Source organism: Scomber scombrus, chromosome 17 (genome assembly GCF_963691925.1).
Source record: "Scomber scombrus chromosome 17, fScoSco1.1, whole genome shotgun sequence".
NCBI lineage: Eukaryota > Metazoa > Chordata > Actinopteri > Scombriformes > Scombridae > Scomber > Scomber scombrus.
The window spans coordinates 5,484,076-5,628,254 of NC_084986.1; the positions used below are offsets into that span (position 1 = coordinate 5,484,076).

The window sequence follows — 144,179 nt, forward strand, 5'->3', positions numbered from 1 at the left end:
CTTCATGTGCAACAGCCAGGCAAGAAAAAAGGTCATCATGGGGTCTTTGAGGCTCTGAAGTGGAAAACGGATGACCTTTCTATTCACATACAAATAAATAAGTGTTCAGACTGAATGTGAATTTCAGAGGTGGCAAAATTGCATATGAAGCCAAGTGTGGACTGTGTCTGCAGTGAAGGTGTGAAGATTTTAAAATTACCTGCTACTCTGTGATTTAAATCTAGTTCCTCTCTGCATGTGGCTCATTTTTCAGCCCCATCCCAATAATAATTATATTGATGGATTGATGATAGATGGAAACATGATGATACCAAAATATATGCTTGTTTGGGAACCAATTTTGGCACAATACCTCCATCAAAAGTCTGCTGACTCAGCTATTAGTAGTCCCTGTTTGCAGTGAAGCCATGGATAGACAACTATCACTGGATTACTTTGATACTAAAGAAAATTTAAAAATATGATGATTCTCTGGCAAATTCTGCAGCCTCTTTTTTCTCTGGTTTCTATGTGGATTTATGGAGGTTTATTGGCGATGGACATGGGAGAAAATGATATCCTCGGGACCTGTAAGTCACGAACGATATCAATATTTGTTTCATGTCTGTAAGTGAAGATTTCATCGCGTTTGGACTCCAAAAACAATTTTTTTGACTCTTCTTCAATTTACGCAGTAGTTTTTTCTCACCTTCAAATCTCCAGCAACTCTTGTGGAGGCGTTTGGCTATGTTCTGCTGGATGTCCATGGCTATTACAGATCAAGAACCACTCCAAATGAGGCTTAAATCACTAGCAACACGTGTGGACACGAATCTGAAGAATTGTCCAAGTAAAACTCAAGGAAATTTCAATTTGAAAATCAGTCTGCTGCTGTCAGGCAGAGTCTGTGCAGCTTTGACAGCCTGCAGAAGAACATTTATGTCTCTTTGAGAGAGTTTCTGTGTGGGTGTCTGTGTTGTAGCCTGGCTTGAAACTCTACTATGAGAATTCAAGATTTCTTTTATTCAGTACTTTGCATAGCAGCTGCTTGGATAGCTGGAGGGTCAACCTATGAAATGGACCTCAGAGTCTTGTCTATCACGGCACAGTTAGGGAGGGATCAGAGAATTCAGCTGATCTGAACTTTACAATCCAACCTGACACACACAGTTGTTAAACCACAAGGCGCTTCATTTTTTGGGACAGTGCAACAATCTGCAGAAACAGTTTGGTATTTTCCTGATATTGTATTTTGGTGCTGAATGCAGAGTGCACAGTGCACAAGTGTAAGGGAGATGCAAACAGGTGGGAGGCTCAATGGAAGTTGAATCTTAGAAGTGTGTTTCTGGTGCAACATGATATTGCTGGTATCTTACATGGAGTAAACGTGCAGCAATAACAGGGTAGTGCTTAAAATGTAAAAACTGTATTTTAATTGAACCCTCTCCATTCAGCAAATTCAGCAGTTGATAAAGCTGCAGCCCCTGATGTGATAAGTACGGCGCCAAATCACAGTGTCGTTACACACAATGTGTTTACCTTCATTAAATCACCTGCAAACACCTGTCTGCTACAAAGTAACACACACACACACACACACACACACACACACACACACAGGTCGGATAGTGGTGTCTCATATTTTATTCTTTACATGCATTATGGTAAAATAAGATGTGGTCATTTACAAAGTGAAATGCATTCAAATGACAAATACAAGCTTTTTACATTAATGACATCAAGGATCTATGCAATTATGAGAAGGAGAGAGAAATTAATAAAACTTTTTCCTTCACTCATCTCTGTGAAACTAAATTTGAATAAACCTGCGCACATTTCAGAACTTGAATTCTCTTTAATGTTAAGAAGCAGAAGTTAGCTTCCAGGTAATAACACGGCCGGGTGCAGAAAAGTGTTTACAGAATAATACTAAACAACAACAAAAGCCAAGATCAATTACAATCCTCATCAGAACAGATGTGCATATGGTACAATATTCATTAACTAGACAAAGTTCAGAGTTACTGCAGAAATATGTAAATGAACTGGAACTGTACATACAACATGTGAGAGCAAGCAAAAGCCATGTGATAGACAGAGAGATGTTTGTTGGATTAAAGAACAAATTATTCAACATAATCAGAGTTTGGAACTGCTGTGCGGACAGTTTACTCAGGATGAAATGAAGCATCGTATAAAGACGCCTCTGAGATGATTGTTTGGGTTTCTCCAGAGTTTTTGCAGCTGGGTGGTTCATAGAAACCAACAACAGTCACTGAGAGGTTGCACAGGTTTGACCCTCAGTACAACATGTTTTTCACTTTTTTAACATGAAACACACATCAACTTTATTTCAGTTGATTTCTGTTTATATATCAGAGTGAATGACGACTGTAAACTTTGTGTTGAGCTGCCAAAGAACTGAAAACAAAAGAAATATGAGACTAACTATCCATCCATCCTTTAACTCTTTATTTTTTGGTGTTATCAGTATATCACTTCTTACTTTAAGCCATACATGCCAAAAATATATTGTGGCATTATTCTTTATTTTTATTTTTTTTAATGACATTGAATATGGCAATTGATCCTTGTTCGTTGTTTTTTTTTAATGGAAAAATGTTTGATTTTAAAAATGAACCACGTTATACTTCGGAATGTAAATTTGATTTTGAACAATATGTGACAAAATAATCTTAATTTCAAGGTCCATTTACTCAGAATAGAGATTCTTTTGTCACACAATCACTGTGGAAATTGAATGATTTCTTATTTTCTTACTTATTTAGAGGAACTTTGGAGCTTTACCAGCAGCTTGGTTGTGTTTGCTTCGACTTTTCCTCCTCGATTAATAACTTGACTATAATTATCTCGCCTGCATTTATTGTTAAAGAACCTTATTTACTGCAAGTTTCCTGCTGCAAGACAACAGAAAACACATTCATTCTGAGGATAAATCTGGCAATATTCTGCATTTTTTCTTCTTGACAACAAACCCCATAAAAAAGACCTAAACCAACAATGCATTGATCTACTAACAAAATATCTTATTCCTCTGTGCTGTAGACTATTTGACTCAATCACTGCACACACTGTCCTGCTGCCCGAAGTTTAGTTTGGACCCCAGAATACTTATTTATAGGTTAAATTCAGAAATCAAGCTGTATTTTTATGATTTGCTTTAAATATCTTCAGCATGAACCAATGGGTGTGGAGCTGACAGAAAAGGAAGGAGGGAAGTATTTAGAAACCTTATGTATGCAATGTGTTGACAAAAAGAAATAAATATGGAATGATGTTCTCTTTTAAACTGATTAACATCTTGAAAATCTGGAAAAAATTCTGTGGAGATCAGCAAAACTTAGAAACAATGACAAAACCTTGTGCATGCAGTAAACATTGAAGGCAAACTGGATTGAAGTAGTTGTGTTTATGTTTTCTCAGATGGATAATTTCCCTTAAATTTGGTTGACGATCATTTCCACAAGTGAACTATTTTTCCTGATGTTCCGGTGGGGCTTTAATATGTTGTCTAGAATAAAAAGGCTAGGAACATATTTTAACTTTTAACATGTTTGACATTAGACATAAATCAGCCAAATTACATCAATCTCTTTTAATTCAGCGGGTTTAATCGTCTGTTGCGCTTCATTATTGTGTTAAAGAATCTTTGGCAATGCTTTGGGGCCAGAGGAGAAAACTTTTTTTCCACTACACTCACCCCTGAGGCTGAACTCCAGCCAGTAACTGACAGAATAACCCAACTATGCCACAGGCGCTGCCAAAGGAGCTTCATCTCTTCTTTCACAGTCTCTGGGGGATTGTTTCTGAAGGCTGAATAATATTCTTCCACCACTCTGGGCAGAAGAAAAGAGAAACGTGGGTCATGATGCCTGACGGTCAGTACAGTGTGTGCTTCACTACACAATCACGCTTTGGTGTTGAACACTGCTGGCTCCGTGCGGACAATAGAAGTCTGCTTAGCCAGCAGCTGATGAGTCCAAAGACTCTAAAACTCATGCCTGAAATATTTCAGTGTTCATCCTCCAACATTCACATCTCAGGGATGCAGATGATTGTCAAGTTAAAGCAAATTAAACTGAGGCGGAGAGTAACTGTACATCCAGGAAATAAATAACAGTATACCACACAGTAAATATGTCAGCGACCAAAAAGATGAACAATAAGTGAAACAAAGAAAAAAAAACAATTAGGAAACAAATTCATAAAGGGCTTTTTATGAACACAAAATGCACAGTTTTTGCCTCTCTGCATACAAAACAGAAATTTAAACAGAAACATTTTCAACTGAATATCATAAAATCATGCTGGATGTTGTGTTTTGACCCTTTCCACTTGACTTTTGGAATGATTCACTTATGATTTTGGATTAAAAAGCATATTATCCAAATCACCACAGCAAGATCAACCTGGAGGATGAAGATTTTTTGAAAATCAATTTTGTATACAGTTATCAGGCTTTGCTAAAACAGTTAAAAAGGGTCCAAAAAGTCCACTACAAAGATCTTTTTGTTTGTTATCATTTATCATAAAAATACGAATAATAAAATAATAACTTAAGTTGATACTTTTTATTTAATAAAACAGTATTATTCAAAATTGAAACATTATTTAAATAGATTTGTTTACATATTCACTTTTCAAATATTGATTCATATTTGTGGATATTGTTATGAACAATCAAGTAGTTAAAATGCCCAGAGCTTTAGTGTAGAGGTTCATTTTATGGGCCTGTAAACTGCTAATCATCATTTCCAAATAATTTTCTAGTGATTTTCCTGGAAAGAACTACATAATTTAGCAAAATTGGAAGTAAAACAGAGATGATGTTCAATATTTACACTTCCAATTAATTTCAAGCATCATCACCTAACAATGAAGTCTTTTGGTCTGCTGAGCATGAAAAAATAAGTAAAATACGGCTTACAATACAACAAATATGGAGTGATACAGTTTTAAATTAACATACGTGATACAGGTTATGAATAAAATGTACTTTGTGTTGAATTACACTTTTCTTTTAAGGACATTTCTCAACCAACAACTCAACACAGCTAACTAAATAAAAACAAAAATGTCTATAATTGGTACCAAATTACACAAATCTTCCAAGGAAAATCTTCCAAAGAAATAATGAACCTGTAAAATAAAGTGTTACTCTCAGTGTTGGAAAAATATTCCACACACCAAAAACTGAAGCAAAATTGAAATTTATTACATGGAAGTGCAACAAATGCTAAAGCAGTTTGTTTTACAAACGTTAAATACTTTAGATAAATTGAATTCAAATGAAGTCTAAAATGACCACAGCAGTACATCAGGCCAGTTTCAGTGGTACTGCATTGTAATCAACTAAACATGTTCATGGGATCTCAGATATAAGCCAGTAGAACAAAGGACACACATCTGCACAGACTGCAGCCTTAATGGGACAGAAACAGCTTCCAAAACTCTTTGCGGATGACTAAGTGTTCTTCAAGAGCCAAACGCTCACTGCTAATGACTGAAGGAAACTAAGTTTTTAAGTCTGGGCTGCAGGCAGAGACATTATGTGGGGAGATCATATTGAGAAGTCTAAGAGGGGTTTTGTTATTTTCTGAAGAGGCATGCCGTTGTTTCTGGTAAAAGTATTCGGGATGCTGAATGTAATTATGCATCAAAGCTTGTTGACAGGCTGGTTTGAACTCTATGAAAGGGGAGGAAGTGATGACTTTCATGGTTTCCCACAAGCTCAAACCACTTGTAAAAATACTAAAGTACATTTTTTTCATAAACTGATGGAATAATAGGGACATACTGTACACTGATGTTTTGATTTTGAGTAAATCTTTTCTAATATTTGGACAAGCAAATACGGATGGTTTTTGATACATGATTAAATAAAAGAGTTCTTGGTATTGGACTCATAGCTTTAGACTCTTGTTGTACGTACAGTATGTTTCTTTAAAGGGTCAGTTTGCTCCAATCACAAAAATAAAACTGATATTCTTACTATTTGTTGTATTCAGTCATGCAAAGATACTTAGCACAGTTGACCCGAAAGGAATTTCACTTGTGGTGCTAAAATAATACTAATCACCATAAATGAACATATGATGTACTAAACAGAGACATGTCTTAAGAAACAATATCCTGATTACTCACAATGGGAGCCAATTTCTGTGTAAACAGTGGTGAAATGTTTGTTGAGAGGTCTGTGGATTATCAAGACTAAAGAGGACATTGTTTCTGGAAAGTTTTCCAAATGTCAATTTTTGATTATTTAAGCACCATGTGTGAAATTCCACCCACCCCCACTGTATTGTCTGTATTTGTGTGGTGGCAGCAGATCCAAAAATGCTTTTGTACTCAATGAAGAGCCGATTTGGGCTTGAAACATTGCACTCTTTCTAAAGGCGATAAAAAATATCCTTAAAAGTCCTTGAGATTCAGAAAGTATCTACAATTTTATTTTGATTCAGCGCCTGGATTTGAAAGATATGCGTATGTTCTGATTGATTACTGGAAGTTCTAAAAACTCCATGGAATAAAATCAAAAGTATGTGCACGGCTAGACACAACATGAGAACATGTTTTTAGTTTATTTTTTATTTGGAATGAATTGATCTGTTGATGATAATAATCTCATCCTGGCAGCACGCTTTCTTCTTTTTGCGTTCATATAAACAAAACTATGCTGCATAAAATATTGATATCTAATATTTTAATACAAACAAGATTTCTTGCTTGAGAATGTGTGTTCATAAATGACACCCTGTGTGATTGCGGAATTTGGCTGTTTGGAACAGGGAGAGCTGAGCTTCAGTGGCCGTTGACATCAACTTGGTTTCTATCATTTATGCTGAAAGCGCCATCTGTCATGCTCTGATTGTCCAATAATGCCACGTGGAAAGAATCTCTGTCTTGACAAGAGAAAGTGCCTTTTAGCCACTGACCTTTTAGTGCCTCTTGAGTGATTTTTAAAATCAAACAGAACATTTGTCTCAGAAAAGTTGAGTCATTTCCATTATAAATTCAATATGTGTCAAATGTGTCACTATAATCATGTACATTATTAATATGTAGATATCTGATTTTGTTTTGGGAGTTTTATGAAAAAGCACCTTGATCGACTGGCCTGTGCTCTAAGAAAGCCTATTTGATTATATTCTGTTCTGATTCATCCATCCTGCTAGTTCTGCTTTTTTTTTGTTGCCATGAATTGTTTCTCATGGAGGTGAGTGATTGTGTGCCTTAACAGCACAGGGAGTTGGAGAATGTTTGGGTTTGTATGTACAGTCCCGATGAACCTTCCAGGACCCCATGAAGGCATGAACAAAAGCAACCATCCGGAAACATAATAACACTATAGAATAAGGCACATCGAATAGATAGATCATCAATATTTACATAGGATATGGCTCCACACACACATGCACAAACAAACATCACAGTATTAAAAAAACACCAAAACATAACAGCCTACTTTTTTGTCTACCTTTTTTTTTCTTGTCTACCTTCCCACCTTGTGTTTATCCTCTCCTCCCCTCTCTGCTCTCTCCTCTGCTCCCTTTCATTTCCTCTTAGTTACACAGTCTGGCAGCCACGTCAGCTGATTCTGTAATGTGATATGATACAGTAGAATCGCATCAACGCTCTGTGACCACCCCGCAGCTCTCAAACACCCTTTAATAACCAGGAGACTCTGGGATTTAACAGAGTAATGTGTGACTTCATCTGTGATTATCATAATGTGGTATCTGGTGTTTGAGCCGATTGTTGCAAGAAAGGAGACTACCTTTTAATAATTGTGCATGAAAAGGCAGATTTTTTTCTGGATTGAGCTGGTACTTTTATACAAAGTGAAGGCAGTGCGCCTTAAGATCTTGGCTCCATTAGCTACTGTTGATGCATTTTACATACTATAAGTGCTGCATGGAAGAAACCTGCGCTACGTAATTGGTATTCTGCCACACAATGCCTTGTGAGTTCTGACGACTAGATACAGAAGCAAATCTTACATCTTCGCTAACCAGTCATTCAGAGTTTCTTCACCATTTTCTGTTGTTGTACTTACATCATCCATGTCCATACAAACTCACCAAAGTTGCTTTTTCAACTTTATAGCTGTAACCTCTGCTGTCTAGAAACCTATACAGTATTCAGTCCTCTCGGTCCTGCTGGTATTACAAGACATATCTGAAGTAAAGGTTTATAATGTTGGGTGACAGGTCCAGAGTGTGAAAGGTTCTAGAATGTTTGGTGGCAATTCAAGATTGTCAAAGAGTTCTAGAATGTTGGGAGTAGTCCCAGAGCGTCAGAGGGTTCTAGAATATTGGGAGCAATTCCAGAGCGTCAGACAGTTTTACAATGTTGCGTGGCAGTTCCAGAGAATCAGAGAGTTCTAGTATGTTGGCAGTAGTTCCAGAGTGTGAAAAAATTCCAGAAGGTTGCGTGGCAGTTCCAGAGTGTCAACTAGTGCTAGAATGTTAGGAGTAGTTCCAGAGTGTCAGACAGTTCTACAATGTTGGGCGTAGTTCCCGATTGTCAAGCAGTTCTAAAATATTGAGTGACAGTTTCAGAGCAACAGAGAGTTCTAGAATGTTGGGAGCAGTTCCAGAGCATCAGAGGGTTTTAGAATGTTGACAGTAATTCCAGAGCGTCAGACAGTTCTTGAATGCTGGGGGGCAGTTCCAGAGCATCAGAGAGTTCCAGAATTTAGAAAATTGTTATAGTGTAAAAGGTTCTAGAATGTTGGGTGGCAGTTCCATAAGAAAATGAAAGCTTTAAATAACCAGTGGTTCCAGTGTTACCCTTGATTCTGGAACCCATAACAGAAGCCTCTTATGTCACTGAAGCCGCCAGCAGGATGATGTCATGGCACTTTCCCAGAATGATGTGGCCAAAGTTCAGAGACAAAAGACGGCTTCATAAGGTCTGGTCTCGGAACACCAGGACCGCTCTAGAACCTGGTGCTGTGGCTGAAGCTGTCAGACATGATGATATTCTTGTAGAAGTTGTCGGAGCGTGTGGAGCAGTAACCTTTTACCTTGTCGATCATCTGACTGACGGGGAGGATGGAGGAGGAGGAAGAGGAGTTGGGCTCTACCTCTGAGGAAGTAGAGGACGAGGAGACGCACTTGGGGCTGGTCTGATTGGAATAACATTTATCTGCAATCAGAGAGACATAAGGATAACAATTTAGTATAGATATAATTATTCAACTGTTAAAAAGAAAAGGTGAAAATGGTCCTTTGATTTCATTAATGATGAGGTATAGTCAAGTAAAACTTATCACCATTTATTTCAAGTTTTTAAGTATTGTATATAATTATATATAAACTAAAGTGCTTGGTAATTTGAGTCAAATAGAGATGATGAATTCACTTTCACAGGATTTATTAAATACCTGATCAAAAACATACACATCACTACGATTTCCAAATGGAAGCTGCCACACATTCGCCATGTGAAAAAATACTTTAATGGGGTGTTGTAATGGGTTTTTGCTGACCATCCATACTAAGCCCTAGATTCTGTTTCCTTATTCATAGAAGTATTTATAGAAAAGTCAGAGTGCAGTGTTAACCTCTGGCTACAAGTAGAACAATTGGCTCTTTTGCCAGGCAATGTGGTTGTTGTCTAGTGTGTTTTTCCCCTTCTCTTCCAAATGGTTGGTTTGGCGTTCTTCCTTCCCAGAGTACTTGGAGCCAACCGATAATACAACCAGACGGAGAGAAGCCACACTGGTTCACGATGACCCAGTGTGTTTATCATTTATAAAAGCATATTTGGATTTCATTTTCCACTTGATCCAGATATTACTTTTCAGAATGTGCACATACCTGATTTAGACAGACAACTGTGAAGGGTGGTATGTTTGGATATTATTATGCTGTGGTGTTATTTGGACCTTGAAAGCTCTCATATATTGTTCTAGATTTAGGCGGAGATGTGTTTTGCTAGAACTTCACGGAGCAGGGTGGGAAGCATATGGAAAGATGGGTGGTGCACAATGTCTGAGATAGAAAGCTTCATGGTCAACTACGTCATTCTGTTGAGACCGCCAATGAAAATATGAAGAAGCAAAACAGATATGTTTTGAAAGAAATTATTTTACTCTTGTATAAACTATAATTGACTTTCTTTTCTGAAAGTATTCTGCGTATGATTTGTATAAGGCCATCTGGCATCGCTGATAGTGTATCATCAACACCAATTCAACATATAAGAGAGTTAATTGTCCATGAAACACTCCAGAAACCCTGAAATATTTTGGCGTGCAGCTGATCAAAAACAGGGATGGCTGTTTAATATTGATGTACTTAGGTTTTAATAACTTTGTCTCAAAAGTGTGGGAAAGAAGACAAGATTTATTTTTTAATTAGGGTTCGTTCTGATTATTCCACTACCATATACTAAATTATTCTATCAGTGATTTATGTATTTTGTTGTATACAATGATGCTTTAAAAATTCGATTGCGAAAGTTGTTGATCGTCTTTCTCTGGGTTTGGAAGCTTGTATGAATATGCGGTGTCTTGTAAACCAGTGCAGGTTGATCATAGTTACATATGACACACATAATAAAGATTGCATTCATTCATACATAGGGCAAACAAAATATTATTAATATCTTCAGGAAACTCGAAACAACTCAGTGAAAACGACAACAAGCACCACCGCTGAGAAGATGGTTAATATTAGCTCAAATGTCTATTAGCAACTTTTATCTGACAGTCAGCACATCGAAAGTCATGTTTCAAAGCAACACAAGGCAAGGCAAGCTTATTTATACAGCACATTTCAGCAACAAGCCAATTCAAAGTGCTTTACATAAAACATTAAAAACACTAATAAAGTGAAAAGGAAACACACCACAAAAAGACAAAAAACATTAAAGAGCCAAGAGAACAGAACACAAAGTAACAGTGCAGTGTAAAAAATTAATTATTCGGTTTAAAAAGGCTTTAAAAAGTTTGTTTAAGATATGTGGAGCAAAAAATTGATGTGTTTAGTTTTGACACTGGGACAGGTCTGGATGGTTCATAATGTAGCAGTAGATTAGAAATGAATTTTGGCTTTATAAATCAACAGTAGTATTTTTTATATCAATTGAGAGATTGAAGGCCAGTGCAAAGATCTGAAAATGGGAGTGATATGGTCTGTCTTAGTGAGGACTTGAATAGCAGCGGTCTGCATCAGCTGCAGCTGTTTGACTGATTTTTACAGTAGTTGAGTCTACTGCAGATAAATCCATTTTTCCCCCAAATCCTGCTGAGGACTAAGTCCTTGTAGTTGTCTTAATGTGGCTGTTGAAATTTAGGTCTGAGTTCATGACTACGCCAAGATTGCTGGCTTTACCAGACTTTCCCACTCAGTTTTCCAGTTGGTTCAGTAAAATTTTGTGGTTGACTGTGTCGAATGCAGTTCTTAAACACAGACAGTGGCAGAATTTCAATGTTAGTATTACTGGATCTAAGTGGATGTCATTAGGGATCTTAACAAAAGCAGTCCCGGTGCTGTGGTGTGGTCGAAATCTTGACTGGAAGACAACAAAACAGTTTTTTTAGTGCCAAGAAGCTGTTCAGATTTTTTTCAATGATTTTAATTAAAACAGGAGGTTTGATATGGGTCTGTCTAGATTGTTCTTTTTCAAGAGTGGATTGATGACAGCAGGTTTTAGGGCCTTTGGGTGGATACCTGGGAGTGAGACATATTGACAATTTATATATAACCCGAAGCCACATGCAACTTTTTGAAAAGCCTGTTGGCAGAATATCAAGGCAGCAGGAGGATTTCAGATGTTGTTTAATGTCCTCCAAAATTTATGGTTGACTACATAAAATTGTGATATGGTATGTGAACTGACTTACCATAACACATGGACAACACGTATCCTGTACCTGATATGAAGGCATTGACTATTTGTCTAATTTTCTGTATTTTGCCAGGGAAGAAGGAAGTAAATTCATTGCAGGCTTTGATGGATAGAAAATCAGACGCTGCTGACAAAGGAGGGTTTGCTAGCCTGTTGACAGCAGCAACTCTTTATAGATGCCATAATGAATCTGGATTTATTTTTGGCTATCAGCTTTTCAACACTCTTTTCTATTCTTTCCAGCATGGCATTTCTCCCTGGTGATCTTTTCATACCTGAGATCACTTTCAACTTAGCAGAAGGAATAAATCTTACACTGATGTTCTCAGTGATATACCGTTTTGTGATTACCTGCGTTTGAACATTTGCGTGCACAGAAATAGTACTCGCAAAGAAAACACAGGAATGAACAGGTAGAGCAACATAAGTCATCACAACCTTGGAAATGTTCAGACCCTTGGAGATGATTAAGTCATGAGCGTACCCCTTGTGTGTGGGCTTCGTGACATCCATAATTATCAAAAAACGCCACTGACCTGGGGTTTGTCAACATGAAGGTTAAAATAATCACCATTATCTACACAGTCAAAGTCAATATAAAATATAGAAAGCAGTTCAGCAAAGGCAACAAAAATGGTTGCAGTATTTAGGTGACCTGTAGATATTTTAGAAAAGAGAAGTGAAATTCAGAGCCACATAAAAATAATGTTCCACAGAAAATTTGCTTGCTTTGGAGTGAATCATTAAACACATCAGAAACCTCTCTTATGCCATCTAACTTCACTAAAAACAGAAGTTGGGAGGTGGTGACTCCATAAGAACAGCTGCACCGTTATCTTGGTCTGACCAAATTTCAGTAAAAAAATAAAGCAAGATTGTGCATGATAATAAAATCAGTTTTTAGTATTAGTGTGTAAAAGCATTATATGTCCAGGCTTTTGGGGATAGGCTGTGATTAAGTCACCATTCTTTTTGCATAACCTATGTAGGAAGAAACTGAGGGAGCTACAGGCACACTGGGCCCCAGCTTGTCAATGGAAGAGAGTCATGAGTACCATTAGCATTGCTGCATTTTGTAAACAGACAACAGCTGGACCTGGATGAAGGTGAAAGAGGTGGATCCCAACAGGTGAGGACTAAGGTGGCTCTCCTTCAAGGTTTCTGCTGTGCTGCTATGTCTTACTCTTATTTAAATTCCTCTCGTCTCTTGTATAGGGGATAGGGGTGAAGAATTTTACCCCCGATGTGTTAAGGAAAAGTCCATCTGCCTTTAAAAGATATTGATGATGATGATGCAATCCCAGAGGTTTCGAAAAGGTTAAACTCCTCAATAAAATGCACTGAACTGTACATACAGTTGAAAACCATATGTTCAGTGCTGAATCTATGAACTTCTTTTCTGACTGGTGGTAGACGGCCACTGATTGACACCAAGTGCTGACTGTTCAACATATCAATAAAGTCTTGTTTCAGCATGTCAGACTGTTGTTTTACAAGATCATTGGCCCCATGTGTACTATGATATTTTTCATAGTTGGGTGTGCAGCCATTATGGGGATTCTTTGTGCCAAGTCAGTGACCATATCCTTGGGAAAGGATATGGTGTTTTTACTGAACATGCTTTTTACATCTTTTATAGAAAGTCACCCACAATCAGAGCCTTAGGCCCAGTCATTATCTTTCTTAGCTTTTTGTTTTCTGATTTCCTCTCAGTCTTTACCCCGAGAGGTTATCCAGGTTATCAGACAGAGATCCAGGGTCCTGCAAAAACAAATCTGCTTTCCAGTTGCACACTTGGTTGTTAGAGAGGTTTTTTGCTAGTTCTGCCTTTCACAACTGTCCACGGCTGTGTCCTAAGAACAAGGGTTGAAGAGGCTCACTGCCTGGATGAGAATGCAGGTCAGTCGGTCACATTTCAATTACCAGGGTGCTGGGAAATGATTTACTCTTAGGCTTTGAACCAAGAGACTTTCAGGGAGGATCAGCACTTGTAGATTTACCTGATTTTTGCGATTATTATTATTATTATTGATTATTAGTGCGATAACAATACCTATCCCAAAATAGCACTTTTTCATTCAGTTAATAAAAAGTTGATCCGTGGATAATATGAAACTATAGATGTTTTTCTATCACCACACGATATAAACATCACACAACTTTTGAGAGTTATTTCTTTACAGGTTTTGCTGTGAAGTGCAATCATTTGTAAATGCTGATGTTTTTTGGACCAACACTAGCAGCCTCCAGGGTTTTACACCTTGGAACTTTCCTCCCAAATCGAGCCAAAGTAATGTAGCTAAACTTATACAATTTGGGGCCAAATCAAGCACATTCAATCTGTCTGTTGTCCCTCTGCAACCATGAAATGGTTAGCGTGTCATTGTAAAGCAGGCAATAATTCAGCAAACGCCTGAATCGTACTGTTCAGCCAAAATCTTCCTTGGCATGAATACGCAGCTCAATCAGTGCTCTTTGTAATTCCTGCTATCACAGCCTAATCAAACAATAGAGGAATTAAGTTGTCGTGTTGTCTTGGTCAACATGCTTTCATGCATCATTCCTCACATCTCGTCCAACTGGTGTCCCTGTATGACATGAAGCTACAGGGTCAAGAGACTGTTGCCTGCTGGCACACGCCACAGTCACGACTTCGCCAATTCACACATCCTGGAGTTCCACTGTGTCAGCACTGATTATGCCCTAGGCTCACCCTGTCCAGTAAATCTGACTTTTGAAATGCCCTATGACTGGGATGTTTGTCCTGCATCCAAACTAAAAAAAGAGGCGTTGTTTTGCCATATCATCCTAAAATACACACAAGAGTGCACTTTAGCACAGTGATTGAAACTTGAAGGTCCTAGCAGCGGGGTGATGGAGGGGGTTAGGGTTTAAGTTGTGTCAAAATGAAGACTATTAGTTCAACCTCTGGTCATAAAATACATCCGTTGGAATGGAGTGATTCTCTAACCTCAAACATCTGGAAACTATAGAATGAAAAGCTAAAGCTGGCAAAGAGGTTCAGAGAGACTCTACAGATCGAAGAGGAGAGGAGAGGAAGACTCCAGCAGCCGCTACAAGACACATACAGATTCTGATTGTTTCCATTGTAAGTTCTGATCCAATGATATGTCTGGAACCGACTGCACATACTTTTACAAATCCCTGTTAAGAATCTTTCTTTGGAGCAATAAAACACACAGAATGGGGAAAAGCCACATATATAAACCCAACAGATTTTATTCGTTACAACTGGTCAGTTTATATAAGGACCATTACGTTGGATGTGGACACAAACTCTGCAGACTACAATGGAAAGAGAGGGCTGTTGGTAATCTTCTCCTCTACATTTACAAGCTTTAAATGTCATAACTACGTGAATCTATAAACACCACATTGACCTTAAACCTGTCTATCTGGCAACGTTTCTTTTATACATACATAATACATATAAGACAAAAAAAGTAGCTTCTCCATCTTGAGGCTGAAGTGCCACTGACTGCTGGTAGATGCTCCAACTGACTCCCATTCAAAAAGCCTCAACTTTTCTCTAGAAATAGTAAGTCAGTCATTTTTTCAGTTATTATGGTCAAAGTCTTTAAATTCTTGCTCTGTTAACACGATTTGAAAACGTACTGCACTCACTGGCTCTGAGCACTGAATTGGACTTTTGGACCTTCTGTGTCTCTTTTGTTCTTTGTTTCCACTTCAGGAATTACATTAACAAGACCCTCAAAGGATGCTCACATGCAATATTTAGGTAGGTTTAAAGGATTTTCTATAATTCTCTTCTCGTCAACAAATCCCATGTTTGTATCCAAATCAACAATGAATTGATCTACTGACGAATATTGTGTGATATCTTATTCCTCTATGCTGTAGACCTCTGGATGCAGTTCTGTTTACAGCTTCACTAGCTTGGTGTGCTGCATATCAAAACCTCTTCTCTTTGTACATTTCACAAATAACTTAAGTGCAAAGACACCAAGGCTTTGTACTAAAGTTTTAAACATTTTCATCAACATTTTAAAAGGCAAATGTTAATGAAAATATCAATTAAAAGCCATTTAAAAATATATATAAGCTGTATTATATGTTACTTTCAATGTTGTTAAATATCTCCTACTGTACCTGTTTAAACATGACTAACTGTGAAAAGCCAGAAAAACTGGAAACTAAAATCTAGATTGTTTTTACAGTGTTAGGTCATGATTTGTTTATGTTTGTACATTGTTGGACTTTGCCAAAAACTGCTTGATGTCAATGTGATCGTGTTTGGCAGCAGCAGCGACACACTAGAATTTATTCTCTGCCAAGAAAAAGTTTTTTATCTCTTTTTAATATCCACAGTACATTCAGAACCATGAGAATATGAGATGATGTTACTGTAGAGACAAAAAGGAGAAAAGAAGATGAATTATATAACCGTAAAGTTTAGGTTGAAATATTTATATATTTCTTTTTTTCATTTTATTTGAATGTTTTGCTTTAGAGATCACATTTCAGCTGGTTCGGGCATTGACCTTTGTGCTTCTTATTCTATAACAGGTTAAAATATTGTAAGGTATTGTGATGGCATTACTGTTCCCTTATAGTCACATATATGACTTACTATGTGGAAGTGTATGCGGAGGCAAAAAAGTCGCATTTCTACTCTCTTTCCATTCCACTACATTGTAGAGGGGAATATTGCACTTTCTACTTCACTACATTTATTTGACAGCTGTAGTTACTTAGTTAGTTTCAGATAAAGATTTGATTTGACACAATGGATAATATAACAAGATTTTAAAATATAACACATTAAAAAAGATGAAATCAGTGGTTTCCATAACACATATATAAAAATGTCTGACCGAAGAGGAACATTTGGGTCGGTATGTTTGGGTACAGGATATTGTAAATAGGATGTATATTGTAAAAAGTGACTTCCAACTTTTTAAAACATCTGTGAAAGTTTGTTAAACTAAAGAACCACAACATCCGTCTCTGTAAAAGGTTTGTTAAAAAACTCTCTGAAAAGCCAAAAGGTTAAAAATACTATACTGAAGATGAGAGATGTGTTCTTGTCCATAGATTTATAGAATTTAAAGAAAACACATTAACAAGGCTGACAAACTATAATGGATCTGCAAGTTCTCAACATCCTGGACACAGATAAAAAACATCCTGTCATACGATGCCGCCAACAAAATGACAAAGACATCAGTTGGGAAGGTGCTTCCGTCATGCCTGGAAACAAATCAGGTGTTACAACCAAAATTGTTTCCCATAATGCTCATCTGTGGTTTTTATAAGTTTTACAATCTGGATCCTGTTTGCGCTCATAACCGCCACGAGTGTTGTCAAGAAGTCACGCTGTAAAGTCTGAACACAGTTGAGGCCAATCTGTCAGAAAGTGGTCATCTATGATAAAGTTTTATTTCCACTGGAGGATGGGGGATGGACATCACCCCCCCCCCCCTTCCTTCATGAACGTCCCACCTCCCCAGCCAAATCATGTCTCATTTTACAAGCTAACGTTAGGTTGGCAGGCAGGCAAAGTTAGATTATGTTGACCAACGTTGCCTAACAAATAGAAACCGATGGTACTGATACTTCTTTTGAATAAACTTCACCAAGTCTCTGTCCCCTTAGTGGTTGTTCTAGGCTAACTAGTTGTAAATATAAAACCTGCCCTATCCTCTGTCCTGAAGTTGTTGCTGAAGCTGTATCCTGTAGACAATACTCAGGGCTAAAAACACCCTCCTCTACTTCGAAACTGGTAGAGTTTCGCAGTAGTCAGCGCTTTTTTGTAAAGCTGGAAATAAGACGTTGAGCTGATTTTAACATTAGTCCTTTATAATGCATTTATGTTTCTTATGTTGAACACTACTTGTTACCGAAAACATGACAACTAAATTATATTTTGTTACTTGCCAGATATATTTTTTTACCTGTATTTAAATAAAGAAAATGACATGTCTATGCTCTGAGAACAATCGTATCATTGTGTAGATCCACATGTTAGATGTTAGAGTTATCTGAGACACTGGGTAATAAATCAGTAATAATGTGAGGAATGACTGAGAGGATAAGCCAGAGTCTGTATTTTGGGTGCTTTGGTAAGTCTTGCCAATTTTGGAAAAAGAGATACAGAGAAGAATTCCAGATACTGAACAAGACGCTGCAGCCTTCAAACTAAAGTGCTGCATCAGCTAAACTTCACAGGGCAGTAGAATTGTTTTCAACATGCAAAAGATGAACTATAAGAGCTCTGATTCTTCGTCCAAGTTGACAACAAATTTAAAATAAGTACAGGGTGACCATGAGGACGCAAGAATTTACAACTCCCATCTGTTTTATGATGATTGCCAGCTAAATTATACAGTTTTACCGCAGAAAAGTCAGTTAAATAGGGGCAGTAGCTTTATGGTTATGAGATAAAGTTATAGCAGAGATGTTTGGATTTGAGTGACAGCTTGCAGTGCAGAAAGATCTATTATTCATCTAATTTCCTGTAAATGAACCTAAAACAAAAGCTTGTCACAGGAGTACCTAAAGGTAATTGAAAGCTGTTCTTAAACCATCTGGAGGACATGCGTAGTGTTGTTGTTGTTGTTGAAAAGGTTACGCTAAAGTCTTTTCCCTAATGGTACAAAATCATTGTAAGTGCTACTGACATTAAGTATGTTGACTTATCAGCTGGAAAATACAACCACAGCATTTAGTCTTATCTAGTCCAAGTTCAAATTTGATCACCACATCCTGCAATCTGCTGTAGGGTCACCTTCACTTCACCAGCACTTTTTGTGGCACATACAGTAAACCGGCGTAACCTTCCACCTTGGTCAGTTTTGGGACTCTGAACTTTTCCTGCTCCTCTTCGGGAATCCCCCCTCCATTCCCACTTTCCGCTGCTGACTCAAGTGTCAAGTACCAATAATATGTTCTTTAGTTGTAGCAGTTAAGAGCAGCACATCCTCATTATTAAACCACTATATTAGGTCTAAAATTCATCCAGCAAAAAGCAGCCTATAGTATAGTTTATGCCATCTAACTGCCGAGGTAGGAATGACAAAATGATCTCCATAATGACCCTCAAAACCATCATATCATGCTTTCCAAAATCATTACAAATCACTTATTTAATATATTATTGTGTTAAAAAACCCACTATGGTTAAAGGTCTGGTTTGGTTTTAGGCACAAAAACCAGTTAGTAAGGGAAAGATCATGTTTGGACTAAAATTATGTGGAAAAGTGGTTTATATTTCTTTTATTTTTTATATCACCATGGCAACAGTAAACACCACAATGCTGCAACTACAAACTACAATGATTTGAATGATTAGAGTGTATGATCTGTGTATTTACTTGTACACTGAGAATAAATAAGGAGTGTTTTTGGGGGACGAAATAGGACTGTATTGGATTTCTATCACTTAGAATAAGAGTTATATGAAGCTTATTAAAATCCACTAATTTGCTTTTGGTCTTGATGAAATTTTTTGATAATAATAATAAAGTTAAATGCTTTTGCCTGCATTGAACAGCCTACCCTGAATCATCAGCTGTAAAAACAACTCTGAAAGTCAATACTAAAGTGTAAATGTGTGTACGTGATTATATCTGAAGTTCAAATCCCACAAAATATGTTTATTTGGTCATGCAGAAAGTGTGTATAATCACCCAGTTAGAGAAAAATGTCCTGCTGGGATTGTGTGGTTGCGTGTGAAATGAAATATGGAAACAGACAAGTGTATTGATTCCTGTGGGTGCAGAACACACGCTATACTGGCATGTATGTGGTCTAAAGACTGGAGCACACACACATCTACACGTCAAGATTTACAGCGACATTAAGCATCACTGATGAGCAAATTCCCCAACGCCTCTGCAATGAAAGGAATTTGATGACTGAGTTGATGATATGCTAAAAAGCACATGGTTTCCCTCAAGAGGTTACATTTGCCCCGCAGCTACTGCATCATGGGAATGTTAAATCAAGCTGAGTGTGATTATGAAAGACACTGAAAGATGCATTTTTTTTTTTTTTAAACAAATAAAGCAACTATGTTATATTTTCAGGCAGGCTACAGAGTTAAATACACAAGCAAACACAGAACAAAGTAAAGAAGTTTTTGTTATGTGTACCCAAATGCAGGAGACTGCAGGCTGAGCAAGGATAAAACAACTTCTTAATTAAAGACGTGTGCAGGCAACAAAACTAAAGCTGGCAGGTCAAAGCAAAACTGAAACACAATACAACACAATCAGAGCAGAAAGAATCTAACAAAACTGCACTGAAAATCAACATTTAAATACAAATTGAACTAATGAAACAACAAGGAACAGGTGACAAGATGCAAGAGCAGGGAGGAGGGCACTGCTAACGAGACTGAACGGAGAACAGGTGTGAAGGGGGAAAAGCAGGCTGAGGAGGAAACGCAATGAATACAGTCTAACTAATGAAGGCATCTTAAATGATATCATGCCAGAAGTCTTTACAGATACAACTAAAAACTGCTTTCTCTCCACTGAGTCCAGTTAAAAACTAAAAGGGGAGAAAAGTCTGAGAAGCTCTGGAGCCTCTGGAGGGCTGGTGGAGAACGGCAGCGAGGGACACGGAGAGTCAGACTGCGAACAGAACCGTAACATTTTTGCCAGTGTCTGTAAACGGGCACTGAAGTGTTAAATGTTTTGAGCGTGATCAGTTCACAGCCCATCTCATGTCAGCGTTAACATCTTTATTATTTAACCGAGACCACAAGCTGTTCTTTAACCAAGTGTTTTTTTTTTTTTTTTGTTGATGCTTAAACCGCAGATATTGAATCCAGAAGAAAAATGTTGGCAGTGAAAAGTTTGCAGATATTAACGCCATGAAGGAGAGAAAATAAATGATAGATGCCTTTTTGGTTTTCCTTAAAATGGTGAAAGAAGAACCCAGCCTCCTTAAATCTGCACTCATCGATATCATTTTTAAAATAAAATCAATGCATCAAATAATTATGTGTAACAAGAAAGGTGTCACTTAGTATGACAAAAGATCTTTCTAGCTCTCTGTATCAACTTTAAAAGTATATATATTATATGTCATCATACTATATATTATTTATTTTTTAGGGCTGCAATGAAATGCCCAAAAATATCAGCTATGTAGGTTTAAATAGAAGTAGCACAGGTTAAAAAGAACCAACCTAATTAAAGGAGACGTTTTTTATATTGTTCTTCTTGTCAACATCTCATGTTGGGATCATATAACAAGTATTATGTGTGTATCCAAAGCATGATATATCTGATTCATATGTGCCGGAGACACCTCTAGTCCAAAAATGATTTAAAACATATCAGTAAGTCACACCTCTGCACTGGGTGACACATCACTTCATTATAAAGAGATTGACATCACCAGGGTCGCTGTAAGGGGATGAATAGTTAGGATGCTTGTAAGGGCCGTGACTGACAGGGCCACTAAAAAATATATATTAGAACATTCATTATTATTTTTGTTTAAGTTAACTTATAATCTTTAATAAACATTAATACAATGTTTTATTTACAATGCACTTATTAAATCAGGGATGTCAAACATGAGGCCTGTGGGCCAGAACCGGCCCGCCCAGGAGTCCAATCTGGCCCACTTTCCTTCCTGTCTTCTTTTCCTTCCATCTTTCCATCCACTCTTACTTCCTTCCATCTGTCCTTTCTTTCTTTCTTTCTTTCTTTCTTTCTTTCGTTCTTTCTTTCATCTTTCCTTTCTTTCTTCTCTTCCTTCCATCTGTCTTTCACTCCTTCCTTCCTTCCATCTTTCCTTTCTTTCTGCCTGTCTTCTCTTCCGTCCGTCTGTCCTTCCTTCCTTCCATCTGTCCTTTCTTTCTTTCTTCCTTCCTTCCTTCCTTCCATCTGTCTTTTATTCCTTCACTCCTTCATTCCATTCGTTTGTGGCCCTTGAATGAAGATGAGTTTGACACCCCTGCATTAAACTAACACATTATTTTTCTTGTCTATGGTAAGAATTAACCATCCACATCCTCTGTATCGGCCATACACCCCCCCTCTATTTACATGAAATGGTTCAGTCCTGCCTCCTACTCTCACAGCTCCATGTCAGTACATTGTGTACAGTTAGTATTGGACTACAGGGGAGCTGATAGCCTTCGCAGGTAGAGGTGTGGTGACAGCTATTGTGCCTGGTTGGTATGACCTGTGTGTGGTGTTGGGCCCCAAATTCCCTGAGCATCACTGTTTAGCTTGTTGTGTTAATGAGCCCACTCTGGCTCCAGAAGCTACATACAAAAACTAGAGTAACAGGATTCCAATGTCAGCTTCTCAACTACATCCGTACATGTTGGAGCTGAAATACGATACAAAATGTGGAAAAAACCAAACAACAGAACACACGTCTATTTTGGGTCATGTGCTAACAATCTGATGTCATCACTGGGAGGAAAATTTGTTTACTCAACACCTTCAGCTGGAAGGATGGGAAAAAAAGTATCACGCACAGTGTGAATGGAGCCTGTTTGAAATGAAAACGCTTCCTATTCAGGAGTACGAGACGTTTTCATCACAGCTTTGAGGCAAATCTCTAAACTCCCAATCAGAAAACAAAAAAATCTCTCCTCACCTTTCTTTATCAGCTGGTAATAATATCACTCCTGTCTGAAACACCTGTCTGTCTGTTAGCTTGTTAATGAGAGTTTTGTTTCTAACTCTGGTGAACAAATTACCCCAAATTATATCCTAGATTATGATTATTTTGTGTGTGTGTGTGTGTGTGTGTGTGTGTGTGTGTGTGTGTGTGTTTGTGTGTGTGTGTGTGTGTGTGTGTGTGTGTGTGTGTGTTTGTGTGTGTGTGTTTGACGGGGAAGTCCAACATTCACGATTGCCAAGACAGCTGGTGAGCAGAAGACAGAAGATGAACTAAATCCTTTGCAGCTGTGTGAGTTGGATGATAGTTCAGCTCTGGCAGAAATAAAACAAACTCACTTCTTCCACTTCTATAACTGGCTGATAAAAGAAAAAAAGATCAAGGTTTGGATTCCTAAATGCCTTAAAAAAAAACCTCTCCGTTGTCAAATTTGTCATTGACAAATCACTGTTCTTAAGGATTAAGTGTTTTTCTAAATTCTTTCTCTCATATGGAAACCTTTTCAGAAAATGAGATTAAGATGAATTTTTCACCTAAAACCAAAGAGAGAGAGATATTACTTCATTCCTGCACTGTTAAAGTCCAAGTGAAATTACAATTAGTCATTCATTTTGGCTATCAAAAATCATGTCAAGGATTTAAAAAAAAAAATGTATTGTTAATATTTAATTATTAAAAGGAAGACATTGGTAATAACACACAATTCATTAATAGTTAAGATGTTGTAATCCATAAATCATCATCATGTATGTGATTCAATTATTAATATATTAAAATCAATAACTTATGACACCAATTAACTTCCTCCATTAGATTTGGCTGTGATATAATAGAACAGTGTGTGTTGCAGAGTGAGACCACACCAGCGTCTGCATTTAAACTCTTCAATGTGCTGCAGCTGTGTGCGCTCTGCAGCTCAGATGAGTGTGTGTGTGTGTTGATAGAAAAGACAGATCTGTATTTATATGGAAATATGACCATATTGGATGTTTCTGCACCTCAAAATTTAGTCCATATTCGATGTTTCTGCGCCTCAAAATCCAATGCCGAAGTACAGTTGGAAGTAATGTGTCCTTTATGTAGAAAGTTGGAAAGTAAGGGTGTGTATGTGTGTGCAGGACAAAGAAAGGAGTTTCTTTTTCTTCGCTTGTCAGACCTGCAGTTAATGTTAGCCTTTAATCTTTACTTAATCTTAACCAAACTATAGTACTTCACATCTAAAGATCTCCAAATTCTACTCAGTCTAATCAGGCCGGGTTAAGGTTTAGTTTTACTGCGGCGAGTCTGCATGTCAATATATTCAACACCCGAGTGGATTCAGATAGCCTGAGTGTATGTTGTGTCAGCTCTGATCATGTTATACATTATAAACACTGCAGGATAACTGTGTGTTTTGAGGTGAGAAGAGAATGTAAACTGTAGACTCAAAAGAAAAAAGGAGTCAAAACCAACTGGAAAATCAGCTGTTTGCTCCTGTTTTATGCGAATAGTCGACAAAGATGAAGAAAAGTTCTGAGCTTATTTTAGGAAAAAAAGTAGATTTATGCTGTGAAATTAATTTCAATTCACAGACATTAAACAGGTCCGTACCTTGCTATTTATCTATTTACCGCTCAGTTGGCTACAGAAGCTTTTATTGTCAGTTCAAAAGGTGAACATAGAGCTTTCAGTCATATAGCACCAGACATAAATTTGGACACACCAAAGTGTTTTTATTTCACTTTTTGATTTATAAACACCGAGTTCAAGTATGTCTTCCTTGCGTCTGCTTCGGATCCACAATTGTTTTGTGTCTCTGGTTGCTGTCTGTGTTTCCATCCACCTGTTACTATGCACACTTTCAATTTCAGAGTTTAAGCAGCAGCAATAAAATGCTGTTATTAGTTGGTGGATATTAAAATACTCACAGAGCACTATAGGAGGGTCTACACTGCAGTGCAACCATTTGGTCTTTAGTTTTATATTAAATGTGCAATACTAGAGCAATATTATCTTATTGGTCTTATATTAGTTTATTGTATGTTTGCTTTCAATGTATAATTGCTTACCTAAGGGGACACTATACACATACTATTAAGATAAGTATAATTCATGTATTGAGTGTGGTTGAAAATTAAATATTGGCCAAAAAAAATTATGGTCGTCTAAGGTATAAAAATAGCTGTGTGAATAAAAAGCAAATGAAAGCAGACTTGGTGAATGAATAATGACGTGCATGAAACATTTGACCATCAGATGTGTGAGGAGCGATGAGGAGACTGTGACCTGTTCCTCAAATTAACACATGAAACAAACAGAAATGTCATATTTCCGTCATGTTTTCCATCATCTGACCTTTGACTGCCGCTCTTTTAATGACATCATCTCTTCTATGATAGTTTAATGACACTGACTGGAGCTATTTATCTCCTAATATGCACAAAATAGGAAATTTTCTTGTCAAATTTGTGGAAATTGAGTTCATATTTGCACTATATTTTGGTGGAAACTTGACTACAGTGGCCATCTGCTTATAATAGAAGAATGACGTTTCTGATTTACGCAAATAAGGCTTAAAATTAAACAATTTGACTGGCTGCATGAAAACAAGTACATTTTAATTTCTCCCTTTTGGTTTCTCATTTTTCCTCAAACTAGAAGACAGGACGTTGTTTACAGAGCAGAAAATACCTTTTAAATTTCTTTTTAATGTCATAAAAAAAGCTGAAAAATTGACGTAAACTAAGTTTTGAGTTTGCTTGTAATGTATTGTAACTTGACATATCTGCAAGAGATTTAAAAGTTTCTGATTTATGAAAAACTAAAGAGGAAATAAAAACACTATTAGGCACTAAAGCTCTACGAATACAAGCCAAAAAACATTGCTATTTTTGGTAAACACCCATGCATCCTAAAACTTTATACTCTGTCGACCCTTTGCCTGCTGGGGGTTTATCACTTCCCAGCATGGATCAATGTCAATTCTGTTATGGCTCCATGACACATAAAACAAACTTGCTGGAGCTTTTTTTTATTAAAAATAATGTTTTGTATCTTGTTTTTCAGAGTAATTTAGAAAGTTGTCTCATGGGGACTTAATTATCTAAACGCTTGACTTCATGTTCATCTCCTGCCAACATCTTCCTCCACATTTGTTGTTAATTTATACGAGCAAACCCAAAATTATGACATCAGTAACCGAGTCGTGTGCACACCACACCGTTAGCCTGATGTTACTCTTCTTTGATTAACTATCCAAACAGATTGCAGTTAAACGTGGCAGATGTTATTAGCTTGGAAGCATTCTGTCGGGGCGTGCTTGTTTCTGCACCCTGGGTCTCTCTGGGTGGGTGGAGTTGTAGTTTTTAGTCATGTGTTAAATTGGTGAAAAGTGAGCTCCTCCCCACTCAGTGTTTCTCAGGCTGGGAACAAGATGGGTGGCATGTGACATCACAGTGACCAGCCAATCACAACACACGGTGGTTGCTGTCCCAAAATGTCTGCTAGCAAAGATCCTCTCGACCAATTAAAATTAGATTTTTTTCTTTCGTCTTTTTATTGAATTTTCAGATTCACTTTGAGCACAATCATTTTGGGAAACGCAGTGGGTCATACGGTGCTAGAAGCGGGGAGCTTTAGCTTTACCTTCGTTGGTCCTCCACTCTCGCTATTCGTTGATAGAGCTTTCTACACATCAAACACAGAGGTAGATACAAGAACATGTGAAACGGCCATAGAAACAATGAGAAACCTGAAATCATTTTTAACAGGAAGCATGTTCAGAGCGAAACTGATTTGTGGGCTGCAACAATTACCCAATAAATCAATTAGTCTATTGGCAGAAAATTGATTGACAAGCAGAAATCCCACAAATCAGTTGTTAAATGTGATAATTTGTCTGTTTTACATCATTGTAAATGAATATCTTTGGCTTTTGGAGTGTTGGTCAAGCAAAGTAAGACATTTGAGAACATTTCTCACATTTTTCTCTCATTTTCATACACCTTATATTGTGTGTGTGTGAGCGTGTGTGTCACCTGTGTTACTGTGTCGTTTGGTGAAGGGATTGAGTGTAGCTTTGGCCTTGGAGGTCCAGTTGGCGGTGCTGGAGCCGAACGAGCTGGACGACAGAGACTTGCCCAGGTTGTCTGAGCTCACCTTCTTGGTGTTGTTGGTGGCAGTCTTACTCCAGTCTGCAGAACAAACGAGCAAAATAACTGATCAATATTAACCTGATCTGATTAAAACAGGCCACCCAGGCTACATCTAGAAAATCTAATTTGTGCATATTAATTATTTTTAAACGTCTTCCAGTGTGTCAGTGTCTGCGTTTGATTGACAGCAGCTAGCAGGCTACCAGTTTTAGTTAACAAACTGCTGTAGCTACAAGTAAATGAGAAACAGTGAGTCCCTAACGTTTTAGGGATTTTGAATAGCAACGACCAAACCAGCATTGAATGAGTCCAAAGTGACATTTCCAGTTATGTTTTCAGCCTGTTTAATGTGTTGAAGCTTAACAGCTACTTAGCGATCAAGCCTGCTAACTGACATTAGCAGAGTACCCGATGAATGTTTGTTTGGTGGCTCGTTCAACGCGCTAAAGTACAGGACAAGATGTGAGGAAAGTTATTGTTGTTTGTTGTTCAGAGTCTGTGGCTCTTTTGTTGAGTATCAACTACTTTCACTCTTTCTAGCTGATATAAGCTGCAGTATTATCTCTATAGGCACAGATTGGAACTGCCAATTTATCATGTTTGGAAAGTTAGTTTTAATGATTCATATTTTTGAAAGAACAAGGAGGTTTTGTGATATAACAAGATAAAGTGGTGTGGTGTTATTGCAAGAACATTTTCTTCTAAAAACTGAATAATTTGGTAACTGGAAAAATGTAAAAATATCAGAATAACATGAAATATTTCTCAACATAACCAAAAAAAAGAGTAAATATTCTTTATAACATGTTGCCGTAGACTTCAATTAAATACCTCAACTTCACCTAAACTTGGATACTTTTATGTTCGCTCTTCTTCCCTTCCTTCCTCTCTTCTTCCCTTCCTTCCTCCTTCCTTCCTTTTTTTCACCTCTCTGCCTCCCCTTCCATCTTACATTCCCTCCAAAATCACTCCCTACCTTGATCCAGGTTTCAACGGGAGTTCAAGTTTCCCGTGGCTTAAATACCGTTTCAGGAGCTTTTCCAATTAAATAGTGAATGAAGACTTAAAGTTTTTGGAATTTTTTGGTATGAAAGTCAAAAGTATAAAAGTATAAAAGGTCGTCTTGTAAATGAACTGGCACCAGCCCTCGAAGAGCAGCCGCAGGACTTCCTGATCTTTCGGAGACATCTCTGAATTTATCTTGTTTTATTAGCTGCAAAGCCCAGGTGACTTAGGTTTTATATTTTAATAAAGTTCCTTTTCTCTTTTTTCTGCCGTTGTGGGAACTTGGCAGGAGTCCAGCAAACAGATTTGACTGGACTCCTGTGGAGAGACATGAATCAGCTTCATTGTTCTGCGAGTAACAATCCAAGAAAACAAAGAGACAGAGACAAACAGATACCTGAGTTATCTGACAGCCTGAAGCGTCCGCAGCAGAGGTATCTCCTCCACTGTTTCTGGACGTTTTCTTTCAAGGCGCAGTGGAAGATAAATATGAAGAGACCTGCAGAAAGAAAACAGCAGGATAAAAGCATGTGTTAGGTGTGGTTCTAATTGTTTTTTTTAGCCCCTGAAGTCTAGTAAAAGTATACTTTTTAGCCAAGATTAAAAAGCTCTGATAATGAGTATGGCACAGTCTTTTACTTTTTAGGTACTCTAAATTATTATGTTGGCTTTATTTGACAGTTTCCTTGTAATGAGTCCCAAATGGAGGTCGAAATAAATGACTTTCTACTGAGCCAAAATAACTTTGCCAGAATAACACACTGGGCCTGATGCAAGAATGATTTTCTTATTAGAAATATATCCGACAAATCTCTTACAATTAGATATGCCTCAATCACAAACTAGAGACAGACATTTTAACATCGATATAATTGTGCTGGAGTTGGCTCCAGTGGTGGAATGGAAAAAGTAAATTCACTCAAGTATTGTATTTGAGTAAATTTACTTTTAACATGTACAAATGGATAAAAAAAATACATTATATAAAGCAGAGTTGCATTCAAAATAAGACAAATTCCTCAGCAAACAGCAAAATTGTGGGTAGATGCATGCAGCTCATGAATCTGTGGATCTGTGTTGTGTTGAGCACGTCGTTCACATCCTCCGCTCTGACTGGACAGATGTTTTCTAAAGTGTAGCCGCCGCACTAATGAACCAACAATGTCTGTGATTTGTTTCCACATGTTGTCGTTCTCCTTTTAACAGTCCCACTGGGTCGTTAAAGACGCGTTATAGAGAAACCGGACTCTGCAACAATCAGCTTTAGTGGAGTAGAGTAATAAACAACTCTGAGCTTCTGTTTCAGCACCAATCCAAACGAGCGTGACTGACTCTCGCTGATTGTCACTCGCACAGTGTGAGTGGCGCTGGGCTGCAAAGCCATGTCTCAATCACAATGATCAGCAGCTGTGCACAGTTTTAAGCCCATATGAACGTCCCATAACTTGACTGCGAACTACATTTTTAATTTCCAGATATGAGTTGTGATTTGCCTAAACTCCTGTATTTATTGTGCCCTCTTCTCCGTGCTTTGCTACATATGAAAAGTGTGTTGCACTTAAATAATCTCAAAACTTTAAAGTACGCCATGGATTCTGACTGTTACATCATCAGAATCCTGCTTCCAAAAATGGACTCTATCCATGTTTTGATAAATGAAACCTCCCCAGACGTCCTTGTTCTGTCTGAAAGAATTAGCTTTCATCTAAGATCCCAAATAATGACATTACTATAGTTGAATACAATTGTTTTTAGATGTGATTTAAGTAGTAAGGGAGGCAGAGTCCTGATTTATGTTAAAAGACTACCTCACTGTCCATGAAATCACCTCTTGATCAAAGCTCAAGAAATATGAATTATATTGTTTTGGACCTGTGTTTTAGGAGGGACATGCATGTGACCATTGTTGGTATGTATCACCCGCCTTTCTCCCTCTGATGCTTTATCAAAATAATAATGGGGGATTTTAACCTGGGCTCGCTCTCTGACAGCTGAACTTACTCCAGCTACAACAGTCTGGTTATCACCAGTCATTGATAACACTGTCTCCTCCCTGCATAAAAAACAATTTTGTGCTGCTCTCTTCACTGAACTCTTAAAAGCATTTTGAAACCACTAAACATGAAATCCTATTTTATAAACTACACGCTGTAGATTTAAACAAAGTCACGCCTAATTGCTGAGTTACCTTGCAGTGAGTTGAAGATGGAGAACAGGTAAATGAAGGCCAGACTGACGGGTCCCCAGGCGAACAGACCGAAGCCCCACGTCATACCCAGCAGGAAGGTGAGACTGACCACGCTCCGCAGGTTTCGTAGAACCTGAATCACAACAGAAGAGCGAGAATCTTTACTTTCAGGGGCCTGTGAATATCGTTTTTAACAGAGTGAGTCAGTTATTTTATCTCAACCCTCACATACTGTTCATATTCTGACTCATAATTAGTCTCTACACCAATTTACATTAATAAAACCCACGTCAGTCATTAATAAATGTTAATCGCATGGAAAAAAAGACATTTAATGTTATACAATGTTATGGTCCAGAAGAACATTTTAAAGACTATGATGAATACAACATGTTTTTTTTCTCCAATGAACATAGGTCAAATTTGTACATTTGCATAGATAAGAATGTCTATCAGCTGCACAGAAAAAAAAAAAGCATTTTATTTTCATTATTCCATACTGCGGGTCACATTAGAGAAAGGTCCAGCTAATAGAAATGTGTATTGTGTGTAAGTGTGTTTTAATATTTTTCCTTCCTGTTTTATTTTATTCTTCCTTTCCCTTATTTTTTTCTTTACTCATTTCTTTCCCCTTCATCCTTTTCCTATCTTTTATTTTCTTCACAATCTTTTATCAGAGCACATTTATGAATATTTAACAGGTTGCTGGGTTTTATCATCCTACTTTTCTTATATTTTATTGAACTTTATTTTATCCCCCAGTGTTTTATATTTTATGAATGCTGTGTTTTTATTTGCTGTTATATATATATTTTCTTGTTTTAATTTGAAACTTTGTCAAGGAAGTTTATTGTCGTATATTACCATTAAAATAATTCTGCTGCTATTTTAGCCATGAATACAAATTTTAAAGAAAGAAAAAGAAAAATGAGCATATTCGGATTCTGCTTTGGGCAATGGGTACAAGATGAATAAATAATGAATTGTGGTCAAATAAAGAAAAGAAAGGAAATGTGTCTGTGCAACATCTCTCAAACATCATTTTCTGATATTTTCTTTGGACACTCTGTTGGTTATTGCTGTTTATAATTATTTAAATGATTTAAGGTAATAGATAATGTGAAAGTGCTTCAGTTTTAAATCAATGATTACTTGCAATAGAGAGTAAAGAAACCTGACACATCACGCATTCTTAATGAGGTTTGTGACTCTTGACTTTGACTACAGACCTCCTCCCGTAGTGTGCGGTTGCTGCGTTTCCCGTTGCGGCCGCAGATCTGCAGCATCACCACGATGAACATGGCCACGTTCAGCAGAAACACCAGACAGAAGTAACCGACGCAGGTGGTGTAGAAGACGACTTTATTATCGATCCAGCAGCTGAGGAGAGAAACGCCAACTCTGAACCACGATCGCTCAACTGTCACACTAACACATTTACTGTCGATAATTACACTGATTTATTATTGTTATTGTGTGGTAACTTACAATTCTGAAGATCCCTCTCCTGTGTCTCCTTTGCCGTACTTCTGCAGTCTGTAAGAGTTTTTATCCACTGCAACAACAATCCCCACCAGCACAGCAGGAAGACCTGGAGGAAGAATCATCATCAACAGGTCAACATCATAAATCCAGTATCCTTTGCCTTGAATCTTCGTTGCTGTAATGCCTTTTATATGTGCTGTCTGTTGTTGTATTTGTATGACTAACGATAAAAATCACACGTTGGCAGTGTCACAGAAAGCTCTTTATGGTCTCCTTGAGGATTGTGACAAAAATGAAACTCTTTTAGGTGTCGGAAATGAAAAAAATGGGCAAATAGAGATAAAAGAAGACTTCAAGGGAAGGTACTAAAATACCTTAAGGTGTGTTCAAACAGAAAATGAACCAATTAGACCACTGAAGCCAGCCAGCTGTAAGCTAGCCAACAACAAATGCACTAACCACTGACTGTGAAGTGAATTTTAGAGTCAGCATGATTGCATATGAAGTCAATGGAAAGACGTGATTAGGTGCAAATCTCTGTCAAACTAATCATATGCTCAATGAGATATGAGATGAGATAGTTGTGTCACTTAACATTTTGTGATTTTTGATTGTTGGTTATGTCGTAGTGGGACATTACACTATTTCATACTCTGGAGCATTGTGCTGTTGTCTTTGTGTCTTAAATGGGAATGTCCTCTGTTATTTTATTTGTCTGACAGTTGCCAGAGAAACACAAGTAATATCCAACATAATGATAAACTAAACTAACATAAACGGTCCAACAGTCAAATCAGACAAATATTTAAAACAAAACAAAAATAAAGGTGCATTCAAACAGAAAGCAAAGAAAATCTCCTCCTTAGCTCCTTAATATGCATCCGAATAATATAGTAATAAAATAAAATTTTAAAACATTTTAAAAGTAATTAAGCTAATCACCATCTTGTAAAATCCTTAATAAACAGGCATCACAAAATTTAGCATGAGAGGGGTTAAAGCAAAAAATTCAGAGCCATCTGCAAATGTTTAGATTGAGGTATTTATTTAATCACATGCATTGATTTTTAACAAGCACTGGATGTTGAGAGATCCTGTCTGCATTGCACAATGGAGTTCAATTGAGTTAACCAACCTCCTGAATAAATACATGAAACATAGAGTAAATAAAAGTATAATAGTCGTTATTTTATCATTACAACATATTTAAAACCAATCGCCACTCACCCCATCCGACGATGCAGAACTTGAGGATGTATCTGCGTATGTAGGTGTTGAAGACTTTGACCAGAGCGATGTACATGTGAATGGACTCCAGCCCCATCCAGGTGAAGGAGGTCAGCAGGAAGTAGTGCAGGAAGATGGCCACCGACAAGCACAGCCAATCGGTTTCCAGACTGGCCAACCAGCTGTCCAATAGGAACACCATGTTGAGGAAGAGCAGGGACGTGCTGAGGTTCATCAGGATCTTGGAGGGGTAGTCACGCCGCAGTTTTCTGTGAGGAGGAAAAGGAAAATAGATGTGGTTGAAACTGGATTCTGTTTACAACTTTTATTTGTGGCGGTTTCAGCTCATTGTCAGTTTCACATATTCACAGTCACTCAATGTAACCACCTTAACAACTGGTTAGTTACATTTCTTTTATATACACTGTAGCTGCAGGAAAATGTTTCTCTCTGGTCCAGATCGTTGCCAATAATCTGAGGTTATGATGCCTCCTTAAGTCTAAATCAAAGGCTTCTGGGAGCTTTTTGAGGGGAGTACATTATGGACATATATACGTTAACTGTAGATTAAAATAAGTCTAGTTAAATAATCCAGTTTAGTAAAACTCAGAACATGGATAACACATTAAGTAGGTCTGTTTAAAATGTTCAGTGTTGATTTTACTGCTCCTTTTTAAAGCCTTGCATGGTCAGGCACAGATAAGTTGTTAAGTTCCTAAAGTGGGAAAACGTATCGTATCGTATTTCTCCTGTTATTTGGCTGCAGCAATGCCACAGAGTTGTACAGCACTTAAACTCAAACTGGGAGGTTTATGGATCCAGATAGACTTTAAAAAACAGACTTTTTTGGTGTTTTAAGAGGCAAACTAGTGCTGCGGCTGCAGTCTGTGTAACACACTTAGGGAAAGACCTAAAATATAAGCACACTATGGGAAATAATGAGCAGCACAGTCCTGCAGCTGTACAGCAGACTCACTCGAAGGCGATGTAAGTGAGCAATGTGGCAGCGGAGAAGATGGCGGAGATGCCGCAGCCGATGTAGGTGATGAAAGTCAGAATCCTGTTGTTCTGCGGATCGATGTGAGGTGAAACTCCAGAGATGTCCTGGAGAAAAAGAGGCAGAGGGACGTGTAGTATGGTCAGATCACTTTAAGGAGAAAAGCGCTTCACAAACGTTCAAACAGAAAGAGGAAGGGATGAAGAAGAGAACAAAAAACCAAACTAAACAAAAAAATGTTTACTGTTCCACATCTGTCTTCTTGTTTATATATTGTTTGGTTTAATAATGAGCCTTAATGTTCTGAAAGACATTATTTTATATGTGATAAACGTGAAAAATGAAGAGGACTGTTTAAAAATAACCAGAAATCATTAAAAATTCAGTGAATGCTTGAGAGAAATTTTGCAGTTTTTAAAAGACAACTGAGAGAAGTGCGACAGCTGAGAAAAATCTGCAAGACATTTTTTCTTTTATTTCTAGCATGTGTAGTTCAGTGAGTGTGAGTGTTACCATGAGGATGCCAAAGTGTGTCAGGTGGTTACAGAGACAGATGGTCTTGTTGCTGGTGGATTCTTTGGACGCGTTGCAGCCTCTGCTGTTCCAACCACCGGCTCCATCTAGTGGCAACACAGAGGTGTTACATCACAGTCACCTCAGTACCTTTGACACTTAAAAGCTTTAAATAAGGCAGTAAATGTTTGTTTGTGAAGAAGATACTGAAAGAAAATGTTGTTGGAGATTTAAGAGATGTGTCTTTTCAATGGGGCTTCTTTAAACTAGCTCAGATTAACACTGAAATGTGTTTTTCATGTTGCTATCATTCTTATTGTTCATACTGTCACTGCCCCTTCTGTGTAAGTTGGTACCAAAATCTACAGTGTGTCCACAGTCATTTTTTGCAAAAATGCATTTAAACATTTATCTGAAGCTTATATTGAGCTTCAGCAGTGTGAGTTAGTCATATCAAGTGATATCTGACACATTTACAGTCTTTTTAGCCTCTTTACCCTCTTGTGTTTCCCTGTTGAGCTGTGGTGGAAGTATAGTAACAAAAAGACTTTGACACTAAAAAGACTGAAACGTTGAAACATAGAAGATGAAGATTTGACTCATTTGGACGACTGAAGCTTCATATTAGCTTCAGATCAACTTTTAAATATATTTTTGCACAGAAGGAGGACTGTGGATTTAGTCCCCTATCATTCACATTGTAAGTGCATTATGAAGGGATCCTCTAATGGTCAGTATGAACAGGAGGAAGTAAGAGAAAACCTATTTGGCACCTGAGTCTGCAAGTGCGCTGAAGTCTGGACATTTGTGAGCTAGGGTTAGGGTTAGGATCAGACCCTGTTTCTTCAGCCTACATTTGTTAAAATTTTCAAACTGATGAACATAAAACTGACTGGACACTCAAGAAAACTCTAAACCTGATGAAACCTGATGAAGTCAACATCTGCAGGAAGGAGGTGACAGAACCACTGACAAATACACCAAAAAAGTCATTTCAGAACTAGCAGTGTCCCAGTAGATGAGGCTTTAACAGATGGGACGCTTTTCTCAGAGCACTTGAGGTATATACTGCTTCTTGTAGAGAAGTGAATGACTCCCTGCATGTTAGGAACTGTACTGAACCTGAAACATTTCTAATGATGTGACGACAGATGTAGACAGACTTACTGTTCATACTGAAGTCCCAAAACATGCAGATTGGCTTCAGGGAGGGCTGACAGGATAGAAGAAAACAGATATGGAACAATTTAAATGAAATACATTTGAAAAAGATGTTACAAATGGTATAAATATATGAATAAAAATTTATATTTCTGAAAAATTAAATATTAAAAAATTGAGAAAAACAATAAAAACTAACAAAGACCATAAAAGATTTTAAAATATAAAGAGAAAAGACAAAAAAGCAACAAAATAAAAAATACAGGAGGAGAAAATTAAATTAAATTAAAAACAAATTAAAATTACAATAAAAATTAAGAGACGAAAAACAGAGGAAGAATGACAAAGAAAATGAAATACAAAGAAAATAACAGTAAGCAAAAAAAAATTATGAATTGAATCGTAAGTCACATGAAATTAAAAAGAAAGATGAAAAGAAAAAAGAGAAAAATCTAATAAATCAAAATGAAAGATTAAAACATATGAATGGAGAACAAAAAACATAAAAAGAAGACAAAATAAACAATCAAAAAAGATGCAAAGCAACTGAAATGTAAAGCATTAAAAAGCACAATACCACTCAAACACAAACTAGTAAACAGTTTAATCTGTACCTGTTCATTGATGTGAGCGATCTCGATCTCTACCGGATCATCGAGGTTATAAATGGAGAAGTTCCCCACGCTGCTGGCCACGACATAGCTGTTCAAAGACTTACCGTCCTGCATTTTCTGAAAGACACAAGAGAAAATCAATCAATACTTCTATCAGGAGTTTATTGAAGTTTCTCCCTGGTAGTTTATTTCTTAATGTTTTCCCCACGATGTGACCTGAGGTGGACCGACTGACCTGGAAGAGGTTTGTGTTGTTGAAGAACATGAAGTTGATTCTGGACATAGTTGATTTGTCGGCCGTGTTTAGAGAGGCTCTGGACAGCAGAGATGCAGGGAGGGTGACCTGAGCTAAAGGGTTAACTCTCTCCGATTCAAAGTGAATCTGAGCCATGAGAGGAGAAGAGACAATCAGTCAAACTAGATTCAAAGACATAATATAAGCCATTTTGGATCTATAAGTGACAATAAGCAGGTTTCCTATAACAGATGAAGCCTGAGAGTCTCTGTGTTACCTGTGGGTCGGTGGTGTTTGGAAGCATGAAGGCACTAAAGGACGTCCCGTTGAACGCGGTGGTGTTGAGGGCCGAGACCCCCACAGCCAGATTTTTGGAGGTGATACTGATGGACGGACCATCGAACTCGATCTTCTGAGCCAGCTGGTCAACAGCCTTCAGAGCTCTGAGGGAGGGACACAGATGGAAAAGACAGTAAATTAGTATAAGAAATAAATCAACAGAGGTACATTTGAAGTTTTCTGACTAGAGTAAAAAAAAAAATCAATGATTAATAAAGACAGAAGAAAAAAAAGTATGATGCTGTACAGAGTAGGTAAAGTAAACAAGAGCACAGCAAAGTACAGTGAAGTACATTAAAGTTCATTGCAGTACAGTAGAGTACAGTACAGTAAAGTACCGAAGAAGTAGAGCACAGTAGTGTAGACTACAGTAGTAGTACAGTAGAATACAGTAGAATACAATGGAGTAGTACAGTACAGTAGAGTACAGTAGTAGTACAGTAGAGTGGAGCTAGCTAGCAGATGATGAACGTACGTCCCGGAGGTGGCAGGGTGCGCTGCCTCAGAGCTCGCCATGACGTTTGAGATGATGGTGACGACGGTGGAGGCCAGCGTGGAGTTGATCTTGGCTACGTTCACCAGCTGCTTCACCTTCGTCACCACTTTGGACACCTGGAGAGAGACGCGGCACATGAAGAAGAATTTATTCCTCCTCCTCCATCTCCTCCTCAGGTTGTTCAGTCAAACACAGAAACGTGGACTCTCACCTCTTCGTTGGACAGCTCGTTGTTGGAGATGACGGCGAGTTGACCGGCCACATCAGCTGCATTTTCTGCAACAAAAACACACAAAATGACTGATTTAGCAAAGAAAGGACACATATTTCATTTAAAACACACAACTTCATGGCAAAGTACAAAACAGGTAAGAGAAATGGAGTAGAAATAGGAGGCTGGGATGTGAATATGAAACATTCCAAAATTGTTTGGTGAAGCAGATTTTATGATCACATCAATCCAGTGCTATAATTCTCCTGTTTCTCTTCTATTATATCTTAATAGATCGGACACAGTTTAAACTATGATACATTTCAATTGCTAAAAAGTTGAAAAGGAGTTATCATGATCTCATCTCCTGCATAAACCAGCAGAATACAGAGTTAGGGTACAATACAGTGTGTTTTTCAGAGCTTCATCTCTCAACCCAGCTGCCTCCTGTGGTCGACAAAGACGCTATGAGAGCACTGAGACCGAACCAAAAACAGTAAAGTTGCAGCCGGACAGCTAAACAATGAGCTGAAACTCACTATAAAGCTCCATAAAGCCGAGAAGAGCTGCAGAGTCGCTGATAATTCTCCGTAGGTTCATCACTACGAGCAACGACCAACACATTACACACTGAATGCTCAGACACTGTTATTATGAAAATATGGATTATAGCCACTTTAACCACATTAAGCGTTAATTTGAGTTGCAGATTCAAACACATCTACAAGTCGGTGGGTGTTTAAATGAAACAGTTGATCTAGTTTCTACATTATTGCACCATTGCTGTGCAGTTTTTAGAGCTTTTTTCTTATTGCATGACAGTTATAGTGCTTTAAACACAGTATAAGGAAGGAAGCACTGCTGGTCTTTATGTTTCCCTTGTCATGTGCTTATGATTGAGCTCTTTTATAGCACTTTAAATTGTAATATTTCATTTGCACTGCATGTTCTTTTAATAATTTTAAAGCAGATCATTATTTTATGCTGCACTCTCATATCTTATGCTCTATTTAAGTCTAGCTTTTTGTTTTCTTTTTGTCATAGTTGGGTTTTCTTGTTTTTAATTGTATGTTTTAATGTTTCCAATTTTTACTGTTTAATATTTTGTTAAAGCATTTTTTAAAATGTAAATCACAATGAGTTGCCCCTGTGTGTGAAATGTGCTATATAAATAAAGCTGCCTTGCCTTTAGTCTTTTATTTCATTTTCTTACAAGGTGAATTATATTTTAGGTTATGTTCAATATCTTAGTTGGATGTATTTAACTTGGCATCAGAGCGCACCGCTGCATTGCCCGGTCGATCGTGAATTACATTGATCATGTTGGTCATGTGTTTGTTTATCATTTGATTGCAGCTGTGTGCATTACTTTGCATGAATGCACCACAGCATTGCCCTGAGAACCATGTACTCATTGATCATTAATGCACTGTGTGATTACAGCTGAGTGCAGCACTTTTTGCACTAATGCACCACTGCATCGTCTTGCTGGTTATGTTTTATTTTGACTATATATTATATTGTCATGTATTGCTTGACTGCAGCTTTGTGTAGCAGTTTTACCCAAAGACAAATTTCCCCATGGGATATTAAAGTTTATCTTATCTTGTCTCATTTGCACCAAGTATTATGTTTAATGTTGTAGATAAAATTAATAAGTGTCAGCAGATGTTTATTCTCAGACCCGATTTCCACCAAAATACCAACAACTTTCTTTGCATTGCCTAATTGGAAAGAACCGCCCTCCTGTTTGTTCTTCTCCTTCCATCTGTGCACTCTGCAAACACTCTGAGTAAATGGACTTACTGAATCTGTGCTATCTGTCTCTCTTATTTGTTGAATTTGTAAATATACTGTACATTTTTCTGGTTTAGATTCTGCCCGTCTTGCATCAATTTAACCTTGTGATTTACTCTGAGAGTCTGAGATTGGCTGATGGCTGAGCGTACCTGCCGACACCTCGATCGTGTCGATGTCCGTGCAGTTACTGAAGTCTGCCTCTGACCAATGGGAGGAGTAGTTCTGTTTATTGATCACACTGAGAAACAGAGACAAATAGAGCATGACAACATGAACAAGACATTTTAGATTTCAGGGGAACATTTAGTATGAAAACTGTTGACATTATCTGTGTATTACATTTTGGTTTTATATGTGACAACGGTAAGAAACTGGGAAAGTTATAAATAAAAGAAAGTCTTTAATAATCATGTTTCTGCCTGATTTCTGTTGGCAGCTCAGACAAATACACACTATTTGAGAACTGACATGTTAGGCTTTTTAAGGACCTCCAAACATCTTGGTCCCTGTATCGATAACTCATAGATCACAGAGCAGTGGTGCAATAGCTCATGAGGGAAAAGCAAAATAAGTTCAGAAGATGAATTAGTCTGATTTATCAACAGCAGACAGTATCTTCCACTTAATAACCTTCTGGATGGGGTTTAATAAAGAATCCTCAGTAGACAGCTTTTTCTGCACAGCACAGTGTGAGTCAGCAATTTGTTAGCACAAGGTGAGAGCAAACTGATCTATTGTTTGGTTTTCAGTGATTAATGCAGAATAGCTCGCTGTATCATCACGCTCAGAGGGAGAGCTCAGTGAATTAGATTTCGAGGCATGTTCTGTGCTGTAAATATCAGGATCAGGGTGACCCTGGGTAAAACTGCTTCACTTGACAGACTCACAAAGAGCAGAAAAGACAAACTTTTAATCCTAAAAGTATTACTGCAGAGTTCATCAAAATGTTGTTTATCTTGTGAGGACAGTTAAGTTTTCCACTGTGATGTTTACTTTTTGTCTGTGTGTCATTAGAATGGGGTAAATATGCAAAAACATACATTTAACCACAATAAATGCATGAGCTGCAACGATTAATATCAAAAAATCCATTTTGGAGTTTCAGACTGTTGGGCAAAACTAATGAGCATTTGTAATTGTTTTATACCAAATTATTAATTGTTATTAATGAAATAAATAATCTGTAAATGTTGTAGCCCTAATACATTTTGTGATAAGCTAACAAACTCAGGTCTCTTGAGTTGATTTTTATAACATCTTGAAATGACTGGAAACCAAACAAACATCAGGCAGGAAAAACAAACTTAAAAAATGGAAAATTTGATCCAGGATTTTGAAAATGATCATGGTCCTTTAAAAACGTTTAATAAAATGTTCTATTCTGTTCAATAAAACAGTTTTGTGCTCTAATAAAAGAACCTTGATTTAGTTTTAAGCCAAAATCCACTCAGTTTAGATTTGTGTCATATGTCTCTGTGGATGTGTGTGTGTGTGTGTGTGTGTGTGTGTGTGTGTGTGTGTGTGTGTGTGTGTGTGTGTGTGTGTGTGTGTATGTGTGTGTGTGTTACCAAGTCCTGGAGGCGCTCTGCTCCTTGTTGGGGAAACAGGGCAGGTTCTGAGTGACGGTGGGTCTGCTCTCAGGCCAGCGGTAGTGTAGCTGACTCTCCTCTGGACAGTTGTCTGTCAGGAGTGGACAGAGCAGTTATTCCACAACATACAAAACATATGAAAATGATTCATTAAATACACGCTAAGCAGAGGAGCCAAAGTAATCCAGAGGACCTGTTACAGATATACCGCTACAATCCCAAAACAGAGGCTGAGAATGCAATTAGTTTGTTATAATCCATACTGAAGAGGACATCAATGTAATGCATCATCATCATCATCATCATCATCATCATCATCATCATCATCATCATCATAATACTTAAAATAAACATACATATACAGACAAATTACTAAATGAATACAAATACATGCAAGTAAATACCCAGATAAATGACAATGATAATGTGTTTGTGTCCTAACATACTGTTACTAAATAAGTAAATATCTAATCAGTTGATGAATTAAGACATTAAATAGAAATGGGATTGAATAAATTGAATATTTAAATAAGATATAAAATGAAATACTGTAGTTTCTCACCGATTAATTGGACATCGGTGGGGTTGGTCTGCATCTGTAAGCTGTTACCTATCTGTTCCTTTTTACTCGCCAGTCTGGCAGACACAGTAGCTTCACCCAGACTCTCACTGGTGATGTAAGAATAAACCAGCAGGGCCTGGCACGAATAACTAGAGGCAAGAGTGGAGATTAAAAAAAAGACTTGTACTGCTGCTGACAGTGTGGACTCAAAGCTTTGAAAGGATTATAACGGACAACAATCTGAATTTGAAATAGAAACATCCCAAAAACTCGGTAGGGGATGAAAATACTTTTTTTGTCTGCAGCTGGTGTATGAAGTATAAAACAAATTCAATACAGCAAAGTCACAAAATGATCGTTTTACCTCGTTTTACCTCCAGTCGTTACCCCAGGCTGGACACTGGAGAGAAGGAGGGTTGAAAGAGGTGAAAAAGCAGCAGTGATGAGTCATTTCAAGAGGAGGAAAAGGTTTGCCTGTATTATACACTGTACAGTATGTACAATTTGGGCTTAAACAAGTTCCAAATTTAAGGTTTTAGAAGCCCGTCAGTGCAAAATTACCATTATACGTCTTGGAATAAAATAAGTTTTTACTGATGTTATTAAAATATCTGCATTCTGATTCAACTCCCCTCAGGTTAAAACAACCACTATCAAGTATTTACTAATATCAATATGTGACCCAGATCCAGATGATGCAGTATAATAAGTATCCTTCTTTAGCACCACAGATGAATCTTAGATGCATTACCTGACAGAGTCTATGTAGACTGCATGTGTCCAGTTCTGAAATGTTTTATTCAGCTGTAAACAAAGAAAAAAAATGAAATCAGTCACTTAACCAATAAAATAAACTGGTATTATTCTAGATTTTCATTCTCTCTTGTCAACTCCATTTGAAGATTCAAACTAGTTTATTGTGAGTTTAACATTAACTAGAGAATTATCTCAATCGAATGTTTATCTTGATAAGACAGACGACTCCTAATATTCACATAACAATAGTAGATGGAAGATGGAAACAGGCATTAATGTGCATTTTCTTTTGGAGAATTGTTTAAAATGCAACTCTTTTTAAACACCTCTTAAACAATCCGTAAGGTACAAATTTAAGTTTAAGAAGCTGCATTAATGATGTTTTGTCCACTAGTTTTAAGAAACAAGTAGTGAAGACAACACTGGCATATCAACACCTTTAAGTTGAGTTGCTTATTTCCACATCCAGAAGTTACGGAGCAACATTATAATTCATTTGGAGTCATGTTTCTGTCCACCTACTGAATGTAAGTCCAATATTAACTCTCTTTTTGCTCTCTACCAACTCCTGAAGGAAACATCTGGCTCTTTAGTTGCTAAATGCTCCACTATGTTCACCAGCTAGTCTGCAGCTAACTGTCTGTTTAATGGTTGATGCTGAGCAGGTAGTGTACGGTGGCCTTTTACAGCTTTTTCTAACCAAACAGTTTAGAGTGCAATAAAAGTGTTTCTGACGTTCTGGAAAATAGTTTCTTGCCATTTGGGGGCCAATGACAGTGACCTTACATACATTACCTTATAAAGGCATTATAAAGTGCAGCACTGGCTGTATAACGCTGGACATATCTTACCCAGAGAGCCACAGCTTGCTCTATATCAGCCTGTGAGAGCGACGAGCCACCGTCATCCAACACAAAGGAAAGCCGGTAGTACAGCTCCTCTGCAAATGTAGATGAGTTGAAAGAAAGATATGGACAGAGAATAGAAAATAATACTTCAGTCTCAATTTGGCACAGGCTATTTCACACGTATAATGGAACTTTTTTTTTTTCATTTTCGCACCAATGCCACATAGCAGGAGATGAATCGAGCAGTTGGAGCTAATCGAGTTATGTAAAAATCCAATTTTACAGTGCAAATTGATGGGGGGGGGGGGGTTGCTGCTTGACAGATAACAACAACGGGAGGGGGGGGGGGGGGCAATCATTACGGTTTATTTTCATGGTGAATGGGATCATTTTGAATGTGTCAGGAATCAGAAAAAGCAGAATTACAGGTTTTCTGCCAGATGCTCTCTATCTGACTGTGTCTTTAACTTTAAAAAAAAAAATCTTAACACATCTGTGTGGCTGCAGTCTGACAGCTCAAATATTTACTCCTCAACAACAGAATAAACAACTTCCCAAATAAACACATATTAGATATAGAGACAGCCTGCTACTACTACTGCTAAACTTTTAAACACATGGAGGATTCTACTCTTAAAAATCAAAATATATAATTATTTATTAGGCAAATGTCTGAAAATGGTCTATAATCATAAACATCTGTTAATTTATTTTTGATGATTTTATGCTGATTTCTTTAAAGAACCAGTAACACATTACTGATTACCGATACTTGCCTTTAGCTCTATTTTACAATATTGTATGTTTAGATGACTTGCTGCATTTTGATTAAAAGTCTGAAGGTTATTATAGCAATTAACTGATATTAATTAATGTACCAATTAAGCTTGGGCAAAATGATGGACCTTTAACATTAAAATTTGACCAAATAAGTTTTATTTGACTGTGGAAAAGTATCCTAATTACCTTCTTTCTATCTATTATTTGGCTGCCATCACCCCATTAATTCTGGAGAACACTCAGATAATTAAGTACACCTCGCTAAAACTAATTCAGTGTAATAAAAAAGCCCTGCAATAAAATCATGCCCTTATACTTATTATTACAGACTTGGGTGGTCAGAAAAGTGAAACAGAACTGTCTACTGAACACCGAGAGTTGATTTTCTTTGGTGGAAACATGATGTTGCCTTTTACTTCAGAAGCATGGAAAGACAGAAATTGTCAGATATTTCATAGATTTTTGGACTAGAAGACATAAATACTTAATTTTAACGTGAAAAGGCAAAGAGTTCGTGCTGCAATGAACGACAGAGACTGGCGATGATAAGTTGATAGTACATTGTACAAGTGTCTGTACATATCGTATACTAACTCAAAAAAGTGTCTTAAGTGTGTCTTTCTCTGTGGTATCAAATTCCTAATTTCAGAATAAATCTTCTTATTCATTACAAAAATGTCTTTGTGTAATGACTGATCCTCTTTCATTAGTCAAAGAGTTTTCTAAAACATTCAGCATCTGATCTTCTCTTTAGTTAAAAAACATGTAAATAATGTTGTTAGTCTTATTATCTTAAATAAAGTGAGTTCTCCAACAACAGACACACAGTGTGTTAAGACTCTTATTTAAATGTCCCAAACAGAAGCCTGTTTTTTTCAGTGATGTGGCATTTTTAAAGCCTCCTGCTATGTATCACATTGGCCACTAGGTGTCCCTCTGGTATTTACAATTGTTAGTAGGCGCTATTGAACAGTCAGAAGACTTCGACTCCATCAGTTCTGGTGCGAGACCCTGCAAGCTGCAGACTTTATGTGACATTTTTTTCAGGAGTTTCGGGAGCAGCTGGTCATTTCAAACATTTTGACCGGACTTTACAGAAGTTATTTACTGTGTGAGAGTACAAGCAGCAGAGCAGGACGTCTCTACCAAAAAGCTGAATGGATTGAAAGACTCAGAGAAGAACAGGGAGGTCAAGTGAGTAGGAAATGAGGAGGTAGAGATAGAGGGAAGTCCCTCTCTCTATAGCATATATGCTATTGATGGGCAGATGAATGAGGAAGTGACAGTGGAAAATAAAAGAAAATGGAGAGGAGTGAGGCAGAGTTGCAATACATTTGTTTGAACTACAAGTACCAGGCTAAATACTACAGTCTGATTGGACAGCTCTACTCCGTGTTAATGTCCTACACGTGGCCCAAAATCATGACAAACCAATCACCAGTCGCCAATACCTGAGGGATCCCATCCAATCTCCTGATTGACAGCAACAGTGTATATATACACCATTACAGCACAGGTCAAATACAAACTAGTGAATTTAATTACAAATATAAAAACTGCTATTCAACTACTACACTGCAAAACCCATCCACCCCAAGTAGTAATCTAATCATGTATTGAGTCTTAAAATCGTGTTTTTATAAATGGAAAGTAGCATCATCTGTTAAAATGTAGTATAAGGGTCTTTACTTCAAGATTTTTGTTTTAAATTAAATAATAACACACTATATAGCCAAAAGTGTGTGGACAAATGTACATTACAGCCATATGTTATAGTTCAAACATCATAAATATTAATCTGTTGCTATGTATAACAGCTCACAGCTGGCGTTCCAGTTCATCCAAAAGGTGTTGGATGGGAATGCGGTCAGGGCCAATCAGGTTCCTCCACACTAAATTGGGAAAACCTGGAGCTGGCTATGTGCACAGGGGCATTATCACAAATGGGAAAAACACTATGTTGGAGCAATTATCTTTCCTTTCACTAGAATTTGGAGGCCAGGTCCAAACCATTAAAATTCTGATTCAGACCAAGAGTGCACTAAAATATGTAGACAGGGATGTCCTTATACTTTTGGCCATATAATGTATATTGCAATCTGCAAGAATAAGTCACTAAGTTTAGATTATATTTTCTTGAGTTAACCGCAGAGGTTTTCACCGGTTTTACATTCTAAAAAAGACTTTAAGACTTCATACAAATTACTATGATGATTTTTTTTACAGTGCATGCTACTGTCATTACAGATGATTGTGTTTTTGATTCTCTACATCTACTGTTTCTTTTGTTACTGCATGACATACTGTTCCCCGATGACAGTCCACACAGACATGTAAAATGAAAGCGTTCTTTACATTGGCATGGAAACGTGGGTTTTGCAGCTAAATCCACAGTAGGGTATCCAGGAATAGGGCGCACCGTGGCCTTTTTGAGGGCGCCGCTGATAGCTGATGTACTGAATGCTTTGAAAGGAGCTGTTGTAGAGGATGTCTTTGTCAAAAAATGATGAGCATCAACAACCACCGGTAGTGTAGGGGAAACATGGACATATTTGTCTTTGGTATTGCCGTCACTGTATTCTCCTGAGCTCTGATTCCCACTGTGATTCGACTTAGCTGTGATCATACTAGGCTTTGAAATGGTTGAATTTGTGTTCACACTGAGTTCTGGCATTGGTTTGTTGCCTGTCATGTTCCCCTGAGATGCTGCTTCAATTCCTGTGTCTATCAAACTTGTGGCATTTTTATCCTTTGTAGAGTTTTTCATTTCAATTGGAGCTGAAGAAGAGTCTTTGAGTGTTAGAACTGTGGTTGTGTTTGACTTGGAGAGGTATTTTAAGCCAGCTGTATTTGTGGTTTGGTTGTCACTCACAGGAGGAGGGAGCTCCTCAAACCCAGAAAGAACATTTTGATCTGGGGCATCGATAGAGGAGCCCGAGGTGGAAGAAGGGATATTTAGGCCAGAAATGTGCAGGGGTTGTGGAATAACCAGAGCGGTGGTGGATTGTGTTGTTTCTGCAGAGCTAAGTTTATAACTGGGTTCAGAGGTACTTTGCATTTCAACAACAGCAGCTCCTGGATTCTGACTTCCATTCAACAATGCATCCAGAGTTATATTGTCATTGTTGTTAACTGCTGAAGAAGCCAGCCCGACAGCAGAGACATGTTCATCTGCAATATGGATTTTTGGAACAACATCTGCAGGGTCAAATAAAGTAGAGAGATGTGACAGTTTTCCAGTCACAGTGAAGTTTTTTGAGGCTTTAAGCAACGACATTGGCCCGTCGACAAACCTGGAAGCATTCACTGACTGTGAGTTGTTTGTAAGCTGTGGCGAAACCTTGTCCTTGTCATACACTTCAGCAGAAACAAGGGGTTGTAAGTGGCTAGATTTCAATTTGTCATGAAGGAGTGAGGAAGCTTGATCAAAAAGAAGTGATTGGCTGACTGTGATGAATTGCTGGACTGACATACTAACAGGGTATGTGGAGGATCTTTGGAAGGACTGTGAGTAGTTGTCCAGAGTGGATTGAGTTGTTGTGGGCTGGCTGTCAGTCGGCCCAGTGGGCAACAAGGGGCCAATCTCTGCCTCTGCCATGCCTGCAGACATCGCTGGCAATGCTGCCTGGGTGGGAAGGAGAGGAGAGAGAGAAGGGTTGATGATAGATGAGACAGAAAGGGAGGAGGTGATTATGGTGGAAGAGATTTCAGGAGAAATGGGAGAAAGGTGAAAAGAGGGAAAAGGAGGTGTGAGGGTTGCTACAGGAGAAATAGAAGGCAAAACAGAGGGCAAAAGAAGCGAGGAAGAAAGCGCAAAAGAAAAGAAGTGGGATGATTGCTGCAGCAGCCCACCAATGTCAACATGTGCCTCCGCATTTTGTGTGTCCCACCCTGTCCTCTGACTCATGTCTGGTTCCTCACTTGCATCCAAAAACTGGCTTATGTGTCTTTGAGTGGTATGTGCTGAATTGTGTGTGTGAGTCAGGCGGCTGGGATGTTCAGTGTGAGTTTGTGACAAGCCTGAGTGGCGCGTATGATCCAGCCCTGAAGCGTGCTGGGGGGTTGCAGGGCTAAGCTGTGCACTCAGGCTACTGTAAAGTGCCAGCGTCTGGGTCTGTGCCACGACAGAAGTGGGGTGATTAAAAGCATTGTCAAAGCCAGCGGGTGCCTTTGAGTCCATGGTATTACTGTGAGCACCAGAGGCAGTGTTTGTGTTCACCTGGTTGTTGGTGTATAAACGGGGGATTGCATGCGGCAAATTCCATGGATCTCTGTTAAAGGTCAGGGTGGAAGTATGTCCGATTTCTGACCCCGATAAAGATTTATGAGCCAAGAGAAAAGTCTCTTCAAACACAGGATTAAGGGAGGATGAGAATGACGACACTGTGATTTCATCTCCCTCTGTCCACTCTGTCACCTTGGCAACTTGCATCATTGTGGCAGCAGGAAGAGTCTCTGAAGATACAGTTAGCAACAGGTTGTCAAGGTGATGTGACAAGGGACTCCAAATTGAAAGTAAGGGGTTTGAAGACAAAGAAGCAGAGTGCAAGCGCTGCATTCTTTCATTTTCCTGAAGCAGAGCAGGGGGTTGTTCAGAGGCCCCAATGCCAGCTGCTGGCAGTGTTGCAAAGCCAACATCAGACTCGTCTGGCAGATGTGACTGGTCTGGCAGAGTATATATGTCACTCAAGTCTCTCTGATCAGACTGAACCAAGAACTGACTGACAGACAGACTGGCTGCATGAGAAGACGGCCACAAAACCACAGACGAATCCATCTTTGACTGCAACAAAGTTGGGGATAGGGGTAAGTGTGGTGTGGGTACTGGAGAACTGGATGACAAATTCTCCATGGATAATCCTGAGGGAGTTGGGTTAATTTGACTAAAGGAGTCTAAATAAATTTCACTTGCATTAACTAGTGGCCCAGATTGGGCATCAAGGAGTTGATTACTCTCGGAGAAGGGCAATCGACTCCTGAGAGGTTCTGTCAAACTTTTAGAGGACTCCTCAGAAGAAAGTAAGTGGTAGTCAGGGAGCAATGCATCATCAACAAATGGCATCTGAGATTCAGTTGGGGCTTTAGAAAAGAGAGGAAGTGACAACAAAGATGCTGTGTCAACTCTTGTTACCTCAAAGTCCCTTTGAAGGTTTGAGGAGAGAGACAGAAATGTCAACACAGATGGCTGAAACTTCCCGCTAACTCCATCTGAGTCTGGAACGTGATCAGACTCAACAACACCGTCTGTTTCTGAAAGCATTTGCTCAGCTTGCTTAGGTGAGGGAGGTAAGAAGGGGGAGGGTTGCTGAGGGGCAGTGGAGGGTGAAAGAGGAATGGAAGCGGACAAGACGAAAGGAGAGGAAGAGAGAGAAGAGATGGTGTTAGAGGAGTTAAGTGGAGGGTAGGTTTGAATTGGTAAAGAAACAGCAAATGGGGAGACTGACAATGAAGCAGATGCTGACAAAAGGGGAGGAGATGGTAAAGAGGAGATTAAAAGTGAAGGGGTAGATAAGGAGTCAAGAGGGGATACAGAGGTATAAGAAAAAGCTTTCGGAAAAACAGGAGGAGTGGAGAAAACTGAAGGCCTATGGAGAATGAAGTGCACAGAAGAATGTAGCTGTGTAGATGTGTCTGTACTTATATATAAATTGTTAATCAGATTACTTGTGGCTACTGCAAGTTCAACTTCACTTTCAAACACACTGTCCAGTGGGCTTAAAGAAAATGAAGAACTGGATATGTTAGCTATGTTTTTCTTCTGTTGCACTGAAGAAGATAGGATCTGTTTAGGGAAAACTTCTTTGGCAAGAAAGGCAGAGGAGCTTAATTGTACCGTGGGCAAAGAAGGCTGAATGAAGAGGAGGGATGACGGAGAGGGAATACGGAGAGGTGCTGTTCCTTGAAAAGTCAATGTTTCCAGTTGTTCAGTGGCAGTTTGTGTGTAATGACTTACTTGTAGCTTTTGTTTGCTGGAACTCGAGGTGTTTGCGACCCTGTGGTGAGTTTGAGCTCCTGTCAAAGTCTGAGTAACAGTTGGCGTAGGAATCTGAGTCCTGCTGATGGTAGATGTATCTGACATCGATCTGTCGTTTGTGTGGTTCAGAGGAAGCTTGCTGCCTGCTGCTACTAAGCCAGTTTTTATGCTCTCCGAGTCATCATGAAAATGAGTTTGGGTTGGCAAACGTTCACTTGTGACAGGAAAGGAAGCCGATTTATTGAGTAATTGTTCGTTTTTGGCATCAGGGCCAATGAAGGCTGGGGGGATAGTGGCGGGTTCATCCAGGGAATAGGCAGCATCAAACTCATACAAGCTGAAAGTAACAACCTCCTTCTGGAGCTCTGTCAAGTCGTACACAAATGGCTCAGTTCCTGATGCGTACTCATTATCCAGTGGCTCCAGAGGATCCGTCCCGTTACCCGTGGCAACAGTTTGGTTTTTTGCATCACTCATGCTCAGCAGCGACCACTGTGGCGCAACAGGTTTGTTCTTTCTGTTGCTAAGTGATGACAAAGATGATAATAATGATGACGATGATGCCCCCACTGCTGGAGAAGATTGTTTTGTACCTAATGTCTCATCTCTATGTTGCCCCTGAGATGGGATTGAAATCCTTGATTCTGTGGTTGTACGGGTCTCATTGTTTGGACGAGATGTAGGCTGCACTGAAGTGTGTGAGCGACCAGTTGTGCTGGCCCCATGCGGAAACCCTGGAATGTGCGTTGCGTTTCTCGGCCCGGGTACATGTGTGTACTCAGATGTGTGTTTGAGTTCGCTTCTTCGTGTAGTGTATGTAGATCTAGTTGTGGATTTAAGCTCAGTTGGCAAAGCAGGTTTTGTGATGTGAGCCACTGTCCTAGCTGGTGCTCTAGTGGTGGTTGTACGTCTTCCCCCACTTGGCCTCTTCTTTCCCTGCCAGATCAGAGGGGTGGAAATGAACCCCAGGGAGGTCTTTGAGATGCGATGGCCACGGGGCCTGGGGAAGGAAGCGGGAGGTCTAGGGGGAGATGGTGCAAGTGAGGCTGGTGGTTCGGGGACTTGAGCTAATTTGAGTCTGGTTTCATATCCTGTATCTGGGTGACTAGGAGCTTGGGCTGGAGGACTTGACAGACTGGATGCAACAGACCTACGATGAAAGGCTCTTCCACGGGGTCTGGGAATGGAAGCAGACCTGGTTTGTCTGCCTTTGAAGGGTACAGGAGCTGGAAGTCTAGGGGCTTGAGAAACAGCAAACCCAGCAGTAGTTAATCCAAAAACACTCCTTAGTCTTCTATGGCGAGCAGATGGATCCGCAGGTAGATGCTTGGACTGGTAAGCCAGGTGTTCAGGCTGCTGACGTGTAACTACAGGAGCATCACTGGCCGAAGCTTTGGTTGGAGATGTCATTGTGATGAAAAATCAGGTTACAGATGATAAATAAAAATAATAAAAGGTATTTTCAAGCAAAAACCAGAGTAGTATACACCTTGGAAATGATATCGCATCGTACAGCCCGAATTTCCTTTAACCATGATTATTGTTAGTATAAGAAAATTGAACCTTGATTGCAGTTATGTAAACAATTTTCTTGGCTCATCAGAGAAAAGATATGATCATAGCAATTGAAGCCACAAGAAAAACATAGCAGGAAATTGTTACAGCATAAATATTGGTAAATTGGTAAAAGCTAAAACAGTACAAAAGTATGTACATTATGTACACAAGTAAACAAACCAGAAGAGACTAGTTTAGCCTGTTAAATGAAATAAAATGTTAGTACCACGACAAGGAAAACAGCAACTACTGTTATCAAATAATCTGAACACAGTTTAATTGATCGGATAGATAACACAGGGCACTAAGTGAGATTTAAAAAAACTATTATATATTTAGAAAAATATGATTACGATAATACTAGATCAAACAGTGTAGGGGAAAACCCCTTTGTGAGAGAAGTATAGATGTGAAGCAGAAAAAGAGAAAAAGAGATTAAAAGATTTAAACCTGTGAAAGCATAGATTACTATTAATGAGAAACACAAGGCGGAAGACGGAAATGACAAAAGAAGAGTGTATCACACAGACCATAGTTACTAAACTAGGCATGCAAGTGTGTATCTTACCCCAAGAGGAGGAAGCAGTAACAGTTATGTTAGTGGTTGGTTGGTTAGTAGTTACTGACAGTGGAGGAGATGTTACTGGAACTGTTTGTGGAGATGAAACTACAGCAGAAAAGAGCAGAAGGAAGGAGTCCCAAAGACAGGGTAATACAAGTTGAAGAGGTGTGAGATGGGACGTTTGCATAGTTTTATGTTAGTAGTGTGAGTGGTTTGGAAATTAAAATCACCATTAACACCAACAGATCTACAGGTGTTTTCTGAACCCTCCCAAACAATCAAACACATTCTCAATCACAATGTCAATGATTGACACGAACATTTCATACACAAGGACAGAGTCTCCCTTTCCTTTGTTCATTATTTAACAAAGGAAAATAGTGATAGTCATTTGCAGTACTGTATGCTGTTGAATTTTTGCTGATATGAAAACAGATCAAATAAGTTTGCAGACAGAAAACTCGTCAAGCAAAGCTGCTTAATCTACTTACTCATTGTTAAGATATGCACTTGATGCTGTATTAGTTGAAAGACTAATAGCAACCATTTTGAAGTCTATTTTCAACATTTTATGACATTTTATAAATAGAAAAAGTCAACATATGAAAAATACAACTAGTATTTCTTAAAACCTGGTTAAGCAAATTATTGCTCATGCTTGTAACACAGCCATAGCAAAAAAAAGGTTAATCAAGTTAACTGCATCATGCAAAAAGTTATTTAAACACTAAAGACTGCTTTAATCCTCTGATACAAGCAATAACTACTTGTTAAATGTTGTGACATCATAACTTGGGTTCAATATTCGTATCATCAAAAGCGGAGCTGTACCCATAATCATTTAACCAGGTCAGGAAATAAGCTGACTTTAATTTCCCTTAGTTGTAAATTACCCAAGTTTTACTACTCAGTTATTACTGTTTGGCTTTGTAAGGACGCTTTTTCCAAGCCTGGGGATGAGGCACAGCAGCAGGTCTGTACAGTCACATATTTACAGTTCAGTTATTTCTGCAGCTTGTTTGAGGACAAAATGTTGAGTAATCAATGACCGTATGATTTAATCACCCAAACATTCTCAACGTCAACTGGTACACAGCCAAATTGTGTATCATTTTGTCCCTACCAGCATTTACACCAACCAGATTAAACCTACAAGCACTCATAGTAGCGTTAAGCATTTTGTATGTTAAAGCTAATCGGTTTTAGCAGCGGCTTCACTCCAGTGTTGTAGCTCTTACCATGCGTTGTAGGGTTAGTAGATGAGTTGTTATTGGTAGTAGATGAAGCAGTAGGCGTGCTGCTGGTTGTCTGTGGGGCTACAAGGAAGGTAAACAATCACAGAATATCAGAATATCATATTTTAGGCATCAACCTGTGAGCAGATTACTGTAGTGTGACGTCAAACACCTGCAATGAATTGTTCAAAAACTGCTCTTTTGCTCTTTTTGATCATGTTTATTTTTAACCAGTGTATGTGCATGAAGTATTCTTAAAGTTTAAGGGGCAACAAGCTGTAGCGGGTACTTCTAAACATACAGTAGGGTCTAAAAAACTGAGACCATTTTCCCATTCACTTTTGGACTGAGAATTTTGGACCTTACTGTAGATACATTGTGGGGACAATGACCTGTGAACACAGCTCCATTGTTGGGACAACCTGCGAATGCAAAAGCTTCCAGAGTTTCACAACTGTAACTAAAACTTGACTTGAATGATACTTGCAAGTCAGAATTTGGTAATTAAAGTAACTGCCATAAGATATGAGTGGCCTTACAGACTTGCACTATCAAAACTTCATGGCAGCTATAGATGTTAAATCATGTTTTATTTCTGTTAAAAAGGTGAAATTATCAACTGTTAACCGTAGGAAATTAACAATTAACAGAAAACCTAATATCATGTTTTTAGAAAGACCGGTTGATGAGAAAACAGCAAGTTAGCTTCTTTTCAGCTAGCTTCCGTCAAAATCTGAAACAAGCTAGCGTCAAGCTAACTTGAAAAGTGGTGGTACTTCTGTTCTCTGTCAAGTCTTTGTTCATATATCTCTCTTTATTACCACTAACACCAACAAGTGATTGGGAGGAATGAAAATGAGTAAGATTTAAATCTACAGAAAAACTAAATGATTGCTAAGTTACAAATTATATTACAGAGCAAAATCAGCACCTTGATTTACGATGTTAGCTCATTGACTGTATATGAAAGATGCATCTGGACTTCCTGCCCCCATGCAAAGTGAAGCCAAAATATCTCCTTTTCAGGAGCTGCCTCCTCTTGCTTGGCAGGATGAAAGCCCCTCTGATACGCCCCTTTAGCTGCCCCACTATCTGACGGAGGTTTGAGAGTGGTGTTGACAGCTGTCAATCAACCCCCTTTTTATATTGTCCTATAACTCATTAAAAACAAATGACCTGTAATGCTGCTGTTTTGGCTTCACTTTTGGGGAGCTGTCATGGCCTCCATATTTATAAACAGTCAATGTATTAGCTAGTGACAATAGTTAGATATGGTTAACTACCTTACCATGTGGTGTACTGCTTGCAGAAGCAACATTAGTGGTAGAGGATGCAGCAGCGCTGGTGGTGATGGCTATGGCAGTGGTAAGCATAACTGATTAGCACAATAAGTCAGCATGTCAGTGAAGTAACAAAAAATACACAACCACACTATGTTAATGGAGGAAGCTCCTAGCCTGATTTGAGATGGCTCAAAACTGGACCAAAGTCTTTGTTTGAGTTTGGTTTAATAATTTCTATTTAACATGCTCATTTATATAACGCTACCAGACCTGGCCAACTAATCACTCAAAATAAATGTCCCCTGTGCGCTGAGTGAATAGGACGCCATTTTCATAGACATTGCCGGCCTTTTAATAGCCAATTAATGAATAATAAATATTTCTATTCATCCAGTAGTTCAATAGCCACTTTCTGAAGTAGCTAAGTAGCTACTAGCTTCAAAACTATACAGAGCCGAGTGGGGTTCATTGCTTGCAGTTAATAAAAGAAATGTGAAACAAGAGTGTGAAAACAAGGCATAATTGAACATTACTGTCTTGATGTTCAGGAATATATTCTCAAAAAATGTATATAATTAGTCTTGATTTCTATTGAAAACTTTTCTGTCTTCTCCAGGTCTGTTTTGAAGACTTGAGTTATTACTTTTTTTGTATAGGAAGTATAGAGATGCTCATGGCCAACAAAGCAGCAAAGCAGAAGAAGCCTTACCAGTGGAGGAGGAGCTGGTTGTGCTGGTTGTGGTTAGAGGCATGCTAGGAATGGTGGATGGAGATGGACTGATGGTAGTGAGGACTGGCGATGACAAATCAAACATTACAGCACAATGAAAGGGATCACAAAGAAAACAAAAAAGGTTTTAATGCTGTCAGGGCATTGAGTTATTAGGTTTTTTTTTTGCAAAGAAAGTCTAGAGATGCTCAGGGCTAATTATGCAGCAAAGCAGATAAGGCCTTACCAGTGGTGGAGGGACTGGTTGTGCTTGTTGTGGTTAGAGGCATGCTAGTAGTGGGAATGGTGGATGGAGATGGACTGATGGTAGTGAGGACTGGCGATGACAAATCAGAGAATACACATCAACATAGAAAACTAAAAGGTTTTAATGCTACCAGCTGTTCTTTAGGTGCAACCAAAGCTCTTTTGGGTGCAGATCTTCGAAGATTTTTTACATGCTCGAGGATAATATCCCTCACATGTATCCGAAATCGAGAACAGAATTGTCCTTTATTGAAACAAACAAAAAAAAAGTCAAAGAACATGAGCTGCTTTTCACATATTCCTGGTAACACTCATGTTTTTCAGATGGAAAAAGAATGACAGGACGGTTAACTAACTAATGAAAAGATTTGATGAACAACAGATAATATTTATTTAGTCTAAGTCCTCCTCAGCTAAACATGTTCATCTGGAACAATTCATCAGAACAGAATTAGCTTAGAGTCTTCTCCTAGGTAGATAATGGATAATAACATTTAAAAAATAGAGGGTTTAACTTCTCAGAGGTGCAGTAGAAATCAAAAAAATAACAACTTTTTACGGGTTCTTGAAAGGTCAAACATGGCAAGGTTCTGATTTTTATGAGGTTTTAACTTCAATAAAAAAACATTAAATATAAATTACTTGTAATCTTACTTTTGGATCTTAAATGAACTCCAAAATTGATTGAAATTTAGAGCTAAGAGAAAGAGAACATGACTAAAATAAACTCTTTGGCTTTAGTTGAATAGAAAAACCATCAAAAAACGATCAGCACAGCGGCTGAACAGCATTAATGAGATTTAGAAAAAAGGGGTTCAGGTGGAAAAAAAGAAACAAGAGCAGGAGGAAGAGTAAAAACAGGAAGCAAAAGGACATGGAGAAAGAGGTAACATTAGGAGGAAAGGAGGCATGAGAAGCTATAGATAAAAAGGAAAGATGAGGGAGTCAGAGGGCGAGGATGAGGGTTGCTTACCGTGGGTGGTGGCATTAGTAGCATGGATGGTGTTAGTGGTTGATGGGGTGGCGGGAGAGGAAGTGGCTGGTGGTAATGACAAAGGGGTTGGGATGAGAGAGAGAGAGGGAGAGAGAGAGAGAGAGAGAGAGAGAGAGAGAGAGAGAGAGAGAAAAAGATGCAGAAGATGATGAATGTTTGTGAAGCTGCATGACAAAAGATCCTCTTCAGTGTAGAACCTTTAATAAGAGGTAGGAGGTATGGAGTAGAAAATTCCTTAGTGTATTTTATTGTTTTCTAACATACATCTTCTGACATAACATGGGCAACCGGTTGCTCATTTTAAAAGATGGACAACGAAGGCAATGTTATCCCAATACAAACAACATACACATGAGTTGATCTACAACAAATGGGAAAATTTGAATCTTACATCCAAGTCTGCAAGAGATTATACAAGTGTGACAATAAGATTTCTTAACACAAAGCCTCACACAAAGACTCAACCTGAAAAGATTTAGGATAACATCCCTTTGCCAGCTTGTGACAAATATAGACTTAAATGGACATATAGGGGTCATAAAGAGCCTCACTCTTGCATTCAGACTGAACGCAAAGAAAATTTGTATTCACACGTTCTGTCTTTCTATGTGACTGGCGACTCTGCTTGACTTTGACTTCCACCTTCTTATTCTTTGTTGTAGTGAAGAGAATTGGATTTTCCTAGATGGATCCACCTTTGTGAAGGCTAAGTTAGCTGAAGCACACCCTTTTCTCATAAGTGACCCTGGATATTCAATGGACACAAAGCCTGGCATTCAATCAATGACCAAGACTTTGACTTTCTAGCAGTGCCAGAGGTGCTGCTCTCTACTTGACCCTGCACTCTAAAGACCGGTCTAATTCACAGATTTATCATATAAGCTTGTTGGTGCTCTCCCATGGCTCGTTTGGGCTGCTGTAGTCATTCATATTCCGGAACATGTGTTTAGCTTAATTGCCTCGACTCTCATCCCCCTCTTAAACACAACCCCACAAAAACTGACCTTAAGAGAAATGTCCCTCTGAGGCCACCATAGCTCAGTATAGTGTGAGAACTGACATTTAGTGAGTGGAGTTGGGTCACGTCGTCAGCTGGCCCCAAGCTACTGTTCAGACCGGTTCCTAGCGGTTCATTCCAAAATGTGACTTCCTGGAACAAAGGTGATCGTCCGGAGTCAGATTTTCTTCAGGCTCATGACCTCTGCATGGACAGTATCCCAGCTTTAATGTATGTGGGGTTCACTGCTGCAGCTGAAGAGCACCCTGGGGTGATTTCCCTCCTTTGGTTCCTTCACATGTGTTCTCTTGCAGTACTCTCAGGACACACGGGAATCATTTAAGGAGAATGTCATGGAGATACCATTTCCCAAAAGATTCTTTTCCACCATCATTTACTGAGAGTTAGCAGCAGAAAGTAAATGCGTGTGACATTCCTACACTCTTTTCTCATCTGCTGGCACTTAATCTTATCAAGAAGGGTTGGCTAAGAACAAGCAGAGAGGACCAGCTGTGTGCTCATTTCAACAAATTGGAATGAGATACTTGTCCTTTTTTCCATCTCTTCTCTTCTCCTTCATTATTCTTTGATCTGTCATTATTATTTGGATCAATCAATTAACTCTTTAAGGCTACGTCACACTTTGCGAATGTTGGGCTATATAATACGAAAGCTCCCAATCGTGAGAGAAATGTGATGAAATCCTTGGTTGTCAACCCAAAACAGTGTCCTAGATAGGCGACCAAAGACAGAGAGAGCAATTTAGGACGAGATTCTTACAATGTGACTACTGCTACGACCCACGGTGGCAAAGAAACCAGTCAAAATACGACATAAAATGGCAACTAATATACTGGCCAGCAGGACATTTCATAAGTTCAGGGCGAAAAATAAACTCACAGTCTACATAATAGATCCATGGCACACTAAAATGATGAAAGTGAATCTAAAAAACAGAAGTTTGTGTATTTTTTCTGCATTTCGAAAACATCAGATCTGCAGCTTGATGGCACGAAAGTTCAGAGCCCAGAATATACTCTGTGCTTTCAGGAACGTGGAGGTTCTGTGAACCAAACTCGAGCCAGGTTGAGGTTACAGAGTTTCTCTGCACAAGATGTCCACTCCATTTCAGGGGTTATGCAGCATTAGGGGATTCAGGAAACATTGGGCGCTCTGAGAATTTGATGGTTTCCTAACAAGGCACAAAGAGATGAGACTGACAGCAAAAACCCTCATTCTGTGAAGCTGAATGGGGAGTGAATGGAACTGATGTTGCCAAGGTTGAGAGTTTGATTTCCACTGGGTTCACTCATATTAAATATGTATGTGGTCACAAAGGAAAACCTCAGTTATATACATTCATCATTTTTGGCAGTAGGTTAGGGGTTCCATTTGCTGTGTACTTCAATGAAAAATTCACAGAGTCCATTTCCCAGCATTCGGACTCCCATGACAATGATATATACTGTACTCGTGGTACCTTTAGTTGCTTTAGATAATACCAAAAGGTTTTTAGAATGAAAACTCCATAATAAATTCTGTTTAGAAATTCATAAAAGTCTGCATGAAATTAGTTTGAGCTTAATTTCCAAACACTGTGTAGATGTAGCTGCATTGTAGAAGATCTATATTTGTAATAACCTTTCATAATAAGTGATGCACTTTAATCAATTTTCAAACAAAGACGATACAAACAATGGTTTTGTTGCAAAGACAACAGAGTTTGCAGAATAAAATGATAAGATGTTCATTATTTTTAACTTTATCAATTTCTTCTCCAACTAGACTGAACGTGTGCTTCCACCCTCCTGTTTTTGAGTGGAAAAGAAACATCTTTACACTTGGCTGAAGTGGAAAAATAGCTGTTATGATAAAAGCACTGTTGCACCGCTGTGAGACACAAAAATGGCGAACTTCAACAAGCTAACATGCTGACAATGCCGTGACAGTCCCAGCATCGTTTTGCAAGTATTTGGACACAGCCATATTTTTGACCTGATGATGGCGCCAATAGAAAAGTTAAGATGTAACAAAAGTTATTATAAATCATCCTGAGTGGAACATGAGTGGCTCTAGCAAATTTCATGGCAATACATTTCACTTACAACCAAAACGATCATCCTCATGGTGGTAATAGAGACAAATTCAGAGAACCACCAAAGTCATTAGTAATTACTGACATGGAACCATGATTGATGTTATGATATTTTACTGGATAATTGAAAACCATGACCTGCTGGTCATAACCCAAGTTGCGATGAAAGTGTTAACAATGGACGTGTGTTAATTTGTTCCTACCTGGGCAGCCCAGTCCAGGGGAGTCACAGCTGGTTGTGAGTGGTGTGTTGGGCGGGGAGACACCTTTGGGGGAGGGGTGGGGAGATTAAAAAAACAAAAAGGTTAATCAGTTAAAATGATCAGGGAATATGGTTTAAATTTTGGGAAAAGGTTAGCAAGAAAAGAAACTCTGTCTCCTAGATAATATAAACTGAATTGTTTAAGTAATAACTGCCTGGATTATGATCAAAGTCAATATATTTTTGGATGAATGAAACTACATTTATGTACAGTAACACGCTGGTAGGGAACAAGGAGGTTAGTGAAAGATTGTGGTTGCAGTAAAAATGTCAATAAACACGTCATGACTCATACTTCAAGTCACTGCAGACTTTTTCTATATAAACTATAATTGATGACTGTGATCTTTTTCTGACCTCAACTACAAGCTGCCAGTGCCTTAAAAACATAAATCAAGTATGAAAAACATTTTACGAGCTGATATTGTGCCACAATATAAAATATTTTGTCAGTAGAAAGATGAGATACATTGTCACTGAGGTTTATTTGTATGTTCAGTATCAACATTTTTACAACATTTAGTCATTATTAGGGCTGCAACTAACTATTATTTGTATTAACAATTAATCTGTCTATTATTTCATTGATTAATTAACTAGTTGTTTGGTATATGAAACTCAAAACATGGTGAAAAATGTCCATCACTGTTTCCCTAACTGACATGCTCAAATGTCTTGTTTTAGAGAAGAAGAAATTGTTTTAAAAAATCAGTAAAAATGATTCATCAATATCCAAATTGGCCAGTTAGTTGATTTTCTATCATATGAGTGACTGATTGAAGCCGCTCTACTTATTATGCTGAGAGAAAACACATTTGCAGCCATCAGATTGTACAATACCACAGTTCCCAATACCTCCCACTCACACTAATGCTTTGTATGTTTATTGTATAAAATATTTTGAAATGTTTTTTATTGCCTATTTAATGTTTATTTTTCCTTTTGAAAATACTGTTATGTCAATTTTGAATTTCCCCCTATGGGGATCAATAAAGTTACCCTATATCTATAATTTCTAGGAGACAGGATTGAAAAAAGTCAGGTATTCACACAGTGATTTAATGCTTTGAAGGGTTGATGTACAAAATTAAATGAGATGCCATAATTTGAGGTCAGTAGGTTTAATTTATAATACATTTATGAATGGGGGATAAATACAGCATTATATGATTTGGCCATATGTAAACTTCTTATTTCAGAATCCAAAGTGAAGGTATTAAAAACAGACATGAAAAGATAGAAAGGTTTTATTCCCAGATTTCCCAAAAACATTTAAAATTCAAATTACATCAACACAAACGATGAGATATATTGACTGAAAAAATTTCCACCTACAGCAATGTGCGTGAGCAGGCCAACACGAATCCCTGATATTTTGCTTAAAGAAACTTTCTCACACTGCTTTTTGATAGCATGCAAATTCCCAATCAATCAGACTCTGTGGGTTGTGGTGGGAAACCGATTGGCTGCTTGCAAGGGATCAAACCCATGATGTTTCATTTCAGGGACAGTCTGTCTAACCCACTATGCGCCTACAGCAGCCAAAAATCAAGCGCTCCTCAAGTATTTTGGCCATTTGAAATGTAATCCTGAGCCTGGCGGCGGCCCACACATACTGTATATTCACTGGCCTTCAGAGGGAGTGGGAGACCAAGCAGGCAATGAAAGCAGAGACTTTGTCCAGACTCACTCACACAGTAACAGGAGGAATGTGTTCAAGAGAATGTCAGCAAATCATCACAGTGATCGGCCCAGTGAAAATGCAGGAATTCGGTAATCGTGGATGGCATGTGGTTCAAAAGAGGTGAGGAGGACTGAGGATTGTGCCCAGTCATAATCTACCTCTCTCTGTCTGTCTCTTTTTTTTCTCCTTTTTCTTCCTTCTCCTTCACCTCTTGTCCTTTGTCCTTCTCCTCTTTCTTCTTTAACTGTTTTTCTTTCATACTCCTCTCTTTGCCTCAGCCTCCTCTTCTCTCCATTTCAACACACTCACTTTCCTCCCTTACTAATTCTTGTTTTTTATCCTATTCCTCTAGTTAGGGACTTGCATTTACAGACAAGGTGTAGACATTAGCTGTAATCCTACTGGTATCAATGATGTATTCTCATTTCTAGACAAAGGTCAATTTACATGCTTGTCAAATTTAACCAAAGTTATTAACTATTTGAGCTACCAAACTGTATTGCAACCTTATTAAAAACCTATTTGTTTAGCTCATGAACAAGGTGGTGCTGGAAGCTTGGTCAAAAAGTGACTGCAGGGCTGGCAAACTAACTGCGAACATGCTGAATAGCTGGTAACATCCTAGCCTATAAAAGTTGCTCAGTGGTGCATGAAGCCCACTTCTCACTGTGAGGAAATTATCTGGATGAAAGCATACTGCACACACTCTATGAGCCCAATGAGCCCATAGAGCATGCTCACCAGAGACTTTAACCAATCGAGACGGCTGACTTCCGGTTTAGCCCTCCGGCTTCATTGAATGGTGATAAAATTCAATCGTGCAGCTCTTCTAGACTTACGTAATGTGATCCAAACGATTGTAACAAATTTTGATAATGAACCATGTCATTTCTCGAGGTTTGTAATGCTAAAAAAATGGATCCACTGATTTACAGTTGTCTCTTTCTCAATGTAAGTCTATAGGAAAACAAGTCTATAAGTAATTCTATAGGTTACAAATGTATTCAAATCTGAAAATTCAAAAGTTGGTCCAAGTTTGTATGTTTTAGTGTCAGTCCAAGCCTTTAAAAAAACGTTCTCATATGTGACCTGATGTTGGTTTGTGCTTGATGACATTTCTACATATAAACTGATACAAGCACGCTAGCCTGCCCAGCCAGTAGCCACACACACTGTTTCTGTTTTCTGTTTCCATTTGAAAAATACTGAAAGGAAGAGGAGGGTATATCTTAAGTCTTGCAGACCCCCCCCCCCCCCCCCCCCCCCCCCCCCGATCCCCTTAACCTACCTATCTCACTGCCCCTGCCTGAACCAGACCAAGTGGGTGTGTCATGTAGTAAAATGGGTGTGTCGTTTAGATACTGCGAGTCTGCATATACGCCTACTTGTGAGGGAGCGCAGGTGTAGTCGTCCTTTAAACACGTAATGGTATATGGTATGACACTACTGACTAATCTATTCTTCCTTCATACTTGTTCATCATCTTCTTTGCGATCAATTCTCCATCTCTCTTCTGTTCCCTTCCCTTACTTTTGTTTCTCCACTTCCTCTTTTCATTTTCTGTTTTCTCACTTTAATTTTTTACCCTCTCTTATTCTCTCAATTTCATCCTCTTCCTCTTCTATCTTTGTCTAAATCCTGCCTCTCTCGTCCCGACATTACCAGAAATAAATTGCTTTGAGCAGCACATTGTGATTAGGGAAAATGAATACTACTTTGTGCCGCTTTAAACATCAGAAAGTGTGTTGGCTAGAATGGAGGCATAGCGCTAATAATGAGCTATCATTAATGTAATCATACAGCACCAGGTAGTGGACCACATTTCACTGTCATTACTGTCACAATATGTGCATGACCTGCAAGAAGAAAAGTGGCATTTCAATTGTTCAAAATGCAAATGGTTGAAAGATAAAATAATTAAAAACATTTCTCTGTCAGTGTAAATACAACATTTATTCTTTCCCCTGTATGTTTTTATAAGAGTGTCAGTAGCTGATGAACTATAATTAAACTAATGACTCAACACCAGGCAGCACACTATAATTCACTGTCATTACTGCAAAAACATGTTTATCATTTGCAGAGGGAGAAGCTGTGACATTTGGCTCATATTTGGTTGTTTTTTTTCGAATGTGGTTCTCTCTCAGTTAAAGTAATATTCTGCAGAATTTTCACATAAAATAATGGGTTGACACTTACAACAACACTGTGGCATTTTAACCAATATTAAGTTTATTAAAAACTTTTTTCCATTTGCTGTTCTGAACACACACGGGTCGGATTTCAGCGGCAAAAAATATCTCGTACACGGCTGGAAAAGACGGACCAGAATTTAGAAGCTTTCTTTGTGGTCTGGCGAGGTTAGGGATGGATTAACTTTTAACAGCCGCCATTTCAATTAAGCTTTACAACATCATCTCCAGTTTTCTTCTTGAGCTGTTGCTTCTTTAAAGGAATTCCAGTTTATTGCAGTTTGGGTTTTATTCTCATCGTTTCATCCAACATTTGTACCATTAATAATACCACTGTTCTCACACTCGTAATTTCTGTAAGATGTTTGAACACGGTGAGATCACAAAAAAAAAAAGAAGTCTTGACAGGTCAGGGAGCAGTCAGACGTTAACAGTTTATAAACCTCTTTTACACAACATGCATAACTTTAATAAGTACATTAAGTGAAAGTTAATGCAGGAAGTAAGTGCGTAAACTGTGATGGAGGATTGCAACGGACAGTTTTTTGGTCATAACTGTACCGTTTTCTATTATTTTCTCTTCCAAATGAAGGTTTAGGGGAGTTTTTTTACAAGTGGTTTCTTTTTAGTGAGTCCCATCTTCCCATATCTCAGCTCCGAGAGAACAATGTTATAATTACTGATAGAAATGATGGACAAAACGTGAGATAAGTAATGTGTTTTCTTTTAAGGAAATATCAAGGACAGAGACTGAAAGGCATCATCACATAGTGTGTGTATGTCTCAGTGCCCATCCGTTCCCTCTGGCATCAATAAGAGATGAAAGACCAGACACACCTATCAGAGCAGGCTTGCAGACATGTTTAAAGGGTCATACAAACCTAAAATACACAAAGTACCTACCTAAGCAAGCGAGGACAAACGTGCACACACACACACACACACACGCAGCTCGACAGACGCCTGGCGACAGCTTTTTCTCTGCCTCCATCAGCACTGGCCTCATTACCGGACCAAAGAGGAACATAAAAATGGCTTCAAATGGTCCACGGCGCTTTGGTAGTCTCGTAAAAACAAAACAACATTTTCAGGGTAAACAAAATTAGGCGCACCTCTCCGTGTGGAAAGAAAAACGAGTGTGAAATGAGTGTACTTGGAAAAGACATGATGGACTTGGAAACTGTAGTGAGTAAACATTCACTCCAAAGCCTGAATGTCCAGTTGGAGACGGGAAATCCACTAATAAAAACAAATGTAAAAACTGCTGCCAAACCTTAATTAAGTGTTTTATGCCTAAACCTACCTAAACCTTGTTTGAAATGAAGTACTTGACTTGACTTTGATTTATTATAAAGTCTGACCAAAGTCCTGTTTAATCCTCTCTGCGGTAAAAAAAAAAGTAACATCAACATGTTTTTTTTAAGTATTGTTAATGGTTTCTTATTATAAGAATTAAATGAAAAGGGTCTTTGGAGAAATATCAGATTTTCTCCTTTTCCTCTCAGCTGGCTGGAGGTGCATGTCGGTGTCTGAGATTGATTGACCTTAACTGGAGAGGTTAAGATGATATGAGGGTTTGATTGACAGCAGTTGGAAAGCTTATCGGTGTCTGGGTTTGACTGACACTTTGGCTATTTAGTTTCAATTGGACTTTAAAAGTCATTTGAAAGGGTTTATGAAGGTTTTGACAAAAGATGTCATCCTGTTGATAGAGCCATCACACTAGGATATCCTCCAATTAGTCATTCTGGGAAGTGAAACATTTAATTTAGTTTATTTTAGTATAAAAGACTAAACCAAACAACACTTGGTAAGCTGAGTCCTGTTTGAACTAATCTGAAACATGTAAGCTGCAATTTGGAACGAGATACAGTGAACAGAAGATAAAAGCAAAGCAGAGTCGCCACTGGAAGGACATTTGAGGATTCAGAGGCTTTAATGTAGCATGCTGTATCTGTTTCTGTAATGTGTAAATCAGAAATAAATCCAGTTTGACGGATTGTCTGGTCTGTTGTCTGTTTTTGTTTATGCTGTTTTTTTTCTTTGCGTTCTGTTTTTGCAGTTTTCCTCATTTTGTTCTCAGTTTAGTTGTTTCTAACTCCCAGTCTGCACCACAGTCCGGGTTTCCAAAGTATCTAAAGTTTGCAGCATAGATCAAATTTGATCATTTATTTATTATTAAATGCAGTAAAGGAAGTAAACCTCAAACACTAGTCTTTCAGCCGGCAGCAGCAGCAGCACGTATAGCACTTGGAGTGGAAAATATCAACGTTTGTGCGCTCTGAGGCTGAAGAATTGTCAAAACATTGCTGGCTTCAAATATGACCTTACCTACCGGCTCTAATCCTTCCTGGAGTCCGGTATACGTCCATGTAAAGAAGGTCAAAAGACTAAAAAACACAATATTTCACTTAGGCAGTCCCTGCGGTGCTGCCCTTCTTCAACTCACTGCTCCGGACAACTCTTCATACGGTCCTCTTTGTCAGATCACATGACATTTATTTGTGTTTAACGAGTGTTTTCACTATCTGTTAATGTAATCTGTGACCCAGGATTGAACCTTTGGCACAAAAACCTGTGAACTGCTGGTAACATCTGATCATTTCTAATCTCTACACAGCAGATTTCTGTAAATGTCGAAATGAGTCGATATGTCACCTTTTTGTTAACCGAACTAATCCTCTGTTTCTGTTCCCTGCTGCTGCAATCACACAGTTTCCCCCTCAGGGATCAATTATGTTCCTCTTTGTTTGTCACTCATTCTGTAATCAATGTGGCTTTGCAAGCATGGGAAGCTTGTTGGGTTGTGTCACTTTCTGCTGTCTTACATCCATATTTAAGGCTGCAACAACAGCAAATTTCAAGTCGTTGTGTCATCATATACTGCAGCAGAGACTCGCCATTGACTGGTAATGTTATGTAATGTTAAATTAATCAACCACTTCACAAATTCACGGGGATTTGGCTGGTTGACGATGCTACCTTTCATCCCTGCAATCCTGCATTCACGGTGTCATCTATACATATAACTTTTGCATTGCTTCATATCAGCACAATCCCATCTCCATGTTTCACAGTCAGCACTATGCAGTCACTGTGGTAGGTCTAAGCCAAACATGCTGGACCCCATCTGATCCAAACAAATTTATTTTGGATTCATCTGACGAGAGAATATGCTGCCAAAATTCATCAGGCCTCTTTTCACGTTTTCTTGGAAAAGTTTAATCTGGCAGTTTTGTGCCATTTCATGAGCAATGGTTTTGAAAACATTGGAGCGTCATCTGTAGAGGTTGAACTCATGCAATGTCTTTTACTTTTTCTGCGCTAATTGTAAGTTAACACTAATTTCTACATACAGTTCTTTTAAAAATACCTTACATTTCACCCTAAAAATACAATTATTGTTATATTCTGTTTGTAAAAATGCTTCCTGCACACAAGTCAGGGCTTCAACTCATCCTGAACCCCTTCTTTGCAATGTTTTTTCTCTACCTTGCTGACAGGCTGACATCAGCATGCCTATAAACAGCTGTCCGTTCTGTAGTCTTTGTCGCCGAGGTTGTTCATGTTGTCCACTCGCATATTTCTAACCTGATTCAAGCTCTAACGTCTACGGAAGGATCTCAGAAGTTGACATTTCGAGTAAAGAAAAAGTAGTGACATCCTGCTGACATAGTTTGTTTCATGGTTTGTTGACGTATGCTTCAGTGCAGCTGGAAGTGAACCAAGACGCAGCTTCCAAAATCTGACCAATCAGAACACAGCGGGCTCATTGGGAGGGCGGGCTTAAAGAGACAGATGCTAAAACGGCCTGTTAGAAACAGAGGCTGAACTGAGGGGCGGCTTATAAGATCAGTATGAGCTGTATACGGAGCTTTAAATTGTAAATCATGCAATTTAAAGACATTGCAGTAAAGACCCAGAATATAAATATATAGACCTTGAAATGTGCATGTCATATCCCCTTTATTAGAATATGTTGTCTAATGAAGTTTTGCCGATGTCAATATAGTGTGCTAAAGAGAAATATGTGAGGCATGTGTTGTCTTGAGCTACATACACACAGATGTACTGAAAAAGAAAAAAAAAAGTTATGGATTATTGCTGCAGGCTAACACGTTCTCGTCCATGCATCAACAGCTCTGTTAGCGCAGGCAGATTTATACATGAACACACACAGTTACAGACGTACCCATACATCAGCAGGGTGTTAGCAGCACTCACCACTAGTTGGCGCAGCAGAGGTTAAGTGAGTGCAATAAGGGTAGCAGACTGTGAAGAGAAGGACAGATTAGTGGACATCAGTCATTAAAACAAAGCATCTGGGAAACATGTCACTTCAGGAAAACATCAGCATCAATTCAAATATGCAGAGAAATCACAGATGAATTAGTCAATGAAGCAATTAGTTAATAATGGCAGTTAAAAAACACAATGTCAATAAACAGCAGAGGCATCATAGCAAATTACATCAAAGTAAGGTCAGTTAATTAATAACAGGCATAAATAATCAGTCATTTAAGCAATCAGGTAATGATGTGTTGAACATGGAGGGTGAAAAGGTTCAGGAATTAGACAGATCCCTCAGAAACAAAGGGATGTTGTTACAAGGAAGACATAAATAATGAGTTTATTCTGTATGTGTCTCACCTCATGTATTCAGATGTAATGTGAATAAACAATCTCAGTTTGTGTGTGTGTGTGTGTCTGTGTGTGTGCTTTCAATTCAACTGCAAATGAAAATCTCTATGACAACGCAATGCAAGTTTAACAAGGTCATAACTACCATTAAGGACGCTGAGGTCATGTCCTTTTTTGTTGACTTTGGGTTGCTGTAATTTTATTCTGCATACAAAAAAAATTAAATGCTGAATATTTGGCATCTCATAAATGATTCCAGTGGCTTTGGAAAAAGGATTTGTATGTGGTTATTGTACTTTTTTGTGTAAACAACATATCAGAAATGATTATTATTAACATTATTATTCAAAGAACTTCCAAGTCCTTCCAATCCAGCGTGAATATAAAACGTTTTTTTCCCCCAAAACTGGAGGTTGCATTGGTCTCATTTGGAGAGCAATTTAAACTTTTAAACAAATCCATGTTTTACAATGAAATATATCATTATAATTGATATTCTGAGTGTGTGTTTTTACTTTAAAAATAAATGGTTCAGACAGGATTTGTTTCTTCAAGCTTGTGCCTCTGCCCCGTTGGGCTGTTGTGACGGAGTTGACATAATATGGTGTCATTGCAATAATGGCCAAAAGTCTGACAAAAGACCAAGATTTTCCTTTAATTACATTATAGTATACTATGTAATTATACCGCATATATTTATATACTTATATTAGCATGTGTGTGTACTCCATCATCTCATAAAGCCCTCATCATGTCTGTTATTTCATGTTTTATGATCATGTGTTCACTGTCTTCCTTGTTTCTGGTAATTCTTGATTTCTTTTGGTATTTTTTTTATATGCAATATTAATGTCATGTTTATAATGTTGTCTTGTTTTGCACTGATACATTAATTAATGTAATTTATTTCAGTGCTGTAAATCAATGTGGTTATCAAAGCAGTTCATTCATGCTTTGGTTTACAGTCTCTCGCTCTCTCTTTCTCTTTTTCTTTCTCTGTCTTTCTCTCTCTGCAGATCACAGTAGATACAATTTCACGCAGAGTGAGAAAAGCTGGAGAGACTGAATGTATGTGAGTGTGTGTGTGTGTGTGTGTGTGTGTGTGTGTGTGTGTGTGTGTGTGTGTGTGCGTGTGTGCGTGTGCGTAGCAGAGAATCAGGCAACTAAGTGCAGATTCATGCATTTCTTTAAAAACCACTGCAGGTCTCGGAGGCATACAAGCATGCGCCCCTGGATTACCACCCCATTCCCCTCCCACACACACACACACACACACACACACACACACACACACACACACACACACACACACACACACACACACAGAGGCCCATTCTGCAGTGGGTACAGTACAGTGTTGGCAGGAATTTCACTAAAACCGCTGCGGCTAACCTCCTGCGGCTGAACACTCATTTACAGCGCTTTAAATAAGAGGTACTACTCTGTGGACACACACACACACACACACACACACACACACACACACACACACACATACACATACACACACACAGACAGAGTGTAGTCTTACACTCTCTTTCATGGTTAATACGGTGAGAAAATGGTTGATTATGTAAACTTGGTTTTTAAGTGTGTCAGGAGTGTCTGTGGCGTTTTGAATTATAATGTTCTTATTAATACTGTGACAAACCTGACAGTAAATAATCTATTTAATCTATTTAAATGCATGTGATTTAATTTGTAATAGAGGTCATACATGTTTCTGTGAAGGTATTTGACCAATCTACTTTTAGAGTATTTTATCAGCCAACTGGGTTTTTAGAACAGAGCAGGAATCAGAGAGATGGTTGGTCTGAAGCCAAACTGGCTGCTGGAGTCGATTAACTCAGCAGCCGCAGTCAAAATTTACCAGAATTCAGCTGAAGTCTGGTTGTATTTTTCCATCCTCATCGCAAACAGACTGAAACGTTTAGTACTGTCAGTTCCTGCTGAATATTAGCAATAAAATAAAGTCACAATTCGTGTTGCAAAGTGCCAATTTTGCAACTTTGTGTTATGTTTGACTCATAAATTTAGTTGCACAATGAAACCTGTCGAGTTTTTAACGTGTCAGCATAAGATTATGAATTATTTGTTCATCTTCTGTTCTGAGGTCAGCTGAGATTATTTCATGTACTCACTGCAGCTGAGCGAGGTGTCCGTCTGGGCCAGAGTGGACGGGATGCTCCAGTAGTTGTTGTCCCAGTCGACGACGTTCCCTATCGAGTCGCAGGTTAACGCGTTCAGCTGCTGCGCCGTCATGGCGTAATCCCACAGCCGCATGTTATAGACGCTGCCGTCGAAGCTATGCTGCCCTGAAGAGAGAGAGAGAGAGAGAGGGACGATAAAAATGTTTCAACCGTCGCAGATGGTATCCAGTGATTTTCCACCTCAGCGTGTTTCCAGGTGTTCTGTGTGTAAAAAGTCGTATAAAGTCTTTTGTGTCTCCGGAGGAAGTTCATGATGTCACTGAAATGACATCACCGGTTGAGGCTAAAGACTACAAGTTTAAAAGTAAAAAATCTGGTGTTGCGGAGTTAGAAAGAGTGAAGTTAGCAGACCTCTGTAGCCCGCTCCTCATCTCTGCTGGAGTCGAGCAGCTCCAGGCTACATTATTACAACACTCCACAATATCCAGGTGCACTGTGGGCAATGTAGGCACCAGGTTTTGACAAAGGAGAAGAATGTGTGGAATAAAAAGGACAATATCTCTTTCAGACTGTTCATGCTCTTCCTTCACAGTATCTCCTCATTAGTCACTCTACCAAACTTCTGAACCACAAATCTATTTTTCACTCATAAACACCTCAGTTATTAATGCCTGGGTGATTCATCCTTAATGAAGCTTTCAGAGAGCAGAGAGAACATATTGTTTAAGTTTATGGAGAAAAACATTTACCGTCAAACAATTAAGTATTATGACCCTGTGTTAAAACCTACAACAGGCAGAATTATTCCAATTAATTAAAAAAAGCAAACTCTTTTACAAAGGAGACTAAGAAGCAGAATTTTAACTTCTACTTAAGACCTAGTTAACGCTTAAATATGGTCATTTAAATGCAATGAATTGTGGGTTATATAGAACTCTGACATCAAAAAGACTTTCACCCGTATTCAATCTGGTTCCTAACTACGCCTTTAGACTCACAAATCATGAAATCAAACTCTTTCTGGGTGGTGAAGCCTGTTGACTGGGAGGCGAAATATCTCCACAAGACATGTAAAAGCAAAAATTAAGAAGTAATATATTTGACTTACCTCCTAACCGGAACTCTCCACCTCCTGTTACAGAGTGTCCTACAGATGGGGTGCAGAGCTTGGTCCAGTATTTGCCACCGAAATGAACCCCCACGCGGCCGTTGGTTGAAGACCAGAGCATGCAGAAAGGCTTCATGGAGGAGGTGAAGTCAGCGGAAGAGATCATGGACTCGATGGGGCATTCCACTTCGTCAATAATCATCTTCATGTTGCCCTTTTCCGAGCCCAGACTCAGTGCTTTCTTGCTATTGCTGTCAGTGTAGGTGAAGAGCCATTCTTTCTGTTGAGGTATAAAGACAACTATTGAGGAGTTTAGGAGGAAATACTAAGTAGACATGTGGATGTTTTTCCCAGCTTAACTTGCAGGTGTAGCCACAACAACTTTATCTGTAATTAGTTTACAGTTTAATCTTTAATATTGATAATGCACCAAAACTGAAGTGCAACACACACACAAAAAAACACCACTTTTAGCCAAATTTCAATCAGAAAAAAGTAAAAATGCAACGTAATCCTTGTTCCCATCCACTACTGTTTATGTAAATATTAGGTTTTGGTTTTTAGAAAATGAATTTTGATTGATTTAGCTGCTGCTTGAGGCAAATGTTACTCTGAGAATCATATTAAAACTGAAAATGAAGCATCGAAAGTTTGTATTTCTGTCATCATGTCTGTATCTGACCTGCTGTGTTGTGTATATATAAGCTTGTGGAGGAAACATCCACAACATAAATAAAAAGAAACCTGGAAATACCCCATCAGGAAAGTAAGAGGAGAGAAATAAAATCAGGAACTTCCAGATCATTTAATAAAAAAAACAGCAAGAATCACCTTGTGTATTGATCTAAAAGACCAATGCATGAGGTGATCTTTGCTGTTATTTTAACTATGGAGCGCTGCCCTTTTTCTTGACTTTGTTCTGGATGATATAGATGGCTACTACAGTTTATTTAAGTGGAAATGTAAATGGCTCCTTATTTACATGATTCCCCAGATTAAATTTAATATTTAGAACAATTGTATTCCATTAACTTTATTTAATATAAAAAGTTATAATGTAAGATCATGCCAAACTACAGTAGTTGATTAGTGTTTTATTGAAAATTTAGTGTTTTTAAGTTTAATTAGTTTTTATGGTTTCACCACCTTTTGGCCATAATCATGTAATATATCAAAATGGATTAAAAGCAGAAATTTGATGCTGGGTGGAATGTGTGCAAGTTATTCATACGTTTATTTTCACATTTTAACCCTTTTAAATTTGAATAAACCACAAAGGACATACAAAAAAAACAAAAACATTATTGACCCATATATGAATATTTAAAGTTTTAGAGAAATACTAAAAGCTTTCAGGGTCTTTAATGTCAGCAGGATGAACTATAGTATAAGTGTGTGTGTGAGTATGAGATACCTGTTTCTGGCTGTTGCGTTCCACCTCAAAGCACAGCGTCAGTTGACTGAGTGTCGGTATGGTAACAGAGCTGGCGACTTTAGTGATCTTGCCATTGCCATTGGATATGCTGACCTTCTGGTTCCTCAGCGCCACGGCGACTAGCCAGGAAAGGCGAGAGGAGAGGAGGAAAGGAAGAGAAAGAAGGGATGGAGCGAAAGACCGAAAGTGAAGCAAGCAAGGAGGGACGGGGAGACGAGAAGAGTGAACGAGAAATGGGGAATGGAAAAAGTTAGGAAGAAAGGAAAGATGATGGAGAAAGAAAAGCAAGGAAAGACAGAAAAGGGCCGATAGTGAAAATGTGAAAGGATAAAAGACGCATGAGCAGGAGGAGGAAGAGATGAAAGCAGAAAGATTGAAATGGAGCAACAACAGGAAGGAAAAGTGAAGAAAGAAATGGAAATAAGACAAAAACAGGAAGGAAGAAAGGAATTTGAAGGGCAGTTTGATAAAGGACAGAAATAAAGGAAAGAAGGAATGAATAAAATGGTGGTTGATTTTTAAGAAGAAAGCAGTTCAAGTAAGAGAGAAAGGAAGAAAAAAATAATCAATCAATACAATCACAATAAAGAAACTGAAGATAAGGAACTGAACTTTATTCCAAATAATTTTAAACTTTTATTTAGGTTGAGAAAATAAAAAAAAGACACTTTCCGTTCAAATAAAGCAGTCGTCTAAAGATCGTCAAGCATTTTTGATTAAAGTCTGACTGAAAATAGGAAAACATGAACACTGCAAGACTTCGGTTTAGAGGCTTTCCCACCTTTCTTTATTTCCCATTCCTTTTAATCGAAACTTTGGACTCTCCTGTTTAAGTTCTGACCAACAGTTTTGATTATTTCCACTTCACTTCTGAGAAATTACGTTTTGTCCGTGATTTTGGCAGATGGCTAAAAATACTACAATACCCACGAGCCTCATCTTCGCTATGGAGAAGAAGCCAGTCAGAGGGATGATAAATTCAATGTGCTTCAATGCTCAGAGAACAAAACACAGTGCCATAGTTTCTAAATTCATCCAAAAGTGAACCAAAATTTAAAAAGTTAACTAGTTTAAGCTGCAGATTGTCAGGATTTTTTATTTATGATTGAATGTTTCTTGCTGAAATGCACCTTGGCAGTCCGTAGTTAACATCTACCACAAAGTTTTTAGATCCAAAATCTTAGCTTTGAGATATTTTCTAACACGGTTGTTGATCTTTTGCCCTCATAATTAAAGAGAGTTTCATGCTGATACAAACAGTAGAAATGTGAGTAAGGTAATGCTAAGTCCATTTTAAGTTCCTCTCTTCTCTATTTTCAAAAAATATACCTTTGAAAAACATCCACCACATGATGAATGTTTTATATCTACTTTTCTGAACACACTTCATTCTCAGGTATTGATGAATCACAGCTTTTGTCTTTTTTTAAACCTTCATGTCACAAAGCTTTTTCCCCCAGCAGATCGGCTCTTGATGGAGCTGCCCGCCGGTGTGCACAACACTCACACATATCATATTCACACAGATGCACTAAAGCACCGAGCCACCGAACGCTGCTGTCAGAGCAGCCCAGTCTTCCTTTGATAGGCTGATACCTCTAGACTGTGTGATGTTGATCCACTCGCTCTCTGTGGAAACCGTCAATCTATAAATTAATTAAATGATTCTTTCTGGCAACCTGAGGACAGAAAAACTCAGAAACAATGGATATAAGTCCAATATTCACTCTCTTTTAACTCTGTTTTTACTCTCTACCAACTTCCTGAGGGAAATATCTGGCTCTTTAGATGCTAAATGCTCCACTACGTTCACCAGCTAGTATACAGCTGACTGTGTCTGTTTGGTGCTGACAAGATAGTGTATAGTGACGTTTATCAAAGTTGGGGATTTGAATCTCTTGAATCCCAGGAAGTAAACTGAAGAAGACGTTGGTCCTAATTGTTTTCTGGTGAACTGATCATTTTTTGAAGTCAGATTTTTAACTGTGCATATGCTTGTGAATATGATACAATGACCCAATGACATACATGCACAATCTACCTGCTACACACCTCAGACTGAAAAAATACTATAGTGATGTATGACAGAAGATAAAGTTTGTTTCAGTTTAGTTTGTGTCTAAACTGATCCCAGACCTGTAAATCATATCTTGGCCTGCACCTACCGTGTGTGAAGATAACACTGAATCCTGTCTTCGGCACGCTGAAGTCGGAGGTAAACAAAAGCTCCATCACGTTCCCGGTCGAGTTCAGCGTCAGTCCTTTGGCCGTCAGCCCACAGAACTTAACATCGTTGTTTCCTGTGTTCACCACCACTCTGTCATAGATGCAGCCGGGCGCCTCCTCCACGTCAAAGTCCAGGAAGGAGAGCTGGATAATGAAGCCAGCAGGGGCCTGCATGGTCCACTTACAGGCCTGCGAATTGGGGTATTTCTGGGGGTAACAGGGCGATGTGAATTCCCCCTGGGCCTCCGTCAGCACCAGGATACAGTTCGTGGAGCCACAGCCCAGCACTGGGGGTGATGATACATTCATGAACTTTTCAAAAAGGGACACTGAAGCTTTTAGGGCAAGGTTATACTGGGAGGTTGGATTACATCACTTAGCGGACAAGATGCTAGTAGACAAGGACACAAGGTGAAAGAAGGGTAGGATACAAATCAGGCAAGTAGGTAGATTTCAAGGGAATCCTTGTTGAGCCAAGAGTCAAGGAGGTCAGACAAAAGTTTTCAAGAAGGTTACGAAGTCTTAAAGGACTCAGGAGACAAAACCAAGACTTTTATACGAGACAAGGAGAGTAGTTTAGGAATTATCTTTAACAGTGGGCACCCAAGGAATCAAGAGACAACAAAGAGTAGACGAGACAAGACAAGTTTTGGAGTTAGGTAAAGGTTCAGCAGCCCAGAGAGGAACATTTCAATCAATCAATAACTGTGAGCAGTTTGATTGCTTAAGAGAGAGAAGTGGACGATCCCACAGCGGTCACACCAGCTCCTACCTCTGTATGGTTCAGGTTAGAAACATATCAACTGTAGAAGTAGAAACCATGCACATGCAGAGCGATCCTGCCAGTTAGATTTTTTTTTAAAAGTCACCTTTGTCTTTGAGAAATATTTGGGTAAGGACATGTAGTAGATGTTGTTAAATGTTATCTCAAATTATCCAAAACTGGAGCTATATGACGGATAAGAATAAAACATTGTGCATTGCAAACCACAGCCAGTATGTTTTGTACCTCAGACTGCATGTATGGAGTCATATTGTCCCTTCAAACTTATATTTTCCAATCAAGATGCTACTGCTGAGATTTCATAGTAAATGAGTCATGCGCAGTAAATTTCTCTCTAGAAGCAAACATAAAAACATATGCTGAAATGCCGTCGATCAGTTTGCATAGGCGTCTGATTCTTCACTCGAAACATGAAACATGTTAGCCTTCATCAACAAACCGCTAGAAAGATGAGCCGTCCCTCACACACACACACACACGCACACACACACGCACACACACAAAATAAAGAAAAAAAAAACAGACAAGAGCTGAAATGGAAAGTGGAAAGAATGGTTTGTCTCACTCGCTCGGAGTAACAATGGCCTCCGTTGATCTCAGGCTCAGCCTTCGCTGCAGCCAAAACCACAGCCAACGCACTGGAAACGTCACAAACACGAGAGAGAGTGTGTGTTTCTGTGTGTTTTAACCCTTTTTCATCCAAGAAAAGCTGACTGAGGTCACATTTTTCTGCAACATCGAGCCTCACAGTGCCTTGCTCGTAGGCGTGTTGACAGAAGCTACTGACTCGTGCAGATTTCACCAAACAAGTCCAACAGTTCCGCTTTAAAAAAACCTCAAAGTCACTGCTCAAAATGCTGCGTGTGTGAATATTAGTTATTTTCACTTTTATAAGACTGTAGCTGTAATGCTGCCTGGACCTCAAATTACAGAGAGACTGAAAAATCAGCAAATCCAAAAAATCAAAGTAGTTTAACAGTAAAACAGCAATAAAAAAAAATAAGCCCAAGAAATTTATGTACCAAGAAATTGTTGGGAAAAGACTTTAACCTCCATTTAGTCAAAAACGCAGTGAGCAAATATGTATTAATCTATAAATGTGCTATTTAAACAAAAAAACATGAATAAACACACCAGTTTCCAACCTTTTCCTAATAGCCAAAGAAGGTGCGTTTTTGGCTTAATCCGGAACAACCACTTCATTTACTGTGACAGTAAATCCTGCACCTTCTTTGATGTACATGACTTTATTAGATTTTAATGGAAGAGACATAATTTGTCCTCTTTTTCTCTCTTCCTCCTGTTTTAAATCTGCCTGCCTTCATATATTTTCAGCGTTCTTTGCCAAAACTATATTCAAGACACCAAGTTCTCCAAATTAAAAACATAATATGTCAATGCACTCCTGCCGTCTAGCACCTGTGTAGAAAGGTAGATATAAACTTTTCAGACGCAAAATTTCAGTGGAATACTCCTTTAATTTGAAGCTGGTGAGTTTAAATAAAGTCTATAAGCACACATAAGTATAAATTCTACACATGCATATAGAGGAGTGCTGATATAAAGTATTCTCGGTAATTTTTCCAGCCAAAAACATCAAGCATTTGATGGCTCGAGGTTCTCAAATGTCATAATTTGCTGCTTTTCTTGCTGCACCGAACGTGGGAACCGCTGCTCTTGGATACTGTGATGGACGTTTTTCAGTTTTCAGATGTTTTATAGAACAAACGATTAATCAATTAATCAAGAAAATAATCATTAGTGGATTAAGTAAATGTCCAGTGTGTTCAAGCATATGTGCACATTTATGCTACTTTAGATTAAAGTCAAACCTTATTCTACTGTGAGTGTACAGTGTGTGTGTGTGTGTGTGTGTGTGTGTGTATGTGTGTGTGTGTATGTTTTGGACCGAGCTTCAAAAAAACTCCTTTTTCCCACTAATGGAAAAACTAGAAGCAGCCACACGATTCACATACTGAGCCCCACTCTCTCTCTCTCTTTCACACACACACACACACACACACACACACACACACACACACACACACACACACACACACACACACACACACACACACACACACACACACACACACACACACACACACACACACACACACACACACACACACACACACACACACACACACACACAGAAAGAGAGAGAGAGAAAGAGAGAAACAAAGCTACTTACTCTACAAGCTGAATGAAATCAGTGAATCAGACCAAGGAAGTCTACACTCCCCGAGAGAGTGTGTGCGCATGTGTGTATACATATATGTGTGTGCGTGCGTGTTTGTATGTGTTAACAACCAACATAATTTATCCCCCGAAAGCCTACAAGCTGCCTCTCAAGTTTCCTCTGCATCCTCTCATCTACAGCGCAGCTCTGGAGGCAGCGAGGCTTCGACCCGCCGGATCAGCAGAAGCAAACAGAACGACACACCAGTTTCTCTTTCAAGTGTTCTCTCCAAGTTTTCTCTCCAAGTGTCACAGTTATAACAAATCTCTACTTCTCTGTATTCTCTTCACTGTCACATTAGCTGCAATGTACTTTTTATGGCATTATACACTCGGAAATCCATCACTGTGCAGTCGCAGCTGAGGCAACAAGAGATTTACGTATTCTTGATTACAGAATAAATATTTTATATACTAGCAAACAGTTGGTTGGATAGTGAGTTTAGTGTCTCTGGCCAAGTGTGGTCGCGGTCGGATGGCAGAAAAAACCACACAACGCACGAGGACGTATACAGCACATGAAACTGAAATCAAGAAAATTAAACTGTTTATAAGTTTGGAATACAAATATACATGCGCACGTGTCGAATTCACCTTCTTATAGCCGTCAGGTCTGGTTTGGTTTTGGTTGGAAAACTGACGTCAGTAGACGTCATAGGGTGTCTTCTATCCCCTGTTCATTAAAGATCCAAAACTGGAGGAGGAGGGGGGGTGTCTAGTTAGAATGAATGCTCTGTTTACTTTGTACTTTAAAGGTTATAATTGCAGTCTTAAGTTTTGCTGCTTCAATGCAAAGGGTTAGGGTTAGGGTTAGGGTTGCTGCAGTGACATTACTGCCTCTCTAATCATTGAAGTAAATCATTAAAAAAAAAAGAAAGAACCTTTTTATTGTTCCATGAGTTACAGTGGTTGCAGCCTGATTGGGAGCGTAGGCCTATCATTACACGCAGACATAAATTTCAGTGTTTTTGTCGTATTTTTGGACATAATAGTCGGAGACAATTCTAACCTTGTGTCCACTGGGTCTCACACCCTGTTCTTTCCCTACTTTTCTGTCTGTACGTACCCAGTCTATTTATGCTGGACCGGCTCACATGTGACAGAATAAAGAATAAAATGTTGCAATAAATTTTGTCTGTATGCTTCCCCAGCCAGGTTCTTTTAATTTTATACAGTGGGTGTGTGGTGTCTGTGTGTTCTGGTTTTTGAGTTATGATTCGGAGATTTATTATTTCTTTAAAGACAAACAGAAAAGTTCCAATCCTAAAAACAAAGAAACCGTCTTGAATCAGCTGGCATTTGTGCTGACTGTGCGGCTGATTTAACAAGACGGCTGTTGGGATCCGGAGGTCTTTCTCTGTAGGTGATCTCCACACTTAGTCAGCAAAGCAAACTTCCTTTACTGTATCTTATTCCTCTCATCCCTGCTGTGGAGGAAGCACCGCTGTTCCTGGTACACCGGTAACCACTGTTTGTCCTGCATCTGTCCTGCATTACTCCGGCACACAGTGGCAGTTCCCCCTCATCTTCATGTAATTATCCTTCATCTGTCCCCCATTAGCCACACAGGGACACTGTTTCTTTAATATTATACAGTGAAATCAAATCAGCGCTTTGCAATGCAAATCTCTTAAACTGTTGAACCAGAGTGTCGCTCCCTTCCTGATATGAATCTGACAGCTCAAGAAGAAATAAAGCGTGATTTTCAAAACTGCAGCAGAAAGGCAGAATATTCTAACTTCGAGTAACTTCAATGGAAGAAATAATCACAAGAATGAAAGTTTGCTATACATATGTAAATGGAGAGAAGATTTGACAGAAGATTTCATCCCACTGTACTGTAAAAATGACTTTTTCTTGTACCTCTGCTCTCTACTTTGCTTGAAAACCTTCCTGACATCCACCACAGAACATTTGTGAACTTATATTCAAGTAAAGTATGGAGGAAGAACTTCTCCTAAATCACTCTGACTTATTTCTTGTTTGTACAAATTGTCCAACAATGGGACAAATTGAATATAATACTCATAAGTATGTTTTAATTAGTGTTAAATCACCTGAAAATAAGAATCGTTGTATTTTCATTACTTTAGAATGATCCCTTTATATCTATAGGGAGTGGGTCCACCTCCACGGAGCCCACCATGTTACATCACCATGTTTCTACAGTAGCCCAGAATGGACAAACCAAACACAGGCTCTAAAGAGGATCTTTTGTTTAAAATTGATGCCTTTTTTCCCTCTCATTTCTTTGACTAGATTTATGGAGATTTATTCATGTTTCAGTCCAAAAATTATGATATCATCTGGAAGTGTAAGTAACACTAAATAGAAAAAATATGTGTTTTAGGTCTGTGTGTTGAGATTTGAATACAAAAAATATCAAAAAGATTCTAAATATAATGTAATGTAAAGCCACCATAGGTCAAATGACAGTAAATGTGTCAGTCTTAATGTCTAAAAACACTTCATCAGGCACACAGTGGAATTTAAACATAACTTTATAACATTTAAAGCAAAATAAGCCAAATGTTTCAGCTTTAATTTCCTCCATGAAGTTTATAGTTTAGTGCTTTAACTATCAGCCTGGAGGTGAGAGGAGCAGGCTGGTGACATAATGCACACACATGCACACACGCACAGAGAAACTGTAATTTACAGTGGGGATTGTGTGTGTGTGTGTGTGTGTGTGTGTGTGTGTGTGTGTGTGTGTGTGTGTGTGTGTGTGTGTGTGTGTGTGTGTGTGTGTGTGTGTGTGTGTGTGTGTGTGTGTGTGTATGGGCCAATCAGGAAGCAGGAAGTCCCCTGATGCAAATATATAACTGTGCTGATAACCAAATGTGGGAAGCAACAGGAGAGATTGGTTTCACAATCATCTGCCTCACTGTACAACAAGACAACATAACAAAGGACTGGATGCACTCAAGTACACTTTAGAAATATTAGTATATATAAGAGGGATTCCTTGTTCTACCTAAACCACATTCATGTCATGAGGGATTTCTTCCTTCTCAACATACAAAGCTCATGTTTGAACATCACTGCTGGCACAACTCATGCATAACACTGCAAATGCCCTGGAGTCCTTGAGGTTAATAAATAACAGGAATACATCTTTTCACATGACTTATAATGATTTATAACTTCTCTAATCTTCATGTGACCCGGAAATCCATCAGATCTGTCATCATTGAGGATGTTCCAGTGCTCTTAATGCTTCACAGAGGAGCCATGGAAACCAATTATTCCACATAAAGTAGCATGCAAAAAGTTTAAAGCACTTAGATGTTTAGATTTGTATCCATAATCCAGCCAAACATACAGCCATAAAGAACTATCTTCAGCAACAAGAAGAACAAAGACTCCTGCAGCAGATGCTTTGGCCCCCACAGAGCCTTGATTTCAACATCATGGAGTCGGTCCCGGATTACATGAAGAGGCAGAAACTGTGAAACTTGTCCAAGATGCAGGAGAAACCGACCTGCCAAGTACCTGAAGAACTGTGAAGTATCGCTAAGCTTCTTTCACACTGGTCTGCTAGCATTGTACTTCTGATAAGACCAGTTTTCCAGGACAGTTTCAAGTGTAAGACAAGACACTACTGACATGAACAAGGCTCGGAGTCGACCCCTCGATGTATAAATAAAAGCTAATAACTAATTTATTTTATTTCGTAACCAACATCTGCCGAAAATTTCAGGCTTTGTCACACATTCTGTAAATAAATTCATTTTCATTCTATTTGACTTGGCTTTGATTCTCAATCCAATTAACACACACAGGCTGAAATTTATAGCAGTCCACAAAGGAAACACTGACACAAGACTGCCAAGGCTGTAAAATATTAACATCTCAAATTAATTCCTTAACGCTGGAGAAGTCTTCTGTTGACTCAGTGACAAGCCGCCGTCTTCGCGCTGCCAAAACCAACCAGCCATCTAAATGTAAATGTGTGTATCTATGCCAGCAGTAATCCTGCAGACATCACACACACACACACACACACACACACGTTATTAATGATGTTAACTTGTCCTCTCCCTCTCTGCAGCTCTGTCTTGATGTCTCTCTTTATTAGTTAACAGTCCAGCGGCAGAGCATCGTTTCAACAGCATGTGAAGAGGAAGTCATAAAGTTTTATATTTGCTCTGATTAGCAGCAGTGAAGGTCACTTACAGCCAGCGAGGAGGCATTAAGGTGCCACTGTTGAATTAACTCCTTTAAAATGGGTACGATGAACGCACCTCTAATAGAGACACATAAAATATGTCTGTTTTATTGCACTCCTGATCACAAACAGGTGGAGAGAGAAGAGGGGTGGAGATAGGAGGAGAAGAGAAGGGAGGGGAGGAAAGTAGAAGAGAGGAAACAAGAAAGGAGAAGAGGAGACATCAGGATAGGAAATGAGAGGAGAGGAACCAAGCAAGAATAGAGGAGATGAAAAAAAGAGACGAGAGGAGACAAGGGGAGAGGAGAGGAAACAAGAGAAGAGTCGGGATGAAAGGAGAAGAGAGGAGAAAAGAAGAGAGGAAATAAGAGAAGACGAGAGAAAGAAGGAGAGAGGAAACAAGGAGAAAGTAGAGGAAACAAAAGAGGAGGAGAGGAAAAAGAGGAAAGAGGAGACAAGAGGAAAGGAAACAAAAAAGAAATGGAGGAGACAAGAGGAGAGGAGATTAAATAAGAGAAGGAGAGAAACAAGAAAAGAGGAAACAAAAAAGAAAGAAGAGGAAACAAAAGAGGAGAGGAAACAAAATGAGAAGAGAGGAGACAAGAGGAGAATAGAGGAAATAAGAGAAGAGAAAAGAAATAAGGAGAGAGGAAACAAGAAGGAAGAAGAGGAAACAAAAGGAGGAGAGGAGAAGAAACGAAAAGAGAGGTGAGGAGAAGAAAGGAGAGAGGAAACAAGGAGTGTCAGAGGTCGAGAGAGGAAACAAAAGAAAAGGAAAGTAGAGTAGAGCAGATTAGAGGATCTGACAGGAAAGGAAAGCGAGGAAGGAACACAATGATGGGAAAGAAACGGTTGACTGAAAACAAAAGGCAATAAGAAGGAAGGAAAGGAAATGAGGAAATATGGGTGCAGGTTATTCAGGGAAAGAAGGAAAAGCCATAGCTTGATATTGAGAGGAAGTGAAAGTAGAGGGAAATATGGAGAAGGAAAATAAAGAATGAAATGAAATGAAGAGAGGAGCAAACATATCAGGAAAGAAAATTAAGGAGATAATTTGGGGAAAGGAAGGAAATGAGAAACACGGGGAAGGAAAGACGTCACCACCTCTCATTTACATTTAATGTGTGGAGGAGAGCAGATGTCAAATATTGGAGAAGGAGACAAAGGTAGGTGTGTGTGTGTGTGTGTGTGTGTGTGTGTGTGTGTGTGTGTGTGTGTGTGTGTGTGTGTGTCTGTGTGTATTTGTGTGTGTGTGAGACAAACAGAGCAGAGTGACGAGCCCCAGAGGTTTAGCCTAATTGACATAATGCAGAACAGGCACTGCAGGAAAATAAATTTGTGCCAAACATGAGAACAGGTGTCCGTGCATCCTCACACGTGTGTCCCTATAGGTTCCCCTCTCCGTGTTACAGATGAGAGAAACTCCATAAGGATCCATTTAGTGTCTCTGACGTACTTTCCTGCTTCGACAAACAGGAATCAGGATGAGATCTGAACCAAACATGCTGCTACAGTTTGTCCTACTTTACCAGGAGCTTTGAAGGTCCTGTTACGGGTTTGAAAGCTATAATTGTAGCTAATAACACTGTGAGGGTTAAGAATACTGTGCACTGAGAGGAGGAGGAGGAGGAGGAGATGAGTGGAATCCCTTAATTAAGTCTTTGTCTCTGATATGACAAATATGGCATTAATCCTCTCAGGAACACGACTCTCTGTACAAAATCCATTAAATAGCTGTTGAGATATTTCACTTTGGACCAAAGTGGTGGACAGAGCGACACTGCTATCCATTAAGTCGTGCTGCTAGCGTTGCTAAAATGCTACTTTCATGCTCAACAAAGCAAATATAGACACATATAAATATATATACACAAGAAGAAGAAGAATAAGCTACTGCAGGTCACTCACAGACGCCTACAGTTTCTGCACAAAACAACATCATCAGCGAGTCATTCGCTTCAATAAAACTCTTCACAGACCAAATAAATCCTGAGCAGAGATGACTCAACAAACACTGTTTCAGGTTTTAGATTTCACTGTTTTGTGTGTGTGTGTGTGTGTGTGTGTGTGTGTGTGTGTGTGTGTGTGTGTGTGTGTGTGTGTGTGTGTGTGTGTGTTTACTCAGCATGTGTGTGTGCAAGGCTGTTTGGATAAAGTGAGAGGTGAGATCAGGTTGGGCGCGGGCTACTGGGATGGCCTGCTGTTTTATAAGCTTCTGTGTGTGTGTGTGTGTGTGTGTGTGTGTGTGTGTGTGTGTGTGTGTGTCTGTGTGTGTGTGTGTGAATGTGTCACTCTTTCATTCGCTTCAGTTAATTCACCTTCCAACATTTTCTGACACCTAAAGAGTCCTGTGACACAACCAACAGCTGTAAAACACGTCAGCTATAGTTCAGAGGCCGAGGCTAATGACGCTAATGACCGGTACTGAGAGAGCAAGTGTGTGTGTGTGTGTGTGTGTGTGTGTGTGTGTGTGTGTGTGTGTGTGTGTGTGTATGTATGTGTGTGTGTAGCTGCTAATTACTGGCTTTACCCTGAGTTGACAGAGTTTGATTTGTCCCCAAACACTTTGTATGTCTTCATCGTTTATAATTGCTGCCTTCATTCCACCTTGATGCACTAATTTTCCAGCAGTTATTAAAGAAGATTTGTATAATCAAAGCAGTACTTGCAATTTTAATTTTGAGGCATATTGTCTTTATAAGAGCGCACAAGTAAGAGCGACAGTTGGAACATATGTGAAAACACATCCAGACTTTCTTTTCTTCACCGTTCAGTCTTTCAGCAAAAGTGAATAAATACATGTATTAACTGAAGGCTGACTAAGCATTACTGTATTTCTAGACTTTCACCACTAGCTTCTACTGGTAACCACTATAAACTAATTATTATATTCATCATCATAAAGCTGATTGGTTTGTTTAGAAACTGTCAAAAGTAAATCACCACAGCTGACAATGATGTCTTGTACTGTTTAATGTGTTTGGCAAAGGTCGAGGGAAAAAAAACGAAACTTGAGGTGAATGTATGTAAACATACCACTATATATATATATCAATCAAAGACAAAGGTCAGGTCTTCAACCTTCTGTAAACGCTTTGTTTGCAAAGTTACCTCTACTTCCTGCTTGTGATTACGTCAGATTGTTCACACATGCCAACAAATGGTTGCTAAGGTCATTACTAAGGTGTTTCCATGTGTTCACACTGTCCACTCTTATATCTCAGATCTGATCCAGCTCCAACATGTACGGATGGAGTTGAGAAGTTAACATTTGAAGTAAAGAAGGCGAAAAGAAGTGAAATCCTACTATAGTGGGGTTTTTTTTAACATACCCTCTTGAGCTTGGGGGGAGGAGGGCCTTAAAGAGACAGGAGCTAAAACAGCATATTTGGGACAGAGGCTGAACTGATGGGCTGCATAAAATACACAGTTTAAATAAGAAGCTTTTAACTTATATCGACCTGAAAATGTGCAGAATACGCCCTCTTTAAAGTCCTGAATCTTACTGAACTGCAACATAATGAAATGATAGTGCATCACATTTCACCACAGTTGGTTTGTTTCTACAGAAATACAGGAGGCAAAGTTTTTTTTTTAAATATATTTGGTTATTTACAATGAGAAAGGGAACAATGGACTTCCTTCCCAAGTGACTGTTAACCGAAGCGGTTTTGAAACATATTTCTGTCTTTTAAATATGAAGGTTTAACAATAAAGAGAAAGGACTGGTTTACCCACTAAATTTCAGTGTCCTCAAATGTTATGAATGATTAAAGTGATGTAATGGATGTGTATCTACTTCCAGACGTATACTGGGAAATTGCCACCAGCCATAGTCCAAATAAAGCTACTCTGTGGTTGTACATTCTGTCCATCACCCACTTTGTAAAGTTTTATTCTATTCAACGGGACAGCTGGTAAAATGAGAGAAACGAGTGATGAAATTTCGTGATGAGCCAGCTGCTGCGGCTGAAAAACGCTGCTGAAATGAAGTTTTGTTTCATGCAGCAGAACACTGAAACCTCGACATGTGGGTACACTTCTCTGTCAGAGGCAGCGCCGAACTACAACCCAAACTACTGTTCATTTACCCCGATCTGACAGAGACGGGAAACAAAAGGCTTTTGTTTTCATGCTGATGTGGGAGACAGGAGGTTTGGCAGCATCACAGCTCTGGCAGTGTGGCGTTCTTTTTTTTATTTTTTATAAAAGAAGCAGCGATCAATGAAAAATGAGCAGAAGAGTGAAGAGCGTAGAGGAGAGAATGTTTTATCCCCTCAAGCCAGATTTACAGCAATAATGATTGGATGTTGTTAGTAAGTGGTTCTCACTTGCCTGTGAGAGTATATAAAGTGTTTCTGTCTGCCTGCGTGTTGGATGGACTGTACCATCCTGCTTGCCCAAAGCATTCTGGGATAAATTGCAAAACCCCTAAACCAGATCCAGATAAGCTTATTTTCATTGCTGCTCTGTTTCATGCTCATTTATTCTAACCCTGACATATTGTTCATATTCTGACTCATAATCAGTCTCTACGCCAATTCACATTCATGAATTCCCCCATCAGTCATTAAACAATGTTTGATTAATCTTTCTGTTTGATTAATCTTACAGAAAAAAAGAAATTTTCAATCACTATTTTATGGTCCAGGAGAACATTTGATAGAATATGAAGAAAACAGCAGCATGTTTAAATGCTGATTTTTGAATTTGTGTTGTTTGCATATATAAAAATGTGTATCAGCTATACCCATAGACTGTATATAAGATATGGACGTAACATCCGTGACGTCACCCATTGGTTTGTGGATTGCTGCTCGGAAGCCAATAGTTTCGGATCTCGGCAGCACCATCTTGAAAATTTCAGGTGCATGCCGGGAAAAATAAAAACACAGATTCTACTTATATGGGCTCATGAGGCGCCCTCCTGAACCTGTGAACCAATCAACCTGTCAATCACTACGTAGCCAAGCCCTAATGCATACCCTTCTTTATCGTCAAATATAAAATCAGGGAGGCCAAAATGTCCCAAATGAACATCATACTGCATTGAAGAAGGCTTTAAACTAGCGATTGAGACCATAAACACATTATGAAAACGTTTGCAGAGGTTAGAAACCAAGTGAGAAGTTGGTGAATTCTCCATTGACTTGTATAGAGACGGAAGTCCTTTTGACACCAAAACGGTCGCCCCCTGGTGGCCTTTTGATAGAATGCAGTTTTAAGTTACCGCGTTGGCATCATTTGAGAGGACCGGAACTCCCTGCCTGGCTATACCAAAATGTAAAACATGATGCATTTAATTTCCCATTTTCTGATACTGTGGGTCACAGTAAGAAAAGTCTGACTATAAAGAAATGTTTTACTGTGTTTTCACAGCTCTCAAATGTAAACACATGGGTCAAATTTGACCCGGAACAGTATGTAAGGGTTACGTTTTTAAGTTACAGGTGAGTTTCTGTTCCTCTTAGATGATTTGCTACAACACAAACAACATATAGAGCAACAATGATATATATATGATACAATCAAAAGGTTGCATACTTTGAGAGACGTCTCAGAAATCTCTTTTCAATACATTACAAGGCTGAACACAGACAGATGTCTCAGCCTTCTTCTGTGAGGTCGAACCATGTTACACTTGAGGTTTTTTTTACTGGCAAAATGTGAACTGTGCAGGTGGTACTGATGAAACTGATTAGTGCTGGCATGTCAATTAGAGACACTTAAAACAAAGGCCAAACCAAACCAGTGTAAAACTAAAGAAAAGAAAGGAAGGTGATACAATTCAGCCACAATTTCCATATGTTGCATTGGCTTACCATTAACATATTGGCTCAGCGTTACTCACCAAAATGCAGATTATGTGTCTCTTTTGAGATTTAACAACATTGTGGAGTTAACCCTTACAAAGTGTTCATATTCTAACTCATAATTAGTCTCTACAACAAATCACATTCTTAAATTCCCCATCAGTCATTAATCAATGTTTGATTAACGTCATGCATTTTATTTCCATTTTTGTATACTGTGGGTCATATTAGGTAAAGTCTGGGTAAAGGAAACAGTATGTGAGGGTTAAAAGAGATTCTCTGTGCATCTTCCAGCAATGTGCAGCTGACTCAGATGCTTCCCAGATCAGGGAGAAGCAAACTTAAGAGAGAAAAAACTGGACTGCACACTGTTTCAACAACAAGTCTTCATCAGATTCAAAATGGAAAAAAGGCAAACACATATTGATAGTGTAGGATAGATCTACACTGAGTTATGTCATTGGGTAGCTGGTGGAGCAGTAATTTAACCCATTGGATAATAAGGCCAATGCCAGAGCCAATGTCCAGATGCCACAACTTTATAAAGACAAACATACACATTTATCTTTCAGTTACATACAAATCAGGCACAAGCTCTGCAGCAAACGTATATCATGCATTAAAATAAGCTTCATTAAAGCCAAAGGGTTCGACAGTGTGGAGAATATGAATCCAGCTTGCCTCTTTGTGAAACAGTGAGCTCGGTATATCACCTCCTCTGGGATATATTTTTTTCTTTTTCTATTCAACAGAACTTTAATGAGGCTGCAGAGCCGTGCCATAGCATAATCCATATTTTAACTCCATATAGAAACTTTGTGTTCAGATATGCAAATCTTTAGGGAGAACTTTTGCTTTGTCCGACATACACAAGTATATATCCACAAGTTTTTTTTTTATAGCATTTACACCATGTGTGATGAAACATTAGTCCCTTTGCACTATTAAAGGATGCAGATCAGTCTTTTCTCTCTGAAATGTGTTGAAAAATATTTCCTTCCTTCCATATTTTAAAAAATCATCCATGTTTACTAGCCTATAATCCTTTCCTGGCACAATTGCTACATTTCTTGGCGCATTACAGCTAGCAATAGATCAGTGGAACAATATGAAACCATTGGGAGGACTGTGCTTCCCATCACTGGCCTGCATTAGACAAGACTCAGGGACACACTCATTAAAAAAACACCACAGAGGTCAGAAGAGGTATATTTAAGTGCCTCGGGACATTATGCACAAATCTGAAATCTCTTTAATACTGTGCAGAATGGACCAAAGACAAGATTGATTTTCTGCCACTTATCCAGGTCTAGGGTGCGGCGGGTTAAACAGGTTATGACAGAGTGTCTTCTCCTGGTTAGATATGCTAGAAAGCCTCATCCAGGAGGAATCCTAATCAGATGTCCAAACTACCTCAACTGACTCTTATTGAGCTTTTTCTGGATATCTGCCCAGCCACACTGCATAGGAAACTTATATCAGTCGTTTCTATCTGCGATCTAATTTTTTTTCATCAATACCCAAAGCTCTTGATCATAGGTGAAGGCCTTCAAGCTCAGCTCCCTTTCCTTCACCCTTCCCTTCATCAATTCCCCTTCCTATCTCATTCCTACTCACATCCCTTCATCCTCTATTCCCTCCTCCCATTATCCCTTCCTATTCAAATCCACAGCATACCTCTCCTATCTCCTTCTAGGTACCATCTGGGGTCTGTAATCAGCTCACGCCAAGGACTGAACCTCCAATTTGAGCCATGAAGTTCACATATGACATCCACCTTCACCCCTCCCCCCCTTCCCCCTTTTAAATCCATTCATCTGTCCTCAACATCCAATATCTCCTGAATTCCCATTAAACGTTTTAAATGACATATTGTTATGGCCTGGTTCTTGCTAGCGAAGCTCAAATTAATAAACCAAAGACTAAAATGACCAAAAACATCTGTTAGCTTAGCATAATGGGATATTTCTCTGTTACTAGAAACTGCATGGATACCACTAATACGCACAAACACACACATTTCTCCAGGTATGCAGATAGAAATAAAACAAAGTCACATCTAACAATTGATTGTTCAATTAATTTGTATCTTTTGACTCCTGAACCTGTTATTTTTCAAAGTTATTGTTACAGCTTGTGATGCTACAGTCACTTTGCCAGCAGCTAATTTACACATTAGTTTAAAAAAAATGTAGCCACCAAGAACTTTATATGACCTGGTCCAGCTGTTGGACTCACTTTCCATCCCACCCTGACTCATGAGAGACTCTGAGATACTTGAAATCCCGGACTTGGGGCAGTGACTTCCAACCCAGAAAGCAGGGGCAAGATAATAAGGTTAAAAGAGTGATATTACAATATGTTTCTCATTAAACTATATCACTCTTTGACTGCCAATGACAACTTTCAGCATCGTACTAATCTGTTACTGCACATGTCCAGTCCATTAGTAATAATAATAAAAAGGTTAGTTGCATTTTTGAGATTTGACTGTTGAAAAAGCTTGTCAAGTTGCTCCCATTTGACCTGGCATGACCCTGATATGAGTATTGAAGGATTTACAACCCCTACTCTGATCTGTACAGACTTCAAACCAAAGCCACCTAAGCTGCAATAGCATGTGAATGAAAGTGCAAAAGGCCAAACCTTTCCTTTTATATATCTTTTTGTTTTCATATCAGACACCGTGGCATGTGACATTTCACTGTGACTCAAGGAGCTTAGTGATACTTCTATTGATAAATGATAGTTTACGGTTACGTCAAGATACTAATAATACTCTCTCTGCCTCTCTCAGACACTAATCCTGTAGATTAGTCTGCTTCCATCAACCTGCCCTTCTCTCTTTTCACCTTTTTGTCCTTTCTAGCGTTTCTCTCACATTCTTTCACTTGCATTCCTCTCTCCTCCCTCATTCATTCCTCTTTCTCCTTCAGCCCCTTTGTGTTATCTCTCCACTGCTTTTCTTTTTCTTTATCCCTTTCTTTGCTTTACTTCCTTTGCACTCCTACAGGCTGAATACCGTTTTATCCACATACTGTGTATGTTTGTTGGTACAACAGCCTCCTGTGTTTGATGAAATGTAAGAATGTCTTTGTGATCAACGTCTGTCTGCAGTGCAAAGTCATAAAATCCAAACACTGTGAAAAGTAAACCTACTTTAAGAATCCGTTAGAGGTTACACAAATTGTAAAAACCTCAAAGAATTTCTTCACGAATTGTAAGTTTCCTTTGGAGACATTATCATACAGACGCTGCTTTATGACTTGGATCAATTCTGTGTTACAGCTATAGGTTTTTACACCATGGTTTCCATCTTCAACAGTTTCCACTTCCTGGAACTGTAAAGCTTCATTTGGATAACCTCATAAGACCAATCAGGTCCAGGCAATATATCAGCGTGATAAGTGTGGAGTGTGATTGAGATTAACTAATGTGTAGAACATTTTTTGTGCAACCACATCTTAAAGTGCGATTAAACTGCCTTTTTTTCTACTTTTTCGCCGACATATCTGCTCTGAAATCATTCATCTTGTGTTTATTTTAATGGAAACTGTTCCATCATCCACTTATGTAGCTGGAGTCCCTATTTCAATGCAGCAAATCACATTTTGCATAAAGGAAACTCTCCTCCCAAGAAAAACAACACAACAGGGCGTATATGACCTGGAGCAGCAGTGCAGTTCAGATACTGTATAAGTGGACAGATTTCCCTATTCAGAGGAGCGGCCGATGGAGGCATTAACCCAACACTGGACTTTACCACACAGGAGAAAAAAAATGCAATTATGATCCTCCTCTAACATTAACCCTGTGGTTATTATTATAGCCATGATGATGAAGGAGCCTCACTTTAAGGAAGTAGCACCTTTTAACCCACACCGCAAGTTCTCAAAATGAGCATTGTCACATCATAAAACATCATTATTTTTAGGGGCGCTAGTTTAGAAAATAGGTATCACCATCATAGGCAGTGCAGAAGGTCACTCTGAGCCTGAGAGCACCTGAACACAACACTGTGACATTTAAATTAGCAGCGATAAGCTCAGTTGGAGAACTTTAATTACAGGTTCACATAAGGTGACATATTTGTTAGCGAGCAGGCCAGAGGGAGGAACTGAACTCTCGCTCTTCTTCTCTCTCTATCTCACTCTGTCTCTCTCTCTCTCTCTCTCTCTCTCTCTCTCTCTATCTCTCCGCAGGTGAACGCTGACTCACTCTGCCAGGTGTTTGTACTCCTCCCTCTCCTCCATCCTCTTGTCTTTCACTAGGAGATAATTGAGAGTGGCATCTGAGGGCGGGGGAGAGGAGGAGGAGGAGGAGGAGGAGGAGGTGAAAGCTAGAGATGACCGAAGAGGAGGGGAGGAGAGGAATGATGAAGGAAAAGAGAAGCAGGAGAGGACAGAGTGATGCCTTGTTTGTGTTTAATGCAACATCCGACACACTAGAGGATATATTTCTTGACAAAAGACCTAAAAAGACTGAAATCCTTAACAAATATTACAGTTTTATATTCAGGTTTATGAGTGAGGTGCAGCTTCACTACTTTGTCTGTACCAGGGTTTTTTAATGTCTGACACTGAGCGCCCCCTTAGACTAAATTGAGGCAATTCAAAAATATACAGAATCATCTATTAGCAGCTCCATGGATGTACAGACATCTATCACTGGGTTACTCTGATACTGAAGTTCTGCTGTTATGGGAAGCATCTTTTTTCTGTGGTGTCAAAACAGATTTATGGATGTTTATTATGAGAGGTGATATCCTCAGGAAGTGAGAGTCACAGTAAATCTCACTATCATGTCAGTAAATCACATATTATACAAGTAAAAAGGTGTGATTTTTCTTCCTAAGACGTTTTTACGAGCTGTTTGTTTTCAAGTGGTGTGTTTGCAAAAAATATAACAGTCACTGTGTGTTGGCTACTGTATGTTCCTAAATAAAAAGATCACACACTCTGTCATCTTTTAGCTCTTTTCTACTTCCGTCACAGTGATGTGTGCATTTATTTAGCAGGATGCGATTAGGTAGAACATCTAGTTCCAGACCTCCTCCGGTCTGAAACGTCTTTCTCTTCTTATTCCCTCAGCTGGATCTCGTATCTCTTCTCTGTGCAGAATGACGTTATGTCCAGAGTCTGCATGCATATTCATCTACTGAAGGAGGAAAGTTTCTCTGTGCTCATTATAAATTATCAGTTTAACCCTTGTAGCTACGAGCGTGATTTGTGACATCACAACTAGTTTGGAGCCAGTATAGGTTCACTAGCATGAGGAAACCACTGAGAATGGACTTTACAGTAAAAATGAGAAATTTAGTGTGTAGCAGGAAAACCTTTGAAATGAACATTAACATATTCAGAGTTTCTCTCTTTTAATGAGGGAGGACGGAGAGATAATTGAACTTTTTGTGGGGAAAAAAACATGTTAAATCTTGGTTTTGCTAGTAGAATATATCACTACTTCTTTCACCACCATCACCTCAATAATAAAAAAGAAAAAGATTGCTCAGAGAAAAGACGACTAAAGAAAAAAAAGAAAATAAACGAGAAGAAAAAAGAGTGATGAGGGGCGGAAAGCAGTCTGGCTGATAAGATCTGGATCGTCCTCGGCAGGAGCACACGCCCACGTTGTGTTATGAAATATGTATGGAGCAGCCGTCCTCTGCCCTCTCTCTCCATGTTTCTATTGTGTCTCTCTCTCTCTCTCTCTCTCTCTCTCTCTCTCTCTCTCTCTCTCTCTCTCTCTCTCTCTCTCTCTCTCTCTCTCTCTCTCTCTCTCTCTCTCTCTCTCTCTCTCTCTCTCTCTCTCTCTCTCTCTCTCTCTCTCTCTCTCTCTCTCTCTCTCTCTCTCTCTCTCTCTCTCTCTCTCTCTCTCTCTCTCTCTCTCTCTCTCTCTCTCTCTCTCAGGAGGTAGGACCACAGGGAGGAGGAAGACTGATGAGATACTTTTCTGTGTTTGCAGTACGATTTAAATGTCACATCTTGAAATTATGGCGTCACAGATGTGATTTCAATCATATGTTGTTGACAACAGACTCACACAATATCCCTCTGTGTATTTCTAAATCAAATCTGAATCTTTTTTCTTTTTCTAAGAATCTAAGAAACAAACCTCAACCTTTGTTTTCAACTAAATCGCCATTAATCTCAGACTTTCTGCGCGTCTGTAAATCACCTTCAGTCTCAGCACTCAGCTTAATTGAACTTGCTTTTTTGCCGCGACGAAAGCACAAACTTGTCAAAAATCAAGATTGATGACCATAAATGATCATCTCAATCTCACTTAATCAATTTTCCTCCCGTGTATCTGTGATTTTGTTTGTCTGGTTTGTTCCCACACTAACAAATCACCCTCAATCAAGTTTTCTGACTATTAAACCTTTTTTCTTTTAATTCATTTGTATTTGTAATTATAAAATACACAATAATATAATAAAAATACTGATTTGTATATTTAATATTTGTCTGTAGCAGAGATTTAAATACAACTTGCATCCAGATCAAAAGTTTTTACAAGAAACATTCTCCATCCTTTTAATATGAATATCAGCAGATAAACAGCTGCTTGTATTAATTCTCCAGTCGGTGCCGTTAAACCATCGCAGAAGAAAAAGGACACGACAAGTTACGGCCTCTTCATCCTCATCAATTATTCACTAAAGTCTGTCTAGATTTGCCTTTTTTTTCCACATAAAAACTTTTACTTTTACACAATCAGGAAACAATATTTTACAATATTTAGACTTTTAGTCCCATTTCCTGCGTTTCCACACAGGACGTCTCATGCACATATTGAACATGTGCATAAAAAACAGGTGGATAGAAACTAACTTCATGACATATCTGGATGCACACAGTGATCCTCTGCTCATGCTATGTTTCCAAATTGCACGCTGATGCTTTTAAAACCTCGGATGGAAAACTATGGAGGCTTGCAGTGATTTTCTGTGGTTTGAATTTAAATAACCATAATTAAAATGAACCCTGTTACAGCTGAACAATGAAGGATAGTGTTATATTTACTTCTCTAAAAACAAGACAACAAATTATAACTAATGAGTCATTTCTCTCCACTTCATTCCTGTCTGAGATCATTGTAGGACACTTAATTGAAAGACACAAAAACAACCCTATACATATAATATATATCTGCAGACTATAGTGGGAAAGTTGATAACACACCACGCTAAGTAAATGTTTATCTTCTCTCTATTTCAAGCCACCAAACTTCGACTATAACTGTGTTTTTCTTGCCAAAAACACAGCTTTCCAGATTATATAAATCTTAAAAACGGCAGCTTGGTGTTTCAGTGTATACAAGGAAAAACCAAGCTTTCACAAAAGCTGGACTTTATGTCGCCCTCACAGATTGTCTATGTGATTATCAATAAAGCTGAATACATGGCGGAGCGGTGCAGCACAGCATCGTGGGAAAAATTTCAACTTCAATGTCAGCTTTATTTATAGAGCACCTTCAACACAACATGGTTGATCCAAGGTGCTTTGCACAAAGGAAGAACACACACAAAAATATAGAAATAGAGAAGGCAATAAAAATAAATCAGAAATAAAAATGCATGGTCATAAAATACATGGTGACAGTGAGGCACAGTTAAAAGATAGGGAGTAAAGGTAAGTTCCCCTTTAGCACTTAGTCCTGGATCTGAGGACAGACAGGAGTTCTCTGCCAGTGTGGTATGGGGGTAATAACTCCTGATCAACAGGTAGAGTTTATGGTCCATGATTAAATGACACCTGCATACTCACTCTGTTGTCAACAGAAAAAAACAAAATATGTCAATGAAAAGATGATATATGGTAAATTAGACTGAATTAAACGGTAAATGGTTTTTCTGGTCTTCCTAACACTCAAAGAGCTTTTACACTATATGTCACATCCACCTATTCACACACACGTTCATACACTGATGACACTGGCTGCGATGCAGGGTGCCAACCTGCTCATTGGGGGGAACATTAACATTCAGTCACCGTTTGCACAGCCATCGGGAGCAATTTGAGGTTAAGTATTTTGCCCAAGGACACATCGACATGTGCACCGGAGGAGCCGAACAGCCGATCTTCCAATTAGTGGACGACCCGCTCTAGCTCCTGAGGCACAGCCGCCCCACAAAACACAGTAAAGGTGAACACAGAGAGCAGGTTGAGCACAGTCATCCTGTTTTTACTGTAATTTTGCTTCTTTGGTCTATTCTGTACACAATCATTCCTATCTGTACATCATAGGAGAGGCATCACTCCTCTGTTGTTTTTTTTTGGGGGGGGGGGATTGTCCTCATTGGAATCTAAGGGTTGAGGATGCTGTTTTGCTGTTCATCCTCCTCATGATGACATCAGATTATTCACGCATGCCCACAAAAGGCCGTCTGTTCTGTTGCCTCGGTTGCTAAGGTTGTTGCTATGATGCTTCCATATGCCGTTCATGTTGTTCACTCTCATATTTCAGCTCCAACATGTACAGATATGTTTGAGAAGTTAACGTTTGGAGTAAAGAACGAGATTAAGTGAAATCCTGCTACTATAGTGTGTAAACGCAGCCTCCAGAGCTGAAGGAAACTTCCTGCAGCCGTCAGGTCAGTATAAGATCAATAAGGAATTTTTAACTGTAAACCGTGTAAAGATTTTCCAGTAGAGCCTCATAATAAACATATAGACCTGAAAATGTGCAGAAACTGTCCTCTTTAAAAGTCAGTATAACTCATGATGCAGCACCGCCGCTGTTAAAAGCCTGATTGGTTGATTCTGTCTGACGTTTGCACCATGAAATACTTTTTGTTCAGCCAGGTATCTGTCACTCCTTATAGATGTTGGCTGTGATTCAGTTTTGTTATTTACCGACTGACAAAAAGACAAAGAAGACCACCAATGAATCGTTTTCACATGAAATAAGCTTTTTTAAAAACATTAGATGAGGACGTACAGTAGTTTTATTTAGTTATTCTCGTCCAAATGCAGATTTAGCTCCTTGGTTCAAGCAGTCAGTTTGCAGAACACACGTCAGTCCCTCCAGGATACTGTGACGTTGTGATTACAACAATTAACGCATATTCAAGAAATCTCTGCAGTATTTGCGAGAAATTGTAATTTTGCTAATTGACCACAGCTTTTTCACATCAAAAGGTCAAATCAACTGACCGCTTGTGATTTGGACCAAATGTCCCATTTCATGACGTGGTAACTTGCGTCATTGCAGCGCGCGGCTCATTTGAATTCAGTCAGTCAGAAGAATGCGAGGTGATGTTGTTTAGACGGAGGAGATGGACATCATTTACCTCAGACATAAAAATGGGCACTGAGGGAATTGAACTATATTTTCTATGTCAACAGATTTATTTTAATGGCATTAAAAGGCAAGTGATTTTATTTGGTGATGATGTTAAGGTGAAAGTTTATTTGATGAAGGCTTATAAATGTAACTCAAGTGCAGTATTTTCTTTTTTATATAACTTTGAGCACTGAAGATATGATTATATAATATGCTTTTTATCAAAGGAAGTGATGACATTGGTAGCAGTTTAAAGAAAAAACTTTCCATTTCCTTGCAATTTTTCCCCAAATCCTGCAATTTTACTGCAATAAGAGCACATAAAAACATCACAAATAAAAATTGAAGAGCAGTTTTTGAGACAAGCCACTGCAAAATCAATCATGTTTGGCCACAATAATCACAAAAAAACCTCTGCGAAATCCTGGAAAGACTGACACGCACATCTTGTCCAGTAGCTGAGTCCAAAAACCTGCAGTTAACCTCCTGTTTGTCAAAGACATCGCTCTTCCTGAATATAATAAAGAAGAATATTTTTGAAAAGAAAGAGTCTCACAGTGTTCGAGAAACAGTTGCCGAGGTCCTCCAGAGGTTCTTGGTCCTCTGTCGTCTCTCATCACTCTAAAACATTTACAGTTTCCTGATCTTGTAACGTTAAAACCTACAGTTTATCTACTGGTCAGCAACACACACACACACAGTCACTCACACACACTGGTTATGTTCTTGTCACCAAAAGCACAGCATACACCGCTAACCTCTGTCTCTGTGTGTGTGTGTGTGTGTATGTGTGTGTGTGTGTGTGTGTGTGTGTGTGTGTGTGTGTGTGTGTGTGTGTGTGTGTGTGTGTGTGTGTGTGTGCTGTGGTTTAGTGCTGCTGGGAACTTTACGAGTGTGTGTGAACCGCTCGGTTTGGCCTGAGGCTGCTGGTAGGGTATGGAAAATACATTAAAGACACACAGACACACACCTACACACACACACAAACACAGACAGACACACACTCTTCCCCCTCTCTCTCTCTCTTTCTCTTTCTCTCTCTAACTTTCTGTTTGAGTTTTAATTTTTCAGTTTAATGAGCGTTATTGGCTTGAGCGTGGAAAACACCAACAGCCAAGAATCTCTCTGCCTTCTGTCCTTCTCTCCACCTCCAGTTCTCCTAAAATATACCCAAAAGTATGTGGACCCCCCCCCCCCCCCCCCCCCCGTCCAACTGTTTTTTCCTCTTTCCAACATGACACTTCCCCGTGCACAAACCCCCCAGCTCCATGAACAAATGGTTTTCCCAGTTTGCTGTGGAAGAACCTGACCTCAACCTCATCCAGCACTGGCCAGACCTCATCACCCAACATCAGTGTCGTTGGGCGATAAAGTCTGAAGAGCGGAGGCTGTAAGTGCATTTCCATCCACCTGCATGAGATAGTATTTGCATTTTACACAATAAAAACACTACAGAATGCTTTAAAAGGGAGTTTCCTGTTATATCTGAGGTGTAAAAGTATGTGGATACAAAAGTGAATGTAAACCTACTTAGTGAATGAATGATAATGATCATGATGAGCTGTAAACATCAGATCTGTGTGGAGCAATAAGGAGACTGTAAGGTTCCTCAAATTAATGCATGAAACAAGCAGAAATTAAAATCTTGTCTTGTCATAGCAGCATCTTTTAAATAAATATCACATGTTGTGAGAAATGTCCACGTGTCCACATACTTTTGGCCAGGAGTTAAAAGTGTTTAACAAGAACACCCACAGAGAGAGAGAATAAAATCTTAATGAAACACTTAATGAAACACTACATATTAACTTTGTGTGTGTGTGTGTGTGTGTGTGTGTGTGTGTGTGTGTGTGTGTGTGTGTGTGTGTGTGTGTGTGTGTGTGTGTGTGTGTGTGTGTGTGTGTGTGTGTGTGTGTGTGTGTGTGTGTTTGTGTGTGTGTATTTTCATGCTGCATTTAGCACATTTTCAGCTCATCAGGCAAAAACTTGCTTCTGTTATTTTGGCAGGATCAACTCTTTTTTTTTTGTTGTTGCACTTTTCACTTCACAAACATGCAGACACACTAACAGACTTACAACCGCTGTGACGTCACCAGTTTGTACACACACACACACACAGGCTCAAAGGCACACTGGTAGGGCTTTTTTTAGGGGTTCAGGGGTCATTATGAACAAAGGAAACAACAATCTATAGAATAACTGGTTGATTGATGGATGAATAAATAATAAATTGATGATTTGAACATATGAACAAACAAGCGAATGAACAATCGATACACTGAACAAATGGACGGATGAACATGTGATTGAATGAATGATGGATGAACAGATGAATCACCTGAATAAACACATAAATGAACAACCGATTATCAGAACATACAACGTACCAACAAACGGATCAATAAATGATGTATTGCATTAATGAATGATCGATTAAACAAAGAAACAAACAATAATCCAAGGTAGAAATAAAGAAATGAATGAACCACTTCTCGACTGAACAAACTAATGGACGAACTATTGAACCAACAAACAAAGCAATAAATGAAGAATCAATTCTAACAAACGGCACAATTGACTGAATAAAGAAAGTAAATAAATGATGGACTAACCAAATGAACATTTTACCCAAAACCCAACCAAATTAATAAACAAATATCATCTTCAAGGAGTCATTTAGTGTCTAAAGTTGCATTCAGATTAAAACCAGCAATATGTGAAAAACAGCGTTCCTTCCATTCATTTAAAAGGGAGCAGTGACATTTACACAGCAGCAGCAGCGGAGGGGACTGCAAACAGCTCACAGAGGTCGAGCATCAAAAAAGTTGAACGGGAATCAACTTTTGCTCGAGTACAACAACGACAAACGTCACGCTGCGCTGGCCAATCACATCACAGTACATGCAACTGCACATTCCTGGTGGATTACTTTGTAACATGAACACCGTGTTCAGCTGTTTATCTCGCAATCATCGCTACAAAACATAAAACAGCTGCTGCTGCCATGATAACTTTCCAGAGTTGTAAAATCCTGTCTGTGTTTTGGCTTTTGATAAGTTCTCACGTACATTAATCTGTAACTCCAACTCCACTTCCTTGATTGTATAACACGCCCCCACCAAAACCCGCTGCACCATAATGCCACACTGCCGTATTTGGTCTGACGTCCGCCCCTGTATAGGTCAGACATACCAAAATAGCTGTCTGATGTGCTGTTGAGATGTCTACATTTGGCTTGTTAATGACAGGAATAAAGAAATATACCCCAAAACAAACTGGAACTTTCAACACATCACCAACAACATGACATTTAGTCCAAAAATAACAAGCTTGTGATAGGAGTTAAAACCCATAACTACCCAAAAAGACTAATTCCCAACAATATATTAAAGAATGAATGAAAGCGTGACTCCTGTGATGTGTTTGTTTGATGTGATTAAAGAATAAACCAAATGGAAATGATAACCGACTGCAGAGTTGTGACTTTTTCTTTCTGCAACATGACGAGCAGCTTTTTTTTTGTTAATGGAAGCACATGACATGAAGAAAACGAGGCATGCTCGAGCACAGAGATGGAAAAAATCAGAATGAAAAAAAAAGAAAGACGATGGGGAAACAAGTGTGTGTGTGTGTGTGTGTGTGTGTGTGTGTGTGTGTGTGTGTGTGTGTGTGTGTGTGTGTGTGTGTGTGTGGAATATGGAAACATGGAAAGAAGAAGAAGAAGACACAAATGAAAGATGGAAATCATATAATTCACTGCTGTCAGACAAAAGTGCTGCATCTCTAGGAGCTCTGCTTTTCCCATGGACATTGAAAAATGCACATTATTTTTATTTTTTTGTGAGGAAACAGCAATACAAAACTTTACCTCTTTTTCTTCAAGTACGAAATGCAACATTTTTACCCGACAGCAGGGAGACAACAGACATCACAGAACATGAATGACATGCAAAACAAGACATGAATGAAGGCAAAAAAATGGATGTAAAACAGAAAATAACAACTTCAGAACAGTTCACATTATTCCTCCACTAATATCCAAAAAAAAAGACACTGAACAACCATTTGATGATAATTAAAGAGGCACTTTGCTATAAAGTGCAAGATAATTCTGAGTTTAATTATCACATAAAAATGAGAAAATTACACCCAATTTACTTTTTTTGTCACAGTTGCCCTGTGAAGTATTCCGCTTTCTGCATTTTATACACTTTATAATTGAATTAAAATAATGAGCTCATTATGCGTCTGTGGCCACTTCAGATTAAGAAAAACACCCAGATTCATTTTCCAATAGGAGGATTAAATGTCACAATATCTCCACATAATATGATGTTAATTGTGGCCACTAATGTCATTACACCTAAATGTTCACTCACTTCATTCAAAGCTCATTGTCTCGCTGAAGGCTGCAGATTATTTTATTAGATTATTTTTGTCAGAAGAAGAATTTTTGTTTTTCCGTTTTTGTCGAGTTGCTCTCACAGCTGTTTGTTTTCTAAAAAGATATTGAGATGAATTGTGATTGATTTCTGTTTATAACTCAGTCTGCACACGTAATGTTGATTAATGGTAGGTGGGTGTGTGTGTGTGTGTGTGTGTGTGGCTTACCGCCTTGTGTAATAATAGTTAATATATACATGCTGGCTTTCATCTTATTAAATGTGTTGGATGTCTGGAGGCAGAAGAGGTGAGGATTGGCTTGAGGTACTAAATCAGCATTTCTCATTAAATGTCTACGCTCAGTCAGTTCAAAGTTTTGAGACAAAAGTACGGAGGTTTTCTGGCGAACACGAAAATCTCCTCGGTTAACAAAATGTTCCCACTGTAAAAGACATCCTCATTTTCTAAAAACGTCCCGTCTCATCTATCTTCTCCTTCAGCTAAAGTTTTTCATGTGTGTGTTAGAGCTGAACAAGCAGATGTGGATGTGATAGGTAGATTTCGATAGTTAAAGTTAAAAGTTTCCTCTTCTGCCCTGAACAGCTTTTTGTCAGTTAAACAGCTGTGAGAGCAAATTTTTTTTATAGTCCTGCCATATTAAGCATCCAATTAAAGTCAAAATCCATCTTTCCTGACACTTCCTGTTAAGAACAACATGGTTTCCTACCGTTCTTGTGCAGAGACATCCACAGCAGCACCAGCGGGACGACATGACGGAGCCTCCACCTTCCACCTCCTCCGCCGCCTGTACGGGACTCCCTGAAGAAGAAAAAGAAGCAGGAAGAAGACGACGTCGGTCAGTATACAACACAGAACTATATGAGCTATAACAGAGGATGATGTGCTGTTTAATATCTGTAAAGAGAACGCAGCACTTTTCATGCTGAAGTCACTAGATGAACCATTTGTTTCCCAATATGACACAAAAAAATCAACATTAACAAATGATCCCATCTTCAATTACCTCCACCCAACACTCAAACTACACACAACCAAATCAGGGACCAAGAGATATGTGTATCATTTAGCAAATAACTGATGTTTTCCATAATAACTGTAACATACAGTACAGTACAAAAATACCACTTCAATTGCTGCATTTTAAAGCAATAACCCTAAAATCACCTTGAATTTTTATCATTAATGACCTGATACCTTAAGACATTATATTAAAAAAATGTTGGAAAACAAATTCAAACAACTATTTCATATGTCCAAAATGAACGCTTTCCATATCCCAGCGCCAAATATTGAATCAGAGATCCAAAGTGGAAATAAAAATGTATTTGAAGGAATAATGTGATATTTCAGGAGCAGAGGCCCAGACTAGTTTTTTTCACCATCGTCCCGCAAAACAGTTTTAACCGCCCCGAAATGAATGTAAACCGTCCCAAAATCAAATGTCAAAATCAAGACATTGTTTGCCCATTCCCTCCAAATCACTACGTTTTTAGGGTGGTGTTTTTTTTAAAAGGATGACCCGGCCGGCCGTCATGAATTCTTTCCTTCGTCCAAATCAAGTCCAACTCCATTTACTCTTGAGAAAACAAGGATGCATGATGACACCTTGGTGTGGCTACTGCAAACAGATGGAAACATTAGTTGCTGTAAACACATGTAAATAAATAAATCAACTGGAAGTTTCCATTACTCACTCCAGCATCGTCACGAGCTGTGTTTTACTTCAGAGATTTTTCTCCTTCAAAGTCAACAAATAAACACTGACAATGTCGTAAACGTGTGTGAAGTATTGTCTCTTTTTCTTGTGTGTGTGTGTTTTGTCCACTGGCAGCGAGGTAAACAGCTGACCGGTGGAGCAACGCTGGATACCACCTACGCTCTCATGATGGCCCTGAACATAACGCCTCAGGGGAGCCAATCAAATCGCACCATCGGGCAGCGATAGTGTTGTTACAAGGTGATACTGAATCTGTTAATGAGGCGAGAATCATCATGAGGATGGAAGTGTATCATACAATTCATTAAAAACCACGTAATTGCTTTTTTTCCCTATTAAAGTATAAGGTTGATGATTTTCTATATTTACCAATGATGAACTGAGCTATTTAAGTATTTTCTGTGTGTTTCCAAAGTCTAATATATGTTATTTCCCCATTGCAGTGAGCTGTACTACATTATATATTATAAACACATTACAAAGACAGGAGGTTGTGATATATGGTGTTCGTGAGAAGTTTTGAGACATTTGGACTAAAGAACGAGAAAAGGAAGTGAAACCTTGCTACTATAGGTTTTTTAAGTAACCTCTGGGGATGGAGGAAGCTTCCTGATGTTGACCAATCAGAACAAAGTGGGCTCATCAAGAGCGGGGGGCTTAAAGAGACAGGAGCTAAAACGACCTGTTTTAGACAGAGGCTGAACTGAGGGGCTGCATAAAAAACCAGTATAAGATAAAAAATGAGTTTCTGACTGTAAATCATGCAAAGAAGTTCAAGTAGAGCCCCAAAAATATAAATATAGGCCTGGAAATGTGCATGATGTGTCCTTTTACATCATGTTTCTGCTTATTAGCCAACAAAAGCTGATTAGAAATCAGTTAGTTAATTGAGCCTCAGGTTATATAATAGATATAAATATATATATAATAGAAATCAAAAGGATTCAGCTTCAATAAGCAGATTTATGATATAATAAAATGCTGTCAGACCCCCATCATGTGAACAAAACAAGAAAAATGTACACTTTTCATGGTTTTGTGACACATAAAAAACACCTGATCAATGTTAAACAGTTTGCTGCAGGACCAGATGAGATCACGAATGACAACATTTAAGAACACACTTCAGTAAAAGTAAAAGATATAAATTCTTTAATGTTTCACAGCATGAGTGACGCAGTGAGGGGTCACACTGTTCTTCAACTCTACTTTATGTTTTATTCACACATCAACTCTGTTTGGATTCTACCCGTCGATCACACATATGATGAAGACACCTGACACCTGAGTACAGCGCTGTGTGTTTTCTGAAGCTGTCAACCGTCTGACTCCTGACTTCTTCTCTTATTGTCTTTTCTGTTCAGCTTAAAACAAAGATTAAAACAAAAAGTTCACAAGACCTTGAAAACAAATAATCCAAAGCTCAAAATCTTTCCTAAAAAAACAGAGATCGTAAAAGATTGCTTTGCTTTGATGAGTTTTCCTCAGGCGGGGAGTTCCGATCCTCTGAAATGAGGCCAATGCAGAAGTAACTTAAAACTGCATTCTATCAAAAGGCCACCAGGGGGCGACCATTTTCGTGTCAAAAGGACTTCCGTCTCTATACAAGTCAATGGAGAATTCACCAACTTCTCACTTGATTACTAACCTCAGTAAACATTTTCAAAATGTGTTTATGGTCTCAATCGCTAGTTTAAAGCCTTCTTCAATGCAGTATGATGTTCATTTGGGAAATTTTGGCCTCCCTGATTTTATATTTGACGATAAAGCAGGGTATGCATTAGGGCGTGGCTACGTCGTGATTGACAGGTTGATTGGTTCACAGGTTCAGGAGGGCGCCTCATGCCCCTCCTGATGCCCATATAAGTAGAATCCGTGTTTTTATTTTTCCCGGCATGCACCGGACATTTTCAAGATGGCGCTGCCCAGATCCGAAACTATTGGCCTCCGAGCAGCAGTCCACAAACCAATGGGTGACGTCACGGATGTTAAGTCCATTTCTTATATACAGTCTATGGTTTTCCTACAAATTGTCTTAGTATCAGCATCAGTTTTAGGTTTTTAATTATATTGAAATACTTTATTTATCAATTATATTCTTTTATTTTATTCTATACTATTGTTATATTACATATTAGCAGTCATTCTTCATATTTGAATGTTACAGTAGTTCCTTTTTTAGCTTTTCTTACCTTAAAAAAAAAAGTACTGGAAAGTTTTGTACAATTTTGACCTCAAAGTTGCATTAATTTAAAAAATCAGCTTTAAACAGGCTCAATCCTTGAATAACTAGTACATATGTCAGTCTTAAGAAACCAGTAATGGTCTAATTGCTCCAGCATGTGCAGGAAAAATCCCCGTACCGTATATGTTTATTGTTCTTGGCATTTCAGCTCACATTTGTATAATGAGGAATAACAACTCTTGTTTTATCTCAACACATTTTTGCTTTCTGAGTGCACTGTTACTCAACACAGCTGCTGTTATTTGTGCCCTGGGACTAAAAAGACCTGAAAACCACTTTGTTTACACAGAAAGCCCAAAAGAGGTTTGAAAAGGCCGAGGTCCAAATAACATGTTTGGCAGCTCAAAGGAACAGTGTGTTGATGTGACTCTGCAGCTCCAATACACAACGACTGTAGCCACGCATGTAAAATGGAGCAAATACTTTGACGGGATGGTAAAAACCAGTTTGTCTCATATGTTCCGAGACCGTGGTCATTGTGAAGCGCCACCACAGACAAAGCAGAAAAACCTTTTAAAACAAACATGTCGTGAGCAGCACGTTAAGCGGATCGACGGCAGCAAAAGCAAGCGAACCGTTGTGTCTACAAAAGAGGCGTTCAGGTACATTGTCGAGCGTAGGTCAACTGGGATTTGGAAGCACTCAGAGCCCAAAACACAATGATTGCTCCCCTCACCCAGAACAGGTGAGAGAGAGAAAAAAACCCAAGAATAAACAGCAAGTGGTTTTCACATGTATGCTATTCACACAAAAAACGGAAAAACAAACTAACGTAGGGTGGATTAGGGTAATGTGGGACATTGACTTAAGTGGGACAACTAGCAAGATAGCTAGTATATGCATATCCATTGATTCAGTGCTTCAGAAAGCTTTGTTTCCACTATCACTAGAGAGTCCACACTAAAGTCTTTACTGATCAAAATGTTCGCCAGTGCTAATGCCAATATTAGCCCGTGATTCGCTCATACCTCCATTACATACACACATCCCTGCTTTGCATGTATGGGTCAATGATGTGATGCAACCCATTGTCAATTGGTGTAACCAGTATTTTTTCATAAAAATCTGATCATATACAGGAAAATAAATGTGAACTGAAATGTGGACTACATATAATCCACTTTTGCAATGTAACACTGTGGTTTTTAACACATTTTTACATAATTTGAAAAAAATGGTCAATATTGACAAAATACTTGCAAATGTCATTCCAAATGACACAAAACCAACAAAAATACAAAAGGTACATTTTAACAAACCTGATGCTGCTTTTAAGACAATTTTTTAAAGATATTTTTGAAGTGCTCTTCTTGTCAACCCTTTGACACTGACACTCTACATTCAAAGCCGTTGTATCTGACCCCAAACTAACATCCACAACACTTAAGAGTTTACAGTGTTTTGTCACCATAGCAGTACAAAGCTTATCTGTGTGCAATTAACACAGTGGTCAGAAATGCTAATCATATCCTCGCACACTAGCTCTGTTTCTGACCTCTCTATGCTACGAAGCGATGGGTGTTGATGTGTTTTGCTGTCCGAGCACAGACACACACAGTCTTCATCTCCTAACCCAGACACACTGTATCTTGTAACAGCTTTATTATTGTAAAATAATATATTATTTTAATGTTAATGGTGAGTTATGTTAGTTTTCTCTTCTTTATTTAAATCCAGGCTAATGCTAATCCGAGCGCCGCAGACTGTGAAACTGTAAACACAGCTGCAATTAAGAGTCTCTGAGGGCTCGTTTTAAAGTTCATTTCATGTTAATTACTTACAGGTGTTAAAGTTATTTGAGTGTTAGAAAGTCAGACTGCATGACAGGATTATGATATTATAATATTATTATTATGACTATTATCATTATTATTGATTTAAAGACTTGTCTGACAGCCTGGGAGAGTTTCTACAGAACACAGTATCTCTATCATCCATCTGACAGACTGAACATGTTTTATAATCGCTGCAGTCAATGTCATGGATGTCAATGCAGCTAAAACGTCATAAACTGCAATTTTATGGTGTTTTTTCTGTATGATTGATGTGTTTTGTATTGTTCTGTTTGTGTTCTCCTAATAAGTGAGTATGTCATCATTATCATCTTTGTAATATTGAGAGAGAAGACTCATTTACAATGGTGCCGAGGTAGATATACAATAAGAGCAGACACACGTACTAAGTCACCAAAGAAAGCTAGGAGCATGGCCACATCTGTTAAAACAAGGTAAATGTAACAATGCTAAAAGGTTAAAGTGCAGGAATTGACTATAAGACAAATGAAAATATAAAACATAGGACAATTAAAAGATTAAAAGCGATAATCACAATCAATAAAATTAGCAATTAAACCTTCGAATTGACGTATTAATGAGGTCAACTTGAAGTTTCTTTGAAGCATATTTGGGGCATGGCATCAGAAATCAGATCTTCTTAACTCTGTAACTAATCATTTTTTCATACTATTAGGTGAGCCTCATCATCTTCCAACATCTATCTACTAAAGGAAGGTTCTCTGCATTCACGCCTGTATTTATGTATGTATGTCGTGCATCTCTTGAACTGTTCATTCGATCGACTCCACACTTGGCAGCTGTATAGCTGGGCAGCCAAAGTGGATGCAGTGTCAAATTCGGTGCAACAGGCATTACTTTTAATATTAATAACCTCTGCGATAAATAAACCAAGCAATCGATGAGCTGTTTCACTCTATGCAGGAGCTTCAGGGCTCTGCGGACTGACTCCTGCATGTCAGGGAGAGACCAGAGATGAGGCGTGATATGAGTCAGAGTAAACAGTGAAAACAGAGCTTCACATCAGGAATGGACACTCACACCACATGTCTAGACAGAAAGTGAAGTTTTAACAGCACAATCGAGTTTCTACACAAGAGGAATTCGAGTATGTAAGAGCTCTTGATTGCTAATTTCTGTCATGTTGATGGTGTGTATCCTCATTCACACCTCACATCAACCATATTATAGTTTTTCAATGTACTGAAGCAGCAATACCTTGAAGCCAAGCAATCAGCCCGATCCGAACAGGTGCTGTGCTAGTTCCTAAGAAAGCATGGCTGAATGATGTGGAGCGGGTTTGTAAAGTAGCTTTTCAAATAAAAATGTAATAAATGCTGATCCAGGAGGGACAGACAGTCTTTTGTTAAAGTGGACAATGGTGTGTGCCCATAACTATCTCCAGTAATGAATCTTAATGCAGAGTGATATACTACAGCTAAAGGTTTTGAGAGGGGAACTGGCCGCCCGCCCGTAAATAACATCCCCATAATCCAATACAGAGAGGAACGTTTAAACGCCAAGGACGCATCTTTGTCCCTGTAACAGTACAAAAATAAATTGATAAAAATCCACAACTTCACTAAAATAAACACAAGAAATCGTTAGAAATTTCAAAATCACTCTGAGAATAATATTACTGTTTTATTTGCGGCTTATCTTCCCCTAAAAGCTTAAAGTCTGGGTCAAACCAGGACATCCAGTAAGTTCTGGTCCTGTTTAGCTCTGAAGTGGAAACCAGCATATAAAGATAAGAGCTGCTGGTCCTGTGTGAAGCTGCTGTAAGTTGAGAAGAAAAAGAGATAAAAATCTGTGGTAATTCAACCCAACACAAGACATGAAACATTGCTTTGACCTAATGGGGCGGGGAAGTCAATTTTATAGCCCAATATCACGAATCACAAATTTGCCTCAGGGGGCTTTACAGTCTGTAGAGCAATACATCATCTTCTGTGCTTAGACCCCTGCTTCAAATAAGGAAAATACCCTAAAAACACTTTAAAAGACACTCTGACAGGGAAAAAGTGGAAGAAACTTCTGGAAGAGCAACACAGCACAGATCCGTCTCTCAGGACTTTGGTTTTGGGGATTGGGGTATCCTAATAATGATCCAGATTCATCCTCTCAGGGCCATTAAAATCTGAATTATTAGCTAATGCATTCATTTTTCATCAGAGTCCTTTTAGAGCTGCAACTATTAGTCGATCGACAGAAAAAATTATCAGCAACTATATTGATAATTGTCATTTTTCAAGCAGAAAAAGCCAAATGCACTCTGATTCCAGCTTCTTATTTGTGAGTATTTGCTGCTATTCTTTTTTATTTTTCAATAAATTAAATATCTTTGGAATTTGGGAAACTTTTTTACTTTATTTTCAACATTTTTCTGCAGACTTTTTGATACACAAAATAATCCTTAGATCTTTTTATATTGAAAATCTGCTGATATACTTCAGTATCCAACAGTTTCTTGCAGCTCAAACACAGTAAATAACCTCGTCAGACTGTTGATTAATTTATAGCTTGAAATCTGGAAATCTTGAGCCAGACCTCCGTTTGAATTCTCAAAGAAGACCGCTGCTTTCACCTCATAAATATACAGCATATATATACAACATTAAATCAGGTGCTTTTTATCTTCTGCTGACCTGGAGAAACCTATTCAAGCCTTTATTAATTCATGTGTGAGCCATAAAACAACTATCTTAACTTTCTTCAACTCACTTCCTGCTAATTTCAGAACTGATGGGTAACAATTAACTAAAGTTAAACCAGTTCTGTTTGTATATTCTTTGTTTTATTCTGTATTATCTCTTGAATATATGTTTAATTTAGCTCCATGAAGTATATAACTGTTTTGAAATGTGATACACAAATCAAATTACCATTACAAAGTGAGTCTATCTTGTAGTTATTGAGATATTAAATGCATTTTTTAACATCATAGTGTGGTTACAAAGCACCAGCAGTAAGAGGTCAGAGGTCAGAGGTCAGGACATGATAATTAGGATGTTGCTAAGCAGGAAAATGACATCATCACTGCACCATCCCCCCTCCTGAATCACCCCTACTTTCAGAGCCACAGGGAACCTAAACAGTGAAGTCTTATTTCGTCATATTTGGTGTTTTGGTTGGCCCGTCGCTCCTCTGGCTGACATCGACATATTTATCTGTCTCTGCTGTCAGCAGACTGTAAAACACAGAGAGTGACAGCTGCGTGATGTCGACGCCATAAAAACAGTCGGGCGGCAATCAGAGCGGCAGCAGTGAGGGAACATGAAGGAAGCTCCTCCTTCAGATTCAGAGTTAAAGCATCAAAACACCAAACTGTAAATCACACAAGTAGAGCTGAAATAGAGGGGAAGCAACTTAATGCATGAATGTATTTTTAAAATATCATTTACTTTTTTTCCCAGTTGGTGACTGATTAATATTTATTAATCATTTAGTTGTTTCATCCATTAGAACATTAATCTGAAGCTATTTTAATAATAAAGTCATTCTTTATGAAAAATGTGAATATTTTTGGTTCCTTTAGTCCTCTGTGACAGTAGCTGAATATTTTTGGGGTGTGGACAAGACAAGACATTCTATGACGTCCTCTTCAGTTTTGGGAAACAGTGATCAATATTTTTCACCATTTTCTGACATTTTAATGGATTAATCGAGAAAATAATCAGTTGTCACGTCAGAAAAACACATTTTTTTGCAGTGATTTGGTTTCTGAAGACAGACAGATGATGTCGCCCTGCTGATAGCGACACCACATCAGAAAATACTTCATGTGTCGCTTTGTTCTGCAACTAAAATCATTTCACCTCTTGTGGACAGCAGATTAAATGTATCTGCTGCAGTAAAACAGTGACTTTTCTGTGTTTGTCTGGCTTCTGCTCATCTCTTAAACCTCGGAGAGATCGACACAAGTCACCTGTGTTTGTCTCCAGATCAGCGGAGGATCTCAGCGGTGTGTTGGAATAACTTCACACGGCAGCTGTACATTTACTCTGTGTCTGCCTGATCAAACTGATGAATTATTTAACACACGCTGGATTTGAATAAAGGGAAAAAAAGGGATGGAGACAAAAGAGGGAAGTTTGAGACTTACTGAACTTTTAATTAAAAGTTCTTCATACTCTCTTAGAAACACACTGTGTGCATCATAAATATTTAAACCAGCGTACGGAGAGAACAGAACCCGGTTTTAATTTCGTCGTCCCGCTTTTTCGTGTCCAGCGCCGCAAATTCATGCAGCTCCTGACATTAAAAGAAAACTCGCCTCTTTGTCAAGTCATGCGTCTTGTTTCCTTGTTTCCTTGTTTCCCCTCCTCCCGCCTCCGTCTTCAGTATGGAAATGGGAGTGAATGACAGGCAGAGCGAGGTCATCGAACACGACCGCATAAAGAGAGCGATTCATGTGTCTGCAGGGCTGGACGGCAGCCTGCTAAACCCTCCGCCTCGAGTCAGACATTTTGTGGCCCAGAAGGCCTCGATCACACACAGTCACACTGAGCGTTTCACACCAGAAAGAAATAGGAGAAATCCACCTTTAAAGACTTAGAAACTTGAAGGATGTGGTTTTACAGGTGTGGTTCTTAAGCTTTTTTCTGTCATGCCGCCCATCCCAACCTAACCTGCTGACAATTTGGGAACATTTGTGACCAAACAAGAAAGATTAAAAGTTTTCTAACTTAAATAACATAAAAAAGAACACAGATTTTTTTGAGTTACTGTTGTGCAAATGAAAAAGGCTGGTTACATTTTGCCCAAACTGCTGAGTTTTTGATCATAAAAGACAAAGTTCAAGAGAAAATTGATCATCTTTTTAAGAGAAACATGCAAAAACTGCAGATTGTGTCTCATCTCTGATCTCCAATTAGCATTTGACCATTTATTACCTGTAACCACAACCTTTCCTAACTTTAAAGGGGCCTTATTCTGCTTTTTTGTGATATTCTGTTATTTATATAATGTTAAGATATGGGATATTAAAATGCTCCCTTTAAATAAAAAGCCAGCGCTGCTCTTTGCCCTTCATGTGCAGTGTTTTTTTCTATCTTGCTGACATCAGCTCATCACACATGCCCATAAACAACCGTCCGATTGGTTGCTAAGGTTGTTGCTAAGGTGTTTCCACATGTCGTTGACATTGTCCAACCTCGTATTTCTGATCAGATTCAGCTCCGACACGTATGGATGGATTTGAGAAGTTGACATTTGTAGTAAAGATTTAGAGGAAGAAGTGAAATCCTGCTACTATAGTGTGTTTACGTAGCCTCCGGCACCAGAGGAAGCTTCCTGAAGCTGACCAATCAGAGCAGAGTGGGCTCAGCAGGACAGGGCCTCATAGATAGAGGAGCTAAAGCAGCCTTCTACATTAAGCTGGCTACATTTTAAAACATTGTTTTTTGAGCAAATACGACATGAATCCACAGCAGGAGTATCAGCCTTTTTCTGAAAATACCTCCATCAACACCAAAAAGGTTCATTCTCCTCCAATTGGGCATGTGCAGAAGACAGATGAGCAAGTCAGCCACAGAAAACCAGTGAAAAAGAAACATCTGTTTTGTCAGCGATATGAAAGTTTCTATACATCTCTGATTTCCACATACGCACTACAACACCAAGCCATCACAATATGCATCAAAATGTGTGCTGTCAAACCATAAAACACTGTTAAAATCAGCAGAAGCTCCTCTTTACAAAGATATGTGTTGTGCAGGATCAGCATCCATAAATCCACTTTGAAACCCGAGAGAAAAAAAAAGATATAACTAGTTTAAGTCAAACTTGAGATCTTGGTTCTGACCTTTTCCCCAGTAAAGGTTTTTACAGCTACATCGATGCCTGTGTGGAAACAGGAAGTTTTATACTCAGCAAGAATCTCAAAAGAACAGGATTCATTGTTGTCACTGTGAAGTACTTTCATTTCATTTTGGTGATCTTAATCTGAAGTTTTCATCCATATTTATTTCCCTGCGTTGGTGTGCTGGTGAAATCTCCACATCTGGAATGTCTAATGAGTTTGTTAAAGTGCTGTTTTCTATTCATGTTAAATCTGCTTTTTGAGGAAACCCCTTCAGCATTGAGCTCCACACAGAGCCAACTTCCTGTCTGTACATGTGGCTGTAAGTATGCATTCTCTGGTCAATTACATTGGGAGCGTATTTACATAAAACTGCTCCCCCAACACCCCCTCAAAATATTTGTAAAAGAATAATGAAGAGAGAGAGAGAGAGAGAGAGAGAGAGAGAGAGAGAGAGAGAGAGAGAGAGAGAGAGAGAGAGAGAGAGAGAGAGAGAGAGAGAGAGAGAGAGAGAGAGAGAGAGAGAGAGAGAGAGAGAGAGAGAGAGAGAATGGTGTGGAGATGTCTCATGAGAGCAGAGCCAGGTGAGTTGCACAGCTGTTCTTCCTCAGCTAATTATCGTCTCCCTTTAAATGCAGCAGCGTGCTGGACTTCAGATGACTGCTGCACACAACAGGTCAGATATTGTTTGGTGGCGCTTGTAAATATTATTTATGGGACTGAATGACTCAAGCGACCGGACCGCGTGTGCCAGATGAAGCGTGGAGTGGATTTATGTTTAAAGTATTTATGTTAAAGTGTGTGCAAGCATTGTGAGACTTGCCACAGTGATATTTCTTCATGTGCAAATTGAAAATGCAACTAAACACAGGTGGATGGCAAAGCACCAACCCAAAGAAAATAACCATTACAGTAACCGTAACTATATAAAGATGCATTCTGTTGTTTAAACTGTAACCTTCACTACAAATGCTTCAAATATTGTTGACTGTGTTGAAGTATCACTTTAGCCAAAAACACGCTTTCTTAGAGAAAAGTTAGTCAATCAGTAAACACATTTACTTTGCAAAAAACTTCTAAAATTCAGTTTTCAATAATGATCCTTATCTACTAAAAATGATGTTTATGCACTACAGGTTTGCATCAAAGACTTAAAAAGTAAAGTACATTTTCATTAATCTTTTTCCAGGATCTCATGGTCTTCATCAGAGCTTGCTGAGTTGTTTGATGTTACTGTTATTTTAATCAAAACAACTTTTTTGATAATTGCAGAACCTTTTCTAACGATGCTGGAAACTTTTAAAAATTCTGTCAAAGCAATCAAACCTCCTTTTTTTCCCCCAACTAGTTTTCATCAGAAACAAAAAGTGAACACAGCACTGACATATCATCAGATGTTCAGGTTGATATAAAAGGAGGAGCCTGACTGACAGAGGCTTCAATCATACATGTGGTTTCCAGAAGATCACAGCCGACCACTGAAGTGACTCATCACATCACAACTAGTCTAAACTTCCAGATGAAAGTTTCATTGCCTTAAGAGGCTCCGCAGGGTGTCACATATAGGTGTGTGTGTGTGTGTGTGTGTGTGTGTGTGTGTGTGTGTGTGTGTGTGTGTGTGTGTGTGTGTGTGTGTGTGTGTGTGTGTGTGTGTGTGTGTGTGTTTTACAAAGGACAACAACAACAACAACAACAACAACAACAAAGACATGGTGTACATCACTAACTAAAACTAGCCTTATTAGCATGACCAGCACAAACTAAACACCCAAATGATCTTAGCAAAGCAGGAACCTACATGCAGCTATATTAAGAGTACTTACAATTTGATGGATTCACACAACAGTCCAAAACCAAAAAACAGTTGCACCCCTGTTTGAACTTAATTAGCTTCAATCCTTCACTCCCCTGAACAGCAGCTACACAGTGGAAAGGGAATGTACCACTATTTTTAGAGAGAGGGGGGGCAGAATAGTCCAATGCTGTTCTTTTTATTTTTATTTTTACATATGTTGAACTTCTTAACAAACTGCTGCTTATTTCCACATCCAGCAGTCACAGAGCAACATTATCCTTCATTTGGAGTCGTGTTTCTGTCCACCTGGTGAATATAAGTCCAATATTCGCTCTCTTTTAGCTCTGTTTTTGCTCTCTAACCAACTCCTGAGGGAAATGTGAGGCTCTTCAGCTGCTAAATGCTTCACTATGTTCACCATCCAGACTACAGCTGGCTAGTCTTACAGTGTACAGTGACTTTTTAGAGCTTTATCTCTGACAACAATAGGCCTGCTGCGACCGAATAGATGCTGAGAGTGAACCAAGAATAGAAAAGTTGCAGCCGGAGAGCAAAACAATGAGCCGAAACTCACTATATAGCTCCGTAAAGGTGAGAGGACCAACACATTACACACTGACAGATCAGGAATTGCTATAAAAATATAGATTATAGCAGTTTTAAGATCACCCTGTCCTCATTCTCTCCTCCAAATATAACATATAACCATCATCGGTAGGACACAGGGTTGTATCAACAGGTCAGAACTCATGTTTGGATCAGCGGAGATGAAGCGCTCGTCTCTGTTTCTGATCCGCTTTGTGCTTCGGCCAAAAACAAGGGTGGATTTTCTAAAAGTTCTCACCTCATGCGGTTTTATGTTTGCTGTGATTCCCTCCACGGCCGGCCTGTGAGCGGCCGCAGTGAGCAGAATGAAGGGAGTGTCTCCACCTTCTCCTCCTCTGAATTATATCACCCGGATCAAACCTGAACCTGCAGGTGCAGAGATCATATCTTCCCCTTCCCTTCATTTTTAATTAAACCACATTCCTCTCTGAACCACCTGACTCTCACTTCTACTGCCTCACCTGTCCTCGTCCTGATTTCACTCTTTTTTTGCTTTAGCGACTAAAAACTGCAACTGTAAACGTCTCCAGTGGAGCCGCAGCTGTAGCTAATTATTCCCATTATCGATTAATCTGCCAAATGTTTTCTTGATTATTGGATTAAAAGTTTAAAAGCCACTGTAATGTTTTTAATGAGCTTATTTTGTTCTACAGTCAAAATCCTTCAGTAGTCATGACGATCCTGTAAACTGTAATGTAATAAGTTTCACTACATGTTCTGATGCAGGTTAGTTTAGTCAGCGGTGACTCAGTGTTACAGCTGCAATGATTATTTGTCATCTATTAAATTAATTGCCAACCATTTTGACAATCAATTAATCATTTTGAGTCTTTTTTTAAAGAAGAAAATGTCCAGATTCTCTGATTCCAGCTTCTCAAATGTGAATATTTTCTGTTTTTTTTAAGTCTTCTATGAAAAAACTGACGATCTTTTGGGTAAATGAGACATTTGAGGACATCAGGTGGGTTTTGGGAAACGGTGATTGACATTTATCATCATTTTCTGACATTACAGATCCAACAACTAATCAATCAATCAAGTAAATAATCATTAGTTGCAGCTTTAAATCGTCCAAACTTTAAGATATTCAATTCATGTTCAATTTCCAAAGACTAAATAGTTGCCGATTAACTGACTAATCATTGCAGCTCTCGTCTTCAGGTACTTCAGGGACACACTAAAGACACACTTCCTGTCAACAGGGGCGCAGTTTGACGTCACCCCATGTCTCCTTTTTTTTTTTTTTTTTTAAAGACGTCGTGTTCAGAGCTTCGAATCTGGGACACGCAGCATGTTTTCTGGGCGTATCGCCTTCACAGGTTGTGTAATCGCTGGCAGAGACGGCGTCCACCTTAAACAACACTTTCTTTGATAAAGTCGGAGTCACGTCGCTGCAGCCAAACTTTAAACTCCTCTACAAACACTCCTGCTGTGATTTTGATCTTCTGCGATGTCATTTTAACATCAACATGTATAAAATTCCAACACAATAACCCTCCTAGTACATTCATCCTTTCATTCACTCTTTTTTTTTAATCCTCTGTAATGTTACTTAAATAATTATATGGTGAATTACATCTATAATGACTGACTTTTAAACTGTTTTCAAGTCATTTGAACAGTTGAAAGACGTGAAAATAGCCTCAATTATATTAATTTAGCATGAAATGTGATTTAATTTTCCTAAAGTGACCACAAGACTTCCAGTATGTTCTAATTTTAGGTTATTATACAGAGAGTCTGTTCCTTAAATTTGAGCTTTACTCAAATTTCTTTAAGACATATTTTGAGTAATAATTTTGTGTCTTAAACATTTCATCCATCTCCTCCTTCTCCTCCAAATCCAGACTCTTTGAAGATGTAAATACGGTAGATTTCAGTAGTTTTAGATGTCTCCCGCTTCACTGTGAAGTCCGTTCTCAGTGTTTGTGATGTGGAAACTTGAAGCCTCCAGTGCACCTCTATGTAAGTTACATAATGAACCATGAGCGGCTCCAAACTTTTGTTGTAATGTAAGAAAACATGCTCGTTGCTACGTGTTACATTTAGTTCAGTTAAAACAAATTGTGCAGGGTGAGGAGAACATCTACGACATGTTTGAGTGGCACAGGACTTTAAATTCAACCTGTATTTATAGACATTGGTGGTAGTGGGGAATCTTGTACTCTTGAACTCCTTTAATCAACCACTTTATTGATTATTCCTCTGTGCTGTAGATCAACATTGTTGCCAAACGTGTCAATGAGTCACATCGCTGCAGAGGCCAACGTGTTCCTTTATTATGAAGAGCTTGTTCATGGTTCATTGTTCACGGCTGAAGTTCTTAGAGAAATGTCTAACGTAGACAATGATGCATGTTCCTGCTTAGTGGTCTTCCAACTTCCAACTTTGCAACTCTTTAAACAAAAGTACTTCTTCTTTTTAACCTGAATCCAATAACCTGAGGAAGTGGTTTTAGCGTCTAAAATGAACCAAACAGCTTGAATGATTAGTCGATCAGCAGCATTTTGATAGTTGATTAACTGTTTGGGGTCTTTTTGTCCACATTGTCGCGTTCTAGCTCCTCAAATGTGAATATTGTCCTTGTTTGTTGAGTCTTTTATATTTGGGTTGTGTGTAAAACAAGATGTGCGGATGCCAACTTGAGCTTTTGGAAGGAAAAAAGTGATTTTTCGTCATTTTGCACCATTTTATAGACCAAACATCTAATTGATTAATTGATAAAGTAATCACTAGTTGCAGCTCCTAGACCAAACTTTAACCAAAGCATTGTCCCTGTCATTAAACATATAACAGTGGCTTTTGGAGCCATTTCTAAACAAACATGAGCAAACTCCCAAACATAATGAAGCCAGTGCAGCAGTGCAGGCTCACTGAAGTGTTTTTTTTAAATAGTTTTTGGACAACAACAGAGCTCCACAAACACAGAGGAATAAGATATATCAGACTTTGGATCCACACACAGGAGTTGTTAGAAGATCAGTTCATTGTTGGTTTGGATCCCAACATGACATTTGTTGACAGTAAGAAGAATATAAATGCCAGAATGATCCTTTAATCCTCCTTTTTAAACGAGCTCTGGTTAGAAACACTAACACAAACTACTGTAAGTCACTACTGGTCTATTATAGAGACACCACATCAGTACAAGAGCATTATAGTGATTTTTAACAGCATTCCTGTGGCAGTGGTTCCCAACATGAGGGTAGTGACCCTAAAAAGGCATCACAGCATAATTACCAACATAGGAAAGTGTAAATTAAGCTTTTCTCCCTTTTAAAGGAAACACTGGATATATTGTTACTTCTCTGTGAATCTAAAATGAATCAAAAATAACAATCTGACAGGAAAATAGTCCCTTTTCTTCTCCTCTAAAGAGCAGAAACTCTCTTCATGTAGCTGCTCAGTATGGCTGAGACAGATTGTAAACATATGAAACTATAGGCGGCCAATAGCATCATGGAAAACATCTTTTTTTTTTTTCTTCTTCTTCTTCTTCTGCAGTTTTCCAGCACAGAGTTCAACTCTCATGTTAGAAGAAGGAAAAAAGAGAGAGAGAGAAAGAGAGAGAGAGAACTTTTTTTCTGTGTTGCCTGATTTTTCCCATCAACGTCACGTTAATCATCAAAACACAACTTTCACCGCAATTACAAAGTCACAACAGTTTGTGTTTTAATTAAGAGAGAGAGAGCGCGCACCAAACGCAGCTGGGGTGTCTCCTGTTTTAAAGGAGGAAAAATGACTGAAGAAAGGTTTTAAAGTAGAAGAGTGAAGTTTTCCATCAGAGTGCAAAAAGTTAAGAGACTAGTTGAAGGTTTTAAATGAGTTAATTAACATGTTAAATGGCTGGAAAACAGCGCGCGAGCGACTGGCTGCAGCGTGAATTTGGGAGGACAAATGAGCGCAACATAAAGACTGACATTATATTTAAAGAGGCAAACTGCAGAAATACAACTTAAAAAATATAAATATTACTATAATGACGTTTTGGTGTATTTTAAAATGTCATTAAAGAAGGAAAAAAGCATCTCAAGCATCAACAAGCTCCTAAATACAGATGTTTAAATGCAGATGTCGCATTAAGAAGCACGAGACAAACATATTCCTGGTGTCATATTAAAAGTTTTATGATATATATTTTTTTAGGACTCACATGTGTTCACTGGAGCGGCAGCTGGTCCCCCTGCAGGATCATTCTCCCTCTCTACAAACTCTTCACTTCAGGGTGTTTCTTTTTTAGGGGGAAAGGGGAAGAGGGGGGTTTAGTTTCTTCTTTTTCTTGCGCTGAAACTTTTTAAGAGAAGATTCCTCATCCAACGTTTCCAGAAATCCCAAAATGCGTCTCGTTGTTAAAAGCAAAAGTCTCCAAAAGTTTGTGGAGAGAAAGTGAGAAAGAGAGAGAGATAGAGAGAGAGAGGAGGAGAGAGGAGGAGAGACCGGGTGGGTTCGCTTCACTAATCCGGATTGCCCGGAGGCGGTGACAAAAGATGCTGCTGCTGACAGAAACCCAGAGGAGAGTTTGAGCGTTTGGGGTTTTTTTGGGAGTCGCTGTGAAGTCAAGCTATAAGTAATGGAACAGCTATTTCCGGTCAGGATGCCAAAATAAAGGTAGCGGGGCTGGGTTTTTTTTTTTTTTTATGTAATCTCCAAAAACAGCAAAGAAAGATCAATATTTTTACTTTGGGCTCAGTATGACATGACAAAAAGTATTGAATATAAAACCTACAATCACAAAGGATTATTTTAAATCAGCCCCAACTGTGAACATTTTTATTATTCCAGGTTAAAAACACTTCTCTTGTTTTTTTATAATCTTATATTTGCACTTTATGTCCTTTTAATGATTTTAAAAGCAAATCATTATTTGATGCTGCAACCTTATATTTAATGCTCTATTCTAGTCTAGTTTTTATTTTATTTTTATCTCTTTCTACTTTTCTGTACTTTGTTTTTATTTATTTATTTATTTATGTATTTATTATTAGTGTGGGAGGGGTTAATTGTATGCTCCTCCATGTTTTTACTATTATTATTATTATATATTTTTAAATTGCATGTTTTTATGGGGTTTTTTTCCAGTCTTATTGTTAAATGTTTGTTTTATGTAAAGCACATTGAGTTGCCCCTGGGTATGAAATGAGTCTTTTTCAAGTCTTATCTCCTTTTTTGTTGTTTTTTTGTTTTCTGGTGTGTGATGGTCGGAGAGGCTTCACCTTTTCAGGCTTTTATGACAAAGACTGTGGACAGATGACAGGACTTAAAGGGGCAGTTTGATGAGTCTATGTCTAATATGCCATATAAACACCAATGTTGCAGTTATATGGCCTATTAAACATAGACTGTAAAGAAATGAATGAAGGCAGCCCACCATGAAGTCACTAATTGGTTTGTGGACTTCATGGTTGTATAAAGAGAATAGACTCTGTGTTAGAAGCGGGGCCCCATTCATTTGTATGGAAGTTGCTTAGTGGCGCATTAAGCCAAAAAAAGCCACTTCCTGCTTAGATTTCATGGTGATGTCTCTTTGACAATGTAAGTCTATGGGGAATTGCCCAATAGCATCATGTTTGATTTGGCTGCTGTCATATTTGCTTCAGAGCCCGGCGCTGTTCCTGGAGACTGGCTCATGTTTGCGTTTCGACCTTTTCCATCTTGGATTTTTTGGAGCCAGGAGTGACCGTGTTTGGAGGAGAGGGTGGAGCCGACCCTAGCGCTAGCTGCTAAGTTAGCACAGTGTATTTGCAGTCAATGGTTAACTGTGATAGGTAATGCTAATGCTAATTTTTAACTAGTGAAAATCAGGCTTATAAAACCATTAAAACAAAATGTAATTAACAGAAAAAAACTGATCAGCTGACTCCTTTAGAGGCTCTTTTTAGATGACCAAATCGTAACTTTCACAACCTGAAAACACACTCTGAGAATCAGTCACTCAATGCGGCACCACCCTTAATTATGCATAACTTTAAGCCTTTACAAGATCTAAACAGGTGAGTTATACAACATCCACCCTCATTACAGTTGTCATGAATGAGGAGATTAACTTTAGTGACCAAAGTTGGGGGTAAAGTTGGACACTTTAACATTGGTGGGTGTTGCTTTAGCCAGTCTCAAGTGGCCATTTGAGAACAGCAGTTTTTTGGCACTTCTGCGTCAGTTTCATTTTTTTAGCCACAGAGCTTGTTGCTTGGTATTATGAGTCTACTGCAGCTTTCAGGTCTGCCTTAAAACAGCAGTCAGGAACCCAAATGAACACTGAAACCTGTTTTTCTTGCTGTAATCATTCCTCCTGTTCATACTGACCATTAGAAGATCCCTTCATAATGTACTTCAAAATCCACAGTCCTCCTTCTGTGCAAAAAAATTATTTAAAAGTTGATCTGAAGCTATAATATGAAGCTTCAGTCGTCCAAATGAGTCAAATCTTCATCTTCTATGTTTCAACGTTACAGTGTTTTTATACCAAAGTCTTTTTGTTACTATACTTCCACCACAGCTCAACAGGGAAACACTAAGAGGGAATCTGATGCTATAAAGACTGTAAATGTGTCAGATATCACTTGATATGACTAACTCAGACTGATGAAGCCTCATAGAAGCTTCTGATAAACTTTTAAATGTATTTTTACTCGTCGCACAGGTTTGACGTTTAAAGATATAAACACTCCAGTGGCTTAAATCTAATCATAAAATCTAAAAGCTGCCTCACCAGAAGTTTTTGTCCTGCACTATAAAAGAGTCCAGAGAATATAAACCACACATAAATAAAATGTCAGAGATGTCGGATGATGCAAGGCTGCGAAGAGCTTTTTAAAACAAGCAAAAATAATTCAAAAATCACTCTGAAACCCCAAATAACGAGACTTTCTGAGTTATGAATCAATTATAAGATTTTTTGGGGGGGTCTCAGGCTGTTGGATGTAAAAGAACGCATGAATCTATGATTGAGAAATGGTTGCTATTAAGTTTTATTATTGAGATGATAAAAAGCTAATTTGGTGACATACTCTACTCCAAATGAGCTTTTTAAGAGTCACAGATGAACACAGTTAGTCCTGTTTCTCTCTCTGTATCATAAAACCTACAACAAAAGTTTCAGTTTTATCCTGTTTGAGCTGTAAAAAAGCTTCAAAATCCATCTTAGAATAGCATCAGTGGGTGCTGTGTAATCAGAGAAGGTGTGTGAGTGAGTGTTTTTGCAGGTTGCGAGGCTGTTTAAGGTGAACACATTTACTCAGCTTCATTAGAGAAACAACAGTGACATTAAACTGGCCGCTCCCCTGTCGTCAATCAACCCCGACCAAACTGAATCCTGCCCCCCCCACCACCACCACCACCACCACCACCACCCCCCCGTCATGATAAACACTTTGTGATAAACGCGTGGAGGACAATGGAGACACTGAGGTGAGCTGTGTTTAATTTGACTTTAAACGTCACCCTGCCAGATTTTCCTCCTTGATAAAAAGTGGAGATTGGAGAAATGAGGCTGCAAATATTTGCATGGAGAGGCAATAAAAACGCTCCATCATAACCTGGGTGTGTGTGTGTGTGTGTGTGTGTGTGTGTGTGTGTGTGTGTGTGTGTGTGTGTGGGAGGAAACTTTTTATTGAATTGATAATTGTCTGTGAAGCTTCTCAATAAAAAATGACTGAACATAAAAGCACCATGATGCAGAAAAAAGAAAAAGCAAGGTGGAAAACTACAGTAACGAGCTGAGAGAGTTTAGCAGATTTCTGAAATAAGATAAAATCTACTATTTTCTCTACTTTTTTTTGTCATATTTGTCATTTTTTTACTTGGCAGATGTTGATTTTTATAAATGTGTTCTTTGCAAATTGTCACATTTAGATATTTAAGCTGCATGAAGTCAGATTTTTATGTGGAAACACGGTCGAGCCTCTCCAGGCGACGCTTACATTTACAGTGACAGTTATTTACATTTTAAGCGTCCTCACTTCGCTTTGCCTTTTTTGTTCCTGATTCTCCAATGAGGATTTTTTTTTTTTTTTGCCAGCTCACTGTATACTCAAGCTTCAGCCAACCTACTTTAACCCTTACATGCTGTTCTGGGTCCAATTTTGCCCATTTCTTTTACATTTGAGAGCTGTAAAACCACCACATACACATTTTTATTAACCAGACTTTTCCTAAAACAGTAGGTAGAAACACAACTCAAAAAAAATTTGTGGAAGAGTATTGATGTAAGATAAGTGCACCGAACTTGTTTTTTCACAGTATAGAAAAATGGAAATTAAATGCATCATTTTTTAAAATTTTTGTGCAGCTGATACACATTTTTATATATGCAAATGTACAAAAATTGACCTGTGTTTATCAAAAAAATCAAAAAAAATCAGCATATTCTATAAAATGTTCTCCTGGGCCATAAAATAGTGATTGTGAATATAGTTTTACATAAGATTAATCAAACAGAAGGACACTGATTAATGACTGATGGAGGATTTATGAATGTAAATTGGAGTAGAGACTAATTATAAGACAAGAATATGAACAGTATTATAATTTTAAACATATGTGAGAGCAGTTTTCTGCAATATTTCATATAGTTAGCTGCAGTATTTGAGTATAATGATGTGTTTATTTCCAGCAGGAACATAATATTTAAACTTTGGATGTGATTTCAGAACGTTAGCAAAGTGTAAATACCAAAGAAAAAGATACAAGATGAGTGAGCGATGTGTGTAAGAGAGGGATCTGTTCCCAGCGGCTCCTTGTTTCATGAATAAACAGCAGTAATAACCTACTGCGTGCTCAGACCAACAAAACAGGATACGAGTCATTTTCAATGGAACCTGCAAACGATGTCTTGTTGATGTGTGAAGATGGATATGACGCACTTCAGATCCAACTTGACCTGACCTAAAATGTTTTCATGTTTTTGTTTCAACATTTCCCCTCCCTGTTCCATTTCATCTGAAAATTGAAAGAAAAAGTCGTCCTTGTTGTTGTCGGTTTCCTGCTATTTGAGTTTTTGTTCTTTAAAAAAAAAAATTCATATTTGGGTCAATGATGGTTTTTTGTGTCCATGTGGTTTAGTTTAAATTTAAAGGGGTTAAAATGTGAAAATAAACGTGTGAATAACTTGCACACTTTCTTTTTTTGTGGACCCAGCATCAAATTTCTGCTTTTAATCCATTTTGAGAGAATATATTAGAGGATTATGGCAAAAATGTCTAAGTGGTGTAACCATAAAAACTTTGTCCCAAATAATTCAACTTGCTTAAAAACACTAAATTCTCAATAAAACACCATATCAACTAGTTTATGATCTTACATTATAACTTTTATATTAAATAAAGGTAATGGAATACAATTGTTCTAAATATTACATTTAATCTGGTAACCATGGAGATCAGGAAGTAATTATTAGTATAAGTCAACTTAAATACACTGTAGGTGGATAAAATATTTAATATTTATCATTCTTTTGTGGTTACACCATTTGACATTTTCAAGAGTATTCAGTCTTACTTTTGGTTAAAAATAATGGTGCAAATGTCATTTCAAATGATATAAAACCAACAAAAAGTACATTTTAACAAACCTGATTCTGCTTTTAAGACAATTTTAAAGATATTTTTGTATTGCTCATCTTGCCAACTCTTATTTGTCACTGACCCATAACTGTTGATCCACGTTCACAGACACATAAGAGACAACAAAACCACGTCGATGAGAGCTTGAGCATCACTTCGACAGTGACTCTGCGATCACGTAGCTGGTCATGCCAGCTGTTTGCAGCTTTGTCGCTCGTAGTGTGAACACTCCATTAAAACGCCACCGACAGCTGCTAGCCTCTCCGACCGACTATCCCTCAAAAAGCCTCAACTTCTGTCTAGAAAAACTTAGTAAATCATCTTTTTTGAATGAATCATTCTGGTCTCAATCTCTGAATTTGGGTATTTTAATAAGTGTGCTGTTGGTCATTTTGGGATTTATTGCTCCATTAACTCCTGGCTCCAAACAGAAAAGATGGATGCCAACCATATGGAAGTTAGAAAACATGCAAAACTATTAAATTAAACTTCAATGAAAAAACAGAAAGTCCCTATTTCAAACACAAAAACTACAAGTTAATTTGTTTAGGTTCTTATTCTCTTATTTTTATCTATTTTATTTTATTTTTGTTTGTATATTCATCTACTTATTTATTTATTTTTTTCTTATTTATTTAAATTTTCTAAACATTTAAATCATCCTTATTTTCTCTCGCGTACATTGGTCTCAGTTTTTTTTTGTCTTTTTTAATTTATTCTCTGCTTTTGTTCTCTCATAATTTTTATCCCTCTTTTTTCATGTTGCCACTTTTTCTGTCTTATTATCAGCTTGTCAATTAACTGTGAAGCACTTTGAACTCCATTAACCTGTATGAAAGGTGCTATAGAAATTAAGTGATAAAACTTAATGATAAAAAAAGTGTAAAATGTCTCTCCTATTATAAACCTGCAGTCTGTTATTTAGCAGCGAGCCTCGTGTCGTCTATTGAAGTGATGGAAATGTTGTTCTTTGTGTTGCAGCAGCGCCAGAAACTAAAGAGTCTGCTGCAGATTTAATCCAACGAGCCCCTTTTTATTCATAAATACAAATAAATAAGGGAAACACAAAGAGAAAGAGAGAGAGAGAAAATGTTTAACAAAGAAGAAACTTACATAATATTCATTAAAAAAAAGAAAACTTTTTGTTCCTGCCAGATTCTCTCACAAATAAAGTCCGTTTTATGACTCTGAGGAGATGAGGACTGAACATGACGTATTGGAGTCTCCAAGGTAGAAAAACTGTACAAGAGGTTGTGGATTTTTTTCTTTAAATTCTAAAAATAGAAGAAGAAAAAAAAAAAGGCGGAGGAGAGGGGGAGGAAAAACTGACCAAGAGACACAAAACACACTGACACAGAAAAAGGCAGATAATGGAAAAGACAGACAGGTGAAGAATTTGGAAGACAAATGCTCTTAAACGCTCAAATAAACTGTGAAAGTCATTTTTTAAAAGAAAAACTCTAAATCCTCAAAGTCACGTCAGTTTTGTGTCAAAGAAAAGCTTCTGATGATCTGATGAAAGTCTCTCTATGGGAACATCACCACTCAATATAAAGTATTTAAAGGAAAACGTTCATGATTTTAATGCTTAAAACCATCCAGTCTCTTTAAATGTTTAAGATTTCAACACTAAAATGAGTATAATCAGCATTTATAAAGCATAAAGTATAAATGATCACCCAATTCTGTGTTAGACCTTTTTAACCAACTTAATTCTAACTTATTAACAAAGGTTTATACACAGTTTTTGGATATTATGGGCAATAAGTCTCATTTAAAGACGCTATACCTCATTTTTGAGTTAACCCCTTATGTTGTCCTCCTGGGTCAAAATTGACCTGAAGACAACATGAGGGTTAAAAGTCATTTTAATTATACAATATTTATTTTTGAGAAACCTGAAAACGATGAAGAAGCATCTAAAAAAAGAGAACATTTTGGCTTAATTGCTGCCTGTGATGTATGGAAGCCTAATGCTGCCAAAATGACAAAAAAATAAAATAAATAAAAATCATGTTATAATGAAAGATTTGCTTGTTATGAAACAGTTTATTCATTATAAGGAGGAAAAACAACTCTTTTTCTCTATTTTAAACATTTTCTTGTCATAATGAGAATTAAAAACTGATTAAAAAGACAAGTTTTTAGTTTTTAAGTGTGTAATTTATGTATTATATGCTCATACTGGGATTCCAGTGTAAGAAATTATGTATTTAATGTGATTATAAGTGTGTCTTTTCTCTCTTTTTATATGTTCTGCTTTGTTGGGGAAAGAAATGAAGGTGTTTGAGACGTTGGACTGTATCTGTATCTCATTAAAAACAGCAGTGCTGCTGCTGCTGCTGCTGCTGAAACGGATTAAGTCTGACTTTCTTTTCAAGGCGAAGACGTAATGAAACTCAGCTCCTTTTTTAAGCAGGCTGGATGTGTTGTTATCAGCGTGCAGACACTCTGAAGGATATATATTGTCACTCTGTATCTCACACTGAAGATAGAAGCAGCCCTCAGGATGTGTTTGTCTCAACAAGCAACGACTGAGACATCTTTATCAGTATAATGAGAGAGGCATCTGGTATAATTAAAACACCTTTCAGGATAATGAAATACCTCGCTCGTTATCCAATTTCATTTCACAAAATGGAAAATCAGGCTACGGGCCAAAAACCCCCTAAAACGAGCAGGTTTCTGCAGGATTAGTGTTCCTGATGATGTTTATTTGTGTCACAGGACTCTCAGTCTTTATGTCTTTCTTTAGGATGGCATGTGTTTTTAACGGAGCTGTGTCACTTTGTGTCTGAAGCCGTGCAGATGTGTTTAAAGACAAGCTGAGACACTTTGAACTTGAGCGTTTGTAACTTCCTCATCCTCCTCTTAGCAACGCCAGCTGCTTCGTCGTTATGAAACAAACTGGAACCACATGTCCCTCCTGCACGGTTTCCTCCTCCTCTCCTATCAGATATAAGACTCTTTATTGCATCGCTCCTCGCTCCACATAGGAATCGTTACGGTCATCAGAAAAGTGACATCTCCTCACATGATGGTTCAGAGGAAACATCTCATTTCTCTAAACTTGTGTTTCCTCTCTTGTGATTTTTAGGAAGTCTTATAATAGCACCAACAACTCCCTAAACCCCCCCCAAAAAACCCTTCAGTTTATTAAAGGACAGTTTCACAATTTTGTGTGTCATGTGTCAAATAGATGATCAGCTTCTATTGAGCTTCATCAGTCTGAGTTAGTCATATCAAGTGATATCTGACACATTTACAGTCTTTTTAGCATCAGATTCCCTCTTAGTGTTTCCCTGTTGAGCTGTGGTGGAAGTATAGTAACAAAAAGACTTTGGCACTAAAAACACTGTAACGTTGAAACATAGAAGATGAAGATTTGACTCATTTGGACGACTGAAGCTTCATATAAGTTTCAGATCAACATTTAAATGCAGTTTTCCACAGAATGAGGATGTGGATTTTGTTATAAGTGCATCATGAAGGGATTGTCTAATAGTCAGTATGAACAGGAGGAATGATGACAGCAAGAAAAACAGGTTTATGTTCATTTTGGCTCCTGACTGTTGTTTTAAGACATTTAAAAAATGGTGAACCTGTCCTTTTTAAAAGTCACTTTAAGTACGTATTCGGACAACCTGAAACTTAGTTCTTCATATACAGATGTAGTTCTTAAGGCATTACAGTTCTGACTCTCTCTAATGAGCTAAACCCTCATGCACCACTCTTCCTTTTTCTTTTTTGTGATTTCTAAAACAGCTTTTTTCCCCCATCATTCGTCTGCATCCTTGTTGTAAATTCAATTTAGTCAATAAACATATTTTTTAAGAAAATCCTGTCTTCTCACATCTTTTCCTGCATCCCTCCTCGAGTCCTCAGTGGGAAGGAAATTAGATTTACTCCGTCTAACAGCTACATAATTAAGTTTTTTCTTCTAATGCCGGAGACTTTGGTCCTAAAAAGACTTTAATGTTGAAACATTCGGATGGCTGAAGCTTCAGATCAACTTTTAATACATTTTTACACAGAAGGAGGACTGTGGATTTAGTCCTCCATCACTTACATTGTAAGTGCATTCTGAAAGGATCTTCTAATGGTCAGTATGAACAGGAGGAATGATTACAGCAAGAAAAACAAAACATGTTTCAGTGTTCATTTTGGCTCCTGACTGTTGTTTTAGGACAGTCTTGAAAAATGTCCCTGTGTATTTGGACACCTTGAAACTTCATCTGTATAAGACAAACTGTCTCTCATATGAGCCATACCACTCTACATTTGTACTTTTTCTGATTTCTAAAACAGCTTTTTTCCCCCTGATTCGTCTGCATCCTTGTTGTAAATTCAGTTTTGTCTATAAACTGTTGTCTCACATCTTTTCCTGCATCCCTGCTCGAGTCCTCAGTGGGAAGGAAATTAGATTTACTCCGTCTAACAGCTACACGGCCAAGTTTCTTCTTCTAATGTCAGCTCCACTGCTTTCTAGTCACAGCTACAGAGCTGTAAAATGACAACGTGAGCCGACAGCTAACACCAGATTGTTTTATTGACAACAGACTTATCGCTCTGTTGTCACTATCAATTAAAATATCGCCACAACAATGGGAAAAAAAAACACATCAAATTCCCAGCTGCAGATATCAACAAGTTCCAGCTCAAAAAAACAAAAAAAACACACATCAGTAAACATCATTTCAAACATTTTATTCAAATTGAATCACTCTGATTCTGGCAGATTATGAGATCGTTCTGCTACGTGCAACTTTGTGAAGCCCAACTAAAAAACACGTTAAATAACCAAAGGAACCTAGATTCACTGTCCATTTCCCATCATCATCATCATCATCATCATCATCATCATCATCATCATCACCACCATCACCACATACAGAGAAAGTGATATTCCATTTAAAGTACTCCCCCCCCCTCCCCCCAATAAACAAAAAAAAGGCAGAAGACAGTCAGAGTCAAATAGCGCCCCCTGTAGACACTCCAACACTCCCACAGCAGTTTTATTTACTCACTGAAACACTCTCATCTTTAGTATCTGAGCTTTGGAGTACATGTGATAATGTAGACACAGTTTTATCTGGTAAAACAGTCAATTGAGTTATAACGAGCTATAATAATAAAAATAATAGTAAAAAAAAAAAAAGCAGTTTCAGTTTAGATGGTCAAATACATTCTGAGTTGTATTTTTACACACGATGAAAGACACAAATAATGTTAACAGGATGAGTTTTTATCTTAAAGATTATTATAGAAGAGACAGTTTTGGGGACTCAGCTGTTTTGAGGTTAGTCACAAACTGTTAGCTGGGAAGAAAACAGGTAATCTGGAGTATGTTGCCTTGGTAACGATCCAATGAATCAATCATGAGTCCGACAGTCAATGATTTAAAACCTTTAGCAGTCAGCAAGTAGTGAAGAGTTAGTCTGTCTGTTGTTATTTAGTTATAAATCATGTCAGCTGATCGTTTATCATCGCCACATGTGAAGTTTGTGTGGTGACTTCCTGTTTACATCCAGTTCTGCTTCTAATGTTTATTTTCATTATCAGTGATTCTGATAATTATTTTCTTCATTAACTGTTTTTGAAGGTTTAGAAAATGTCAGAAAACTGCAAATGTGCATCACAATGTTCAGAAGTTCAAGTTGACGTCATTAAATGTTGTTTTTTTGTTTAACAAACAGTCCAAAACTCCAAAACAAAAAATTTAATTTACTCAAATATAAGACGAGGAAAAACAAGGAAATCCTCACATTTCATAAGCAGGAACCTTTTTCTACACTTTAGCTTGAGATGTGACTGAAAAGTTTAATTAAATAAGTTAATTATTTGTCTGTTGATTGATTTCTATCTGCTGACTATTGCAGCTCTATTTAAATCATTCAGGTTCCCCGTGACGACCGGAAGACAGAAAATATAATGAGAGCCTGATGGAGACTGAATATTTGGGGCTTAAATCCAATAACTGTCAGTATTAAAAAGAAAGAAACAAAAAATCCCACCAGCAATAATAATGATATACTTTAAATTCTCCTATAAAAGTCAATATATTAATAAAGCTGAGAATAAAGGCGGGAAAATAGTTTAATGAACCATCGCTATGGTGGTTACTAATGAACATTTAATCAGTTATTTGGGCTCTAATTATTCAATATGAGTCAAACAGTCTAGAGCTGCAACTTTTTTGATAATTGATTAAAACATTTTAGTAATTTTTAAAGCAAAAATGACAGAAAATGCCACTTTTCTTCATCATATACGACAGTAAACTGCATGTTTTTGTGTTCTGGACTGTTGATTTTACAAAATAAGACATTTAAATCCATCTACTTTATCTGTGGGAAACTACATCAGGTGTTTTTTTTAACCATTTTCTGACAATTCAATGATCCAATTATTGATTTATTAACCGAGGAGATAACCGGCAGATCAACTGATAATGACGATAATCGCCAGTTGCGGCCGTGAGACAGTCGACATGCTCTGCAGTCAGTCAGTCAGTCAGTTATCGAGTCAATCGGTGGACACGGTGTCGCACACAGGCAGCCATTGTTGTGACTGATTTCCATCATGTCCTCGTCTGACGGCGAGCTGAACGGCTCTCTTCACAGGGCCGCCTCAGTGTGTGTGTGTGTGTGTGTGTGTGTGTGTGTGTGTGTGTGTGAGCTGCGTCCTCAGCTCGCTGTGGGCCAGATCAGTGACAGATAGAGCGGCGCTGCTGTGGAGAGCAAAGGGGGGTGGGATGGGGGGGATGGAGGGATTGAAGGAGCAGGACAAAGGCTTCATTCTTTGCCAGTTGTGAGGAGTTTTAGGGCTTTCTGGAGGTTCTGGACGGCGGTGGAGACGTCCTCGTACTGTAGCGCGCTGCCAGCGTACTTGCAGTACTTCTGGGCCTTGGTGTAATCCTCTGGGGTGAGATGGACGCCCCCTACAACGAGAGAGAGAGGGAGGGAGAGAGAGAGAGAGAGAGGCAGATTGGAAGATAATGAGAGGAGACAGCAGAAGACAGGAAGAAGAGACACAAAGACAAGAAAGAAACGTGGGAGTCAGATATCAGTTAATGTGAGACGACTATGAGCCACTTAGAGGAACAAAGCAGACAAATCACTCTGGATTACTGACTCATTGAGATTATAAAGAGCCACACAGAGATTTGAAATGACGCTCATTTCAGAGCAGGGATACATTTGTGAAACAGCCACTAAAACAAGCAGACACATATCAATGCATCTTTAAAACTTTCAGGCCCAGAGAGCAACATTCATCTCTTAAATAAAGGTTTTAACGTCAGTTTTCTTCACAGCTTATATTCACGACACGACTGGATGTTTACAGAGAGATTCAGAGAAGCCATCCATTTATTTTCTACACAGTTTGAAGTTTGGGAACATTGTTGGTGGCAGCATGAAAAGAAGGCTGAAAGAGATTTACAACACACAAGTCACACAGAAACATAAAATCCACCCAGATCATCTCGTCTTTAAGGAATTGGCTTTTAGTATTGATCCCTATTGTGTGTATAGTGTGTAGTGAGACTGAGACTTTTAATGTATTTTGCCTTGTTGTGTTTTTGTGGGACAATATCGATCTGAACTGAACTTTGTGGAGCGCTGCAGTGTCTCTCTGTCAACCACGACTTAGTCCTGTAAAGATGATTATTAACCCTTTAATGCCAATCATATTAAATCATATTTGATAGATGAGTTTTAGAGCTCTAAATGTATCAGTGTGTTTATTTCCTGAGAAACCTGATGTATAAGATCCGATAAACCAATGCTGTGTTTAATGGCTGAATATTTTGTACATTGTTATAAAATATTATATTAGTTCATGTTGAAAATGTTTGTATCAGATGGTATAGAAGCTCATTTATCAGTGCATCAGTACATTTCATGCATTATGCATCATCCTCATAGATAAAGTTTAGTAGGTGGTGATATGAGCTTTATGCAGGACCTATAAGAGCTTTAAAAAACATTATATTCATATTTCTTTGTGTCTGCAAAAACTTCAAGATTGTTACAAATATGACACAAAATAAAACTCATATATGCAAAGTGCTATTTTTATTATTTTTTAAAATATTTGTCAGAAATGTCAATAAACTCCAGTTTCATAGAATCAGAATTTTTTGGGCATTTATTTGATGGTTTAGACTTTACAGGGTTAAGTTATTTAATCCAAACTACGCCAGAACGCATCCTTTTTTAGAACATCAACAACAAGATAACTGCCCTGACCTCACCATTTTCAGTATTTTTCAATCACGGAAAATAAGATCTGTGTTTTAATTATCATCCTCCCTCCCTTCTACTAGGAAAGTTGTGGTTGTGTTTTCAAGGCAACACCCCGATTTCTTACACGTTAAGGTGATTTAACGTTAAGTCCCTATAAAGCCGCCTCACCACACACCTTTCCAACGGCAGAGGAAGCCATTTCTGTAACTTTCCAACACAGACAATATGACATTAATACCAACGTCCTGCAGTGATTGTCCAGCTGTGCAGAGGTGAGAAAGGAGTCATGGTTTGAACTCCTTTTTTCACTCATGACGACTATTTCTGTCACTTTTCACATCGACAAACGGCTGCAGCACCATGACGCCTTCCAGGAGAGACGGTCTGAAAAAATACACCTTTATCTCTGTATTTAAACCAGACTCCCTCCCTCGCTCCCTCCCTCCCTCCGTCTGTCTGTGTCGGTCGACTCTTTTTACTCCATCTTTGGAAGTTTTAAGCGAAGCTGTTTGGAGCGACTATAAACACATTTATATTCCCAAAGTGGTCGCTTTAAATGTTGTAAGAAGTCGTTCTGAGGACCATAAATTGAATCTTTCGACCACACACACACACACACACACACACACACACACACACACACACACACACACACACACACACACACACACACACACACACACACACACACACACACACACACACACACACACACACACACACACACACACACACACACACACACACACACAGCAAATAGTTGATTGACAATTTTGATAGCTGATTTAAATCATATTTTTTAAAAGGTTCTCAAATGTGAATGTTTAGTTTTCCAGGTTTCCATGACAGTAAATTCAACGTCTTTTTATTTCTGACTGCAGCTCAGACAAAATAAATCATCTGAATGTGCTCAGTTGGACTTCGGGGAATAATGATCAACAATTTAAACTATTTTCTGTCATTTTATTAATTCAAGCTGCAATGATTTGGTAGTTATTTGTGATAATAAAATGATTGTTTAAGATGAATCTTTCTCCTTCAGGATCGACTTTTCATCTTAACTCATTATTTATGTTGTTTGTATGTTTTTGATGCTGCAGCTCTTTGAGATTCATTTGATTGGAAAGTGCAGCACAAATTAAATGCATTATTATTATTATTATTATTATTATTATTATTATTATTAAGCAATTTCTTTGAGCAAAAATGGAAGAAATAGTATTTGTTTCAGCTTCTCAAAAGTGAATATTATCCAGTTTGATACTCGATCTTTGAGTATCTTTGGTTTTAGGACGATAGTCGTCCAAAACATAACATTGTACAGAGCAACAAGAACTCTTTGGGAACTTCAGATGGACGTGAAAACAATCATACGTTGCAGCCCTAATTCTATACATTAACAAACAATGCATTATTAAAGAAAAATGACTGAATAGTTATTATTTTTAATAAGATAGTTATGAGGATTTCTTTTTATGATGTAGCAGTGAAGACCGATGGCTCTAATGGTTATACAATAAACCCCACAGCTCCATAAAGTTCTTGTATTTTCAGTTTAATTAAAATGTAAGGGTTAATTAAATACACCTTTACAACAAAGCTCAATAAAAACTAAAACTATTAAAGTCTTCAAACAGAGACTAGATGGAGGATGGAGGACTTAACAGAGCTCAGGCTGGACTTCACTGCTGCTAATTTATAACTAATTTGAGGTTAATCAGATGACGTAGAACCAAATAATGTGAAATAAACGGGGCTATTGGGCGGCTTCTCGTCCAACATTTAATGGATTCAAAAGACTTAAATTTCCCTCCTTGTGAGACATACAGTAGAGTTGTAGGAAAAGTTCCCCATTAAGACACTTGAGGGTCCATTGTGACCTGCGTCATGGAAAGTCTTGGCAACCAGCGCTTAATCACCTGTCAGCACTGTGGGGGTTGTGGGTAATTTATGATGGAGGACTACCTGCTGCAGAGCTCCGAGGCCTGTAGTCTGTAATCTGCCTGTGTGTGTGTGTGTGTGTGTGTGTGTGTGTGTGTGGTTTGTCTTTGATCAACTGTCATTACTGTAGTGTTTAATGAAGAGAGACGAGAGGAATCCCTGGGAGACAAACCGCTCCCTGTGAGCTCACCAGGTCATGTGTCCCCCTCCCTCTCTTTTCTCTGCTTAAACATGTAACTTTAACTTTACATCTCAACTACGACATGAACGTCTTCTTCTAAACCAACAAATTAACGCTGACAGACAAGTCAAGCGTATCCTATTTTGCATGAAATGTGCTTTAAATACAGGCTGATATGAAGCAAAGAAAAATGATGATTAGAAACATTAAAGAAGAAATTAGTCTTTTCTTAATGAGCGCAATATCTGATTAGTGTAACACTAATGTGAATAGTGAATAGGGAATTTGTTTTATGGCTGCAAATTATTATTTCATTATAGCTTAATCTGCTGATTAGGATTGGGCGATATCGGCAGAATCAAATATCAGGATATTTTTGACCATATACCTCAATATCCATATTTTGACAATATTGTAGGGATGACCATACACTAAGTGGATAAAGACAGTCTAACTCAGTGTTAAACTGAGAAAGTTAAATTTTTACTGTAATGCAGCCTTTAAAAGCCAGAAATGACACTTATTCCATATCACAGTGTTCAATATCTAAGACGATATCTATAAAATATTGATTTATTACCCAGTCCTACTGCTGACTATTTCTGCAATTAATTGATTTACATATAAAATTTAAGAAAAACTGTTGATCACTGTTTCCTAAAACCCAAGATGACGTCCTCACATTGTCTTGTTTTGTCCCAACCAACCGTTTGCATCCCAACATTATTCAGTTTACTGTCATAGAAGATTAAAAAAACCCTCAAAATATTCACATTTGAGAAACTGGGTTTAGAGGATTTGTACATTTTTTCTTTAAAAAGTGATCAAAATAGTTTACAATTAATTTTCTGTTATGTTTCCATTTATCAGATTAGCAAAAACGTAAAGATCCATTTTAAACATGACAGGAGGAGCAGCGAGTTCACTGTAAAATGACCAGCAGGTAACGTTCAAATCACAACCCCTCGTCTACAGAGATCCAGTCTGAATGGCTCTTTAGTGAAATCCGGACAGTCTCTTTATGTGAGTGATGCAATCCTGACAGATTTTGAAACGTATAAATATGATCCTGGCTTCATTTATTACAAGTCTCGCAGGATGCGTGTCAAAATATTTATTTTCTTCCACATATCAGATAAAACCTGCGTCCACTGCCAAAGAACCACCTCTCCTGTCCTCTGCTTTGTTTTACATCACTGTGTTACATCATGTTTTAGAGTAGATTATTAATTAGTAGATTATCATAGTTGATTATTGTAAGCAAGGTTTTCTTTCTCTGATTTTCACCATAAGCTTTCACATGATCCTAAGCTTGAAATATAAGTTGTATTTTTTATTTTTTTCCCCTCTCAGGATCTCTGCAGCTTATTACGCTCTCAGACCTCCACCCATCAACGTCTCTGGAGGACTAAGGCTCAGCCTGAAGGAAACACAACATCTTATAGTGGGTGTAACACTATAGAATATATATCGGCCCTCCCTTACATACAGGACTCCAGTGTATGCTGGAGGAATGCAGAGTGAAGCTCAAAAAACCCGTCATAAAGATCCATCTTACAGAAAGTGTTTGTCCTCCTTTTATTATTTCTTTTAACCCTCTGACATCCGCCTTCTCTCCGGTTTCTACACTCTAACATGTCCTGTGTGAAAATGGCTGCAGGATTTCCATTAAAAAGTCTAACTTGAGAGATTCTCCTTAAAATCAACAGGACGCAATGCAGCACAGCTTGTTGATCCACATCGAAGACGCTTGTAGAAGCATTTATGACCTCAATCACTCACAAAACACATGTGCTTCCATTTTGTAAAATGCATCAATATGCTGACTTCAAGACATGTGCGCTCTGGGATCCCCCGTTTGTTTTGTTTTGTTTTTTTAATGCTGTGAATCTATTTTTGTCCCCTCTGATTTTAAACAGCTGTCTGTGTTTAACTTAATGCACCAAACAAAAACGTATTAATGGTTTCTTGATCGACTGATCACAGCTCAAGGATGAAGCGGACTGTGGCGAGGTTGGGTCAGGTTTCTTCCTTGAAAACTAAATTAAAATAAATGAATTCAAATGAAAGATCTGCTATAAATCAGCTCAGGTTGGCCAGTCGTTTCTGTGGACAGAGACGCTGATGCTTGCTCATGATGTTGATTCCCGGTAAGAGAGACCCTGAATGTCTGCACCGAATTTCATGGCGATCCGTCACACACGTGTTGAGATATTTCACTCTGAACCAGAAATGTCAACCTGCTGATGGCGGTAGAGGAAAGGTCAGAGGATCATCAAAGTAAAGCCAGGTTTATAGTACCGTGTCAACCCGATGCCGGAAGTACGCCGTTGCCTCGAAGCCATTGTGAACCTTTTCGAAGTTCTACGTTGAGGTTGCATGACACTGTGCAATTCACCGCTAAAACACTAGGGGGTGTGAGGTTCCTGAAGGGTCTATCGTGAAGAAGTGTGAAGAAGCCAAAATGTCTCGATGCGTATTTACAAGTTTTGGTGCACGTGAGGCACTAGGCAACGGCGTAGGGCTCTGTGGGGCTACGGCATCGAGTTGATGTACTATAAACCAGGCTTCAGACAGAGTCTTCCTCTGGGGAACACGAATGTCTTTACAATATCTGACTGACCAAATAACACTCATAGAGCCATTCTGCTACAGAGAGAAAAGGTTTGATGAGCGATGGTTTGGTTTCTGGAGATGGATCCAAAATGAAACCAGCTATCAGAACTTGAACCATGTCATGTTGAAACAGGAAACTGTTGATGCAAAGTTGAAAGAACACAATTGTCTTAAATGTCGCTGCATGCCGTCACGTTAAGATTAGAACGGAGAGGCTTCGACCAAACAACATGGACAGATGTGTCTGGATACTTTTGGCCACATTGTGTATCTACCCAGCACTTATCATTCTCTCCTTGTATCCCCCCTTCTCTTTATTTTTCTCTATTTTGTGTTCTCTTGTAACCATTTCCCCCTCTCACTTTTCTCATTTTTTTTATGACTTTCTTCCACATTTCTCTCTGCCTGATCCATCCCTTTACTGCCTCTTATTTCCACTTCTTGTCACATTTCTCGACTTTCTCACCTCATCCTTTTAAATGTAATGCTGCTCACACAGCAGCTGCCTTATTGGCCATGTCTGTCAAAGCTGTACAGTACAAGCTCTAAAATATATAATATATATATGTTCAGAGGGATTAATGCAAGAAAAGATTTGTGAGCCTGAGAAGTTGTCCAGGAGGAAATATGAGTGAAGTATTACATGAATTTAAAACTGCTCTATGCCTGAGAACTTTTACCATGTTAATATAATATTAACATGATAATAAAAATGCAGAAGGATTCACTGCCTGGAGGCCTTGTCCTTTACAGTGTGAATAAAAGTGATTCTGAAAAGAGGTGAAATGTTTACTGTGGATATTTGATCATTTCTTACACTTTATTTCTGCGGCTGTTTCATATTTTAAAATGATGAAAAACGAAATGCAATTCAACCTAAATCTCATCTGAATGACCTGAATTCTCTCTTGTTGAACACATTTCTGCCTCTAATTCCTGTCTTCCCTTTAAACCTTTAAATCTTTTTTCCCTCCTCCACCCCTCCACCTCCCACCTCTTTAATTGTTCAATCTCTTTCCCTCCCTCCCTCAATCTGTCCTTCTCTCTCTTCTCTCCAGAGGACCCTCTTAACTCAAACCAGACCCTCCCATCCCCGCACACTGCGCTCTACAAACAGAACATGAGACACTCTTCGGGGTAGCGCACGCTCTCCATATCAAACGAGTTCATTCATAGAGCTGAGGATTCATGTCCGAGCCACGAGAGGACTGACAGCTCAACATCACTACTAATTACTGCCGTTTTCAAAGCTCGGCAAGTCTGTCACACGGCCGACTAAAACCAGAACAGTTTTTACAGAAGTGAGTAACTCTCGGAGGAGATAAACATACACGTTTCTGTGAATGTGAAAATGTGCACAGTGGAAATCAGAATCTCATTTTTAAAAAGGTCTTTCTAGAAACAATGTCTAGGTTATAATCCACAGATCTCACTCTCAAAAGCTTTCATATGGAAGAAGAAGTCAGCGTGGATGGTCAGCATTAGACCCAGACAAATATATGGTCAATGATATATCGTCACATATATATCGGTATCAGTGTTTATAAGATAAGATAATCAGCCAATATATTACTATTATAGGTATCAGCATTAGCCCCAAAAATCAGTCGGGCCTTAGTCAGAACCATAAACGTGGTGTAAAGTAAAACCTAAAGCTATTTGCATGGTTTGTTAGCAACAGTGTGAATGAAAAAAAGTGTTTTTTTTCCCCTTGTAATTTTGGGTTAACCAACCATTTTAACATTTACAACGTCTTTAGTTTTATTTAAAATCGTCACCAACCACAATGACAACATTTTGAAACTGGAGAAATCTGTAGGTAGATAGATATTGATTAGTTTTACACAACTCTAGCATCAGAGAAAGTGCTTTTGTTTTGTTGGAAAGTGTTAAAATGAGCCAGAACCAGTTGTTACCTAAGCAGAAAGTAGACTGGGTTGTGTTGCTTCACCTACAAAGTCCTCTAAATGAATGATTAATGGTTTGAGGTCTGATGAGGTTTATTAAAAGATGCTGCTACTCTGTTAGAGAGCAGAGGACCTTCATTTTCTTGAGGGGACAGTTTCTGCTTCATGTAGCACTGAGACAAAGAGATATGACCCTATAAGGCCAGTTTTATTACTTTATACCAATGAGCTTAAAGATTCAAACACTGCACAGCTGTTGATAATACTATAAACCCTTTCAGACATGCACGAGTTTGGACTTTTAATAGACAAGCTTGAATTAAATATCACATTACGTTAAATAGACACAGACATTAAATGCACATCTTGTTGTGGTACATTGAATAAATGTATCTCTTAACTATTATTTCTCATGCACAGAAGACATAACAATGGTTTAATAAAGCAGGAAATGGTGAGTAAGGTTAAGAAAAGCCATCACCTTCCTATAGTTCGAATTTCATTTTCCAAAAAGATGCTGAATAAAGCACAGAGAGGTATAAAGATTTCACATTTTGGTAAAAAAAACCCAAAGCAAAACACACTAGCTGATATCAAGTACTGAACTGCATCAGATCGGTACTTGGTATCAGCTAGTAATCTGGGTTTGGGTAAAGTCAAAACTCTGCATCTTTAGAGGAGAGTGGAGTTAAAACGGTTGGATGACAGGAGTCAAACGAGAATATGTGAAAAATCTCATCTTGGAAATCCATTAATAATTAGAAAGATTAAGCCTGAATGAGAACCTATTAATGGTTAATTCAACGAAATCCTCTCATGTGTGCTCTGCGGGACAAAATATCGATTGGTGGGATTCAATGGTGAGAAAATCTACAATGGGAACTTGACATGAAAACCTTTGAACTGTCTCAGAGCTTTTAGTTGAGATTAAAATTTGAACGTGAATTGGAAACTGTCTCGAGCTGTTAGACTTTAACCTGCTTCAGTTCAGGTGGGGAGATTAATTACATATATACATACTTTTTTCACTGGTTTAAAGTGTAGAGTTTCAGTTGAGACCTGCTTCCAAATTGTCCAATCCATCCATTAATTGTATGACTCCAAGCTTATAAATTATTCTTATCAATGCCTGCATATATTATTGACACTGCATTGCAAACTTATAGCATCAAATTGGTGTTTTCACTACTGGAAACTTGCAGTAAGAAGGAGTGAGACGGGTAGGACCGAGACAACGAATAAACACACCCAGAAGAAATGAGAAGATACTGGTACTGATCCGGTACTGTGACCAAATCAGGCTAAAGGGAGAGCCGCTGTTCTGTCGGTCTGCTGCTGGAGCTAACAGAGATAAATAATAGACAGCTGACTCTTAGTTGTAACCAAACAGCGCTAACAGGCTAGCTGACAGGACACTGGCTCACCACACTGTAGTGGAATCACTTGCTCTGTTTCCAAACTGTGTTCAGACTCAGAGATAATAAAAACAGTTGCATTCATGCTGAAAACCTGTCTAGGTAATCTGCACATTTAATGACTTTTAAGACCTTTTTAAAGCCTCTTTTCAAGTTTTTCAAGTTAGTATTCAATGAAGAAAAGTGTCACATGTGAGTGTTGTAATCATACATAATATATTATTAAACATAATAATGCAAAAGCAGGATTTTACTGTTGTAGTGGGTTGAAATGGAGCTCATTTTGAAGTGATTTATATAGGACTGCAACTAATGACTACTCTCTTTATAGTTCCATCTACTGATTATTTTTTACTTTATTAATAAGATGATTGGTTGGTTCTGTAAAATAATTCAAAAATAACAATAATAATGACAAATATCATAAACTGAACGAATATAATAACACTCAAATCAAATGTAATGCCTTAACTTCTACAATTCCAGATATTTTGAGACATTTTTAGACCTTGAATATCAAAGCCTAAATTTAAGTAGGCCTTCTTTTTCTCCACACTGAGCAGAGATCAATAAGGGAACGTATAAATAATCAGACAGATAAGCAGAATCACTAATGGCACTGATATCAATAAAATCTTATCAGTTCTCGTCCATATTTAAAGTTGCTGGTGTATTTTTGGGGCGTACTAACCACAGCAGGTTGTGGTTAAAGATGTGACTCTTCCTCCACACAGCAGACGACATAAATCTGAAGATCCTCCTCTAATACTTAATGTCTAGCATATGAAATAATAACGACACCAAATTATTCATCTACTTTCATGTTAACATGATGGGATCCTATAAAGGTTCTCTGAAGGTCCCTGGACCCCACTTTGAGACACTGCCTGCTTGAATGAAGGAAGAGGGCAGCAGATAATGTCTCTCTTGGCTTAGTAACGCTCATAAAACATGGTCGTCTGCTCTTAAAAATGTCTCAGAGAAGAAGAGGAAAAATGATTGAATAATTTTGCACCATAAGACTTTAATCCCTGTGCTGATTTCTCCTCTCCTCCTAAGAGCTGGGAAAGACTCGCAAATATGCTGACTGCATACTCCAAAGGATGGGAAGAGTTTGAGAAGAGGAGGAGGGGGAAATAGTGGAAAAATTAAGAAAAAAAAAAAAGTCAGCAAAGAGATGAGAGTCGGCTGAAAACCACAGCGCTTGACATGGGGAGAGATTTGAGAGATTTGGGGACGACATTAAAAAAAGGTGGTAATTAAAAATGACTTGAATGAGCTGTCATTTTTACCAAAAACAAACATCTTTAAAAAAAGGAGACAATACAGGAAATTATTAGCATTTAGCTCTTATTGAGATAAATCAATCAACTATCTGTAGGTTGCCATAGAAACAAAGCACAATTAACAGATTAAACTGATAGATTACAGTGAGGGCCGCGACTGACCATCATTTTCAGTACAACATTTTATTTTTCAGTCTCTTTATTAAAATATAAACAGAAAATATGTGCACAAAATTTAAAATAACCACAATTTTCAGAACAAAATGGCTTCTACAGGCAAAAGTCAGTATCTGGTGTGACCTCCCTCGGCACTAAGAACATCTTGAACTCTTTTGTGGAGACTGTCCTGAAGTTCATAGTGACCTTTCTGATGCAAAATTATGATTTTATGTCTGTCAAATTCTGTGATCTTTGGCATTTTGAATGGACTGATGTGACTGAAAGTTGGTTTTATACATATACGTAAGCTTCCAGTGAGTTAAACAGCGTATGTGTATGTAATGCTCAAACCTGGTGTAACTGACCTTCTTAACAGCAGTCACTTTGACATGAAATAGTAGGATAAATACAGATGTTGGCGATTATATTAATGAAGGTTCCTTTTCATTTTGGTTTAAGAGAGCCAGGTTCCTGCTATTGTTCAGCTGTAAGAGGAGGTCACATTCAATATTTGCCACTTTAGCCTTTAGAAGCTGTTTTTTAACACTGCATACACATTTCCTGTATTTTCTGGTTGTATTCTATTAAACAGACTGAGAAATAATCATACATGGTCATTGTAGCATTGCTAAAACAACAAATCTAATGGTGGCCTAAGACTTTTGCACAGTACGGTACCTCAAAATTGTACTTAACTACAGTACTTGAGTAACTATACTTGCAATACACAATAGAGTATACAACAGTAACACTTAAAAAAGTAGTCAAATGATGTAATTAATGCTTTAAAATTAGATCCAAATGAATCACCAAGCATCCAGCTTTGGATCCAGCTCTGCATGACGTCACATGTGGACGACAACAAAAAGAGCTGCTGAGAGAGGAGACTGCTGACCGAGTGAATTAAAAAAAGTTTCATCCCTCCTCTTACGAATAGAAAACGCAAACACACATAATTGGCCTCTTCTTTTCAGCCGAGGGAAACATTACTCTTCATTTATCTCCTTAATGCATTCCTCAAGCTGACTTTTTCCTCATTTTAATTGTAAAGGCGATCGGACAGAAGTCTAATTGCCTGAGTCACACACTTTATCGGTCACGCCTGAGAAGGAGGAAAGCGCCGAATTGAAGAAAACAAAAACAAAAAGGGGGAGAAAACTGTCCTTTCCTCTTCAGTGACTTTGCATTTAAGTCTGAATCTGAATCGATTCCTGAAAAGGGTTTGAATTATTCATTTCAGCTACTGTATTTATTTAGTTAAGAGTTCAGCTGAGTGTGCATACTAATTCTCTTATAAAAATAAATGCCCTCGCCCTTCAACAAAAAGCTACTGCATCTGCAATATTCAGGTAACTGTAGCCTCAGTTTGAAAAATAAGCAATTTGAGCAGAAAATGCATTTTTTCTC

At 38.4% G+C, this 144,179-nt stretch overlaps 2 protein-coding genes across 3 annotated transcripts in view; both read right to left on the bottom strand.

Moving 5' to 3' along the window:
- Positions 1-8,915: 8,915 nt before the first annotated feature.
- Positions 8,916-119,718, bottom strand: adgrg6 (adhesion G protein-coupled receptor G6). Its single transcript, XM_062437288.1, has 28 exons — positions 119,612-119,718; positions 102,206-102,297; positions 74,741-75,088; positions 72,555-72,694; positions 71,141-71,420; positions 70,024-70,197; positions 59,307-59,369; positions 42,654-42,742; positions 41,798-41,850; positions 41,411-41,446; positions 41,047-41,195; positions 40,464-40,575; positions 39,045-39,133; positions 37,096-37,160; positions 36,864-37,000; positions 36,327-36,492; positions 36,050-36,196; positions 35,815-35,931; positions 35,207-35,252; positions 34,040-34,146; positions 33,506-33,633; positions 32,530-32,798; positions 31,306-31,408; positions 31,047-31,197; positions 29,818-29,950; positions 28,027-28,128; positions 26,508-26,663; positions 8,916-9,150 (listed from the first exon to the last, which is right to left on the bottom strand). Coding segments are annotated over exons 1-28 (3,663 nt in total). The 5' UTR covers positions 119,614-119,718; the 3' UTR covers positions 8,916-8,941.
- A 10,238-nt stretch (positions 119,719-129,956) lies between these two features.
- The window catches only part of vta1 (vesicle (multivesicular body) trafficking 1), a 70,957-nt gene continuing 56,734 nt past the window's right edge, over positions 129,957-144,179 (bottom strand). For both annotated transcript variants that reach the window (XM_062436657.1, XM_062436656.1), the window contains exon 8: positions 129,957-131,958. In XM_062436657.1, the coding sequence (XP_062292641.1) occupies positions 131,813-131,958 (146 nt within the window). In that variant the 3' untranslated portion in view covers positions 129,957-131,812. The remainder of the gene's footprint in view (positions 131,959-144,179) is intronic.

Excerpts from the sequence above, each read along its gene's own strand:
- adgrg6 (XM_062437288.1), bottom strand. Across the intron at positions 42,743-59,306 it reads CCCTGGACTGGGCTGCCCAG|AGGAGCTGTACTACCGGCTT; the intron begins GTAGGAACAAAT and ends CTACATTTGCAG. Across the intron at positions 36,493-36,863 it reads CACCCTGCCACCTCCGGGAC|AGCTCTGAAGGCTGTTGACC; the intron begins GTACGTTCATCA and ends TCCCTCCCTCAG.